The 144,179-nt window shown below is 35.9% G+C and overlaps 3 protein-coding genes across 5 annotated transcripts in view; all 3 read left to right on the top strand.

The window, feature by feature from the left end:
* The first annotated feature begins 80,672 nt into the window (after positions 1-80,672).
* Positions 80,673-114,297, top strand: LOC117913674 (beta-catenin-like protein 1). 3 transcript variants are annotated; one of them, XR_004651129.1, is made up of 9 exons: positions 80,673-81,966; positions 95,177-95,261; positions 95,522-95,618; positions 95,792-95,855; positions 95,973-96,029; positions 100,642-100,679; positions 100,792-100,873; positions 111,035-111,224; positions 113,025-113,108. XR_004651129.1 is itself a non-coding variant. In XM_034828719.1 (9 exons), the coding sequence occupies exons 1-8, from the start codon at positions 80,875-80,877 to the stop codon at positions 113,124-113,126; spliced, it is 1,617 nt and encodes a 538-aa protein (XP_034684610.1). In that variant the 5' UTR covers positions 80,676-80,874; the 3' UTR covers positions 113,127-113,172; positions 113,850-114,297. The 3 variants fall into 3 exon arrangements, 2 of the variants coding, with proteins under 2 accessions (XP_034684610.1, XP_034684609.1); XM_034828719.1 differs by lacking the exon at positions 111,035-111,224 and adding an exon at positions 113,850-114,297 and having other exon boundaries at positions 80,676-81,966; positions 113,025-113,172; XM_034828718.1 differs by lacking the exon at positions 111,035-111,224 and having other exon boundaries at positions 80,676-81,966; positions 113,025-113,465.
* Positions 114,298-116,908: 2,611 nt separating this feature from the next.
* On the top strand, positions 116,909-117,947 carry LOC117912241. The gene is made up of 2 exons (XM_034826754.1): positions 116,909-117,324; positions 117,415-117,947. Exons 1-2 carry the CDS (start codon positions 117,053-117,055, stop codon positions 117,701-117,703), a joined length of 561 nt encoding a protein of 186 aa, XP_034682645.1. The 5' UTR covers positions 116,909-117,052; the 3' UTR covers positions 117,704-117,947.
* Positions 117,948-143,582: 25,635 nt separating this feature from the next.
* The window catches only part of LOC117912925 (protein DJ-1 homolog D), a 13,238-nt gene continuing 12,641 nt past the window's right edge, over positions 143,583-144,179 (top strand). Inside the window, exons 1-2 of the mRNA XM_034827732.1 lie at positions 143,583-143,756; positions 143,829-143,945. Of these exons, the coding sequence (XP_034683623.1) occupies positions 143,706-143,756; positions 143,829-143,945 (168 nt within the window). The 5' untranslated portion in view covers positions 143,583-143,705. The remainder of the gene's footprint in view (positions 143,757-143,828; positions 143,946-144,179) is intronic.

Raw genomic sequence — 144,179 nt, 5'->3', positions numbered from 1 at the left:
TAAATGGAATGCTAGACAAATGAGCCCTCATCCTATTCACGCGCAGTAACACCATGTGACGTGCATATTCCTCCATAGGAGTGTAACCCAAACCGTAGGGCGTGTCATGATTAATTGTGAATGCCAACTCATGTGGCCCCTGCTGGCAACAACCCAATCCCAAGCCAGGTAAGTAAGACACGCCACTCATCATGCTAAGTACTAAGGGGCTATTGTATTGATCAAACGACATAGGCACCATGTCTTTACTGTCATCCTATAAGCTGACCACCTGAACCTCATCAAATGTGAACCCAGTCAAATGCAAGTCATCATCACTATGGCTGATATGCAACACAGGCTTAGAGGAGGTGATGACATCTCTGTCAAACTGTATCGAAATGACTCATCCCTCAGGTATGAACTTTACCTTCTGGTGAGGGAAGATGGTATGGCGCCAACCTCATGAATCCAAGGGCGGTCGAGAAACCATTTGAAGGATGACTGGATCCTCAAAACCTGGAATAGCATGGAATATCTTACTAGCCCAATCATAATATGTGCACTAAGTGTACCTATAACAGTCCTCTGAGTCCCATCATAAACTATAACAGTCTGTGTAGAAGGTCCAAAATTAGATGGAGAAAATCCAAGAACAATGGTTGTAGCCAAAGGATAAACATTCAGGGTAAAGTCATTGTCCAGCAAGACTGACGACACTCGATGTCCTGAACATGTAACACTGATATACAAGGGACGAACATGATCTGATCCTTCCAAGGGCAAGTCGTCATTAGAGAACACAATATATGTGGCAATGTCTGCTTTCAAAATGTGTATGAGCCCCTTTGGGGTAGTAGAGGTGTTAATCCTAATCTAAGTGATGGCTTTGACTAATGCATCTTTGTGCATATTGGATGAGTCCAAAAGGCTCCAAATGGATATGCAAGCATGCGTAGTACCAGCAAATGGCCTATCAACGGGTAGAGGCTGGGCTACTCTCCCACTTCATGTAACTATCTAAACATCTCTATGAGCGGGCCCGTACCCCTCAGGGAATAGAATGAAAGTGTCATGGGTGGCACATGCTGGAAATACACTGGTGATACTGAAGGCTGTCTGGGAATCCCGTCTGGGGTCTAAATGGCTTGGGGATTGTTGGTCAGAGGTATATCCAATGAAGTCCGAATCTACATGCAAATTGATCGACTGATGAGCCTTTCCATCCCATCCCATCATAAATATCTCATCCCCTACGGACTTAATCAAATGTACCCCTTCTGGGGGTGGAGGTACGACTCTAATATCATGAGTGGGGAGTGGGTCTATGGTCACACTAGTTCGTCCCAAGTCAACTAGGCCCTGATCAATCAAATCCTGAATAGCATGTCTCAAAGTTGCTGTAGACCCTCAATTTTGTCCCTTTAGCACATGTCTTTAAGTTCACTTCCAGTACTCCACAATAGTTCCTTGGTGGCCTATAGCTACTTATACTACTTACATTTTTTGAGCCACCTCGGAGACTTTGGTTGATAAATTATCTGACCCCTTATTGTGACCCTTGGCAGCCCTAATTTAGACTTAGACTTTTCATTCATTTTTAGGATAGTTTTTAGATACACTTGGCCCATTAAGCACCACCCTAGGCCCACTTAGATTCACCTTGACCCGCTTAAACCCACCTAGGCACCTTCTAGCCTACACACACTCACTTTAGGTCCACTTAGGCATCCTGGCCCACCTATGTCGCCTTTTCAGTAATTCCTACATGACTTACATAATTTGCATGATTTGCACTTTTAATGCTTGCATGTACTCGATTTCTTATTTATTTATTTATCTATTTTATTTTATTTTATTTATTTATTTATTATTATTTGGTTAGTTATTTGTTTTTATTTATTTATTTTATAGAATGTTGCGTGAGATTGATGATTAATAGTGTAAACTGATGTCTTAATTATTTTTGTGTACCTATGATAAACATAATGTTTTTAATTGCATAATTTTAAATTAGTTTTAATTTTCAATTTCATGACTTTTACTAATTTCAATTCTTATTTTATTTTGGCATGAGATTCGAATGCACGCATTGGAGAAGATCCTTGATGTACACGACTGCATATATGTGGGGATATTCTATGCAACATGGAAATGAGATTTATATCCTTAAAGAAAGGAAAGCAGATCACGACTGAATGGAGGATGGAAAGGAGATTTAAAGTGTTAAAGAAAGGAAAACAGATCACGGCTGAATGAAGGATGGAAAGAAGATTTTTTTTATTTTTTCTAAAAAACGGGCTGCCATCTATTTGGAAGGAAGATGACCAAAATTTTAAAGAAAGGAAAGTGACAACTGCATTATTTTATAAAGTTACCTCCACCATGCATATAAGGAAGACACGACCACAAGGAAGAGGAAGAAGTTGCTACCCATAGAAGAATATATGGAAATTTCCATACAAAAAGGAATTTTTTGGAGAGACGCAATCTCTATGAACGGACAGATACATGGAAAGAAAGGCGAGATTTTATGATTTTCTAATTAGAGGCACGAATAGAAAGGGGATTCGATACTGAGATCAGGCACTAAAATGAAGGCATGCATTGCATAAAAAGGAGAAAAGACATCTCCACGTGAGAAAATGGGGGGATTTTCTCAGGGGGGAACTCTCTCGATCGTTTTTGAGAATTTTAGAGAAATAGAAAAAGGAGGTTTTTCAAGAGGGAGTGGCAGATTTGATTCCAAGCAAAAAAAAGTGGCAATCGTAGGATGGGCATAGCAGATAGACATGGCTGACATCTAAAAGAAGAAGGGAGGATTTTTTTAGGGGATTAGAGGCTGTCGTGTGGGAGAAGATCAGGAGGCGTTTTGAAGGGATTAGAGGTTGCTGTTTGGAAAAAGATTAGCCTGCATTTTGAAGCGTGAGAGGCTGCTGTTTGAAGTGATCGGATGAGGGTTTTTTCGGAGCGTTTGAGGTTGTTGTTTGGGAGGAGATCAGGAGGCATTTTGAAGGGATTAGAGGCTGCTTTTTGGAAAAGATCAGCCTGCATTTTGAAACGTGAGAGGATGTTGTTTGAAGTGATCAGATGAGGGATTTTTTTTAGAGCATTTGAGGTTGCCATTTGGGAGGAGATTAGTAGGCGTTTTGAAGGGATCATAGGTTGTTGTTTGGACAAAGATCAGTCCGCGTTTTCTGAGCATGAGAAGTTGTTGTTTGAGATGATCCAAAGAGAGGGTTTTGAGAGCATGAGAGAGGTTATTTCAAGGGATATAAAAGAAAGAGTTTAGAAAGTGTGAGAAGGACTGTTTGAAGGGATCAGTGCAAGGAGATTTGAGAGCAAAGAGGCGGCCGTTTGAACTCACCAACAGAACCATCTGGACAACATCCCATCCATCCATGCATCCTTGAAAACGATGAATCCTCCAATTCCCGTCATTGTCAACTACACAACCAGGCCACATTTTATTCTCTTCTAGCCACTAGAGTGCTACAGATTATAAAAAAAAAAAAAAAAAAAAAATCTGACTTGGAATACATAAAAGAACTTGGTTCGGGTACTTATGGAATTGTATCTTATGAAAAGAGGAAGATGGTCACCACATAAGCCATGCACTAAGAGATGATTTTCTGAAACACGCAAAGAACAACACACATCCAAGAGGGGTCTTCTTACAACAGATTCGACAATATGCATTCTTGAAGGCAAGTTCTTTTTAAAAAATTATATTATTTTAGTTTAATTTTAATTTATTTCGTTAGTTTAGATGTTTTTATAATTAGTTTAATTAATTCTACATGATAAAGTTCTCATTTTTCATTTCAATTTAGTTTAGTGCTGATTTTTTATTTTTTTATTTAGTTTAGATGTGTTTGTGAGTTTCTAATTTTTTTGGTTTAATTAATTTTATGTGAAAAAAAAGTAATGTTTATAGTCTACTTTGATTAAATTTAACTCATCTATTTAGTTTAAACACTTTTATAGTTTTAGATCATTGAAAAAAATTAATCCCATGTTTGAAAGTTCATACTTTTAGTTTGGTTTTGTTTAATTTTGTTCATTTTAATTAGTTTAGGTACTTTTATAATTTTAGTTCATTAATAAAATTAATCCCATATTCGAAAGTTCATTTTTTTTAGTTTGCTTCAATTTAATTTGGTTCATTTTGATTAGTTTAGGTACTTTTATAGTTTTAATTCATTAATAAAATTGATTCTATATTTGAAAGTTCATGCTTTTAGTTTGCTCTGATTTAGCTTCACTCATCTATTTAGTTTAGGTATTCTTATTAATAAAATTAATTTTATGACTGAAAATTCATGTTTGCCCTAACTTAATTTGGTCCATTTTAATCAGTCTAGATGCATTTGTGTGTTTGATTGTTCATGTGCTAATTCTTGATTGTTATTATTAATTGATGTGTTTCTCGAAAATAGTCACTAATTCTTGGTGGGTATCTCGTTAACTTATATGATCTATGTTCGAATAGTTTATTGCTTTGGTAGTGTATGGTAAAATTTTCTTTTTCGGAGGCCATCGGAAAATAGTGAAGATTGGTCTCCATTCCCACCACTTCAATTTTCTTGGTTGTCAAAAACTCTACTTTGTGATTTTATTCTCTTTTGTTTTGCTCGGTATTTTGTTCCTTATGTCTTGTTGTTCTCAAATTAATTTCTTTTATTTTGAAATAAAACACTTTTCTTAAAAGATCCATTTGAAAATCTATTTTAAAAATTCATTTAGAGTCCTTAGAATTGAAATCTCATTTTCTTAAAACAATATGCAATCTTTTTTTATCGGTTTGCATCCTTCTCAGTTTTCAATGAAAATTTCGGTTTTGAACAAAACACAAATCAAAGCTTGTGGTCCCAAAAAAATGGGATGATTCTAAGCTAGATTTGTGTATATCAATTGAGGAATTGGTGAAACCCCTACATAAGAAAATATTTCAAAATTCTTTGCTTGCTACTAGCTTTCACTCAGCCATTGACCCTTTATATTGAAAATTCGTTTTAGCAGCATTAGAATGTTTTTAAAAAATTTCCAAAACTTGTATGATTTTTCTCACTTCTTGAACTTTAATTTAAAGTTTTGTTTGAGTTAGAAATCCACTTTAGAATAGAAGATATAAACAAGTCTTTAGGGGGGCTCTGATTTCACCTAGTTCTGGACATCTGAGAACTTTTTGAAAAAATAAAATAACAGATGACTTTTTAAATTTGATTCAACATTTTTCCTCAATTCTAAGCTTCTTGAAATTGATATTAGACATATAAAATATTGAAAAATGTGTCGTTTTGAGGGAGATATGAGTTTTCAAAATTGTACCTATTGTGCATGATGGAATCTGGACATCTGATTAAGTTGGAGCATTTTAAAAATATTTTTGAGTACTACCCAACCTTGAATTTATTTTCTTTGTGATATAGACACTTTGAATGATGTATGTGATTTTTTGAATAATTTTATGTGATTATTTATTTTTATTTTTTTTTAAAAAAATCGTTTATGCATGATAGGATTTATCTTATTATTTATTATCTAACCCCTCATGTCTTGTGGAAGTGCATTACGAGTTACCTATGCTATTCAGGTATGCTTCTTACCTTCGTATCTTAATTCCATAAATTATGTATTGCTTTATAAATGATCGTTATGTATTGCTTCGTATGCGATTCTCAACCTGTTCAGCATATCCTTTTGATTGTTTGTTTAGCTTGCCATGTTTGATTAAGAGACTAGGATAAAATATATGTTGTGTGTTTTATTTTCCAAACTAATCATTGATGTCTTTTGATGGCGCTTAAGAAGCAGTCCAGGTATGCACCCTAACTCTCCTTCATTGTAATTTGATCCTATTTGGCATGTTATTTTTTGAAATCACCTTAGTCTATCTAGGTATCCTCAATTAATCAATTAATTGCCACATTTCCCCCAATTTAGTCAGTAGAGACCTCTTTAGGGCTTAGAGGGGTGCTACCTTCTAAAGGTATCTTTCCAACAAGTAACCTGATCCCCGGACCTAGACTCAGGTTTTTCAAAGACATACTTTTCCAAAAATTATGGAGTCATTTTTTTAGGGTTTTTCTTTCTTGTTTTATTTCCCCTTTAAAATAAAAATAAAATAAGTGGTGACTCCTTCTTTCTAAAAATTAATTTTTCACAAATAAAAAGTGAGTCTCGTAGATCGAGCGGGAGCGCACGTGAAAAATGCGGGTCCACAGCTGCACCATTGTCTATGTCATGACCTGTCCTTTGGTGGTAAGCACAATGAAAATTTACTCAATATCCCAGTGGGGCCGACTACGACGGTGGTCTGGGCGGTAATGGAGCAATCAATCCCCCTTCAACTAACCTCTGAAAGGCTCAACTCAAGGGCATCCCAAGCTATGAGAACTGTTTAACGGACCGCGGTGGAGACAGTGCTCTATACTGATGATGGAACTGCATAGGTGGCCTTTGAGTCGCCTAAGTGGCGTATACTGGCTATGGTGGTAGGTGCAAATAAGCAAGCCCTACTAGCCTAGTAGGGACAACTGGTCTGTACTGATCATGTTATACTATCGGATAAGGAGTATCTAAAAATTGTCTCTGAGTCTGAGGACGTCGTGAAGCCCTGTGGCCCATCATGCCAATAATACCAACATCTGATGATCTGGGGCTTGACCCGGGTTTCTTCCCCTTTGAGTATGAAGGAGAAGAGTCTACCCATAATCCTCTGGCTATACCATCCTCGATGCCATAGAGGGCCTGTACCAATGAGCCAAAATCAATCTTAGGAAAACCCATGAGATGTCTAGCAAACCGGGGTTGAAGACTATGCATAATCATACTGATCTAATGTCGCTCTGAAGGTCTGTCAATAATATGCGATATCTTCTCCCTCCATAAGGATATGAATGAGGTAACTGACTCATCTGGCCTTTGTTTAAGGGCCTCCAACTCTCTTCGTGATACATCCACTACTGTGTTAAAGGAGTACTATCTGAGGAATTCCTGTGCTAAATCACTCCAAGTCTTACGTCGTGAGGAGTCTAGTGAAGCAAACCAACGTTGCACGACACCACTCAATGATAGGGAAAACAACATAATCATCTGTGACTCATCTAGTATATGTCCGCGCATAACAGCACCATATAACTACAAGTCGATACGGGGACACTTGATCCCCATGTATCTCTCAATATCCGACATGTGGAACTCAACAAACAATGCTACAACTAAAAAATCATTATACACATCCCAACTCATAACTCCATCTGAAACATGCAATGACCTCATTCTCTGCTCAATCCTATCAATACAGGCCTGAGTATCATCTGTAACCTGCACAGGTGCCACAACAAATTGTGGCGTAGTTTGGTCTACCCATGTAGAACAAATGCCCTAGCTTGTGGAGCTAACTGAACTGGTGGTGGAGGAACCGTGTGGTCCTATTGTATGGTATGGCCAGATGGGGGTAGTGGTGGTACAATAGAGTCATGTAGGGTGCTTTCTTGAATCAGCAGTGACTAGGTCTAGTGCCCATCAATTCTTTGTCCCAATCCTAAGATAGCATCTTTGAGCGACGCCATAATGTCTATGATCTCAGCTAGCTGGTTAACAGTAGCATACTGGGGGTCCATATCTCTATGAATTGATGGTTGTCCTATCTAGCTGTATTGATTTGATCCTCTCACAAGTCTACCTCTGACCCTGATCCAAGCTCCAGAACTTAGGTCGTATTCTCAATTAACAATCTTGTGATGAAAGGGAGGGTATCAGCCCCCATGACTATCAAACTTGAAATCAAACCACTAATGTAATCCCACAACTAAATCCTCTAAGGGAATGAATTGTCATGTGATGCCAACAGGTAAACTAATACATGGCCCCATGTACGGGGACGAAACTCTAACATTGCAATATCCTAAAGGTAAGGTAGCTTTATAACTAATGACAGGCGAAAACATGACCAAAAGACTAGATGACCACACCCACTAGGGATGCACAACCTAGGATCATAACCAACAAACAAAGTGACACATTGGCCATGCATGTATCCATGAAATCCAACTCAGGACTATATAGGTCTTCATTGCTCGGATATCCGTCATCTCCATAGTGCTCCCAAACATCGATATAGCCCTTATGCTAGACCCTACTCCAAGCCCCTATCTTGGTCAAAGGAAAATAATTGGGAATGATTCCCATACAATTCGAGAAACCAGTGAGGGACAGTCGACCAAGACTAGAAACCCGGATGTAAGTGGATACATGTGCATCCCACAAAGTCAAGCAGCAAGTAGTAATGCAAGAGATAGTGAGTCATGCAGCAAACAATCATGCGCAAAGAGCTAGCCTACCATAAAATCTATGCACAAACTAATCATCTATGCCTATCATGAACCACAAGACCAAGCACTACCAAAAATGAGTGAACATGCTATAGCCAATCAACTGAACACACATGCAATAACAAATCACAAGTGTAAGCCAAATGCCAACCAAGTAAGTGATCATCAGTCATCTAAATGGCCTAAAAGTCCATTAGTCAAAGAACCATATGCTCCAATATACCCAACTCAAGTTCAAGTTTGATCCTCTTATGAAACCAGAGATTCTGGGTTCGATCCCCAACGGAGTCGCCAATTTGTGGACCCTCCCTTGACCTATTGACCAGCGCGACTCGCGATTAAAAATATGTGGAGAAAAAGTGTGGCTTTCGAGTTTTAGAAAATCCGTCCCCAATGAGGAATGGTTTTTTTGGAGTCGCCACTTACATTTTATTTTATTTTTGAAATGGGGAAAATTAAGTAAGAACAAAAATCCCTCAATGACTCCCGTTAAGAAAAAACGGTCCGCGAAACTCGATTTCTAGGTCCGGGGACCAGGTTACTAATTAGGAAGGTACCTCATGCGAGGTAGCACCCCTCTAAGCCTGGGATATGATCTCTACTAGTGAATTAGCTACATTAGAGCATGTGGGTCAAAGATCAGTCAATTTCCTCCCCGGGCTACATGGATGACAAGACTCATACAATCCTAGTTGGTATTAAGCATGCATAAGAATTCAACAATTAGAATAATGATGCGTACCTGAGGTCCCTAGCCATGTGCTGTAGAAAAAGGTGAGTCAATAAGCACAAGCACACAACATATGCAACCACCAAATCTACTAAAATTTAGTCGTATATCTACTCGAATTAAGAGAATTTTCAGCCATGACCAAACCCTATATATGTAACCTCTAATCTCCACCAAACGGCCACCAAAATGAAGCCATGAAACTTCATTACGTGGCTGAAATTTAGCTATTCCAATTCCATTGAATTTCAGCTAGGAATTAACATCTTTTCCACTTGAATTTCATCCACTAACAACCACAAATTCCATAATTATCCATAAAAAAATTCAGCTGCCAAAGATCAATTATAGGCCACCAAATTCATGAAAGTCAAATGCATTTTTTCATTAAAAAAATTCATCAATTCAAATGTTTTACAGCCACCATTTTCACTCATTCTTACCATGAAAATAATAATTCAAGCCTCCAAAAGTCTCACCATGTTGCTGCCACCTTTTCCATTAAACTTACCAATGCGGCATGAACTTCTACCCCAAATCTCCATGTCCAACCTTGAACTTTAGCCAATTACATTATTTAAAACTTTAGCAAATCTATACTTGAAATTTCAGCCATGATTTTCATTAAAAATTTTGGCAAATAATCACTCGAACTTCAATCATGGTTTTCATTAAAATTTCAGCATTTCTCTACTTAAACTTCCATAAAATTCAGCCACTTTATTTAGCAAACACAACCACTAAAATTCAGTTGTGAATATCCATTAATGTGACCACTTTTCTCCATTTTTTCTCTTAAAACATTAGCCATAGAAATTCACACACACAAGGCCACTATTTCCATAATTTTCCAAAAAAAATCAGTCATGATAATTCACCCATTTATGGCCACTAAAATAAGATTTTCGGCTACTGAAAGTGCCCACCATCGGTTCACCATGTTTTCGATTCAAACACAAAAAAAGATAGCAAGTTACAAAAAAAAAAAAAAAAAAACAATCAAGAACAGAGAGTTGATGATTCCCTCTCAGATCTGATAATTTGTGATCATCCATTGTCCAAAATCACCAAGACTAAAAAAAAAAACAAAAACCAGGATCAATAAGGGGTTTCGAGGCTTTGAGTCTACTCCAAGTGAAGATGAATCAAACAAAGGGCCACCTAAGTATGATCTAATCTTAAACAGCAAAGAAAAAAATACGCAAAATTAAACGCCCTTCAAAAGAACCAACACAACCCAACCTAATAGTAGACAAAACCAAACAGAGATGAAAAAGTAGTGAAAACATAGAAAATAGTGAATTGTAGAGAGAGTAGTCATATCTAGATCAAATATATATATATATATATATATATATATATATATATATATATATATATATATATATCTGTATGAGAGAAGAGTATTACAACACCACATCGACACCCTAAACAATTGAAAAATGCCTAGAAAATTAAAGATAACCAGAGAGAATGAAAGAAAAACAAATTAATGATTGGAAATTATCAAAGAAGCTACAACAAATGCACTTGGAAATGCTCCTTCCAATGAGAACAATTGGGCTCCAAGCTGCTCTGTTTTTATTTTTTAAATCTTCAACAAACCATAGCAAAATCAGTTTCCCTCTCTCAAACGTCTCCCTTCTTCTTCTTCTTTCTCTTCTCTTGCTCTCTTCTCTCTCTGGATGCAAAGCCCTCAGAGATTCCAAGAACCCCCCCCCCCCCCCCCTCGTCATCCCAACAGAGTATCCACACCCAAAATTTCCAAAACCTTCCTCACACTCTCTCTGAAATTCATTTTATACCAACTTACCCTCCTCGGCATCTGCACCACCTCATTTTTCTTCCCCTTTAGACTTAGAATCCCCCATCATCAGCCTCAGAACTCCATCTTATTCAACTCCTCCTTCAATCATGAGGTGGGTAGTTGCCCCTCATAAATCCATTGCTTACCCGTCAAGAATGGATTTAGGGTGGGTCGCAATCAACCCACAAACTAGTCAAGCCGATTGATAAAAATTCTCAAATTTTGAAAAAATATTCCTTGAAGAGCAAAGAATCCAACAAAAATAACAGTGCACAATTCTGAGCTCGGATGAGGGAGAAATGACTAAAACAAGCCAGAGTGCTCCAGATTTGGATGGGCTTCAGCGAGCTGCCCCAATGAGCCGATTGAGCCGATTGCAAACTGGTCGGGCCGATTAAGAAAAATTCTCAAATTTTGATAGAATATTCCTTGAAGAGTAAGGAATCCAACAAAGAAAACAAAGCATAATTCTGAGCTCAGATAAGGAAGAAATTACTAAAATAAGCCCGAGTGCTCTAGATTTGGATGGGCTTCAATGAGCTCCAACTAAACTGAAGTTTTTGTGGAGACCTTATCCTTTATCCTGTAACATGATATGAACCAAGGAATTGGCCATGATGAAATTTCATAATGGACCAAACACTTGCACTAAATCGAACCATAGGTGAACTCATGTGAGGTTCAAAAACCAATTAAGCCCAACAAGGGCTCCATGACCGTGACATACAAAAATTGGGTGCGGGCGACACCCCCAAGATACATGCAAGTGGCAAGGGACAAAATTGAGGGTGTACACCTCCACTATTCCAAACACCCACCTTTGAAGTGCGAAAATCAAGTTAGAGCCATTGAAAAAAAGACTTGGGTGTATGGGACCTTTGAATACATTAGGCTTCATCTTCTCCAAATGGAACAAATTTGGAAATGTCTAAATCTAAGGTAATATTTTCTAGCATTGATATCTAAATCCATATTATTTGGGTGTATGGGACCTTTATATTCTCCCATTTGAAGTCATTTTTCTATGTCTTGCCTTATCACATGTTAATTATATTATTGCCAAGCCATAAGAGGATCTACACCAACTAAATTTATCAATATTAATTGGTTTTGTCAAGGCATATACTAGATTGTCCTTCATATGGATCTTTTGCATATTCACGGTTCCTCATTCCACCACTTTTTGGACAAAGTGATATTGAACTCCTATGTGCTTAGTCTTGGAATGAAATATTGGATTCCTTGCAATGTGCAAAGCACTTTGATTGACACAAAAGAAAGAAATCTTCTCTTGTTCATGCCCAAGCTCCTCTAATGACCTTTTAATTCAAATAGCTTCTTTACAAGTCTATGTAGCTACCATGTACTCTTCTTCTATCGTAGATAAAGCCACAAAAATTCAAAGTTTTGAAACCTAATTCACAGCTCCTCCTGTAAGTGTGAACACAACCTATAGTAAGTTTTCTCTTATCAAGATCACCTACAAAGTTTGAATCAACATAGCCTTTGATGATGAATTCCAATCCTCCAAAACATAATGCAACATTTGAGGTCCCTTTGGTGTATCTAAGTATCCTCTTAACTAAATTCCAATGTTCTCTCTTAGAATTTGCCATGAATCGACTTATCACTCTCACTACTTATGCAATGTTTGGTCTTGTACAAATCATAACAAACATTAAGCTTCCTATTGTTGATGCATACGGTGTTCGAGATAGTTCCATCCTCTCCACTTCATTACTTGGACTCTTACTTGAGGATAATTTGTAATTCATAAGAAGTGGGGTAGAAACTAGTTTACAATCATACATGTTGAAGCGATGGAAATTTTTTTTCAAATAGTTTTTCTATGAGAGCCAAATCTTCCTACTTTGTCTATCTCGATGAATTTGCATCTTTAGAATCTTGTTTGGTGGCCTTAGATCCTTCATCTCAAACATACTAACTAAATGTGCCTTTAATTCTTGGACTCGATCTTTGCTCGGGCTTGCAACCAACATGTTATCCACATATAACAGCAAGATAATAAAATCATCACCCTCAAACCTATTATAATATATACAATGATCTTAACTGAGTCTATTGTACCCAAGGCTCAATATAAAGGAATCAAATCTCTTGTACCAACATCTTGGCGCCTATTTTAGACCATATAGAGATTTGGTTAACTTGCAAACCAAGTTCTCTTTCCCATTTTTCTTCAAAACCTTTTGGGTGGAGCATATAAATTTTCTTTTCAAGCTCTCGAGGAAGAAACACAATTTTCACATCTAACCACTCAATGTGTAAATCAAATCTATCACATATAGCCAAGACTACTCGAATTGATGTAGGTAAAAAACCTAGATTAAAAATCTTGTTGAAATCAACACCTTATTTCTTAGCATATCCTTTAACCACCAATCTTGCATGATACCACTCCACTTTGTCATTGTTATCACGTTTGATCTTATAGATCCACTTGTTTATAATAGTTTTTCTTCTAGGTGGTCATGGCACAAGTTTCCATGTTTGGTTTTTATGCAAGGCTTCCACCTCCTCTTGCATTGTTGTCATCCATAAAGATGAATCTAAACTGTTTATGACCTCCTAATAATTTGAAGGCTCTTCACTTTTTGTAAGAAGATAGTATGCAACATCAGTTGCCATAACAAACTCTAAGTGCCAGGAAGATTCTCTTCTTTCTCGAATTGATCGCCACACTTCAAGTATCTCAAAATCAACTGGTACTTGTTCATTATGCTTTGGAACTACTTCAGAAGATTCTGACTATTCTTGTTCTGATTGTTTGTTTCTAATGAAACTTATAGTGTTTGTTTTTTCATCAATGTGTTATCTTTTTTTTCACTTTGTAGCATGTCTTCTACAAAGATGACATCTCTGCTAATGATAACTATGTGGGTAGTGGGATCCCACAGGCGATGCCTCTTTACTTCATCAACATACCCTAAGAATATGCCTTTTCAGGATTTTGGATCTAGTTTTTTTTTTCTTTTTTGTTCATTATACATCCCATAAGCAAGACACCCAAATATGTGCAAAGAGGAATAGTTCGCTAGCTTACCAATCCATATCTTCATAAGTGTTTTCATCTCAATTTCTGTTAATGGAGACCTATTAATTATATAGCAGGCAATTTTAGTTGCTTTAGCCCAATATGTTTTAGGTAGTCCTATAGTCTTCAACATAGTTCTCATTCTTTCTACAAAAGTTCTATTTGTCCTCTCTACCACGTCGTTTTGTTGTAGAGTGAAAGTAATAGTTTTCTGTTGATGTATGCCTTCTTAACTAAAATACATAAAACTTCTGGCTATAGAATTCTCCTCCATTGTCTATCCTTGAACATTTAATCTTCTTTCCCAATTCAAGCTCTCTTTATGCTTTAAAGGCTTTGAATACTAGAAAAGCATCCAAATTTCTTTTGATGGGGTACACCCAATGTCTTCTTGAATAATCATCTACAAACAACACCAAATAGTTTGCGTCCCCAAGAAATGTGACCAGTAATTCCCAAACATCATAGTAAACCAAGTCTAGAATGCCCTTACTTCTTGCAGTAGACCTACTAAATCTTAATCTATGTTGTTTACTGATAACACAATGCTCACAGAATGGTAGACTTACAATTTTGAGTCCAAGAAGCAACTTTTGATCAAAGAGAATTTTCAATCCCTTTTTCTAAAATGTGACCAAGTTTGTGATGTCACCTCATTGTTAATTATTCTCTAGAGTTTGCAATAGAAGTCTTCACCTCCTTATATGTCCTCCCATGCAACATGTACAAATTTGCAACATATCTTATATGCCTTCGTCACCACAAAAGCACCTCTAATAGCCTTCACGATTCCTTTTTTAGCATGGAATTCATATCCAAGGTCATCCAGTTGTCCTTTGATAGCATATTCTTCTTTAAGCCCTTTACATGTTGTACCTCTTGAATAGTGTGAACCACACTATCATCCATCTTTACTTTGATATAGCCAAGCCTAACAATCTCTAAAGCATGATCTTACCCATGTACATTGATCCTTCTAAGATAGGTTCATATTGGTGAAACGATTCTCTATGAGAAGTCACGTGTCATGTTGCTACTGAGTTAATTAATCAAACTTCAACAAACCCTTCTTTGCCTTCCACAATTGTTGTTGCCTCACTATACAAGATTTTGCCTTCATCTGAAGTACTTTCTACACAACTCTGAGTATTTGATGGCTCAAATTCTTTTCCTTTCATGTTTTTTTGTACCCTTCCTTTATAGTGTCAACATTCCTTTTTTACGTGCCCTTACTTTCCACAATGATAGCATTTAACTTTTGTCTTATCCTAAGACTTTCACCTATAATATTTTCCCCCATAATAATCATGTTTTGTTGATCTTCCTCTAAAGATAATTAAAGCCTCGGTTTGTTAAGAAGATATTCTATCTTCCTTGTTTTTATGCCTACTTTTTTCCTCAAGTACAGTAGTTGCAACATCATTAAAAACTAGCATTATCCTTAAAGCACCATTGGCCACATTCATGATGAGATGATCATATGAATCAAGTAGACTTTGGAATAGAAGTTCAACACATTCCTACTCTTCTATATAATGCTCCATAACTGATAGTTGAGAGAACAAAGTTTTCAAGGTGTTAATATGTTCAGTCACCAAAGTAGATTCTAACATCGAAGAGTATAGAGTTTTCTTTTCAAGAAGATTTTGTTGTGCAACAACTCGACATCATATAAGTTTGTCAAAGTATCCTAAATTTCTTTTGTCGACTCTAATTCTGAGATGCTTGACAGTATATTATTTGCTACTACTAAATGCAAGTTTACAACAACATCCCTATCCATTTGTTCCCACTTTTTGTCCTCAACATTTTCTAACCTTTCACTAATTGTTTCTAGGTAATTTTCCTTCCTCGAGATGGCTTTCATTTTCATTTTCCACAACTCAAAATTGCTCCCATTGAATTTTTCTATTTCAAAATTTGACACCATTTGTTTCACTTCTACAATGAACAGTATCCCATAATAGTAGTAAGTGTCTGTGTTGAATGCACTAGGAAAGTCCCCAGCAAAGTGGAGGGGTTACAACAATCCCGCTTAAAACCCACTTTCCTTAAGCTCTTATAGCCCTTTTGACAAAACTTTCCTAGACATTTACTAACCACACAAATAACCACCTATTGCCCTAAACTGAGGCTTTGATACCACTATTAGGAAATGATACTCGCAACAATAATTTGAAAATAGAATAATAAAAAGGAAAAATAGAGCAATAAATAAAATAATGGGCAAAAGTACTTGCATGTTAAAACTCTCTATAGGGCAAAACCAAAAAATATCAACTATATGAAGACAAAATTACAACCTCTCTCAAAATTAAGAGGAGAGAAAATAAAAGCTTACAAAATAATGAAAGCCCTTTTTAGGATAAATAGTATAGAGGATGGAGGCCTCCTTTTATAGTACAAGGAAACTCCCCTATTTTTGTCTTCTTCTGATGTAGCATGACTTCAACCTTAACATTGTGCATAAGATTTAGAAAAATCCAGGAAGATTCACATACATATAACTTGATCCTAGGATAAATAACAAAGTGATCCTATAGGTTTATCCAATGGAAATTAATTTAGGCTTATATCAAAACCCACATATCTTGATTGCCAACTTTTGACTCTATTGTTCTATTTTTACCTTTAAGTTGTTTTTGTAAATTTGGACCCTTTAGTTTGTCCTAAAATATATTTTAAGTTCAGGATGTGTTTTTAATATATTAGAGAATTTTTGTTTTATTAAAAAAAAAAAACCCTCTCCAAGCTTATTGAATAAATTGGTTTTTTCAAGTGCTCTACTCTTGCCTTATTTCTACATGCCAAAATGTTTTTGTAAATTAATACTAGATCTTTGGTTTTTAATTAATTTTGATTTTTTTTTTGTATTCTATACTTTTTAAATAAGCTTGGAGGCTTTAACCTCGCTTAAAAATCATTTTTTAAGCTTTTGAATTAATTTAATCTTTCCATGCTTACTATGTTGACCTAATATGGAGTTGTGAAATGTTTTTTGGAATCTATACTATTTGGTGAGTGTTTAGGCACATTGGGGCTTTGAATTGTATTCTAGACACCTTGAATATGATGTTGAATTTTTGTATCAATTTTATCTCATCTCTAACCATTTTATTTAGATTTATTTTGTAAATGCTTGTTTTCTGTCGTGTTTCTATACCATTTGAATAACTTATTGTATCAATCCATTTTGGAATTCTTTTAGCCTCATATGACTCTTGATTTGTAATATAACCATCTTATACCTGTGAAAAAAGTATTCCACTATAGCATGATCATCCTTTAACCATTTTATTTGGATTTATTTTGTAACTATACGTTTATTGTCTTGTTCTAATATTTCTACATAATTAGTGAATATTAATTCACTTTTATGCTAATTTAGCCATTTTTTATTCTTGATTTTGATTATATATATTTTTTATACATTTAGTGGCTCTTGTTTTGATATTATATCTCTTATTTTGTTTGTGAACTAACTATTTCTTCCTTATGTAAGTGCATTGCCCTACTTTGGGCACTATTGAAGTAAGCTTCCTTCCTACTTTCTTTGTTTGATTCCCTTGATATACATGCTATGCTATGAGTGTTCCCTATATTTTGTCTCAATCAACATGCCTTGTTGTATATTGCTTGCTATTATTTCTTTGTATCCATAGTTTACTAGTCAATTGCCTTAGTTCCCTCCACATATTTAGTAGAGACCTTTTTAAGGTTTAAAGAGGTGTTATCTTATGGTACCTTCCTAATAAGTAATTTGACCCTCAAATCTAAGCTCGATTTTCATAAAACACTAGGATTTTTTTTTTCCTTTAAAAATAAACAGAAATAAGTAACAACTCCAACTTTTTTGAAAATTAGTTTTTCACAAACAAAAAATGAATTTTGTCGTCGAGTGGGGATGCATGTGAAAAATGGGGGTCCACACGTGTCACAAGTTATTTTATAATTTATTATCTATTTTTAACTTGATATAAAAATTGATAAATTCCTTTATGTGTATCAAGTAACATTTTATAAAATTATTATGATTTGTTCATTAATTTATAAAATAAATTAGAAATGTCATATGATTTATTTGATTGTTATGCAAGTGAAATTGATTTAAAATTTTATTGTAATTATGTTGAAACTTTGGTTAAGTGGCTTTAATTAGCAAAGGATAAACTATTGACCTTCATTACCTTTGGTGGGATAGGGATGCATTGCAACTTACCCAATAAGAAAGTTATTGATTTTGGTAAAACATTGACTGAAATAATTTTGTCCACTAATAAAAGTATCATTATTGATGCATACTGTTAAATCCCAATATTAAGTAATTGTTAGTGGGCTAAAATAAAATGTTTATTTATGTAGCTCTTTTGAATATGAATCAATTATGCAAAATACAACATGCTATTCTTATTTATAAATTGAATTGAAAATAAATTTATGCTATCTTCTAGTGACTATTTTTTTCAAGAAGTAAATAAACTTTGGTATTAAATTGAATAAGCATAATTGTTAATTGATTTTTATAAAAATGTGTTATTTCCAAAGATGTTAATTCCATACTATGTTTGATCATTCTTATTGTATAATTTTTTTTTATTGAGCTATCGAGTTCATTCATTTATATTGTCCCATATTTTAGATACAAGTTATATTAGTTAGAAGTGATTTGTATAGGATGGGTGTTTTTGTTAGGACCAACTTTTAGGATTGATGATTTAAGACTCAACCCAATTATGATTTCCAGGATTTTTATTTAAAATGCTTTGGATAATCATTTAATTTATTGTTGAGAGATGTCAATTAGTTTTAGATTGGTGATTTAATATCTTTTGAATTATGTTTATGCTCTAACTTGAATATAATTAAGGTTGTTAGTTTAATAGTTAGTTACATTATGATTTTGGTTAGTTAGAACCATTTATGTGTTAGACTCTCAAGCTCAACATGTGAAATGATTATGTGTTGGGCTCATGGGCGCAACATGTGAAATGGTTTTGGTGTCGTTGACCTCTAAGTTCGTGTCACAATTTAGTTATTAATTATCTTGATTTGATTAATAAATCTACTCAATTTGATTATATAAATTTACTAACTCAATTTTAACTCAAGCTTGGACTGTAGAGTTAATTCGAGTTTAGATTAGGCAAACTCAAGTCCAATTTCATTGAGATGAGCTTTAGATAAATGAGTTTCAAATTTGGATTAACCTTAGGTTGCCTACTAATTGCACCAAACCTACTTAGGTTATATTGATACCCTCATTGTCAAAAGGGTTCTTTTCTAATCAAGATTCTTTCAAGTAATGGTTAATAGTGTTGAAAGTTATTTGTAAGTTATTATATATTTTGTTTTTTTTTTTAATATCAAAATTGTTGAATTTCTTAATGTGGTTTAAAAAATATATTCTATAATATAATCTATTTTGTTCTTTAGTTTATAAAATAAACTGGGAGTGTTGTATGATTTTATTTGATTTTTATGCAAGTGAAATTGACCTTTTATTTTATTATAATTATTTTAAAACTCTGGTTATTAATGGCATTGGTCAACAAAGGATAAATTATCAACCTTCATTACCCTTTTATAGGTTTAGTGACAAATTACAAGCCAATGGAAAAGTTATTGGTCTTTAGTGTACTATTGATTGAAAAATCATTTTATCCATTCCTAAGAGGAATAATTGAGGTTACCCATTTATTACAAGTCCACTATTTGGATATATTGTCAATTACCAATAATTAAACAATTATTAGTTGACTAGAGTAAAATGTTTATTTATGTAATTCTTTTGAATATGAACTAAACATGGAAAGGGCATTATGCTATTCTTATTTTAAAATTGAATTGAAAATAAATTTATACTATCTACCAATGGCTAGTCTTTTGAGGGAAAAAAAAAAAAAAGAGTAAACTTTTGGTATTAAACTGACTAAGGTTAATTGTTAATTGTTTTATGCAAATGTGTGATATGTCCTAAGGTTTGAATTTGCACTATATTTGATTATTTTTATCTTACTTGTCATATACAAGTGATATTAGTGAGGAGTGATCAAAATAGGAAGACTGCTTCTATTGGGACCAACTTTTAAGATTGATGGTTTGGAACTCAACTTGTTATGATTTCTAGAATTACCATTTAAAATGTTTTGGATATTATTCAATTTATTGTTGTGAGATTTTAATTAGTTTTAGAGTGATGATTTAATATTTTTGAATTATGTTTATGCTTTGATTATTGTTTAGCATAAATGGAATTAAGGTACTTAGCTTAACAACTAATTATATTATGGTTTTGGTTAGTCAATGTAGTTCATGTTTTGGGCTCTTAGACTCGACATGTGAAATGATCATGGTGTCTTTGATCTCTAAGTTTAGGGTGTTATAATTTAGTTTCTTGTTATTTATGTAATGACCTTAGTTTTCATTATGAATAATATTTTTTATGTGTGTTTTTTTTTTTAATTGCCTTCTTATCTATCCTTTAACATGCAATCAAGCATGAGATGTCAAAAGTAGGTAACCAAGTATGAGATATTGAAGCATGCAACCAATCATAAGATATAGAATGCATGCAACCAAGCATAAGGTATCCAAAGCATGCAACCTAGCATAAGGTGCCTAAAACATGCAATCGAGCATGAAGTATCCAAGACATGCAACTAAGCATGAGGTGTCTAAGGCATGCAACCAAGCATGAAGTGTCCAAAGCATGCAATCGAGCATAAAGTATCTAAGGCATGCAACCAAGCATGAGGTGTCCAAGGTATGCAACCAACTATGAGGTGTTGAAATGACATGTCAAAATGCTACAACCAAAAGGAACACTAAGTCGTTGTGAAAAATTGACACCTAACTCAGGGTTTTGACTCATGAACTTACTTTACTTGCCAAGTAACTACAAGGATTAAGCATGTCACCACATGTCATTTCAATAAAATAAAGAAGACACTAATCTACTTCATTTAGATGGCACCTAGCTAAAGCCATGTAGCCAATCACTTATGGGCTCACTTGTTTTAGGTTCCTATAAATAAGAGCATTCACCTACCAAGAAAGGGAAGAAGAAAATTATGAAGAAGCTTATATAGTGTCACTATTTTGAAGTAGGATCTTTACATTAGTGTAACAGAAGTGTTGTTGCAATTCTAGTTTGGAATTTTTATTGTGAGTCATCTTATAATGCATAATTTTATTTAGTTTTAGAATTTTATATCTCATGATTTAAATTTTATATGTATTCATTATTTATCAACTGTCATGAGATATGATTTGAAAGTGTGTTGGTCAATTTCTATGTTCATAACAAATATGTGCTCCATATATATATATATATATATATATATATATAGTTAAGATGGTCCGATGATCATGAAAGGATGGGTACACTTTGGGAAAGCTCTATCTAAGAAGGTTAGGTTTTAAGCGGGACCATTATGACCCCTCTAGTCTTTCCTTGGACCTTACCTTGTATGTACTATTCATTAGAAATCAATGGTATTATCATTATGGTACTTTACATTATTGTTATGGATGTGATTGTTATATACCGTAGACTTATATCATGCCATAGAGATGGAGGGACACATTGTAGCTGATTGACCTTGTGATCTTTTGTGTCGAGAGATGAAGAGGCACTAAAGTAGTTTATCTGAGAAGTTTGTCGAGAAAAGTAGGGGCACTATGTCTATATGATACCATGTTATATGAGATATATGTCATATGTGGGTGTATATGTGATCTATGTCAATGGAGGAAGGGGCACCATAGTGATGTTATTACATGATATTGGGATGTGTCAAGAGTTGAAGTTGCATTGTACTCATGGATTATGCATGTGTTTCATTAATTATACATCGGGTTGTCGAATGTTGTATACCTACTTGATTGTTATACTAAATATTATTTATGTTGAGTGTTGCCTACATGATGAAACTCTATTTTTTATTTTGGACTAACCATCCTAAAACTTGCATTATATTGTCATTCACTAAGTTATACTCACTTTGTAGTTCCCTAAATTTTTTAGATGAGGATTTATTTGAACTAAACACCGAGGAAGTTATGAAAAATGGACAACAAGGCATATAGTCATTGCCGCCCTTTTCTTTTTGTTTCTTTTGAATAGACTAGTGGCATGTAGCCATCTTCGTACATGTATACAAGGCTTGTAAAAGGGCCTTAAGGCCACTTTTGTGTACTAAAAACTTTGTATCTTGAAAAGGTAATGAATATATAGTTCCTTTTATATGCTCCCTTATGCTACTCCGACATATTATATTTGGTTACAAGTTAATTTCTTTTCATAAGATAGTATCTCCATCTGAGTCTTTAGATTAGAAAAGAGACACTGTCTTGCATGGATGGCACCTGCAAGAGTGGGTCATCACAGTTGGTATCAAAGCTTAGGTTATAGGTTTTGTAGACTTGATACTAGGAATTCTCTTCTAGAAATAGGATGGTGATAGTTACTCTTTGCTTTTAGGTCTTTTAACTGGCACTACCAAGTTAATATCAAGTGATAAGATAAGGAATTGAGTCATTTTATGAGTTTCATAAGACTTAAGGTTTAAACACCTTTGGAAAAAGAAGACTTGAGATACATAGACACTTGGTATTAATCTATATGGTTTATAGAACTTGGAAAGTACTTAAAGCTCTCTCTAAGACTTTTGGTGATTCTCTTTGAAACCTGCACATCTCGTATGAGGTAGTATGAATCATGAAACTAATTAACCTAATTAGAGGGTATCCTATAGTAAATTAAAATGTTCCTCCTTGTAGAGTAAGAAATATGGTGCATCCTATCAATGGGTCCAAGGTTCCACAAAGAGTTGTTTACTTGTGGACAAGTGGGGCATGTAAGTTATTCTTGCCCCAAGAGAGTAAAGACTTCATTGCCAATTTCATTGATGGAGTCACACAACTAGTTGTAATAGCCTCACCCCTTACCAAAACCATCTTATCAATTTTCCAACTAAGTCCAATGCGACAACCAATCTAACAAGGAGCAAGGCATGACAAACCTAGTTTTTAATCAACTCAAAGAACTGGAAGTTTGACACGTGGAAGAATCTTTGCTCTCACTTGGTAGGACCTTGAAGCTACACCACCTATTATAGTAGGTATCTTTACTATTTATGGTAAATGAGCTAAAGTTTTAATCGATCTTGGCACAACCCATTTCTTTGTTACCTCAGCCTTTATAGAAGGCTTACCTATAGTAGCAAGTCTATTAGATTGTTGGTTAAGAATTAATACCTCTATGGGAGTTAAAGTAATTATGGACACAATGTATAAAGGGTGTGTAGTGACTACAGGTAAGAGAGTGTTGTTGATGAACTTGGTACTAATGGGCATCCGGGATTTCAATGTTATCCTCAAAATGGATTGGTTGGCTCCTTGTCATGCATCAGTTGACTATTTTCAAAAAAGGGTATGTTAGGATTACCTGAGTTTGGAGTTACATGCTTAGGGGTATTGGAACCACCCTATTTGATCTCAATAATCTAAGAAAAACGACTAATGAGATGAGTGTCAAGGATTCTTAGCCCATATGGTAAACACTGACGCATTAGAGATATGAGTAGCAGACTTATTGATAGTCCAAGAATTCCCAAATGTATTCCTAGAAGAGTTGCAAAGGTTACCACCAATAAGGGAGATTGATTTTGTGATAGACTTGGTACTAAGAACTGAGCCAATTTCGAAAGAATTTTATCAAATGGCACCAATAGATCTTAAAGAGTTGAAGATCCAATTGTAGGAATTGTTAAACCTTGGTTTTATACACTCAAGCATGTCACCATGGGGAGCACTTATTCTTTTTGTACGCCAAAAGGATGGTAGCATAAGGTTATGTATAGACTATCTTGAATTGAATAAGGTTACCATTCATAATCGTTACCCACTTCCTCGCATTGATGATCTATTTGATCAACTCCAAGGGACATCTATCTTTTCAAAGACAGACTTGCAATCAAGATATCTTAAACTTCAGATTAAGGTTGAGAATATTCAAAAGACGACATTCAGGACTCGATATGGTCATTATGAATTTTCGATGGTGCCATTTGGGTTGACTAAAGCCCCAGTTACATTCATGGACCTAATAAATTGAGTCTTCAACCCCTATTTAGACCAATTTGTTGTAGTCTTCATTGACGACATCTTGATCTATTCTCGAAGTACTAGGGATCATAATACTCACTTTCGTATGATTTTGCAATGCCTTAGAAACAACCAATTAAATGTTAAGCTAAAGAAGTGTGAATTTTGGTTGGATTATGTAACATTCTTAGGACATGTTGCCTCTAAAAAATGATATCTATAAACCCAAGTAATGTGGAAGCAGTCATGACGTGGGGTAGACCAATAACCATGATGGAGATTCATAACTTCCTTGGGCTAATAGGATATTATTGAAGATTCATTGAAGCTCATCTATAGTTGTAGACCCTCCATTTTGCCCTCTTGGCACATGATAATCAAAGTCCGTCCTCTGCTACCTCATTATACACTCAATGTCCTTTTTCAAGTTGTTTTTTAGTCCCATTGGTGGTCCACTATGACATTTCGGTCATTATCTTTGGACTTTCTTTGGAGATATCTTGGGAAGCTTTTCAAGGATCCTTGATGTGACTATTTAATGACCTTTGAATTTTTTAGGATTTCGTTTGATTGAGTTTCTTTTGGTATACTTAGATTTGACCCAGTTTTTCTATGGCTTGGCTTTAGGATTAGATGAGTATTGGATTAATTTCTATTTTTAATTGCATGAGATTGATATTTCGATATTTGATTATATGTTATTGACATTTTGATTTTGATACACATTATTGATATTTTTATTTTTTGGATATGCATGTGATTGACTTTTTAATTTTAATTTCATTAAATTGATTTTTAATTTTTGTGGGCATGAGATTGTCCTTGTTTTCTTTTTTTATTGCATGATTTTGATTTTTTTAAAAATTTTATTTTTTAGTTATATGAGATTGTTTTTTAATTTTGAATTGCATGTGAATTAACCTTGATATGTTTTTACATATGATTAGCTTTAATTTTTTAATGTGTGATTTACATTTTGATCATTAGTTTATTCTCTTTTTTATTTTATGTGAGATTATGTGAGCTTGAAGACAACTTAAGGGAATATTCTAGAAGGGGCATTTTTGGAAAATTGAGAGATCTTGTTATTTTGATAGGGAAAAATGTGTAGAAGTCTTTTTGAATTTTTGAGTGAAATTGAGAGGAAAAAAAGAGAAGATTCTAGAGAAGACTATAAAAGGGAATTAGAAATTTTAGAGGACTTTTTGGAACTTGAGAAACTTTTGGGGAGAAAACTTTAAGAAGGTCTTTAAAAAATTTGAGGGGCCTTGAAGGAAGCTTTGGGGGAAAACATGTTTGGATGGCGGGAAAATTTTTCAAGAAGAAAATTAAAGTGGGTTATTTAATTTTCTCAACTTTGATTTTAGTTTCTATATCCCCTTTTTCATCTATTGCTTCTCATTTTATAATTTTTAAATATATTATAATAGGTTGCATGTGGATGAATAGGCCACACATGAGTGTTGTTAGATTTGACATTTAGGAAATTATTTGATTGAATGTTGGTTATTTGATGAATTGAGATTGAGATTAGGTTAATTTTTCTTCAAATTTTTTGCCTAAGATAAGCCACTGGATAATCAAATGACAATTGGCTTTAGATGAACTTTTTAATTTGATTCATGACTCTTTGATTTTGAGTTTGGATATTTGTAATTCACTTTCATAATTCACTCATACACACACTTTTTCTTGATAGTTTGTATTCAAGATTTCATGTATTCTAATATATTTTTTTTAAATTGTTTTTTTAATCTTTTTTCATAATTAAATCAATCCTTAAACTTATATTTAAAATTCAGCTTAGTTCCTTTAAGTATGAGATTTCAATTTTCTAAAAGACAATGCTACCTATTTCATTCGATTTGCATATTTTAAAAGGTTTTTTTTTTTTAATGAATTTTTATTTTTAAATATACACGAATTAAATTTCATAGCTCCAACCAGTGGAGTCTTATGCATTTGTGGAAATTAAAATGGGATTTAATAGATCCTTACATACAAAGTTTTCCAAAACATGATTTTCTATTGACAGTTGTAAATTGGAATCTGACCATTTAGAAACTCTTTAAAGTTTTCCTAATTATTACATGGTATTTTAAACTTCTTGAATTTGATTTTTAGAATCTTATTTGAGTCAAAACTAATTTTCCAATTAGAAGATATAATTCAATCTTTTAGAAGGTTTAGTTTTTACTCTCTTTTTCACACTCTAGATTGTTTTGTAAAATTAAATTACCTCTTTAATTTCATTGGACATTTTCCCCTTAATCTATAATTCTTAAATTTAACTTTTACATATAAAATATTAAGAAACGATTTTTGAAACAAGAGATACTATTTTTTCTTCTTGAACCCACTACATAGGTATTCTTTTGAAGTTGAAATATTTTTATTTAATTTTAAGCATGTTATGTATGTGATCTTGATCTATGGTTATTTTCATATAAATTAGGCTTTCTAAATGAGTTATATGAATTTTTGTATGATTTTAGGATATACCTAAGTTAATTAAATAAATTAATTATTGCATGCTATGGAAAATTGATCTATTTTGGACCTGTTATGATCATTATGAATTCTAGTACTAAATGAGACCTAGTTAATTAATTCGGCCACTTGGATTGTAATCTAAACATATAATAGATGGTCCCTGAAACTTTTTGTAATAAAATTCAACCTCTTGATATTTCTTTTATATTTATTTTTTAGAGTCTTCTGTTCTTATCACTTGCTGATTTTTCTATGAAGTAACCCACTTGTAACTAAATTTGATATTAATTGGAATATAATTAATTAATTTGCACTTTTGGATATTAATCTAGACATGTTAAAGATTTTACATATTTTTATTTGATGACCTTTCTTGTTATTTATTTGGAATTTATTTTGTGAAATCCACTATTCTGCCTATTAATGATAATTCATGTATTTTTGACAAATTGATCACTTTTGAATAGCTTGTAAACCACTTTGACCATTGATTCACATTGTAGATGAAATATGTATATTAGTTGGACTTTTCTTTAAATTAAAATCATTCATTTGATATTTTATGAGGATTGATTCTCTTAGACAAATATAAGTTAGATAATTTGGAATTTGTAAATGGCATACTTGGTTGCTACACTAAATATTATCTACATTAAGTGTTACATGCATGATGAAACTTCATTTTTTTAGTTTGAACTGACCATCTTAAAACCTGCATTATATTATCATTCACTGAGTTATACTTACTTTATAGTTCCCTAAATTTTTAAGATAAGGATCTAATTGAACTAGATACTGAGCAAGGTCTGGAGAACGAACAACAAGGCATATAGTTGTTGTTGCCCTTTTCTTTTTGTTTCTTTTGGATATACTAGTGACATGTAGCCATCTTCATATGTTTGTACAAGGTTTTTAAAAGGGCCCTAAGGCACTTTTGTGTACTAAAAACTTTGTATCTTGAAAAGGTAATGAATATATAGTTTCTTTAAATTGTTTCCTTGTTATGCTCTAAGATATTATATTGGGTTTTAAGTTAATTTCCTTTCATAAGATAGTATCTTCATCTCAATCTTTATACTAGAAATGAGACATTGTCTTGCGTGGATGGCACCTGCAAGGGTGGGTCATCACAATTTAGCTTAATATACTCCATCAACTGTTTTATTTGAATATAAAAATTTATTAAATTCCTTTTTGGATTAACTTCTAAGAAATTGAAAGCTCTTTTTGAAACTCAATAATAGTTTTTGTCTATTTTGCTGAGAATCCTAAATTGCTCCATCCTCTTACCCTAGATTGTATAAGTGCATGCAAAGATACCCTAAGCCTTTAGATCCTAGGCAATAGAAGTAAAAATCATATTTTTACCAATATAGGGTCAATAAGAAAGTCATTAGAAAACTTTACCTTTAATTTGGATGCTCCCAAATCAATTCAACTTGATGAAGATGAAGAACGAAGAATTTGGAAGTTACATACACTCAAGATCTTAACAAAGAATCTGGAAGTCTCATACACCCAAGCTTTCACCCAATTACTTGAACCATAATCTTAGCACTCCAAAGTGTGGGCTTTGGGAAAGAGGAATCATAGGCGAGAAAGAGAGAGAGAGAGAGAAAGAGAGGTGAAAGATAATTGTCTCTCAAAAATTTATGGAAACCCTAGCCCCTAAGGGGGTATGTATAGGGTTCTCTTACTAGGCTTAAGTGACTTGAGCCTACTAAGGCTTAGGTCACTTAATCTAGCCCAAAACAGTCTTAATTGATTAATTAACCACATAAGATCATCTAATTAATTAATTAGCCCAATATAGAAAACTTGTTCACTATCCCATATGCAACCTTGCACAATTACCAAAACGCTCTTATGCATAAGAGTGAACCAAGAGTCGATCCAACCCTCATAAACCAATATACCATCATGATATATGATCTTAGAGCGAGGACAACTAAGACCCATAGGAGTATTGGCTCACTCAAAATCCAATTTTAAATTTGATTCAACATTTCACTAAAGAGAATCCACTATACTCCAGTACCCTATGTAAATAATAACTTGACGAAGCTCAGGTCCGTGACCTACTATCTACTGTATGCAGACTCCTCATGAACAAGTGTCCATAATCTAACGAGGTAGTGTTATCACCTATCAAGATTGTCTCTCTAATCCTTGATTTACAAATCCTACTTATTATGTGATCAATTAACATATTCTAACTCCAAGAAGCATATGTCAAATTTCCACTAAAGGAAATGTTATGACCATAGTCTTTTAGATCACATGTCCTTTGCATCACTGACCAAATTGCTCTATTGTACCAAAATACTTAGCATTTATGTAGCAACTCTAGTCAAGAAAAACTAGAGAAAGAGTCATTATAGCTTTTGTAGTACTCCGGGTATCATCCTCTGGGATAGGCTTATGGAAATTATCAATACTAAAATAAATGAATTGCTTTTGTTTAAATCCTAAAGTGAACAACAATTTGGGAACTATCTTGTATGAAATGGGATTGAGTGAATGAAACTAAATTAATAACAAAATGAATATTGATTTTTAATTCAATCTATTCAAGTTTGGGGCTTTCCATAATCCAACTTAAGGTATAGAAATAGAGAGAACAAGGGTTTCTTAAGTAAAGTGATCTTAGGGATTTAGGATCCTTGGCCGCTCGTGATCAACTTGAGTTCTATAACTCAAAATTGCATTTGAAACCTAATTTTTCCTTTTTAAAACAGATTCCTAAAACCATTAAATGAATGAGATTGATTATCAATTTAAGATTTGGTTTTTAACCCTTCCTACTCCTTATAACTTTGTTTTGGGGCAAATAACAATAGGGAAGACGAGGATAACTAATGATCAAGAATCACCAAGAATCACTAGTATCGAGTAATAACCTACCATATCATTCCCTAAACTAACTCACAAGCTAAGGGTAGGATAAAAAAAAATTGAGAAATTGTCACCCCAACCAATAATTAATCTCATTGTTATAATAATATAATTTACCCATTGTCCTTATAGGTTTCCTAGCCCTTAGGTTTTCATGCTTCAAGCCCCAAGTTGGCTTCTTAGCCTCTCATGGGAGTGATGTCACATTAACAATCCATAATAGGGTAAAAATCCATAATTTGAATCAGAAGAAACTAAAAACAATACATTTAATAAATAAGAAAAAGAAAAACAAACCAAAGTTCTTGTCTTCTTCCACCTTCAATGTCAAAAACTCTGAAAAAAGATCCAAGATTTCTAAAACCTAGAACTAAGAGAGTTTATATAATATCATCAATTAACTAACATGTGGCACACTCTCATTGCCCACTTATTACAAAAATAATTATCTAAAAATGATTAAAAAATAATAAAATGGTGATTTCTAGTCTTGTGGGGTCCACTTAGGGCGGATGGAGTGCCTTAGATGCAATTCTCAAGGTAGAGGAGGCGAAACATCAAAGTGGAAGTGGGTGAATTCGAAATTGGGGTCATTTAATATTGGATTTTGAATTCATAAGTTGAATTTCAAAATCATTTCGAAATGACCCTTCAGCTTTGCCCAGTTGTCTCTAAATGGCCATAACTTCTTCATTTCAACTTTGATTTGCACACTGTTTGAAGCGTTAGACTCTTGAATTCCCAAGATTCGAAACAATATATAGTATGACCAAAATATATTTTAGAAAGTACCCCAAATTTTTTCTTAAAGTCAGAGTACATGTTACCAACAAATTTTAAGTTTTAAATTTCCATGTAGCTTGATGAATCTTGCTTCATGCCTCATTTCCTATGTATTCTTGCCTTCCTTCTTACTCCATAATGGTCATTTCTCTTCTTCCAAACTCATGATATCCTCATCTTGCCTTTCCTCATGGTCCATGAGTCTTGACTCGCTTATTTCCTCATTTAACCCTTTCTTGATCTTTCAAAATTTGATGTGATTCAACTTGCACCCTTTTCTTCCCTTGAACCTGAGATAAATCTCCAAAATACAAGTTAAACTCATGGCTAGGGCCTTAGAATCGATTTAGGTCAAGTTGGGTGATTTGAGTGTCCTTAAGTGCACAAATCATGTCGAATATGTGTCATTAAAGCACATATTTTGGCTCCAATCAATCACCCAAGGGAACACGCTATCTTATTCCATAAGATATCATGGTGCCTTTACTGAGAATACTCATTGCCACTAACCTCCATCAACAGTGACCCAATCCACTAGAATATATGACCACTTTAGGGTCTCACCCTTAGGTCAAAGCCTCCTATTGACTTTGGTACAAGCTCAATATCTTCTCAAGGTTAAGAGATCATGCAATATAGTAGTTTGGTGAATCATGATAGTTAATAGCCTTACGTATTGATTCACCATAAATCTTGTCTAACGAGCATCACATGCAATGGTGCATTCATCATGAGAAAGTCATCTCGACGGTCAGGACAAGTCATCCCTCCAATTAAGAGTTAGTACACTATAATCTCATATGGATTGCCCAAATACATGAGCCAATTGTGGACACCTCATCACTTGACAAGGAACCATGACATGGATTTTCTGTGCAACTCCTAATGCACCTAAATTATGTACAATGCAAGTGATATGGAGCGTGTATGCACAAATAACCAATTAATGCAAATGAGATAATAAAGGGAAACCAAGAAACATAAATAAATAAATTTATAAATGAATCTCAATTTGTTATATCATGTCATGCTTTTCAAGGTTCAATCCTAACATATTTGACTAATTTTATTTGAAAAGTTTATAACTTAAAAAAAATTTAAAAAAAAACAAAAAAAAAAAACTTAATATCCAAACAGGAAAAATACTATTTATTACAAAAGCATTAGTTTAACATATGTAAGAAATTGGTCATGTTTAATAAAATTTACAAGATCAATATTGCCTATTAAAAATTAAAACTTTGGCTATAATTTAAGTTTTCACCTATAGTGAAAAATAGAAAATTATTGTAAATGAAACTTAGACTCCATTTGGAAGTGATTCTAGGAAACACTTTTAACTTAAAAAGTGTTTTTGAAAGAAAAAAAATTAGATGTTTGGTAAAAGTTAGAAAACACTTTCAAAAATTTGAAACATCATTTTTAATGTTGAAAAATCATTTGTGGTGTTTTCTTGAGAAATACTTGATAAGTGATTCTCTTAAAAACACTTCAAAGGAAAACGCTTCCACTAAAAACACTTTGAGTAAAAACATTGTCAAACACATTCTTTTAGAGTCAACGATTCTAGGAAATGCTTTAAGCCTAAAAAGTATTTTTTTTATAAAAAAAAAAAATAGGTTTTTGGCAAAATTTAAGAAACACTATTAAAATATGAAAAATCGCTTATAGTGTTGGAAAATCACTTGTAATGTATTTTGGAGAAATACTTAGAGCCTGTTTGGCATTGATTTTCCCTTAAATAAGTGTTTTTGGTGTGAAAATAAGGTGTTTGGCAAATTTTAAAAAACACTTTTGAAATTTTGGAAAAACACTTAAAAATGATTTTTAGAGAATCACTTGACAGGTGTCCTTTTAAAAAAAACACTTCAACAATTTTGGAATATTCCAAAAATGCCCCCAAGTGATTCCTGATACCTCACTTTCCCTTTCACTCATACCTCTCTCCTTCATTCTCCTCCTTCATTGCTCTCCATCTGAGACTACACAGTAGGAAAGGCATTCCACTTTCATTCGACATCGTTGATTAGATCGAAGGTAACTCTCTGTTCTTTTCTTGTTTTTTTTTTCCTTTTTTTTAATGTTTAATTGTCTTGAAATATTAGTTAGGGTTTTGGGTTTTGGGTTTTGGGATTGTTTGGTTAGGAGGAAAGTATGAGAAAATGAAATGGTTTCATTAAGTGATATTAACAAATGCTATCGAGTGTCAATAAAATCTGTAAATCCTTAAATCATTTTTATAGAAATTACTTCCAAGCCTTAACACTTGTAGATTTGTTTTTCAATAGAGCAATTGAGTCTCATTTCCCAGTACTTGTCTCTCTAAAACTTTCATTCTCTATTTTGGTTCACATATGCAATTACTCTATTTAAGGTTTTTGACTTCAGGTGTTATAGGTCCATTTCGTTTTTAAGGTAGAAAAACTTTGTTTGGTGATATCTTGTTGTTTAAGTTCAATAGGAAATATTGTATATTTAGACTTAGTATCTCCAGAAACAAAGCATAAACTATTAAAAAATAAAACCGATAAATATATGCATTTAGGAATAATAGGACTCCATCGTAAAGAAATTGGAGCACCTGTAAATATTAACCTTTTAAATACTAGAAATAATACAGTAAGACGAGCTCTTTTAGCTAGCACAGAAGTTAATATGAACCAAAATTATGCAATCATTGGTTGTATACCTCAACTTTGTATAGATCCTAAAGAATTCACAGAAAAAATAAAAATAACTATAAATAATAAAGGTTATGATATGGAATTAGGAAGTAAGAACCTTAGCATAGCTATAGGATTTATAGGAAAAACAAATAATGCTTTAAGCCTTAAATGTATAATGGAATTTGATGATATAGTAAAAACCTTTGGAAGTAAAGTTGTAAATATGGTAGAAGCAAAACTTGTAAAAATAGAATATTTATTCAAACGAGAGTGGGAATTACCTCAAATAAATAGATCAATAATAAAATATCCAACATCTAGTAGTTTATATGAAAATCAAGATGGAAGTGCTAGTATAACTTTTGGAAATTACAAAACTGTAAATGTAGATGTAGAGTCAAATAGTGAGATAGAATCTGTAAATGTTATCACAATACACGAAGATATTTTATTGAACATCAAAACAGTGGAAAACTTATTTAGAAATTCAGAACTAGTTAATATAATGTTAGAAGAATTTAGTAACTGAACCTTATCAGAAGAACAGGCAAATCAAGAAAACTGTATTGACATAATGTGTAAAACCTATATAGACGAACAAATAATTGAACAACTTTATAAAACCAATTTGATCAAAAAACTTATAGATATAGAAACAATAAATCAATTTACTATTTAATCAAAAGTTGAAGAAAACCTAGAAACAATCTTAGATGAGTCCGTAAATACAATAGAAGAAGAAAGTAAAAGAGAATTAGTAAATGTAAAAACTGAAATAGTAAGGTACAGTAAGTCGTACAATAAGCCAAAATGACCTCAATGGAAAACTAAAACATAACCTTCTAGCTCTTTACAACCAATATATGAATATGGAACAATATTAGATATAGATAGTCTATAAGACCTTAAGAAAACCATAGAAAATTGGGAGCAATCCTCAAATTTAGCCTGTGTACTATCATCCTTTGAAAATCAATAAGAAATTTATGAATTTTGTAAAAGCACCCTTAGAGGAACCATGTTACAATTCTTTAGAAACATGGAATAAGAAAACAGTAGTTATTTTCAATAAGTTAAAAATAATTTTAGTATATCTATATTTATAAATTTAATAAAACTATATTTTTAGGAACAACTCAAAAAAATAAAAAAAATCTGCACTATATCTCTATAAGTTAGAACAATTGAAATTATGTAACCTTTCGTATATAAAAGAATATGAAAAAAAATTTTGGAAATATGCAATCCTTGCTACAGTAGATAGAACCCCTGAATATTTAAATAAATATATATTTAAAATACAAGGACCTATAGGACTTAGATTGTGGAATGAATTTTCAACCTCTAAATATAAAAACTCTCCTTATATAGGTGCTTGAATAGAATTTGTAAAAAAATTGGTTAGAAAGAAAATGTGTAAGTATAGAGGAAAGAAGCCAAAAAAAGAAACAAGATATAAATCAACAACTTTGTACAAAATTACTCATAGGAGAAAATCTAGACATAGGATGTAGAGAATATAAGTTTAGAAAACCTAAGAATTACAATAGATTTTTAAGAAGAAAGTCAAATACCTTTTCTAAAAAACAACCTTATCAAATAAGATATAAAAACCTAGAAAGTTTTGGATAAAAAGAAAAAGAACTAAGGAAACAAAAAGACAATGTAAATGTTATTTGTATGGTCAAGAAGGCCATATAAAACCTTAATGTCCTAAACTTAAAAAACCATCAAATGAACGAAGTAGAAAAACCAAGCAAAAATCAACGTAATAAATGAGTATCAAGTAGACAGTGAAGAATAAGAACTCATTAGTGAATTAGATTTTGAAAGTGAAAATTCAAGTGTATATAGTATAGATGATAATGAAACCGAAAGAGAAGAAATTTGTATGATTATTGAAAAAGAGGAAAATCAACCAAAGAAAACTTCTTTAAATTTAGAAAAACTTGTACAACCTTTAGAAAGTAAAATAAAACCTTATAATATGTGGAAAAACTTACAAATAATAATTAAAAGAAATATCTCGAAAGAAAAAGAAGGTAATTTAAACTCCAAAGAAGTAAAAGAACCAATAAATATTGTAGAAACAACTATACAAACAATAAAACAAGAAAATATGGCAAATAAAGTTAAATCTATAATTTTCCCAACAACAATTAAATTAAAAACCATATAATTAAAAGTAGATGCAATGTTAGATACCAAAGCCAATAAAAACCTTCTATTTGAAACTTTAGTACCTTAAGAAGACCAGCAAACACTAGTTCAACCAATGGAATTAGTCCAATATAATCAACAAAAACTAATATTAACCAAGTATATTTCAAATGTACCAATCATAATTAATAGTATAACCTTAGTATTACCTCAAATTTATCTTATACCGACTATAAGTTTATATCCTTTTATTTTAGGTCTAAATTTTGTACATTCTTTACACTGAGGGATAACAATACAAAATAACAAAGTTAGTTTTCATCTTAAAACCATAACAATTATTTATACAAATATAGAAAATGCATCAAATAAAAAGCATAATATAACCTCTCATCATATGAACAAAATAGAAGTACAAAATGATAGTATAATTAATGATTATTTAGAACAATTAAGGAATGCAAATAAGTTTTTTTTTTTAAAAAAAAAAAAATCTTATATTAAAAGCAAAAAAAAAAAAAATAGGAATATAGGTGAAGACCCACAAAAATATTGGAATAGAAATAAAACAACCTGTAAAATACCAATTAAGAACCCAAATTTAATAATAAAAATGGTAAATATAGCATGTAACCTTATAAATATAAAGGAATTCAAAATTCAAATAGAAGAAATATTGCAAAATAACCTCATTAAACCAAGCTTTAATTCCCATAGGTCTTCAGTTTTTTTAGTAAGAAACCATAATGAAAAAAAAAAGGTGAAAAGCTATGATGGTTATTAATTATAAAAGATTAAATGATAATACATATGATGATGCCTATAAAATTCCAAATAAAGATTCTTTAATCAATTCTATTCAAGGATGTAAATACTTTTCTCAACTAGATTGTAAAAGTGGATTTTGGCAAATTAGATTAGAAGAAGACAACAAACCATGGACAACATTTTCATGTCCCTGTGGACTATATGAATGGAATGTAATGCCATTTGGACTAAAAATGCTCCTCATATATTTCAATGAATGATGGATAATATTTTTGGTAAATATTCTTTTGTTGTATAAATTGATGATATTCTTGTTTTTTCATATACTTTTCAAGAACATATAAATCATTTAGAATTCATTTATGAAAAACTAATTAGTCATGGATTAATAGTAAGTAAAAAGAAACTAATATTATTTAAAACCCAAATAGAATTTTTAGGATTAGAATTGGAAGATGGACAAATAAAACTGTAAGATCATGTAATACAAAAAATAAATAATTTTCCAAATAAACTTAAAGACTTAAAAACCCTTCAAAGATTTTTAGGATTATTAAATTATGCTAGACCATATATTAAAAACCTAATTGAAGCTAATAACTACTCTTTAGTCGAAACCTTCTTTTTGCAAACCCAATATAACAAAGTGTTTAAAAATCAAGAACTTCTGTACAAACATTTTAAAACCAAAAATGTCGGAATAAAAACAGGGTATATGGCATAACATGACCCTGAATGTTTCTTTGTTATATACTTAGCTTATATGAATATATCTATTGTAAATAAAGAATTTTTTGATCTCATACCCCAGTTTATAAATCAGGGAATTTTAAAAAATGTTTTCATGAACCATATATCTCAAATCCCTGAAATTTTTCCAAAAAAATTAAAAGATATTTTAACCTATCTTTTCAAAACCGAAAAACAAATCAACATTTCTTTTGAAACCATTCCACCTTTATTTCAAACCAATGGATCAATAGTGTCGGCCTATCACCATTTATATAAAACATAATAAAGAACCGCTTATTCCTCAACAATAACCAAAATGGGAAATGACCAATTCAAATGAATTTCCATAATTTTTTACTCGCTTTAGAGCTTTTCAAATTTATGATATTAAACCAACCTGAAATAAATTATTTCATCTCATTAGAGAAACAAAAACCATGTCTATATGGAGACACAAACCTTTAGAACACATTATTGTTCCAAAACCCTTCATTACTTCCAAATAACAAGATTTTATAAGCGAAATCAATGTAGAGTTACTAGACCCATCTTCTTGCCTCAACGATGACGCATCATTTTGGGAAAACCTTAACAACGAGAGTTATTATAATCTGCAAAATGTAATGGAACGTTGATGTCAACAATGACGACATTGAAGCAGTAAATACGTCTCCAACTACAAAAATTTAGTGCAGCAGTAGAAGTCCAGAATCAACAAAGCCATGTATATTGCATGTGATGAAAAAAAAAAACCACTAGATGGATGGTAAACAAAGAAAGAAAAGTCAAATCTCATAAGTCTTCACCATTTTTACATTTATTGTTTACCAAACCTCTAAAAACTTTCTAAAACTTTGTAAATATTTTTGTCTACCATCTACTAACTACCCCAACCACCCAAATTAAGTTTAGTTTGTCATGTTGCAAAAATTGTCTATAAATGACTTGTAAACGACTAATAGTGAATCAATGAGTGAGCGATCAGAGAGCAATCAATAGAGAGATTGAGAGAAATATAGTAAGTTGTATCTTCAGTTGTAAATTTCTACATTCGGTAATAAAAAGTAAAAAATTTCTGTTAAATTTATGTTCTCATTTTATTTAATTAATTAATTAATGTTTTTTTTCTCACCCTTACGGGATAAAAGGGGTAAACAGATAAAGTAGGGAAATAAAAATTATTTGAATCATAGTTCTCTTTTTACCAATTAATATATGCAATATACATAGATCCTATACATACATATATATATATATATATAATATTTTCGTCAAAATTTTTTTTAAAAAAAAACTAGTCTTTTGTCTTAACCCTTGACCTGTAACCCATTTTTGCCGAAAAATTGGCATGTTAGGGAGACTTTGTCTAGTCAAAAAGGGGGTATCACCTTGACATGAAGTGATGTTTTAAAATTCTGAGTTTATTAAAAAATCTTTGAGATATCTATTCTTCAAAAAACATCTTTACTATGTAATAAATGGTTTCACATTATATATTTCTATGTAATAAATGCTTTCACATTGTAAATTGAAAGGTTTTACTTTAAATAAATAATAAATGCGTTCACATTGGTTTTGGTTTTAAACCTTGATTTTTATGGTTATCACTTTGATTTTCAACGAGAAATTTCAAAGTTTCTGTCATTTTCCTTAACTACGAAAAGTTGATGGGAAAAGTTGGTATCACAAGCAAAAATCAACCTAATAAATGAGCACCAAGTAGATAGTGAAGAAGAAGAACTCATTAGTGAATTAGATTTTGAAAGTGAAAATTCAAGTGTATATAGTATAGATGATAGTGACACTAAAAGAGAAGAAATTCCTATGATTATTGAAAAATAGGAAAATCAACCTAAGAAAACTTCTTTAAATTTAGAAAAACTTGTACAACCTTTAGAAAGTAAAATAAAACCTTATAATATGTGGAAAAACTTAAAAATAATAATTAAAGGAAAAATCTAGAAAGAAGAGGAAGGTAATTTAAACTCCAAAGAAGTAAAAGAACCAATAAATACTGTAGAAACAACTATACAAACAATAAAACAAGAAAATATGGCAAATAAAGTTAAATCTATAATTTTACCAACAAAAATTAAATTAAAAACCATATAATTAAAAGTAGATGCAATGTTAGATACCAGCGCCAGTAAAAACCTTCTATTTGAAACTTTAGTACCTTAGGAAGACCAGCAAACACTAGTTAAGGTAAATTGTTCTTGGTTTAAAAATAATTGAAATTTTTCTAAGACTAAGATTATTGCTTCAATTTCTAACTTTGTAGAACTAAGGTTTTTTTTATAATCATTAAAAGTTTCACTATATCTACAAAGTTTTTTTTCTCCAATGTTAGTGACTACTAAAAGTATACCTCCCCATCCTATTTGGCTAACATCAGTTTGAATTCTTTTGTATTCACTTTCTAAGTGTAAGTGTAAAGTTGGAAGATTTTTTACAAGTTCCTTTATTTTATGTGCAAGTTTAATATCTTCTTGGTTAAAATATCTTTGTTTTACTATAAAAGGGTCCAGCTAATCTACTAATTATTTGTTATATACTTAGCTTATGTGAATGTGTCTATTGTAGATAAAGAAATTTTTTATCCCGTACCCCAATTTATGGATTAGGGAATTTTATCCTTTGAAAATCAATAAGAAATGTATGAATTTTGTAAAAACACCCTTAGAAGAACCGTGTTACAATTCTTTAGAAACATGGAACAAGAAAAAAGTAGTTATTTTCAAGAAGTTAAAAATAATTTTAGTATATTTGTATTTAAAATTTTAATAAAACTATATTTTTTAGGAACAACTCAAGAAGATATAAAAGAACCCGCAATATATCTCCATAAGTTAGGACAATTGAAATTATGTAACCTTTCGTATATAAAAGAATATGAACAAAAATTTAGGAAATATGCAATCCTTGCTAGAATATATAGAACCCATAAATATTTAAATATATATATATTACAATACAAGGACCTATAGGACTTAGATTATGGAATGAATTTCCAACCTTTGAATATAAAAACTCTCCTTATATAAGTGCTAAAATAGAATTTGTAAAAAAATTGGTTAGAAAGAGAATGTGTAAGTATAGGGGAAAGAAGCTAAATAAAGAAACAAGATATAAATCAACAACTTTGTAGAAAATTACATATAGGAGAAAATCTAGACATAGGATGTAGAGAACTATCTCACTATCCTACTCTACCTCTAAATTTACAATTTTGTAATTTCCAAAAGTTTTACTAGCACTTCCATCTTGATTTTCATATAAACTACTAGATGTTGGATATTTTCTTAGTGGTTTATTTATTTGAGGTAATTCTCACTCTCGTCCTAATAAATAATCTATTTTTACAGGTTTTGCTTCTACCATATTCAAAAATATTATCCATCATTCGTTGAAAAATCTGAGGAGCATTGTTTAGTCTAAATGGCATTACATTCCATTCATATAGTCCACATGGACATGAAAATGTTGTCCATGGTTTGTTGTCTTCTTCTAATCTAATTTGCCAAAATCCACTTTTACAATTTAGCTGAGAAAAGTATTTACATCCTTGAATAGAATTGATTAAGAAATCTTTATTTTGAATTTTATAGGCATCATCATATGTATTATCATTTAATCTTTTATAATTAATAACCATATTAGTTTTTCCTCTTTTTTCTTCATTATGGTTTCTTACTAAAAAGACTGAAGATATATGGGAACTAAAGCTTGGTTTAATGACGTTATTATACAATAGTTCTTCTATTGATAGTATCTACTATAAATATTGATAGTTTTAAATTTTATTATTATTATTATTATTATTATTATTATTATTTAAATTTTTTTCATACGGGTACTAGAATATCATCTCCATGACAAAGATCTACTATAAATATTGATAGTTTAAAATTTTTTAAAACTAATTAATGCTTTATAGGGGACAACAGTTCTCTCTTACCTTTCATCTACTATTCTCTAATTTTTCCCCTTTTGTAACTTGTACTGTCTCCTTTAATTTCTAGACGATGTGTTAGGTGCCTCAACAATACCAACTGCTAGCATTTTTATTTATTTATTTTCCTTTAGCATTTAGAAATGAAAATGTAGGAATAGGTCCCTCCATAATTGAGTAGGCCCATTCCTTCCACTGGAGTAACGAGATTCTACTCCAGAAGCAAAGAATAGGATTCCAATAGTTTGGACATCTAACTTTTCTTTATCCTAAGTTACCTAGATGCCCCTCTCACTAATCCTAAATATTTTAAAAACTATTAAAATAAATATTTTTCCTATTTGAGCAAAAAATTTAGAAAGAATAAGGTGAAAATCATGGGTTATTCCAAATCAAGAAGTGAAGAAAGAAAATGAAGGAAAGGAAAAAAACAATAGAGAGAAAAATGAAGTTAAAAAAAAAAAAAAAAGTTATAGTTTGGATGGTAGAGGTTGAAAGGTTTCACACCTATAATTTACTTTAGAAAAAAAATGTTGGATGTAGAGATAATTTTGGTTTCTCTTAAATTGACTTCAAATGAGAATATAGAGTTCTCCTTATACTAAGGGAAATGATGTGTCATTGTGATGCTATTAATTCTATTTCTCAAAAATGAGAAAAAATTACAAATTTAGTGTATGTACGGAAACTAGGAAAATGGTATATTTGATGTATGTTTCACAAAGGTTTACAATCCATGACAATTCAAGCTTTTTCTTTCATCTTGGGATGACAGTCCTCCTCATATATCCTATTATTCCTTTTTATTTTTGTTTTTACTTGGTGACCTTAGTGGCCTTCTCCATGTCTTTGAACCTTCATTTAACGAATCGTATCTGCCAAGGGAGTACACAAGAGAGGAAAGACATGTAAATGAAAAGCAAAAAGAAAATCTTCCTTTGAAATTTTAATTCTTTCACAATGGGTGAACTTTGGTTGCAACTCATCTTGTTTTATTTGTATTGACTCCAACCACATGTCTTTGTTGCCATCACCTTGCTTAAACTAGCACCACTAGTTCATTGGGCTAAAATAAGTTCTGAAATAACTTCTTGGTCAATTTTCAATTCAAAGATGACGAGTCCTTAAATTAGCCAAGTCAATCTTGTTCCCAAGTGAACATAGTGCATATACGATCCTGAGAAAATGTATTAGCCTAGAACTAGAGAATTCAAGCTCTAAACCATGTGGGTTGATCATGCCTGGTAATAGTAAAAAGTAGGGAACCCTCACCTATAGACTCTGCCTAACTTACCAAGAGAGCTTCAATAATTCCACTTTATCAAGGGTTGTGTAAATTAGAGAGTCAAATCTAATTTAAGCTATTTGATAATAGGTTAAACTAGTAGAAAAGTAAATATGCAAAAAGTTAAAGAAACGAGAATAGTGTGCAGGAATTTGAAGTGTAAAAAATTAAAATAATTGGAAATGGATGATTGACAAGCAATTAAAAATTACTTATAGTAAAATTGTTTCTAGTGATTTGAAAAAAGTTTGGAGTCTGTGATTGAAGTTCTAAACCTTTCTGGCATAACTTCTAATCATATTTATAGCCTTTGAATAATATTGATTTTAATAAGTTGTCTAACAGGGAGTTGCCCCCTTTTGTTTGGTGTTCTAAACCATGAAGAGTCTTATCTAAGCCTGAGCATGAGTTATATGCTTATTTTACAACGGTCTGCTATTTACCAGCAGGGGTTTGCTAAGGTCTAAGACTCATTTCCAAGATAAACAAGATCTCAATTCTAGTGTAAAAAAATATAAGTTTTATAACTTAGATATTGAAATTACCTTTCTTATGATTGTTTTCTTCATCAAATAGCTCTCTACCTTGCCAATTGGAAGAATCCATGTATCAGTGATACATACTAAGTTTTTCACTTGTCCATCTAGTTTAAAAGTAGCTTTTTGCCACTTTTGCTTATTTTATTTTGCCTATAAAGATTCCTCCAGAGATAGTACAGATTACTATTGATGTCCAATTATGTTGTTATTGTGTTAGGCTAAACTACATAGAATTCCTACTTCATAGAGGCCAAGTCTAATTAAAGTCATGAGTTGATGCTCTTCTTTCCCTCTACTTATGTCATCCCATACATAAGGTTGTCCATGAACTTTCTTGCTCAATGATGGTTCATGCCCTCATATATTATTCTTATCCAATCCTTTCACACAAGACGTTTCAGAGTCTCAGACATAATGATTCATGATCATCTTCCTCATAATTAGACTACCCTTTGCAAGTAATTCTTATGACATTTGCCAATGTTCTTTGGCCTTTGAGTATAAATAAAATAGAAAAAATAGGTAAAATTATACATATTTGGAATATTACTCGCATCTGATTGCTTGGGCAAACCTTGATTTTGATATCTAAGAATCAGGGACCTATTTTTCTAGAGGAATGATCATTCTTTTCAACCAAGAATATTGCACTTGAGGATTTCTTTTTCTTATTTTTTTATTAGGCATTATGGAATTTGCTTGTATGATGCTCAATATTGAATTTACATTTAAAAAATTTAATCATACCAAGCTTTGTTTACACTAGATAACCATATATTCTTGATATTTTGTTTCTTAATTCATTCTTTATTCTTCATTTTAATTATGTGATTTTTGTTTTAAAATTATTATTTCTCTAAGATATATATTTTTTCAAATAGATGATGTCTAGCAATATAGTTCAACCATTACAACAACCAAGTGGTGAAGAAAGCAAAAAAACAAAGCAAGGCTTATTGAGATGATATTACAACGAATGCTTTTATCAAAGTTTATGTGATTGAGACTTTGGTTGGAAATAGACCAAATAGTTACTTTAGCAAGTTGTGATGGAAAAATGTAATAAAAGCCTTCAACAATTTGACTGGAAGAAACTATCGGTATAGGCAACTTAAGAATAAATGGAGTTCTATTAAAAAAGATTGGCAACTTTGGAATACCTTGATTGGGAAAGAGATTGGCCTTGGGTGGAATCCTATGAAGCAAACCATCAATGCAAGCAATGAATGGCAGGATAAGAAATTGAAGGTACTTTTTGTTTATTCATTAAATTTATTTGATTAATTTATATATTAGTTATGGAATATGATATATTAAATGTTCTTATAGGAGAATCCTGAAGCAGTAAAGTTTGAAACAAAGGGCTTGAAAAATGTTGAGTAATTGGACATACGTTTCCAAGATATTGTTGTTACTGGTGAAAGAGCTTCATCACAAGGCTTTGTAGGACAAGATGCTAATGATTCATCTAAGGTATGGGAACACGAAGATAATATAATAGAAGGCCAAGATGACTCTAGTTGCAATCCGTCACTTGATACTATCTCCCATAGTTTTGAAGTTATTACCCAACCTTCTATGGAAAAAAAGAATGAAGGAAGAAGAAAGAGGAAAAAAGATGAAACCAGATATGAGGTTATGGCTATCCAGTTAGAGCACATTTGTAGTGTTGTGGAGAATAGGTCTTCTATCTCATATAGAGCAGATAAGTTAGGTTGTAGCATTGTTGAAGTGATGAAAATCATACATGGCATTCCTGAAGTGAACAATGACTTTGAGTTATATATGAAACCACATATATCACGGTTGTCAAGGAAAATAGAGAGATGTTTGTTGCATTAGAAGACCCAACTAATCAGATTGCATGGCCTAAACATAAACATATTTGATTGTTGGAGTTATTTCTTATTCTTATATGGAAACATATTTTTGCTACCTAATATTTTTTAGTTGTTAGGTTGAGGGGAGGAATGAGATGTTGGTTTGCTTTGTGTGTGAATTGAAAAGTCATTATGCCCTTATTTGATACTTTTTATTATTTCTTTCTCTAAAAATTGTGACTGTTAGATGAGCTTTTGTGGTAAACTTCTTATAAAATTTGGTATTGTTTTTCATTTTATTAATGTTTAGTTCCTCTGTTCTTTATTTATATTTCATCTTAATCATTTAACATTTCTTTTGAGGTTCATCATCTCTACAAGATATTTTTTAATACAGAATGTCTAGCAATGGTGGGAATTATAAACTTTAATGGTGTGCTTTCTATTTTTTTAATATAACTATATTAATTGAAAATAAACATTATTGTTGTTTATTAATGTATTTCTTCTTTTATTTTTGTAGATGTCTTCTAATAATAATGATCAAAATTTTGAAGATGAAAGCGATGATGAACATGATTTTTATCAGTTGGTGCTTGAGAGTTCTATTGCAACTATAACACATACTAGTTTCAAAGAAAAAAAAAAAACCTTGTAGAACTTCTTCCTACACATGACATAAGTTTATAGTGGATGTCTTAAATGGTCATGAAATTAAGTGTTTTGAGCAATTTAGAATGGAAAAACATGTGTTTATGAATTTATTAGAAACACTTACTAAAAGGTATGGCCTAAAAGAAGGTTTTGATGTGCCCTTAATAGAGGTCTTAACAATGTTTCTCACTATAATAGGTCATGGACTAAGCAATAGGATGATTCAAGAAAGATTTCAACACTCTGGTGAATCGGTATCTAGATGGTTTGAGATTGTATTATATGTTATTTGTCTTATGGTTATGGATATTATAAATCCAAGTGATCCAGATTTTAAGGAAATCCCTGATAAAATAAGAAATGGTGATCGGTATTAGTCATATTTTAAGGATTGTATTAGGGTAATTGATGGAACTCATACACCTATTATGGTTCCTAGAGATAGACAAATACCATATATTGGTAGAAAAGCCATGACTACCCAAAATGTTATGGCAATATGTGATTTCAATATGTATTCATGTTTGCATGGGCTGGATGGGAAGTTGTTGCTCTTGATCTGCGGGTCTTTTTGAAGGCATTAAGAAGGCTACAATTGGGTTTTCCTCATCCACCTAAAGGTTTGTGAATGACAATATCAAACTTGTTTTTGTGATCAAATTTTTATTATCTAATATATATTTTTTTGTTTTGTAAGTAAATATTATTTGGTTGATGTTGGTTATCCTCAAATGAGTGGATATTTAGGCCCTTATAAAGGCGAGTGTTACCATCTTCCAGATTTTCGACGAGGTAGTTCACCTAGAGGTAACAAGGGAATATTTAATCATAGGTATTCATCCTTGAAGTGCAAAATTGGGAGAACGTTTACCGTTTTGAAGAATGGATGGAGAATGCTATGAGAAATGCATAGTTTTCCAAAACAATAAATCTAAGCACACAGATTATTATTATTATTATTATTATTATTTTCTTTTAAATTCCAAAAAGAATGTTTAAAATTATTTTAGTTGTTTTCATGTTCAAATGAATTTATAAAGGAATAAAATAAAATTTCTTATGCCATGGGATCAAACCAAACACTTTAAATGAATAATAAATACACAATTGCTTAGAATCTAAAATACGATAGCCCATAAAATAATAGTACACTACAATTCGTGAACTAAGCACCTTATTGCTTGGTGCATATTACAATATAAATATACATGAAATTCCATGATCACTATGCATCAACAATTCCTTAAATAATAAATTTAGTGCACTTTAGATATCTTATAATGTTATAATAGTTAAAGACAAAAATAAAATAAAATCTACTACCTTAAAGCATTGGTGGTGGTCTTTGGCAGTGAAAGAGAAAGCGTGAACCAAAGGACCATGCATGGCTGATTACTACTCAAAAAGTGTTATTTTATAGCTTGTAATTAACTCTTTTAAACACTTTTGAGTAGTAGTTATTACCTTTTAAGTCAATTGGCATGTTAAGGACCCTTGCAATCGTTTCTAATCAAATTGTGTTAAGTTTTGGTGTTTTTGATAGCTTTTTTATCACCAAAGCAATCTAAGATGAGGGAGAGTTCTATATAATACATGGAAAAGAAAATGGAAGCTCATTTACAAGAAGAATGCAAGCTTTGGAGCTTTGTAGTCCTTTGCCAAAAGCAAATCATGAATGCAAGGAGAAGAAACAAAGAGATGAATCTAACATGAAGGAATTCAAGAGGACAGCAACTGTTGGACACATTTCGAGTACTTCCTAGAGTCCATTTTATGCATAATATATTTTGTTTCTAATCTCAGGAAGTCAGGAGTCCAACGCTTCAAACGGTGCATGAATTGGAGTTGAAACGAAGAAGTTATGGCCGTTTGAAGACAACCGCATCAAGCTGTGGGAAAATTTTGCAGCTGCGAAATCAACCTTCCCTTGCGAAATCCACCTGTGCAATCTCAGATGTTTGCCACCAACTAAGTGAGATTTTTTCTCAAGATATTTTGTGTAAATTTATATTTCCTCCTTGTAATAAGCTAAAGATATTATTGGGATATTTCTGAGAAAATATCTTCTATATATATCTCTGAACCAATGTAAAGAAATGGATGATATATCAGATATGTAATCCGACGAGAGGAGAATCAAAGTAAGAAATATATTTTTACAGAGCACTTGCTATGCTTTTCCTTCATATTTTTGTTTTCTCGTTATTTTTATTTCTAGAAAATCAAACTCTGAGGATGTTTCCTCAAAGGATGAGTGGCTAGGCTTTTTGTCTCTTGGAGTGAAGAAAGCCGGGTAAGTTTCCGAATGCAAAAATTGGTAGTTTTGTTGTTTCAGTTTTTAATGAAGAGAAAGTGTGACCCGTTAATGGTTTCTATGTTTTTAGTTAACTTAAAATTCCTTAAAATCACCTGGGCCAACACTTGGCAAGGCAAGTGATCTCCGTCCATAGAGATACACTAGTTTATCTCTTACGAGCCTTTGGGAGGTGGTTTAAAGGTAGGATTTTCTAGAATAGCCAACACTTGGTAAGCTTTTGGACTCCAAGGAGACATCCATTAGTTATCTCTTGCGAGCTTTTAACGGGTAATCCAAGGTTAAGGATCATCTTGAATGGCCAATACTAGGTAAGAAGTATGAACCATTGCAAGATGCATCAGTGAGAGGGATTTAGTGTTTGAACCCATTAAGGGGAAACATCTGTACCACACCGGTTCAGGAAATAACTATATGTTAAATCCCCAACACGAGGAAAAGATTCAAGTGATCGGAACTCCCTTTTTGTATAAGGAACCTGAGCCTAGTGATCTGAAACTCCAAGAAACACTTTTCTTTCTAAGTAATTCCCATTACTTTATTTTAGTTAGCTTAAAACCAACTTTTTCAAACATCTTTATGTTTTCTTTTAAAGCTAACCTTGAAATGAAAAAGCACCAATTCATCTTTGAATTAATATCAATTGTGAAGTGAAAACCCATCCCAGTGAACAATCCTAGAGCTACTATGCTATGCTAGCTGAGGTTATCCTAATACATGGTGTAATAGGTTATAAATTTTGTTGATTACTCCCGTCTGAGGACCAAAATCAAGGTACACCAGCTAGGCACGAATCAAATGGCACCGTTGCCGAGGACCATTAAGAGGACATGAATCAGCTAATACACCAATTGGGAACGAATCAATGGTCATGCAGGACGCGGGCCCTAAGGTGCAACTAGGTGAAGAAAATGACTTGTGGGGATGGATATCCAATAACAGGTTAATCTGAAATTGGACCAAAAGATAGGATGTCCTAAGGTTGCTTAAATGAAGGTTCAAAAGGATGGTCACTCTGGGAGCTTTTTCTATACAAAGTCAACAACTCTACCTCTGTTGAAGAATGTTATGCTTGGAGTCCTTTACTTTAATATCATGTTACTTCCATTGGCAAGTAGTTCTCTCTTCAACCTTTCAGAGAAGGCCTCAGTTTCACCAATACTTGCCAATATGGGTTTCAATATCTTCATGTTCAGCTTAGGTTACACGTTCTCTTTCAACAAGAATTTTCAGGTTGGTTTCTGTCGCAATAGTTGATGGGGGGGCCTATCATGTAGATTGCATGTACATAGGGAAAAGTTGGATTCATGGAGTTCCGTAAGTGGGTATTGATCACATAGGTGTTGTATTGAGCTTTCTCTCACTTGCCTTATGGGCATGATGCACTGCCTGTCTCTGAACTGATATCCAAACCAAGAGCACTCATCTAAAATAAAATAAAATTCAACCAAACCCACACATACTCTCCTCCCATCACTTCTTTATTAAGATTTATTGCTTTCTAAGACTTGAAAGTCAGTCTGTCAACCTAACAATCTCACCATGGAGAAGAAGAACAACCCAGCATCATTTGGGTTGCTCCACTACCCGCCATAATTCCCTCTCAATATCTTCTACAAGGCAGGGTATTTATGTGCTAATTGCTACCAACAATGTGAGTTTAATTGATATATGTGGGGCTTAGGATTAGTAGTAGGCTCTAAGATGGGGAACATACTAGCAAAAGGAGTGATAGACCTCATTGTGAACATTAATGAAAAGGTGCAAAATCAAGGAAACAAAGCCTTAAAGGAATAAAGAAGAAGAAAACTTAATACAAGAAGTTCAAATCGATCACATTTCATCATCTCTTCAACGGGGTTAACATAAATAAATTAAAGGACCCAGAAAGTGGGTTTAACGTACACCAGAATGTGATCTCAAGACATCATGTAACATAAATGAACCTGAATTCATGTAGGTATCCAGAAAAAACCATGTAAACAACAAACAATACCACGCTAGAGAGAATCCATACACAAACCATTATAATAATAAAAGCATTCTAGCATTGATACGCAAATTTGGAAGGTTGGAAGGTTGGAAGGTGGTACGAGAAGTCACAATGATCATACCTGAGAGTTCTACGTTCTTCCAAAATCAACGTTTTCTCCTTCTCTCACTATCTCTTCTTCTTGAGCAAGGTGTTATCTTCTTCTTTCTTCTCTCCTCCTTTCAGTCTCTCTTTTTCTTCCTCCAAATCAGAATCTCTCAACCTTTCCGAAAAATTCCCTAAGATCCCTTATCCTCCTTTTTGCTTTTTGAATCCCCCTTATATGAGATTTTTCTTCTCGGAATAGCCCTTCCCTTTGTTTTCTCCAAAATCCCCTCTTTTCCCATGCAGAAACCCTTTGAAAACCCCCATTTTCCTCCTTCCTAATCCTCTCTCTTTTTCCGTGCCTCTCCATTGCTTCCACAACTTATGATGCAGCCCCATTGGGCTACCACTAGAGTTTTCAAGATTGTGATGCGCTTAGTAACAGGAGAAAGAAAATAATGGGCCTGATACCGATACATACAAGATGATGCATCAAAAGTGGCAATATTAGTTGAACTGTGCATGGCAACCATGAAGTTTCCAATGGACTTCATTCCTTATCAAAAATAATTCTTTCATCTTTCTTCAAAAGACCTTTTTTGCCTAAGTAAATAAGATAAAATAAGCATTTTGAAAAAAATAATAAAAATATAATATAATAGTAAGAATAATAATGATAATAATAAAAATAATGATAACTAAAATATACAATGACCATATATATATAAAAAAAGTAAACAAGAAAATGAATCAATAAATAATAAAAAAAATAGATAAATAGATATAAGTACGTGACACATATTTATAAAATAAATAAACATACAAGCTACGTAAGCCATGCAAGCTACATAAGTCATGTAAGCCATGCAAATGACTTAAGTCTTATAAGTCATGCAAATGACTTAGGGGTAATGGGGTGAGCCCTAAAGGACTAGGTGTACCTAGATAGGCTAAGTGTGCCTAATGGGCCTAAATAAGTCTAAGCAAATTGTCATAAACATGTATCTAGTATCCAGAATAACTAAAAGAGGTAAGATATGTGAGTAACAATAGGCCTCCAAGAACTGCTATAAAGTATTGAAAGAGTACTTAATGATGGTATGTGCCAAGGGGACAAAATGGAGAGTCTACAAATATGGCCCTCTTCGGTAGAGATCATGAGTGTAAGGAATGTGAGTAGCAATACAAGTAATGAGTAGTATGAAGTGAACTATATCGAAGAACTAAGAAAATACCAAAAATTTTATCTTAGCACATGGCCTGATAAGCCGAAAGATAGACCAGTCATAAGAGAAGAAATATCCTAAATAAGAGGTTATAAGAAACTAAAGCAATGGGCTAACTGACATGACAAATACAATGGGATGATGAGGATTAAGAATGGAGACTATCATCTCTAAACACTAAGAAACTATGACCCCTAATGCTAAGAGTAAGAATGAGAATGGCTATGAACACTTATGGCTTTGCATGCCTATGAGGGAAAATGATGGCTCTGAATGCCTATGAGGGCAATGCAAATGGCTTTGAATGACTATTTGAAAATGGTGGCTCTGAACACCTATGAAAATGATGGCTCTGAACGCCTATCTGAAAATGGTGTCTCTGAACGCCAATGCAAATGGTAGCTCTGAACGCCTATGGAAATTATGGTTCTGAACGCCTATACAACTGGAACGCCTATACAACTGGTGGCTATGAACGCCTATGGAAATGATAACTCTAAACACCTATGAAATGGTGGCTCTGAACGCTTATGCAATTGGTGGCTCTAAACGCCTATGCAAATGGTGGCTCTAAACGACTATGAAAATGGAGGCTATGAACACTTATGCAAATGGTGCCTCTGAACTCCTATGCAAATGGTGCCTCTAGACACCTATGAAAATGGTGGCTCTAAACACTTATCGAAATGGTGGCTCTGAATGCCTTGAAAATGGTGCCTTTAAATGCCTATGCAAATGGTGGCTCTGAATGCCTATGAAAATGATGACTCTGAACGCCTATAAAAATAGTGACTCTGAATACCTATGGAAATGATAGCTTTGAATGCCTATGGAAATGATGGCTTTGAATACCTATGCAAATGGTGGGTCTAAACACCTACGAAAATGGTGGCTCTAAACACCTATGCAAATGGTGGCTTTGAACGCCTATGAAAATTGTGGCTAGGAACACCTATACAAATGATGGATCTGAACACCTATGTAAATGGTGGCTCTAACCACCAATGAAAATGGTGGCTCTAAACGCCTATGGAAATGGTGGCTCTAAACACCTATGAAAATGGTGGCTCTCAACGCCTATGCAAATGGTGGCTCTCAACGCCTATGAAAATGGTAGCTCTAAATGCCTAGACAAATGGTTCTGAATGCTTATGGAAATGATGGCTCTGAACGCCTATGGAAATTATGGCTCTGAACGCCTATGGAAATGATGGCTTTGAATGCCTATGAAAATGATGGCTCCGAACGCCTATGGAAATGATGGCTCTGAACGCCTATGAAAATGGTGGCTCTGAATGCCTATGCAAATGGTGACTCTGAACACCAATGCAAATGGTGGCTCTGAACACCAATGCAAATGGTGGCTCCGAATGCCTATGCAAATGGTGGCTCTGAACACCTACGAAAATGGTGGCTCTAAATGCCTATGCAAATGGTGGCTCGAACGCTTAAGGAAATGGTGGCTATGAATGCCTATGGAACTAGTGGCTGTGAACGCCTATACTGATGGCGCCTATGCAAATGGTGGCTCTGAACGCCTATTAAAATGGTGGCTCTAAAGGCCTATGCAAATGGTGGCTCTGAACACCTATGCAAATGGTGGCTCTAAAGGCCTATGGAAATGGTGGCTCTGAACACCTATAGAAATGGTGGCATTAAACGCCTATGGAAATGGTGGCTCAGAAAGCCTATGAAAATGGCGACGCTGCTCATATATGCAAATGGTAGCTCTAAACACCTATGAAAATGATGTCTCTGAATGCCTCTAGAAATGATGGCTCTGAAAGCCTATGCAAATAGTGGCTCTGAACACCTATGGAAATGGTGGCTCTGAACGCCTATGCAAATGGTGGCTCTGAACGCCTATTGAAATGGTGGCTCTAAAAGCCTATGCAAATGGTGGCTCTGAAGGCCTATGCAAACGGTGGCTCTAAAGGCTTATGCAAATGGTGGCTCTGAACGCCTACGGAAATGGTGGCTCTTAACGCATATGCAAATGGTGACTTTGAACGCCTATGGAGATGCTGGCTCGGAACACCTATGCAACTAGTGGCTCTAAACGTGTATGCTAATGGTGGCTCTGAACACCTATGGAAATGGTGGCTCTTAACACCTATGTAAGTGGTGGCTCTGAACGCCTATGCAAATGGTGGCTCTAAATGCCTATAGAAATGATGGCTCTGAACACCTCTGGAAATGGTGGCTCTAAACGCCTACGGAAATGATGGCTCTGAATGCCTATGGAAATGGTGTCTCTAAACGCCTATGCAAATGGTGGCTCTAAAAGCCTATGAAAATGATGGCTTTGAATGCCTATACAAATGGTGGCTTTGAACACCTATGCAAATGATGGCTCTAAACGCCTATAAAAATGGTGGCTTTGAATGCCTATGAAAATGGTGGCTCTAAACGCCTATGAAAATGGTAGCTCTAAACGCCTAGGCAAATGGTGGCTCTGAACTCCTATGGAAATGCTGGCTTTGAACTCCTATGGAAATGGTGGCTCTGAACGCCTATGCAAATGGTGGCTCTAAATGCCTATGCAAATGGTGGCTCTAAACGACTATGAAAATGAAGGCTATGAACGCCTATGCAAATGGTGCCTCTGAACTCCTATGCAAATGGTGGCTCTGAACACCTATGCAAATGGTGGCTTTGAACACTTATCGAAATGGTGGCTCTGAACGCCTATGCAAATGGTGCCTCTAAATGCCTATGAAAATGGTGGCTCTGAATGCCTATGAAAATGATGACTCTGAACGCTTATGAAAATGGTGACTCTGAACGCCTGTGGAAAGGATAGCTTTGAACGCCTATGGAAATGATGGCCTTGAACACCTATGCAAATGGTAGGTTTAAACACCTACGGAAATGGTGGCTCTGAACACCTATGCAAATGGTGGCTTTGAACGCCTATGAAAATGGTGGCTAGGAACACCTATGCAAATGGTGGCTCTTAACACCTATGTAAATGGTGGCTCTGAACACCTATGAAAATGGTGGCTCTAAACGCCTATGGAAACGGTGGCTCTAAACACCTATGAAAATGGTGGCTCTCAACGCCTATGCAAATGGTGGCTCTCAACGCCTATGAAAATGGTAGCTCTAAATGCCTAGACAAATGGTGGCTTTGAATGCTTATGGAAATGATGGCTCTGAACGCCAATGGAAATTAGGGCTCTAAATGCCTATTTAAATGGTGGCTCTAAAGGCCTATGCAAATGGTGGCTCTGAACGGCTATGCAAATGGTGGCTCCAAAGTCCTATGGAAATGGTGGCTTTGAACGCCTATGGAAATGGTGGCTCTGAACGCATATGCAAATGGTGACTTTGAACGCCTATGGAAATGGTTGCTCGAAACACTTATGCAACTGGTGGCTACAAACGCGTATGCTGAGGGTGGCTCTAAACACCTATGGAAATGGTGGCTCTTAACACCTATGTAAGTGATGGCTATGAACGCCTATGCAAATGGTGGCTCTAAATGCCTATAGAAATTGTGGCTCTGAACACCTTTGGAAATGGTGGATCTAAATGCCTGTGGAAATGGTGGCTCTGAATGCCTATGGAAATGGTGTCTCTAAACGCCTATGCAAATGGTGGCTCTAAAAGCCTATGAAAATGATGGCTTTGAACGCCTATGCAAATGGTGGCTCTGAACACCTATGCAAATGATGGCTCTAAACGACTATGAAAATGGTGGCTTTGAACGCCTATAAAAATGGTGGCTCTAAACGCCTATGAAAATGGTAACTCTAAACGCCTAGGCAAATGGTGGCTCTAAACGCTTATAGAAATTATGGTTTTAAATGCCTATGTAAATAGTGGCTATGAACGCCTATGGAAATAATGGCTCTGAACTCCTATGGAAATGGTGGCTTTGAACTCCTATAGAAATGGTGGCTCTGAATGCCTATGCAAATGGTGGCTCTGAATGCCTATGCAAAAGATGGTTCTAAACGACTATGAAAATGGAGGCTATGAACACCTATGCAAATGGTGGCTCTGAACTCCTATGGAAATGATGGCTTTGAACACCTATGCAAATGGTGGCTCTGAATGCCTATCCAAATGGTGGCTCTAAACGACTATGAAAATGGAGGCTATGAACACCTATGCAAATGGTGGCTCTAAACTCCTATGCAAATGGTGGCTCTGAACACCAATGCAAATGGTGGCTCTGAACACTTATCGAAATGGTGGCTCTGAACGCTTATGCAAATGGTGCCTCTAAATGCCTATGCAAATGGTGGCTCTAAATGCCTATGAAAATGATGACTCTAAACACTTATGAAAATGGTGACTCTGAACGCCTATGGAAATGATAACTCTGAACGCCCATGGAAATGATAACTTTGAACACCTATGCAAATGGTGGGTCTAAACACCTACGGAAATGGTGGCTCTGAACGCCTATGTAAATGGTGGCTTTGAACGCCTATGAAAATGGTGGCTAGGAACACCTATACAAATGGTGGCTATGAACACCTATATAAATGGTGGCTCTAAACACCTATGAAAATGGTGGCTCTAAACGCCTACGGAAATGGTGGCTCTAAACACCTATGAAAATGGTGGCTCTCAACGCCTATGCAAATGGTGGCTGTCAACGCCTATGAAAATGGTAGCTCTAAATGCCTAAACAAATGGTTCTAAATGCTTATGGAAATGATGGCTCTGAACGCCTATGGAAATTATGGCTCTCAACGCCTATGGAAATGATGGCTTTGAACGCTTATGAAAATGATGGCTCTGAACGCCTATGGAAATGATGGCTCTGAACGCTTATGAAAATGGTGGCTCTGAATGCCTATGCAAATGGTGGCTCTGAACACCAATGCAAATGGTGGCTCTAAATGCCTACACAAATGGTGGCTCTGAACACCTGTGAAAATGGTGGCACTGAATGCCTATGCATATGGTGGCTCGAACGCTTAAGGAAATGGTGGCTATGAACGCCTATGGAACTGGTGGCTGTGAACGCCTATGCTGATGGCGCCTATGCAAATCGTGGCTCTAAACGCCTATTGAAATGGTGGCTCTAAGGCCTATGCAACCGGTGGCTCTGAACGCCTATGCAAATGGTGGCTCTAAAGGCCTAAGGAAATGGTGGCTCTGAACGCCTATGGAAATGATGGCTCTGAATGCCTATGCAAATGGTGGCTCTGAACGCCTATTGAAATGGTGGCTCTAAAAGCCTATGCAAATGGTGGCTCTGAAGGCTTATGCAAACAGTGGCTCTAAAGGCTTATGCAAATGGTGGCTCTGAACACCTACAAAAATGGTGGCTCTTAACGCATATGCAAATGGTGACTTTGAACGCCTATGGAGATGCTGGCTCGGAACACCTATGCAACTAGTGGCTCTAAACGCGTATGCTAATGGTGGCTCTGAACACCTATGGAAATGGTGGCTCTTAACACCTATGTAAGTGGTGGCTCTGAACGCCTATGCAAATGGTGGCTCTAAACGCCTATAGAAATGGTGGCTCTGAACACCTCTTGAAATGGTGGCTCTAAACGCCTATGGAAATGGTGGCTCTGAATGCCTATGGAAATGGTGTCTCTAAATGCCTATGCAAATGGTGCCTCTAAAAGCCTATGAAAATGATGGCTTTGAACGCCTATGCAAATGGTGGCTCTAAACACTTATGCAAATGATGGCTCTAAACACCTATGAAAATGGTGGTTTTGAACGCCTATGAAAATGGTGGGTCTAAATGCCTATGAAAATGGTAGCTCTAAACGCCTAGGCAAATGGTAGCTCTAAACACTTATAGAAATTATGGCTCTAAACGCCTATGTAAATAGTGGCTCTAAACGCCTATGGAAATGATGGCTCTGAACTCTTATGGAAATGGTGGCTTTGAATGCCTATGCAAATGGCGACTCTGAACGTCTATGAAAATGGTGTCTCTAAATGCCTATGGAAATGGTGGCTCTGAACGCCTATGGAAATGGTGGCTTTGAACGCCTATGAAAATGGTGGCTCAAAACTCTTATGCAAATGGTGGCTTTGAATGCCTAAGGAAATTGTGGCTCTGAAAGCCTATGAAAATGGTGGCTCTGAATGGCTATGCAAATGGTGGCTCTGAACATCTATGCAAATGATGGCTTTGAACGACTATGGAAATGGTGACTTTAAAGGCTTATGGAAACGGTGGCTTGGCACTCCTATGAAAATGGTGGCTCTGAATGCCTATGCAAATGGTGGCTCTGAATGCCTATGGAAATGGTGGCTCTGAATGCCTATGCAAATGGTAGCTCTGAACACCTATGGAAATGGTGGCTCAAAACGCCTATGGAAATTGTGGCTCTGAAAGCCTATGAAAATGGTGGCTTTAAACGCTTATGCAAATGGTGGCTCTGAACGCCTATGGAAATGGTGGCTTTGAACACCTATGCAACTGGTGGCTCTAAACGCCTATGCTGATTGTGACTCTGAATGCCTATGGAAATGGTGGCTCTTAACACCTATGCAAATGGTGGCTATGTTGCCTATGAAAATGGTGGCTCCGAACGCGTATGGAAATGGTGGTTCTAAATGCCTCTAAAAATGGTGGCTCTGAACGCCTATGGAAAATATGCCTCTAAACGCCTTTGAAAATTGTAGTTCTAAACGCATATGCAAATGGTGGCTCTGAATGCCTTTGGAAATGATAGCTTTGAACGCCTATGCAAATAGTGGCTCTGAACACCTATGAAAATGATGGCTCTTAATACCTATGGAAATGATGGCTCTTAATGCCTATGGAAATGGTGGCTTTTAACACCTATGGAAATGGTGGCTCTGAACGCCTATGAAAATGGTGGCTCTGAACACCTATGCAAATGGTGGCTCTGAACACCTATGGAAATGGTGGCTTTAAATGCCTATGCAAATGGTGACTTTGAACGCCTATGTAAATGGTGGCTCTTAAGGCCTATGGAAATGGTGGCTCTAAACGCCTATGGAAATGATGGCTCTAAACGCCTATGAAAATGGTGGCTTTAAATGCCTATGCAAATGGTAGCTCTGAACGCCTATGGAAATGGTGGCTCTGAACACCTATGCAAATGGTGGCTATAAACGCCTATGTTGATAGTGACTCTGAACACCTATGGAAATGGTGTCTCTTAATACTTATGAAAATGTTGGCTTTGAACACCTATGCAAATGATGGCTTCGAACGCCTATGGAAATGGTTGCTTTGGACTCCTATGTAATTGGTGGCTCTGAACGCCTATGAAAATGGTGGCTCTTAACGCCTTTGAAAATGGTGGCTTTGAATGCCTATGGAAATGGTGGCTCTGAATGCCTATGCAAATGGTTGCTCTAAACGCCTATGGAAATGGTGGCTTTGAACACCTATGAAAATGGTGGCTTTGAACGCCTATGCAAACGGTGGCTCTGAATGCCTATGGAAATGGTGACTCTAAATGCCTATGCAAATGGTGGCTTTGAATGCCTATGGAAATTGTTGCTCTGAACACCTATGCAAATGGTGGCTCTGAACGCCTATGCAAATGGTGGCTCTAAAAGCTTATGAAAATGATGGCTCTAAACGCCTATACATATGATGGCTCTGAACGCCTATGGAAATGGTGGCTCTGAACGCCTATGGAATAAGTGGCTCTGAACGCATATGCAAGTTGTGGCTCTGAATGCCTATGAAATGATGGCTCATAACACCTATGCAAATGGTGGCTCTGAACGCTTATGAAAATTGTGGCTCTAAACGCCTATGCAAACGGTGGCTCTTAACATCTTTGAAAATGGTAAAGAAAAATTTCATAATCTCTACATTAGGGATATTCCCCAGTGTGACGACTTGCAAAAATCAAAACCTAACTAGGTAATAACAGATTCTAACCTAAACTTGATAATCTCGAATAAGGGGGTATGTCTCAATACCAAAGGTGCATCAAGTTGCTAAAATGTTAAACGAAGCAAGCAGCATGAAATATCATAATGAGAAAGAAACAACACATAATGATAAAGGTCTGGAGAAGTATAAAAATAAATCTCTTTATATCTCAAATAAATTTCTTGTCGACTAATCTCAAACATAAAGCTCAATAAATGTACATCACAATTTGACAATAAAACAACTATGGTGAAAACAAATCATCTCATAAATACTCGTCTAAGGAATTCATCGATGTTTTTTGCATAGAACCTAATGTGATTCGTATAGTCTAAAGCAAAGTCATATTAAGTTGATTATGATATCACAAATGATGAGAATCTTGAAAAGTATGCTCAAATCAAGAGGTGAACTAGCTACGAAAGTAATAATTGATCATGGATATGTCAATCCTTTGTGTAGAATAGGGAATCATAAATACAAGGCATAAAACTATCCATCTCATCAAGGTGAGAAAAATGCCCCAACATAAGAAATGATTCTCACATGAAGTAATCAATACTAACCATTCGCCCATGCACTACTGCCCTAATTAGATTTCCTCAACAAGAGATGGATATGCCCCAGTATGGCACCTAATTTGCAAATCTCAGGAGGAACAAACAACATCAATTAACCATTTGTGCATCCAACAATCACACAAATCTTACAATCCCAAGGGAAAGATAACATGCCCATATAATGATGACCCAAAGTACTGGACCAAGGTGTAACAGGGTAGATGCATAGCGTATGATAAAGGTCTATCATTACCAATCAAGCACCCCCATAAATCATGGATGTGGGAGTCGTACAAACCAATGACAACTAGGAAAATCCCATGATGAGGATAATATGCCCCAATATAGGCATCTGGTGTGTCAAAGAGACAGAACTGATATTGCCAACTGAATACTATCTCCATACTCAAGTTATGCCAAATATCATTAGACTAAGTAGAAGAGGAAATAAATGTCACTCTAAGCCTCTTCCATAAGGGTAAGCACAACAACACCCATATTTCAACCAGATGCTAAAACCTACCTAAATGAAGACAGTCGAAGATAACATCTAATCTCATAGCCTCAAGGTGGTCTTATGACACGGACCGTAATGTAGGCTTGGGGTAATAAGGTGAAAGAAATAAAGAGAAACTAAGCTCAAGTACCTAATGATCAAACCCAACATCCTCGTGTATAAGATGTAATGTGCAGAATAATCTCGTGAGCCAATGAACTCGATAGCAAACAACGAAAGTGTCAATGATGAAATATAAGAGAAAAGAGAAATGGTCAGGTTGTCAATGTAGTATGGATATGGAGAGGGTAATAAATCAAAGACGTGTATTGATGTAAGAAATGAATAAATATGGAATGACCAGCATGAAAAGAAATGATGGGAAATGAAGGAGAGAAGCGAGAAGGTGCAAAGAATGATGACCAACTCATATTAGTGCAACTAAGGAAAATCATATCACCAAAGATGGAATAGTAATGAAGACAGTGATCCAAAGACCCTAGTGATGGGCTACTCAATCCTCATATCCAATGTATATCAACCCTGATCCATGAAGCGAAGGATCTCATAAAACTCTCACCAAACTGTTGTCACTCTGAAACATAACATAAGTATCACAAGGAGTGGGATGCTCTCAAAAAGCTCACATACGAGCTCAATGATAGATAACCCAATGAACAATCCTCAAATATCAATGAATGCTCAGTGGAATATGCTACTATAAACAAACTTAGCATCGCACTTTTTTTATTTTTTATGAGAACATTATAATATCAACAAACCGAAACTTCACTGAGCAAATAATAGAAATGAATAAACTCTCCTTAATCATTGATGAAAATATGAATCACACACAAACCCTAGAAGTATGTCGACTCCAACCACTGACACGTGCATAAAGCCCCAACCCTGAGGTCACCTCTCAAGCTAAGGTATCAAGATCAAAGTCAATGAGTGGAATGAAGGGTGTGACATGACTACCTTGATGCACTAAAAATGTGAAAAGTCATCAATTAGAGGAAATAAAGATGGTGAGATGAGTAGGAGAAGATAAAACACGAAAATAGACAGAAAATGAACAATAATAAAACATAATCGAAGTGGGATAGTAAGAGGATGGTAACAAAAAGAAAGAAAATAGATCAAAGAGTTCAAAACTCACGAGACTATTCAAGTAAAACATGCATACACAACCAAGGGCCCCTACCTAGGTGATGAAAGGTAAGCAAAGCTATAAGAAAGAAAGATTATAATGTACTTGTGAGACTCAATGGGCTAGCAACGGGTTGTATGTGAAATGGGTGCGATAAGATATAAGGCTAACTGAAACGATGGCCATCCATCCTTCGACCATGATTTTAAACGTAATACTTCTTCAGCTAATCCACGTTGGTTGGCTCTAAAAATTGGTTTCCATCTAGGTCGATTAACCATGCAGCCCCTTTTGGAGTCAGCTCTTGAATAACATAAGGTCCACTCCAACTAGGTCTAAACTTCCCTCTAGGGTCTTCAATCAGACCTCTAAGAATCCTTAAAACCAAATCTCCTTTCTATAATGGCCTAGGCCTGACTCGTTTCTTGAAAGCACGAGTCATCTTCCTCTGATAAGCCTGAATATGATCTGCAACTCTCATCCTTCTTTCATCCAAAAGATTAAGCTGATCAAATCAAGTTTGAGCCCACTCTGCCTCAGAAACCTGCTGCTCAAGGCCACTCTCAATGAACCCATTTCCATCTCAATAGGCAAAACAGCCTTCATACCGTACACTAGGGAGTAAGGTGTAGCTCCTGTAAAAGTGCGAAAAGAAGTACGGTGTGCCCATAAAGCAAAAGGAAGCTTCTCTTACCAATCTCGAGAAGTCTCAACCATCTTTCTCAAAATCCTTTTTATATTCTTATTTGCAGTCTCTACCACTCCATTAGTCTGTGGCTTATATGCAAATGATTTATGATATTGAATGTCATATTTCTGCACAAAGTTTCAACTTCAACTCTAAAGTATGCTCCCTTATCTGAAATCAACTCATAAGGAACTCCATAATGGCAAATAATATGTGACTTGATGAAATTGGCAACTCTAGCAAATGCCAACTTCACATATGATGCAGCATCTACCCACTTAGTAAAATAATCTATGGCTACTAAGATGAACTCATGGCCATTGGAAGATTTTGGCGAGATCTTTCCAATGATATCAATACCCCATACTGAGAATGGCCATGGCGATGTCAAAGCATGCAACTCTAAGGGCAGTACATGAATAAGATCTCCATGCATCTGACACTCTGGCCAATTCTGAACAAACTAACAACAATCACTCTACATAGTCAACCAGAAGTATTCCAATCTCATAATCTTATGTGTTAACATGTGTCTACCCATATGCGAACCACAAACTCCTGCATGAACCTCTCTCATCACTCGATCTGCAGCGACTCGATCCAAATAAGAGAAGCATACCATCAGTCGATCGTTTGTATAAATTCTCTCTACATATCACAAATCTAGTGGCTAACCACCTCAATGCTTTCTGAACCTTGGTTGTCGCAGCCTCAAGGTATGTGCTAGATCTAAGAAACTGATGAATGTCATGAAACCATGATAGGTCATCCTAGACCTTTATCTCATCAATCAAGTGACAATATGCGGTTGCAAATCTAGTCTCAATAAGCAAAGGACAAACTATCACATTAGTTGGAATATCAATTGTAGAAGTTAGGGTAGTTAAGGCATCAGCAAACTGATTATGTGCTCTAGGGATATGAATGTATTTTAACTCCTCAAATTTTTCAATCAATAACTCTAGGTAGGCGTGGTATGGCTTTAGCTTCACATCTCTGGTCTTCCAGTCACCCCGAACTTGTCTAAGAACTAGATTGGAATCACCAAGTATATACATCTGTGTGATGCCAACCTATAATGCAGTCTCTAAACTGAGGATACATGCTTCATACTCAACAATATTATTTAAGTTGGGATGGTAATCAGAAAATGTTAAACGAACAGATCTCGAAATGTGATTAACTTGGGGGAATACCAACAAAACACCTATCCCATACCCCAAATGATTAGTTGCTCCATCAAAGTACATGCGCCAACCTGATAACCTAGTCATAGCGGCAAACTCCTCTTTTGGAAAATCATCATCAACTAGTCTACTCTTGATTGTTGGTAAGGACGCTAAATGATCTACAAAAACGTTCCCCTTAATGGATTTCTGAGAGACGTATTGACTATCCAATTCTGTAAGAAGCATTAGCCATCTCATCAATCTATCATCCAAAGTAAGCCTATCAAACAAGTATCTCAACGGATCAAGATGGGAAAAGTGCACTGAATACTCTGTCATGTAATGTCTCAATCTCCCAGTGGCCTAAACCACTGCCAAGCAGAGGCGCTCAATCACAACATATATCATCTCATACTCCAGCATCCTCTTACTCAAATAGTAGATAGGTTGTTCATTCCCTGAATCATCAAGCTGAGCCAACATGCATCCTAAAGCTATGTCTGAAACTGACAAGTACAAGATCAGTGAACATCTCGGTATAAGAGGCACTAAAATTGGAGGGGAAATGAAACAATCATCATTCCTGACTGTAGGTTGATTCTGCCTTAAAAAACGAAAGATGGGCTCACATATATCTATCAATCTGGCAATGAAGCGATTGATATACTACAATCTACCCAAAAAATCTCTTACCTCTTTCTCAATCTTGGGGGCAGGCATGTCAAGTATGGCTCTAATCTTATCAGGATCGACTTCTTTGCCTCGTTCACTAACCATATATTCTTGTAATTTCCTAGAAGACACATTGAATATGCACTTTTTGAGGTTTAGTCTCAACTTAAATTTCCTGATCCTCTAAAAAAATCTCTCTAGAGCTGCCAAATGGTTTGCCCTATCACGAGACTTTACTATCATGTCGTCAACATACACCTCAACATCCCTATGCATCATGTCATGAAATCAAGTAGTGGCGGCTCGCTGATAAGTGGTTCCTGCATTTTTCAATCCAAATGGCATGACTTTATAACAATAGGTACCCCACTCAGTAATGAAAGCAATCTTTTCCCTATCCTTTGGAGCCATTAGAATCTGATTATATCTAGAAAATCCATCCATAAAAGATAACATCGAGTGGCCTGCAGTGTTTTCCACTGATAAATCAATGTGGGGTAGAGGAAAATCATCCTTAGGACTGACTTTATTAAGGTCTCTGAAATCAACACAAACCCTAACCTTACCGTCCTTTTTGGAAACAGGAACGACATTAGCCAACCACTTAAGGTACTCAACTACTGATAGAAATCCTACACTAAGTTGTTTCTAAATCTCTTCTTTAACCTGTAAACTCCATCGTAGGTGCAATCGTCTTAACTTCTACTTAACCGGTCTAGCATGTGGCAAAATGGGCATATGATGCTTAACTATAGAGGGATCAAGGTCTAGCATGTCCTCATATGACCATGCAAAGACATCTAAGTATGATCTAAGTAAATGGATGAGGCTATCTCTTTCCTCAGTGGATAAGGGTGATCCAATTTTCAACTCTCTAGGTTGGTTAGCTGTACTGAAATTAACAATCTCAACATCCCCTACTGTAAGGGTAGCCCTCTCATCTGAATCATGTTGTGCAATCTCATCATCTATATCAAGTATCTGTGAAGTGGGTGAATAAGGTGCAAGTAACGAAACATCATCACAAGAGACAAACAAATACTTGTAAATGCTGCTCAAATCCATAACTAAATCATTAGAAACATAGTCAAAGTGGGTGACAAATCCCGATAGAAAGTCAAATGAAAGAGGTGGATCCACAAAGTCGGACACTCCCTCAACTGGGCCAATAGTGCCCTCATACATATCAATAGTAGGAATAACAAAATCAGGAAGCTCAGGAGCAGGAACAATATGATCCCCCTTAGTAATCTCGATGACAGATACTCCAAAAAACTCTAATGGCGAGAAAGGCTTGTGCTAAACTGCATCAAGGAACTGACTGATACCCAACATGTCTATCTCATCACAATACTCATCATGAGGAACTACTCCATCAATCATATCTACAGGCTCAATGACTACCCCATAATCAATAGTCCCATCTAGGAAGCACAAGGAGAATAAGCTGACTCGATCTGGAGATGGTGGAGCGATCGTCATAGAAACTGACACGCCATAGGTCTCATCATCCATCTACATCTGATGGAGCATATGTTGAAGCTCATCCACTGTACTATCCTAAAACCTATCTCCTCAATACGAGGTTGCATCTCTAATCCTTTAACAAAGTAATCGGCCAAATTGAAAGTGTAAGGGCGAACAAGATAATCAAATGAGATGCCAGACAATTGAGTCCTCACCTTATCCCTACGTAGTCGTGCCATATAACGAACATCATCCTTTGAAAGGGTGAATCCAAGTCCAAAATGAGTATCATGATCATAGTAGTCACAAACTCACTAGATCCATGTCGGCATCGTCCTAACCCAAAACCAGGTAGAAAGGACATGCCTCTCATCATATCAAGAACAATGGTACTACTATTGTGATGTCCCACATCGGATAGGAGAGAATGTTCCTAGCGCTATATATGTAGAGGTTCTTCTTAACCAAGTAGACGAGTTTTAAAGTCGTGAGGGCCCTTTGGGCCCATAGCGGACAATATCTACACGGTTGGGAGCGGATCGTTACAAATGGTATTAGAGCCGATCCTTGACCCCGGTGTGGGGGTTTTTTTGGTCCCATAAAGGGTGTTGGTCAGTTTGGCCCCGTAATCCCATGGGACACAATGAGGACGTTGTGTCTACATGGGGGGTGTTTGTGATGTTCCACATCAGATAGGGGAGAATGTTCTTGGCGCTATATATGTAGAGGCTCCTCTTAACCAAGTAGACGCATTTTAAAGTCGTGAGGACCCTTTGGGCCCAAAGCGGACAATATCTACACGATTGGGAGCAGGTCGTTACAACTATGCTAGTCAAATGACATGGCCACAAAATCTCTACAAAAATTTTGAATCTCAAGGGTTTGTATCTCATCAAATGTGAATCCTGCCAAAAAAATATCATCATCACTGTGACTGATCTACAATACTGGCTCAGAGAATGAAATCGTGTCTCTAGTATACTGTATTGTACAAACCTACCCATCATGGATAAACTTCACCTTCTGATGAAAGGAAAATGGAATAGCTCCAGCCTGATGAATCCAAGGTCGGCCCAAAAACAGGTTAAAGGATTCAGGAATCCTCCTAACCTGGAACAATATAGAGAATATGGTAGGGTCAATCAGCATATCTATAGTCAAGGTGCCCATGACCTCCCTCTGAGTGTTGTCATAAGCTCTAACTATCTATGTGGAGGGGTTAAAATCTAAGGGTGCAAAGTCGAGGGCTACAACAGTGGCTAATGGGCAAACATTTAGGGTAGAACCATTGTCCAATAAGACAGACAAGACTCTGTGGCCTAAATAAACAATTGAAATATAGAGAGGACTAGTATGGTCAAACCCCTCTGGTGGTAAATCATCGGCAGAAAAGATAATGTAGGTGGCCCTACCGGTTGTCATCATATGAATCAATCCATCTGGAGTAGTAGAGGTCTCAACATGTATATGACTCAAGGCTCGAATAAGTGCATCTCTATGGGTACTAGAAGTGGCCAACAAACTCCAAATGGATATCCGAGCATGGGTGCTCTACAGCTATCTCAAGATCTCATCATCCTCCCTCCTGACCTCCTCGCTAAAGTCCATACCACCAAATGGTCTAGTAATTGGAGGTGTAGTCTGAACTATCCTTCCACTACGAGTCATAACCTATACATCCACATCAACATTCTCAGGCCATAGAATAAACGAAGCAAATGTGACCCCATGCTCAACATCTGATGGCATAGAAGGAATCAACTGTAATGGTGCTCTATCAGGGATCAAACTGAATAGTGAAGGGACTGGAAAATCTAATGTAACTCCTACAATCTCGTGTATGATATCATCTAAAACAATCGGACTAGGCAAGCCATCCTCCCAACACAGCATGTGTATGATGTCATCCTGGTCAAAATCCATGTGATGAATACCACTAAGAGGCAGAGGCATCATATGTGTGGCATGAGCAAGTAGAGGGTTCATGGTCACACTTGGTTGCCCTAACTTAACTAGACTCTAATCTATCAAGTCCTGAATAGCATGTCTCGACACAAAGCAGTGATCAATGTCATGTCTTGGACCCTAATGGTAAGCATAATGAAGGTTCATCCTGAACTGAGGTAGCACAAGTTGAGGTGGTGGTCTCAGTGCTAATGTAGTCAACAATCTTTTCTCTATGAGCTTCTAGAAAAATCGACTCAAAGGCATTCCCAACTGGGAAAACTGCCTCATCTATCTCTGCGTAGGTAGAGCCCTAGGTTGGGGATAAGGGGTGGGTGGCCTCTGTGTGGACCGAGGAGCATAAACTGACTATGGAGCTGAGTGTAGATATGTACGAGTCATAAGTCTAAAAGGAGCAGGTGGCCTATGCTGGACATGGGGTGATAGCGGGTAGTAAACTCCGAAAGTCTGCCCAACTGTCTGATAATGTCTAGGAGGCCTTGGTCTAGTGGCACTGATGGCACTTACGTCTCCTGATCTCTGTCCAATAGTTGGTTTCTTCCCCCTTCGAGTCTGAAAAGGAAGACTCAGGCCACAATCCTCTAGCAATACCCTCTTCAATACCATATAATGCCTACACCAAAGATCCAAAGTCCACATGTGGGAATCCGATCAAATGCCTAACAAATCGAGGTTGTAGGTTCCTCATAATCATGCTAATTTTATCCTTATCAGATGGCCTATCAATGATCTAGGAAATCTTCTCCCTCCAATGGGAAATGAACGATGTGACTATCTCATCAAGCCTCTACCTAAGGGTCTCCAACTCCCTCTATGAGACATCTATGATTCTATTAAATGCAAACTACCGTAGGAATTCTTGGGCTAAATTATCCCACATATGACGACATGACACATCCAAAAAAGCAAACCAACGTTGGGTCGCCCCACTCAAGGACATGGGGAATAACATAATCATCTGAGCCTCATCGAAACCATGAGCCCTCATCATAGTACTATATAGTCTCAAATGAATGTGAGGGCATCTAATCCCCGTGTATTGCTCGATCTCTGGCATCTTGAACTTGGCCGGCAGACTGGCCACTAGTAGTCCATCAAAATCATCCCATGCCATCCCTCCATCTGATACTCTCAAGTGTCTCATCCTTTGCTCAAGCTTGTCCATGTGTGCATGGGCATTCTCTAAGGTTGGAACAACCACCATGGTAGGTGGTGGGGCAACCTCAGTTTGACTTTGTAAAGTAAATGGTGTAGGCTATGGAACTGTCTAAACAAGTGAGAGAGATGGTGGTATCTGAGTGTCCTGTGGAGCTGTCTGACTAGGCAAGAGAGGTGGTGGAATAGTGGGATCATACTGCACACTTTCCTGAATTGGAACCTGTTGGGCCTACTACCCATCCATCCTCTGACCAAGACTAGCTATAGCCTTCTGGATCAAAGCCATAACAATAGCAAACTGATCAACTATAACCACCTAGGAATCCATATCTGTCTGATCTAACTGGTCTGACACCTTGATCAATCTGCCTTTAACTTTGACTCAAGAAGTTAAACCCAGATCGAACATATCAATACTCCTACAATAGTGGAAACATTGGATAAGACATAGTGTAAGGGAAACTCTCTACAACGAACGTCTATCAACTATGCAAGAAGGTAACCTAGAAGTACTTAAATTGATATCAAATTTTGAGCAAATATATAAGAGACTACTACAAAGGTATCTAAACCTATCACTACTAACTCGACTTTGAAAGCCCACAAATGCACCCATGTGTAGGAAGGGAATCCTAATGGGGCCTAAGCTTAGCCTATAAGGACAAGATGGCTTTAAAAATAAGAGAGTGGATTAAAGGAAACCCTAGCAGAAGAGATCGTACCCTCTAGTCGGTATGCAACCCTCTGCACACCTCCAAATAGATGGAGTGTTTCCATGCAAGGTGGTCATCACCTCCACACATGCACTACCTCGCTCCCTAAGGGGTTTCCTAATGGCAAAGGCTCTCACATCTCTCAACACTCGAGGGTAATCTACTTTGCACAGTGATGCGTGTGGGTGCATCTGAAAACCTATGATCTAAAAGACACAAAGAAAACACACTAGACGTACGAGTATCCATGAAATCTAGCTCCTGACTATACAAGCCTTTAGAGATCAAACTCCAAGCATCATCAATGTGTCGACCTCCTCCATCTTGGTCGAAAGACAATCATAAAGTAACAAGTTTCACATGAAGTCTGAGAACAAAGGAAGCAAGGTCGACCAAGACTAGGGATTTGGAAATAAGATGATACAAGTGTGTTCCACACAAACAAGCAACAAGCAATCATGCAAAAGATGAGGGTGTCATACGACAACCAATCAAACAAATGGAGGGTATATCAAACAAAGCTACACACAATCTAAGCAATGATAGAATAAACATGATGAGTAAAGTAAGCTAAAGCAAGAAGAATAAAGCAAGCATGTTAAGCATAAGACATGGAAGATCAACATGCCATGATAAACAGGATAAGTAAATAGCAATACCAAAAGAGACATGCAAAGGTAAACGAGACAAGTAATAGGCATAAGTAGTGAATTAATATATTAACTAAAAAGTAATGAATAAGCATGATATCTTGATATGCTAGGATCACAAATGAATATAAGAATAGACACGTTATCAAGTAAATAACAAAACTCTCGATGTGTCCACAATCATAAGCGAATTACACAAAGGCACAAGGAGGGGTGTCCAATTGATGAATGAACCAAATGCTACAATTTCCTCAACTTAGGTTCAAGCTTGATCTTCTATGAAACCATAGATTATGGGTTCAATCCTAGTGGAGTCGCCAATTTGTGGACTCGCATTTTTCACGATGTGTCCCCACTCGATTGGCAAGACTCGCTTTTGTTTAAGGTGAAAAACTTTATTTTTATAAAATAAAAAATAAAAAAACTTGGAGTCACCACTTACTTTTATTTATTTATTTTTATAGGGGAAAACAAGTAAGAACAAAACCCCTAAAGTGACTCCTGATTTTTGGAAAAGTTGTCTGCAAAAAAAAACCCGATTTGGGTCCGGGGATCAGATTACCTATCGAGAAGGTACCTCCAAAGAAGTAGCACCCCTCTAAGCCCTAAAGAGGTCTCTACTACAGAGTTGAGGATATTATAGCAATCAAATGGGTACCAAACAAAATAAAGCAAATATGATATAGTAATAGGCAAATCTACTTGAACCTGGGAATCAACAAGACCAAAGTGTACTTGACATCCAAGCAAGGCACTTTATAGAATATGAATGCTAGTTTACAAGCAATAATTTTATATTATTTGCAATAAGCATTTTATCCAAACCATGGAACATCACTTCCCAAAATAAGAATTTTAATCCAACAACCAAATCAAATAACATGCTTTATAATAAGAAAATCTAAAAAAACTAAGAATTACCATTGCCACAGGTGAAAACTTTAAACTCCATAACACAATCAAATAATATAAAGTTAACATGAAACATATTGACATTCAAGAAAGGTTATTATCAGAAAGCTAAATATTTGACATTCTAGAAAACTTATTTAACATAAAATCAACCTAAAACCAACTACTAGCAATTAAACATCATAATATTAATCATGAAACTAATTTATTCTATATTCAAGAAAAATCTTTTAACACATAATTGGCCAATTGACATTTTAGAAAAATTATTTTACGTCAACCTAAAACTAAAATTTTCAAATTTCCATTTTCCCACTATCATCCAAAATTAACAAAAAACTAAAATTTACAATTTATGATTCCCACTATCGTTCAAAATTCAAAGCTAAATTTTTTAATTTTTTAAATTTTTAATTTTTCTTTTTTTCATAAAAAAAAAAATCAAACTTTCCCCGATCATTTGAAGTTAACAAAAACTCTAACTTTCTACTATTATAAAAAATTCATCCAAAACTAAAATTTAGATTTCTAATTTCTCCACTATTGTTCAAAAATTCAAAACTAAGATTTACAGAAATCTTTTAACACATGGGGTCACTTAAACTAAATTAACTAAAATTTTGAAGAAAAAAAAAATACACTCAATCCAAATAAGATGAATAAAAAAAAACTAAAGTTAAAGAACCTTGAAAATATGAAAACAATAATTTGTGATTAACTAGATTGATTACCTAAAATTTCAAAAAACTCAAATTAAATATTAATGGATCAAAAATAAAATTACCAAACTTAAAACACGAAAACAATGACATGTGACTAACTAAATTAATTAACTAAAATTATAATCAACTACAAAATTGAATATTGATAGATTGAAACTAAAATTAACAAGTTTGGAAACACACAAACACAAACACATGATTCACTAAATTAATTAATTAAAAATTCCAAAAAAAAACACACATTTTTATTTTTATTCTCTCAACAAAACCACTAACACAAATAAACCCACAGTTGGCATGCACTATTTCATCTCATTGATTTTTATTTCTTTATTCAAACCACTAAGTTAGCATCTCACAACAATTCATATTTACTTATTAATTCTTTTATCTTTAAATTCAAGTCATTAACATATCTTATAATCTGCCACATTTCACATATTTAATTGAATTCTTAAAGTTCACTCATGGGTTCAATAAAATTAATAAACTAACATTCTAAAAACCACAAAAACTATGTCAAATCAATCCAAACTAAAGACCAAAGAATTAAATAAAACTAAACTACCATGAATCTTTGAGAAATAACAATTAACGTTTTAAAGAAAAATAAAAAAATAACATGAATCATTAAGGAAAAGAAAGAAAAATAAATAAATAAATCTAAGCACACATATTATTATTATTATTATTATTTTCTTTTAAATTCCAAAAAGAATGTTTAAAATTATTTTAGTTGTTTTCATGTTCAAATGAATTTATAAAGGAATAAAATAAAATTTCTTATGCCATGGGATCAAACCGAACACTTTAAATGAATAATAAATACGCAATTGCTTAAAATCTAAAATACGATAGCCCATAAAATAATAATACACTACAATTCATGAACTAAGCACCTTATTGCTTGGTACATATTACAAAATAAATCTACACGAATTACCATGATCACTATGCATCAACAATCCCTTAAATAATTAAGTTAGTGCACTTTGGATGTCTTATAATGTTATAATAGTTAAAGCCAAAAAAAAAAGAATCTCCTACCTTAAAGCATTGGTGGTGGTCTTTGGCAGCAAAAGAGAAAGCATGCACCAAAGGACCATGCATGGCCATGCTGGACGCGGGCCCCAAGGTGCAACTAGATGAAGGAAATGACTTGTGGGGATGGATATCCAGTAACAAGTTAATCTAAAATTGGACTAGAAGATAGGATGTCCTAAGGTTGCTTAAATGAAGGTTCAGAAGGATGGTCAGTTTGGGAGCTTTTTTTAGACAAAGTCAGCAACTCTACCTCTATTGAAGAATGTTATGCTTGGAGTCCTTTACTTTAATATCATGTTGTTTCCATTGGAAAGTAGTTTTCTCTTCAACCTTTCAGAGAAGGCCTCAATTTCACCAATACCCATGACATAATTGCCAATATGGGTTTCCATATCTTCATTTTCAACTTGGGTTACGTGTTCTCTTTCAACAAGAATTTTCAAGTTGGTTTCTGTCGCAATAGTTGATGGGGGGCCTTTCATGTAGATTGCATGTACATGGGGAGAAGTTGGATTCATGGAGTTTTGTAAGTGGGTATTGATTACATAGGTGTTGTACTGAGCTTTCTCTCACTTGCCTTATGGGCATGTTGGACTGCTTGTCTCTGAATTGATATCCAAACCAAGAGCACTCATCTAAAAAAAGAATAAAATTCAACCAAACCCACACATACTATCCTCCCATCACTTCTTTATTAAGATTTATTGTTTTATAAGACTTGAAAGTCAATCCGTCAACCCAATAGTCTCACCATGGAGAAAAAGAACAACCCATCATCATTTGGGTTGCTCCACTACCCGCCATAATTCCCTCTCGATATCTTCTACAAGGCGGGGTATTTACGTGCTCATTGCTACCAGCAATGTGAGTGTGATTGATCTATGTGGGGCTTAGGATTAGTAGTAGGCTCTAAGATGGGGAACATACTAGCAAAATGAGTGATAAACCTCATTGTGAACATTCATGAAAGGGTGCAAAATCAAGGAAACAAAGCCTTAGAGGAATAAAGAAGAAGAAAACTTAATAAAAGATGTTCAAATCGGTCACATTTCATCATCTCTTCAACGGGATTAGTAGAAATAAATGAAAGGCCCCAGAAAGTGGGTTTAACATACACCAGAATGTGATCCTAAGACATCATGTAACATAAATGAACCTGAATTCATGCAGGTATCTAGAAAAAACCATGTAAACAATAAATAATACCACGCTAGAGAGAATCCATAAACAAACCATTATAACAATAAAAACATTCTAGCATTGATATGCAAATTTGGAAGGTTAGAAGGTGGTATGGGAAGTCACAATGATCATACCTGGGAGTTCTTCGTTCTTCCAAAATCAGCATTTTCTCCTTCTCTCATTATCTCTTCTTCTTGAGCAATATGTTCTCTTCTTCTTTCTTCTCTCCTCCTTTCAGCGTCTCTCTTTCTTCTTCCAAAAATCAAAACCTCTCAACCATTCTAAAAAATTCCCTAAGATCCTCTGTCCTCCTTTTTTTTTTTTTTTTTTTTGAATCCCTCTTATATGAGAATCTTTTCTTCTCAAAATAGCCCTTCCCTTTATTTTCTTCAGAATCCCCTCTTTTCCCATGCAAAAACCCCTTGAAAACCCTCATTTTCCTCCTTCCCAATCCTCTCTCTTTTTTCATGCCTCTCCATTGCTTCCTTAACTTATGATGCAGCCCCATTAGGCTACCACTAGAGTTTTCAAGATTGTGATGGGCCTAGTAACGGGAAAAAGAAAAGAATGGGCCTGATCCCGATACATACAAGTGGCAATGTTAGTTGAACTATGCATGGCAGTCATGAAGTTTCCAATGGATTTCATTCCTTATCAAAAATAATTCTTTCATCTTTCTTCAAGAAACCTTTTTTGCCTAAGTAAATAAGATAAAATAAGCATTTTGAAAAAATAAAAAAATAATAATAAAACAATAAAAATAAAATATAATAGTAAGAATAATAATGATAATAATAAAAATAATGTTAACAAAAATATACAACAACCATATATATATAAAAGTAAATAAGAAAATCAATCAATAAATAAATAAAAAATAGATAAATAGATATAAGTACGTGACACATTCATAAAAAAATAAATAAATAAATAAATAAACATGCAAGCTACGTAAGCCATGCAAGCTACATAAGTCATGTAAGCCATGCAAATGACTTAGGGGTACTGGGGCAAGCCCTAAAGGACTAGGTGTACCTAGATGGACCAAGTGTGCCTAATGGGCCTAAATAAGTCTAAGAAAATTGTCATAAATGTGTATCTAGTATCCAGAATGACTAAAAGAGGTAAGATCTGTGAGTAAAAATAGGCCTCCAAGAACTACTATAAATGACTGAAAGAGTACTTAATCAAGGTATGTGCCAAGGGGACAAAATGAAGGGTCTACAAATAAAAATATCGATAATTATAGATATATCGGTACTTCGATTTTACGGATATATAAGATATATTGAAGATATATCGACAGATATTTTGAAAAATAAATTCGATAGGCCTAAAATTGTTTAAAACTCATGAAAATATAAGAAAAACTTCATAACAAAGCAATTAGAAGTATAATAGACATTTTAAAGTTGTTTTGTTAAAGAATTTGATATATGCATGATATGATTTGCGATATTAGATGTAATTATATCATGTCGGTTGATAAGAAATGTTAATTTTGTAATTGTACACTCATTATAAAGCTACATGAAATACTTCATTTCATTAAATATCAATAATTTGTACATATTACATTGCAATGACTCTTTAGTACCAAAATGAGGATCGATGTGGTTCAATGAAATTGGTAAACAAAGGAACCATGTCTTGCTATTTGCGACAATATTGGTACAACCTCAATGAGTCTCGATAATATTGATTAAAAATTTTAACATGTCATGCATATATCTCTTGAGTCTTGTCCATTGCCTCTACATGGATATGATACTCAAGGTGCACCTATGTGTTCATGTCAAATCCTCCTTCCACCTGATATGGAACTTGGTATGACATTTGTGCAGTAAGAGAGTAACTCGGCATACCATACTCTTCATCAATTGAACTTGAAGGTTGACCATAGTTCATCACATAAGGAGGATAGACATTAGCCTCATTCGAGGAGTCACTAAATTGAGTCCCTATACTCATAAATTCAAAACTCCTTGAAATTAACTCCTCGTTATGGTGTCATCGTCCATTCTCTTCCTCTGTAGGGCTTCCTTATGGCTCCTATGCCTAGACCGGCTCTTCTAGAGCCATGGTCTTCTTCCTGTGTGTAGTGTGTGAAATCATTTTCATAGGTAAATTGGCTCATTAGATATTAAATTTTTGGTGTTCCCCAATATCTCCTCCTACATCATCACTTCCATCATCGGTTCCACCTCTTGAACCATCATAACCAAAAGAACATCAAGGTAATCTTTCTTAGCAACTCGATCATTTTCTGTCTCCATATTACATAAAGTTAGCTTCATATTATAGTAACAAAAAACTAATTGCTCCAATTTAGGGTAAGCCAAACGATTTCGTTGCTTTGTGTGGATGTGAGCGAACGTGCTCCAATTTCTCTTGCAAGTAGAAGATGACACAGTTTGTGAGAGCACTTTGATGGCCAACTTCCTTAATGTAGGTGTTTGATTCCCATACATGAACCACCATTTAGCTGCAACCAAATTCATAATTATATAAATATTTATGTGGTAAATTTACAATAATGATAATCAAAATTTTTTCTATAAATACTCACTAGGCACCATGGTTGACCTTGCTGCAACCGCCGCTCAATCACCGAATCCTTTCTTTGTATGTCGAAAAAGCACAAGCTATATATTCATTTAATTTTTTAATATCATATTTGTTAGTAAACATTCAAATAAATTGATGAATGAAATTATTTTTTTATTAAATTGAGTAAAATAATAATTTTTTATTTACCTCATTTCCAAATTGACCAAACGGTTCAATAGTTGGGTCTAATGTTGCAAAAACGTCATGGACCACTTGAAGTAGTTCCGATCACTACCAACTCCACACCTTATTGAAATCTTGGATTCAAGAAGTATGCTACAATAAAATTAAGTAGATTTAGTATTTTGTTAGAGAAAATTAAATAAATTAAGAGTAAAAACTTATAAAGATAGATAGTACTTTAGTACCTGCTGCATGAAGTGGATGTCTCAGCATTTTTTCCCCAACAGTCTATTATTATTTTGAAGATCTAATCTCCAACTCCTTGACGAATGAGGTTCTCTTTCATCACATGCATAAGCTCGTACACAAATGGCATTGTAGGAACAACTTCAAAATCCATAAGTAGAAGCATGTATAATGGCTCATACAATGAAACTATATTTGTCACTTTGTCCCAATATGAATGGTCAAGCATTAATTGATCCAAATCTTGTCCAAATGAGCTTGTGTTGTGCCCATTCATCACTCATAAACAATATTTTCAAATCGGCCATTTTTTTAAGAAAACTATCAAGAGCAATATAATTGGTAGCAAATCTTATAGCTCTCAGTCAAACAATGTCTCCACCACAATACTTTCTCATTTGTGCAAGTAACCAACGTTATAAATGAAGTCAGTTATCTTGCGACCATTGTTTATCACATCTATAACACTGGGTTTTTTTGCCAATGTCTTCAAAGATTAAGTTAATGTAGTGCGCTGCACATGAAGTCTAATATAAGTTAAAACTTCTTCATCAATAACTTCCTTACTTTCACGAACACTGGCCCATTATCTATGAAAATTTGGACCATATTTTCTTTGTTGACTTCTTTGATAACAGTCTTCAATAGCTTGTATATATACTTGTGGTCTTTGATATTGTTTAATGCATCGATTGACTTCAGGAACAGTCTGGTTCCTTTTGAATAGACCATGAAATTAATAATACTTAATGTCGTGGGCCCTATCCATCCATCTGACATTATTGTGCACCCATATGTCTTCCATTTTTCTCCTTGTTGGTTCACATAAGCTTCCATTTCTTTGTACTCCATTTCCAAGAATTTGTTTTTTATTTCATATGGAGATGGAAGTTCAATTCTCATTCCTGCAATTCATGTATAAGAAATATTTAAAACATGTCATAAAAGACTATACTTATTAAAAGTTTGAAATAATATAACAATTTAAAAATTAGTAATTACCTGCTTATTGTGCATCGATAATCATATTCTTGAAGTGATGAGAGTTTGCTTTTTAGGGTACAATGTTCTCATAAATGAAGAATTTGTTTATTAAGTGTCTCATCGTTTCTTTAATTGAACCACCATTGAATATATATTTGATATTTTTTTGTCTTGCTGCAAAAGACTTATAGAGCGAAGGGGCAATAGGTGGTGATTGGTTCAAATGTCACATACTTTGTGATTCCCCCATCATCGCCAGTGCACCAGTAAGACGTGAAGACTCCCCTGTTTTACGTTTGTTTCCTACAATGTTCTCATATAGTTGATGCTCTCATTTTATTGCTTTCAAGGCACAAACTGCAGATCAATATGCATCCTGCTCATTTGGGTGCATATATGTAGGATACATATACACATCTTAATCATCAACATCTTCATCATCATCATCTTCGTCTATTAAATGTGTATCACTGATCCCTATTACGCCACATAATTAGGCATGAATCTCTTGAATATATGCTATTTTCTTTGCTTTTGCTTTAGTTTTATCATGCATCATTGATCGTATCTCTTTTTTCACTTCAAGAGGCACTCAAGGACACTTTTTGGTGTTGTTATGAGGGTCTTTATGCGTGAAATGGAATTTGAATCACGTGATGCCTCCACTTTTCATCAACAGTCCACAGAAATTACAAATTATCTCATTTCTATTCCCCTCTACTGGTGAACAATACTTTTAAGCTGGATCTCACCCTAACATGGGAGGACCACCTTCACTTCCACTGTCCATTCTAAATCTATTGCAAAAAATACAATTGAATGTGATTTCAATGTAAAAAAATTAAGTAATCATCTAAAATTAACACGTTGCAATTAAATGTGAAAATAAACTTAAATAATCATGTAAAATAAACATATTCCAAATATACTAATTTATGCTAATAGCTAAATTAATTGAATCTATGAGAAAACTACAAAATATACTAATTAATCATAATTGAATATGAAAACAAAATCAAATAATCATTTAATATGAACAAATTCCAAATATACTAATTATTTTTAATTAAACTAATTAAATAATTTAGTTATGTTAATTTATTAAATCTAAATCTAAATCTATGAAAAATTTATTAAATATACTAATTAACTATAATTGAATGTGAAAATAAATTAAAATAATCATTTAAAATGAACATATTTGATATTCCAAATATACTAATTTATGTTAATTAAATTAATTAAATAATTTAGTTAAGTTAATTTACTAAATCTAAATCTAACTATGATTGAATGTGAAAATTAAATTAAATTAAATAATTGTGTAAAATGAACACATTCCAAATATACTAATTATTGTTAATTAAACTAATTAAATAATTTAGTTATGTTAATTTATTAAATCTAAATCTAAATATATGAAAACTTTACTAAATATACTAATTAACTATAATTGAATGTGAAAATAAATTAAAATAATCATTTAAAATGAACATATTTGATATTCCAAATATACTAATTTATGTTAATTAAATTAATTAAATAATTTAGTTAAGTTAATTTACTAAATCTAAATCTAACTATGATTGAATGTGAAAATAAAATTAAATAATCATCTAAAATGAACATATCCATCTATAATTAAATAATCAAATTAAGCTAAATTAATTCAATGGAAACATATTAATTGAAAAATACATTAATTAATTACAATTGAAAACAAAATTAATTAAAATTTAAAACAAACATACCTTAGAATAGTTGAATACATAAGCAACCTTAGAAAATTTATGAGCAATGAGAGATCAAATGAAGAATGCAATCAAATGTGGATCAAATGGATGCAAAATGAGCTATTTATAGGAGAATTTTGGTCCAAAATAGCTGTTGAAATATCATTTTATCGTTGAAAAACATTTTTAGCCGTTGGATCAAAATTTGGGTGAAATTTGACCATTGGATCATGAAATAGCCATTAGAGTATCATCCCTGCCGTTGGATCAAAACCAAATTCAATCTGGGGCGTTGGATGGATTGGCAACATGACCATTGCACTCGAGAGTGATTTAGGTCGTCAAATCAACGTGGGTATGACATGGGTAGTCAAATCACGGTCAACAAAGGATGATCATTTTTCACCAAAAATCGGTGATTTTCCACCGTGTCAGCCAATTAATTGGAAAAATCTTTGATTTGTCTCCTCCAATCAATATGTTACTGACATATCAATGATATTTTGGCAATATTTAGAAAATTTTCTCTTAATATATCATCACGAAATATCGTGTCGAGGCCTTCCAATACATGATATATTGCCGATAAATCGCGATATTTTCGTTCTTCGATTCACTTGTTGAGGAAGATGATTCACATCATGCAAAAGAGATAGAAGAATAATGTGATCGAATTGCAAATCTTCTTTATATCTCATTGATATTTGATTATGACTAATATGCAAGAATATAGTTTCCCCCTTTTTTTGCTATGAAAACATTTGTCTTCTTATTTACTTTTAATTAGAAAAGTTGTTTGTTTGTTTTTTTTTTTTTTTGGAGAAACTAATACGTAATCATATATTGTTTTGATTTGAAAAATTATCTTTTATTCAATTTAGATTTTTTTTTGTAAATATTTTTAAAAAATTTATTATAGAAATTATTAATTTTAAACTAATATATAATCAAATATTTTGTTTTATTTTGAAAAGTTGTTATATCATGATTGATATTTATTTATTAATCCAATTCTTTTTGTAAATATTTTTCAAATTTTTATTTAAATCATAAAAATGATTATTTTTAGTTTTTTTTTAAACAATATAAATGTATATATATTCTTTTAAGATAGATATTTATAGATTTTGTTGTAATAAAAAGTTTTTTGTTTATCATACTATTTCCTTTTTGTAATTAAAATTGCATGTCCTTTTTGGTAATTTATTAATATTAAAAATGTTTTTATACTTATGCGACATATTATCAAAAATACTATTAGAACCATTTGTCTTAATTCTCATAAAAGTGTTTTTTAAAGAAACACTATAGAATGAAATACTTTCAATTTATATATTTCCATTAAAATCACTATCAAACAAACTTTTAATAGATGATTTTCCTAAAAATATTTTCAGAGGAAACACTTCCACTAAAAATATTTTGAGTAAAAATACCGTGATACACATTCTTTTAACACAATTATAACTTAGAACTTGAAATAACGAATAAAATTGCATTTGACAGTATTTTTCATTTGGTACTAATTTTAGAAAGTGTTTTTGACATTTCTAACACTTAGAAAATGTTATTTTTCGAGTATTAGAAAAACTAAAAACACTTTCTAAAATTACTTTCAAACGCACTCTTAGTGGAAGTTTTTTGTTTAGAAGTATTTTTAAGAAAATCACCTATCAAGTGTTTTTTCAAGAAACATTACAAGTGATTTTTCAATATTGTAAGTCATTTTTTTATATAAAAAAAACACTTTTAAAAGTGTGTTTGATAGTAATTTTATAATTTTTCTTTAACATTTTTAATACTTGAAAGATAAAAAAATTTGAAGTGTTAAAAAAAAGGTAGAAACGCTTTCTAGAATCAATGTCAAACATACTCTAAGAGTGCATTTGACAATGATTTTAGAAAATGCTCTTAGATTGTATTTGATACTGACTCTAAAAAGTGTTTTTAACATTTTTAATATATCAAAATTTTTACTTTTAATATTATAAAGATTAAAAATACTTCATAAAATCATTACCAAACACATTCTTTTAATCCTTTAATACTTAAAAAATAAAAATTTCAAAGTATTAAAAATAATAAAAATACTTTTTAAAATCATTACTAACCCCCTCTAAAATCGCTTCCTATAATCGCCGCTAAGCGAAGTAATGAACTTCATATGTGGATGTAACTCGGCTGCCTACATGAATCAAACCCACTCAGGTTGTACGGATGCCCTCGGTGCGGATTAGATCCAACCTGCCAAACAAAGACTCGCGGGCCGAATTAGTCCAATGAATCCAGGACCAAGAGCATGCTCGCAGCTAAGCCCAGTCTAATTATATCCAGAACCTTTCAGCTCCATTTCGTCTGTTGACACTTGATAGTAGGGTTTACAACATCCTCCTCCAGGCAATGGAGCTCGCCAACGCCCGGAGCGCACTCAAACGCAAACGAGACGACGCCATTGAACCCTTCGACAACGGCACCGCCGCCACGGCCACCACCGACGCCTCCTCTGTTGACCTCTCTCTCCTGGAGGCCGTAGAGAAGTCACAAACCACTGTGGAAGTTCTCGACCTCAAAACCCTAAAAAGGCTGGTCCTCGCCTTCGAGCGCCGCCTCCGTGACAATATCGAAGCCCGGTTGAAATACCCGGATCAACCCGATAAGTTCGCTGACTCCGAAATTGAGCTCCACGAGGAGATCCAACGCCTTAAGACCCTCGCCGGTGGCCCTGAACTTTATCCCGATTTGGTAAATCTCAACGTAATCCCTTCTATTCTCGGCTTGTTGTCGCACGACAACTCCGACATCGCCGTCGACGTCGTTGGGCTACTCCAAGACCTCACGGACGAGGACGTGTTGGAGGACAATGACGAGCCGGCTAAGGTTTTGGTGGACGCGTTGATTGAGAATAATGTCTTGGAGCTTCTGGTTCAGAATCTGACCCGGTTGTCGGAGTTCGACCCGGATGAGATGGCCGCGGTCTATGCTACCCTCGCCACCCTTGAGAATTTGATTGAGGTGAAGCCGGCTGTGGCGGAGATGGTGTGCGAGAGGACCAAGCTGATGCGGTGGCTGTTGGGAAAGATAAAGGTGAGGGAGTTCGATAGTAATAAGCAGTATGCATCGGAGATTTTGGCCATTTTGTTGCAGAACAGTGCAGCAAATCAGCGGCGATTGGGGCAGATGAATGGGGTTGATGTGGTGCTTCAGGCGGTGGCAATGTACAAGTCACGGGACCCGAAGACGGCAGATGAGGAGGAGATGGTGGAGAATTTGTTTGATTGCTTGTGTTGCTTGTTGATGCCGTTGGAGAATAAAGAAAGATTCGTCAGAGCTGAGGGGGTTGAGTTGATGATCATTATTATGAAGCAGAAGAAGTTGGCTTATGGCTCCGCCATTAGAGCACTTGATTTTGCGATGACAAAGTATCCACCCGCATGCGAGCGGTTTGTGGATGTGTTGGGTTTGAAGACTGCATTTGCGGCTTTCATGGGTAAGGCAAGTGCCCAATCCCCATTTCATTTCTCTATGATTTGTGTTTAGGTTTATGCCTTGAAGATGATAGCCTGTAAAGCATTGCATGTTTAATGGAGTTTGTGGTGATGGACATGGGAAGTTTAGGATTATGGGACTTTGGATGATATTATCAGACTACTTAAAACAACTACAAGTGTAAAGAAGAATGGGGATAATGGAACCCCTCATCTTAACTCCCAATAGGCTCTGGACTACTTATCCAACTAGCAAAAGCAACAAGCACACAGAACAATCCAATCCACTTTCACCATCTTGATTCAAGGCCTTCCTTATTGTTTGTTTTTTTTTTTTTTTTGATAAGTAAATGAGATATGCATTAAAAAGGCTAATCGCCACAAAGCATACAGGGAGTATACAAAATGGCAAACGCCTCAAAAAGAGAAAAGGACCAAAGAGAACAACCTCCCCTTAAGTGGAAGCTATCCACTCCAAAAAACCTATAAGGGAGACATACTCCTCACCTAAATACACTTTGGCCCAATTCCACAAATTACAGACAAAAGAATTCTTTAGTTTCTGAATATTCAACTCACCCCCCCTAAAGGCTAACCTATTCCTCTCCTTCCAAACCGTCCAAAAAATACATAACGGAATGGATTTCCAAATCTGTTTCCTTTTCTTCCCTACGAATGAGCCCCTCCAAGAGATAAGAGTCTCCTTTACAGTTTCTGGAGGACCCACTTAACATCTATCAACCCAAAAATAATGTCCCATAGGGCTCTAGTCACTATACAGTGTAAAAGAATATGATTTACATTCTCTTCTGCACAACCACACAAAAAACAACAGTTTGGGAGTTGCACCCCTCTTAACTGTAGTCTATCCAGAGTAAGCACCTTCCCCCATGTAGCCTCCCACGCAAAAAAACATACTTTGGTTGGCACTCTATCCACCCATATTCTCCTTGCGGGAAATATTGTGGCATTAGGCTTGTCTAGCAGCCTGTACGCTTCTTTGACTCTGAACAAACCCTTTCTTCCCTGTTTCCACATAACTGAATCATCCTCCCTGGAGGCCTATGACCCCTCAAAGTATGAAGCAGCTCCCCAACCATATCCAACTCCCAATCATTGAAGTCTCTCACAAAGACAAGATTCCAATCTCCTTGACCCGAATCCTGATCCCACATCTCCTCAATCGTAGCATCTCTATTCACAGCAAGGACAAAGAGATGATTGAAACATTGGGACAACGGAGTGTCAGTGCACCAACTATCTTTCCAAAATTTGATTTTGGAGCCCTTTCCAACTATAAAAGCCAAGTTTTCCCAGCACCAATCCGCTTCTTTCATAATCTCCTTCCAGACCCCTACTCCAACCGCCCCAATAGCCCTTTTGACCTCCAACCATAAACCTCTTGCCCATATTTCGAAATGATTACTTGTTTCCAAAGATAATCCTTTTCACAAGCAAACCGCCAAATCCACTTGCCCAGCAGGGCTCTATTCAAGGTGGCTATTCTCCTTATTCCTAGCCCTCCCTTGTGTTTTTCTGTACAGACCGCATCCCATTTAACCAAGTGGACTTTCCCTCCAAATTTCCTCCCCCCCATAGGAAATCTCTTTGGGTTTTCTCCACTCTCTTAGCAACAGACTTCGGCATTCGGAAAATAGACATTTGGTAAATTTGCATGCTAGCCAAAGTACTTTTTATGAGAGTGATCCTCCCCCCTTTGGAGATGTACTGTCTTTTCCACAACGCAAGTCTCCTCCTGACCCTCTCCTCCACTCCATCCCACATAGAAGAGGCCCTAGCTGGAACCCCTAGGGGAAGGCCCAAATACTGAGAGGGCAAAGACCCCACCCTGCACCCTAACTCAGCTGCCACTCAAGAATATCCTCCACCTCTCCAACTGGAATAATCTCGCTTTTGGCTAGGTTGATTCGAAGACCCGAAGCCGCTTCAAACCAAAAAAGTATCCAGCTTAGGTGAGAAACTTGCTCTTTGTTTGCCTCACAAAACACAATCGTGTCATCAGCAAAGAATAGGTGGGAAATATTCAAGGAGGTCCTACTACCACCCCGAATGATGCATCCTGAAAGATATCCCCCCTCCACCGCTCTCCGTATAAGGACGTCCAGAACCTCCATTCCCATAACAAAAAGGTAAGGAGATAGAGGATCCCCCTGACGAAGTCCTCTAGTACTAGGGAAGAACCCAGCTGACACTCCATTGACAAGAATTGAGAATTTGGCAGAAGACACGCAGCTCCACATCCATCCCACCCACTTGGTCCCAAATCCCATTTTTTGGAGGACTTTCATTAAGAAATTCCAATTGATACTGTCATAAGCCTTTTCAATATCCAATTTGCAAATAAGGCCCTTCTCTTTCTCTTCTGCCACGAATCTATCACCTCATTAGCAATTAAGGACGCATCCAAAATTTGTCTTCCCGTTACAAAGGCATTCTGAGCATTAGAGACCACCTTGCCAATCACTTTTTTGAGCCTATTAGCTAAAACTTTGGCCAAAAGTTTATAGAGCCCCCCCAACAGGCTGATAGGCCTAAAGTCTCCAAGATCCTCAGCCCCGCTTTTCTTAGGTATTAACACCAGGAAAGTGTGATTAAGGCTCCTAACAAAGGAATTATGCTCATGAAATTCCTTAAACATCTCCATGATCTCCTCTTTGGCAAAATCCCAAACATTTTGCCAAAAGGCTACAGTGAAACCATCCGGGCCTGGGGCTTTGTCCCCATTCATCTCCATCAGTGCCGAGTGAATCTCATTCTCTGCAAATGGGATTTCCAGACTCTCTGCTTCTTGCTGGCTGATGCACCCCACCTGAACTCTACCAATATCCGCATGCCAGCCCATATCTTCAGTGAGCAACTGCTGAAACGAGTTCACCACTCCTTCTCTCACCTCTTGTTCCTCTTCTAGCCACTCCCCATTAATCTTAATTCTGTCCATAGCGTTGGTTCTTCGATGGGCACTAGCCATTCTATGGAAAAACCCCGTATTTCTATCCCCCTCCCTTAACCAAATCTCCCTTGACTGCTGTCTCCAATGAGCTTCCTCCAACAAGACCCATTTCTTAAAGGAATCTTTAGCTTCCTTTTTTAACTCAGCTTCCTCCATAGTCAAGATTCTCTCATTTTCCACCCGATCCCAAAAATCAACTTGTTGCAAGGCTGAGGCTTTATTAGTTTCCAGCCTCCCAAATACCTCTTTGTTCCACTCCTTCAACTTCTTTTTAATTTCTTTCAATTTAACAGCCAGCCTATAGCTAGCACTGCCCCTGATATCAATTCCCTGCCACCAGTTTCTAACAATATCATTAAACCCTCAACCTTCAGCCACATGTTTTCGAATCTAAACGGGGTTGGACCTCTTCTTATTCCACCCCCCTCCAACACAATCGGAAAATGATCAGAAATTGGCCGAGACAACCTGCCCTGAGTGACTCCACTAAATTGATCCAGCCAGCTTGGGGAAACTAAAAATCTGTCTAGTCTCGCCCACGCCTGATTATTGAGCCCCCCACTCCATGTGAACTCGCCCCCTTGAAGGGGCAGGTCCACCAGCTCAAGATCATCCACAGTCTCTGCAAATCTCCGCATGGCTGAGCTGATTCTTCTCTGGCTGCTCCTTTCTTGCTGAAACAGGGTGATGTTAAAGTCCCCACCGAGACACCAGGGGTCCTCCCAAAGGCCTCGTATTGCCCCAAGTTCTTCCCACATACCCTCCCTTTCCACTTTGGTAAAGGGACCATACACTCCCGTAAAAACCCAAATAGCTCCATTTTCTATGGTCTTGAATCTACAAGACAAAGAAAATTGACCCTCCTCCCAATCCAAGATATCCAAAACCCGCTTGTCCCAACATATCAGAATGCCACCCGCAGCCCCCTCCGCATTTAGAGCTCTCCAGTCTAAGAATCTCCCTGAACCCAAACTTCTCACAATACCCTCCGTCATCACCTGAATCTTGGTTTCCTGAAAACACATTAGATCCACCCTCTGTTTCCTTATATAATTCTTGATAATTTTCCTCTTAGAGCTGTCATTAGCTCCCCTCACATTCCAACTTATGATCTTCAGCTTCATTGAGAAACTATCAGCTGATTCCCTTTGCCCTGAGAAGGTCCTTTCTGCTTAATCCCCCCCTCATAATTAACAGAGCATTCCAGCCTCTTTAGCTCCCTTTCAAACTTGGACTTTTCCAAAAGCTCTTTGCTGTGAATCTTCTCTCGCCTCTTTCTGATTTTAATCAGAAAATTCAATATCTCCTTTTCCAACCCCTCCGTAGAGAATCCCAAGAATTGACTAAATCTTGCTAGGCTACATTCCTCCCATAATTCCTCTTTGTCACTTTCGGTGCCTTGAGAACCAGAGACTCCAGTATTCCCCTCCCTGCCCCTAATCTTGTCCCTGGTTATGTTGTCCTCTCCCGACTTCCATGATTCAGTTTCAGTCTCCACATTCCCCTCATAAACTGTTAACCAAGTTGTCATATCCCCCCTTAATTCCTCCACAACTCCCCTGGGCGATCGAAAGACTCCCCCTCCGGAGCCCGATCAGAATTAGAAAAGAGAAGAAGAGAAGCACCCATAGCTGTTGATCTTTAGGATAAAACGGGGCATACCTTTTAGCTTCCTCTTCCAACTCTTGATCAGTCTTTGATAAATTCTCATTCCTCTGTCCCCTTCTAGGCTCCCCTGGCATCCAGCTCGTCAAGGGGTCCTCTGAAATGGGTCCTTTTCTGGAACTAAAACAACCCAGAAGACCATCCTTCTTTGACGGAACAGTTAGGCTCTTCCTTACCAGGCCTTCCACCTCACTCTCCTGATAGCAGCCCAAATCAACAGCCCAATTACTTGGGCCTGCCTCTGCATCACCAGCCCCCTTCAATTTGTTTTTTAACTTTGGCCCAAAGGCCCATCTGTTTTGGACAGTCCAACCTCTTTCTGCACTTCATTAAGGCCCATACTTGGGTCACACCTAAACGGCCCAGCCACTCCATCTGGGCAGACCCCATCTCCCATTACCGGGCCATGGATCAGGGTCCTGGGCCCTAGACCCGGCCCATTCTCCTGCAAAGCACTCCCATCAGCTGGCAGAGGCAGTTCCTCGTTGCCCACAACTACCAATTCCTTCCCCACGCGCTTCCCCACGCGTGAAAGCAACTCACCCCTAACCTCAGTTCTTCTACTGATGTCCGACGCAGAGGATAGCCTTCTCACCATCGGCCTAACCTCCCACCACAATGCCACAGTGTATACCTCTTCCTCAACCTCGATTTCTAACATGCTTGGTCTAAAATCTCCTCTGATTTTAACCAAAATTCTGGCCCATTGAATCTCCCCCATCGACCTGGTGCGCTCGTCAAAATCTACAAATCCCCCACACACCTCTCCTATTTTCTTCAAAACCCCCGGGCTCCAAAGCGAAATTGGAAGACCGAAGATTTTAACCCAAGCTTCCTGTTCCATCTCCTTCTCGTCCCGACATCCCATCTTTGGATTCCATGGAACCAGCCCTAAATGGACTCCTCCCATCAGTCTACTCCCCGAGGAGACCACTCGGTGAGCCTCACTGAGATCTTCAAACTCCAGCAGGGCCTTACCTCGTTCCAGCATGGCCAGCCCTAGCTTGCCTTTTAGGCCCCAAGACTTTGCCCAGAGACTTCCCAACCTCTCCAGATCGTCTTCTTCCCTTTTATTGGACCAACTCGCGACAAGACATTGCTCCAGCTTCTGTAGATTGCCCGCAATCTCCCCCTTAGAGACCTTCATCCTGACTGCGTTTACGCCATCCCGATTTGATCCCGTAACTGCTTCTACAAATGATTTCGCCGGAGAAAAATTTCCAGCAGTCCTTACCTCCTGCAACTCTGTCCTTCTACCCACTCTCTCTTCCATTTGGTGTACCATCTCCGCCATAGCCTTCCATCCGCTTTTATCTCTCCTTCCTCTCGGTAAGAAGATGCAATACCATTTTCGTTCCAGATCCGTAACCCCCAGCCTTAGGAAACCACCCGATCTGTTGAACCCCCGAACCAACGTAAACATTTTGCCTCTATCTTTCCACTCCTTTACCCATCTCCCTTCTTTCTCGTCTCGTATACAATGATCTAAGCCCTCCTTAAAGAGCCCTAGGCTTTCCAGCCCTAATCGAACCCAAGACTCTACACCCCGCTTCTTCTCCACGATGCGAATCTGGTTTTTCCCTTTCTTAATCTCCAGGGCAAGCTCGAAGGTCTTGGATTCCACCGTGAAGCTTCGCGTCCAGCTCGCCTCGCCGTTCTCATCGTCGTCGCCGGCACACGCGCTCTCACGCTCCCTCGCTCCCGCTCTCTCTCTCTCTCTCTCTCTCTCTCTCGCTCTCTCTCTCCCATCTACCCTGTCGTACCACAATTAAAAGAATATGCCTTCCTTATTGTTTGTTGTTTAGAGGATTCTTGTTGTCGTGATTTTAAGCTTTGTTGAAGTTAAGGTTTTTTTTTTTTTTTTTTTGGTAAGTATTTGTTGAAGTTAAGTTTATGAACAGTGCCCTTAGATTTTCCCTTTCTACAAACTGCATCTAAAAATTTTCCATGCCTTGTTTGTAGACTAGATTGTTATTGATGAATTGCTTTAGTCTTTTTAATCAGGATTCTCTCAGTGATCTTCTATAAGTTGGTCTGTTATTTTCTTGGAAAAATGGATCAATAAATTCGAAACCAAAAACATTCGCCAATCAACAACAAAACACCTTCCTACTTTAATCCACCCTGTTGAGCACTTGGAGTTAGAATTCTCATTTTGGTTAACAATCCCCTTCTAGCAGGATTCCCGAGAAAATTTTATCAAAATCCCGTTGTTAATTCCTAAATATTCAGTAAAGTAGCCATAGTATTATTGCTGTTTGGACCTAGAGCTTTATCTCTAACCTCCTCTTCCTGGGTTCAAACCCACTCTAACTCTAAGCCTAGCAGTACCCTTGTGGGGCATGACACTGAAAATTACCTGAATCTCCTTCTAATGAGATATTTATCCTCTAGGACACCTAGCTTGTGTTCCAAAGACTTAAAGTTGGTTTTTCTGAGCTCTCACATTTACAAATTTATAAGAAAGTTTAGAATTTGAATTACCTTCTTTAATTCATTAAATATAGATTTTAACCTCTAATCAACTTCCTCCTCGAATAGAGGGGTCTTGAGATCCCCTTTAAGGGAATCTCCACTCTCTTTTAGACAACCAGATAACTCCGTAATTTCCTTGTAAGCCATCAATTATTTTTATCTCTTTAAAACCCTTTCTTTTCTATTTCCATAATCCCTAGTGGTCTTTTTTTTAATAGGTAAAAAATTTAATGTATTAACAATGCCTAAAAAAGGCGCATTAAGGTATAGATGGTGTATGTAAGGATGCCAAAAGGCTAAAAAACCCAGAAACAAGGTGAGGTGTACAAAAAAAACCACAACACAACTTAGAACCTAACCACTCCACAAAGTACATCATGGACAAGAAGCAATCATCTAAAGACACTCTAACCAGTTCAAACAAAATATACATGAAGGATTGTTTAATTACTTGGTCATCTTTTTTTTTTTTTTTTTTGATAGATAAACACACAGAAAATATATTAAGAAAAAGGGTGCTTAAGAGGCAACTCAAAGCATACAAGGAGTATACAAGAGACGCCAAAAGGCAAGAACACATAGAAGCAAACACTCACCAACCCTCAACTAGAACCCAACCAATCAAAAAAGTTGATTAAAGGTAAAGGTCCTATATCTAAACAAGACTTAGACCAAGACTAAATATTACAAACAAACGAATTTTTCATCATTTGAATCGAAAAATCCTCATTAACAAAAGCTATCCTGTTTCTTTCCTTCCAAATCGTCTAAAATAAACAAAGAGGAGTTGCCAACCAAACCTTTCTACGCTTCTTGCCCACAAAGGACATGCCAACCTAAGAGAGTGTCTCTGGCCGAAAGCGGAAGGACCCAATTAACACTAAACAAAGTAAACACAAAGTCCCACAAAACCCTCGCCTTGGAGCAATGAATAAGAATGTGATTAATCGTCTTCTCTTCAGCACAACACAGGAAACATCTGTTAGCTAAGTTCCACCTCTTCCTCTTGAGTTGATCTATGGTTAGGACCTTCCTCCATGAAGCTTCCCAAGCAAAAAAACCCACTTTAGTAGGAACACAAGGGCTCCAAATGATGTTCCATGGAAACGGGACTGCACAACTAGGTTCAAGAGTATTATAAAGGGATTTAATAGAAAAAAATCTCATTCTTTGTTTCTTTCCACACCACCTTGTCCTCCAAACCAACAACTAGTCTCTTTCCTTGAAGAGTCAAAAGGAGCCTCACCACTGCCTCTACCTCCCAATCATTGAAAGATTTAGAGAAACGGGGATTCCACCCTCCTTCTTCCCCCAAGGAATCCCAACAATCCGCTACCCACGCATCTTTAGAAACCACTAAGGCAAACAAAGAAGGAAAAGAATCATGAAGGGTATTATTCCCACACCATTTGTCCTTCCAAAATCTCACTCTTCTACCATCTCCCATAGAGAAAGTAATATTTTTAAGCATCAAGGAACCTTCCTTTCTAATTTCCTTCCAAAACCCCACCTCATAGCCCTCCCTTACTTCACGAGTACTCCACCCTCCTCCTTCCTCCCCAAACTTCCTACTAATAACAAGCTTCCACAAGGACTCCCTTTCAACCGCATAGCGCCAACTCCACTTGCACAAAAGGACCTTATTGAGGATAGAAAGATTTCTAACACCCAATCCACCCTTCTTTTTATTTGAACAAACAATTGCCCACTTTACAAGATGGAGCCTCTTCTCCAAAGCTCCCCCACCCTAAAGAAAGTCCCTTTGGATTTGCTCTAGTCTCAATTTAACAACTCTTGGCATACGCATCAAGGACATGAGATAGATTGGCTTGCTAACCAAAGTGCTCCGAATGAGAGTAATTCTCCCTCCCTTAGAAATGAATTGCCTCTTCCACAATGGTAGTCTCTTTTGAATCCTCTCCTCCACACCATCCCAAACCACCACTGATTTGTGCGGAGCACCCAAAGAGAGCCCCAAATAAGTGGAAGGAAGAGCTCCCACTTTGCAACCAAGCTCTAGGGCCAACAACTCTACATTCTCTACTCTTTCCACTGGCAAAATTTCACTCTCCTTATTTGTTTATTGAGAAGGGCTATTAGTGGGGGCTTTTTATCTGGGTGGAGGGTGAGAGGTAGGAGTGGTGAGGGGATTCTAATCTTGCATTTGTTATTTGCGGATGATACGCTAGTATTTTGTGAGGAGTCTTTAGACTAGATGACTTATCTAAGCTGCTTCTCGTGTGGTTTGAGGCGTGTTCAAAGTTGAAGATCAATTTGGAGTAGAGTGAGTTAATCCCGATGGGTAGGGTGCATGATATAGAGGACTTGGCCTTGGAGTTGGGTTGTAAAGTGGGTGGGCTCTCTTCCTGCTATTTGGGTTTGCCTTTGGGGCCCCCCTTCAAATCAATGGCTGTGTGGGATGGTGTTGAAGAGCGTTTGCCAATGAAAGAGAGGCTTTTTGGAGGCGAATCGTCAGTCACAAGTATGGTGAAGAGGAGGGGGGATGGCGCACTCGGGCAGTAAGTGGGAGATACGGTGTTGGGCTTTGGAAAGCAATTAGGAAAGAGTGGTTGTTTTTAAATGGTAGGTTGGCATACCAAGTGGGTAGTGGGTAGAGAGTGAGATTTTGTATGGACAAGTGGTGTGGAGATGAGCCACTTTGTGAGTCATTCCGTTCTTTATTTTCCATCTCTTTGTCTAAGAATGCTTGGGTATCGGATGTTTGGAATCCCGTTGGTGATGGGGATGGTTGGACCCCTCTTTTCGCAAGGGCGTTTAATAATTGGGAGATTGAGTTGGTGGAGCATTTTTTGCATAAGATCCAAGGCTTCTGGGTGCAAAGGGAGGAGAAAGAGTGTTTTGGACAACATCAAAGTGTGGCGCTTTCTCAGTCAAGTCTCTTTATTCTATTTTGGAGCACGGAGGTTCTTCTTTGTTCCCTAGTGATAGTATTTGGAGGGTGAGAGTGCCTCCTAAGGTAGCCTTCTTTGCTTGGGAGGCTTCCTGGGGTAAAGTTTTAACTTTGGAGCATCTTCACAGGAGGGGGTTCTCATTGGCAAACAGGTGTTTTCTATGTCTTTCTGAAGTAGAAACAGTGGATCACCTTTTACTTCATTGTGTAAAGACGCGGGTCCTGTGGAATCTTCTTTTCTCCCTTTTTGGTGTGGCTTGGACTCTATTGTGTATAGTGAAGGAAACTCTTCTTGGATGGCATGGACCGTTTGTGGGGAAAGTTCGAAAGAAGGCTTGGCAAATGACCCCCTTATGTATATTTTGGTTAGTATGGAAGGAAAAAAATTTATTAGCTTTTGAGAATGAGGAGTTTTCGCTTCAAAGACTGAAATATTCTTTTGTATGTAATCTTTGGTTTTGTGTTAGGATATCTTTAGTTTTGAGTCCTTCTTCTCTTGTACGTTTTTTAGATTGGTTAGGCTCTAAGTAAGGGAAGGTGGTGTGTTGCTATCCTTTTCCTTAGGAGTGTGTCTTTGGGCTTTTTTGTATACTCCCTGTATACTTTGAGGGCACTGTTTTTGGTGTTTCATCTTCTTGTTTAATATACATTCTTTTATCTATCAAAAAAAAAAAATTTTCACTCTTATCCAAATTGATACTCAACCCTAAAATGACTTCAAACCACATTAACAACCAACTTAAAAAAGACATTTGCTCCTGGGAAGCCTCACAAAAAACCAGTGTATCATCAGCGAACAACAGGTGAGTAATTTGGAGACCGTCGCCTTCTCCTTTCCCTTATATTAATGAGACAACTTAAAGCCTCCATCCCAATCACAAATAGGTAAGGGAATAGGGGGTCCCCTTGCCTTAACCCCATAGTGCTTTGAAAAAAACCCGTTGGCGAGCCATTAATCAAAACTGAAAACGTAGTAGTGGATATACACCAACTAATCCAGCCAGCCCATTTCTCCGTAAAACCCATTTTTTGCATCACTATCAACACAAAATTCCAATTAGTATGATCATAAGCCTTCTCTAAATCCAACTTACACAACACTCCACTTTCATTCCTTTTCAGCAAAGAGTCTATAGCCTCATTAGCAATTAACGCAGCATCGAGAATTTGCCTTCCTTCAACAAAGGCATTTTGGGTTGATGACCCCACCTTTCCCACTACCTTCTTTAGCTTTAGCTAAGACCTTTGCAAGCAGCTTGTACAATCCTCTCACCAAACTGATGGGTCTAAAATCTCTCAAATCATTTAGAAAGGTTTTAGGTAAGAGACTTAAGAAAGTGGTGGGTAAGGTGATCTTGATATTATGGAACACAGACAAATTCTTGATGTAGCAAATGACGCCATAGATTCTTATGTTGAAGAGTAATAAGTTAGACATTGAAATGGTGTATGACCATGTCTTGATCTTGGTTCTTGAGAAGATGAAGTTTGGTTAAAGATGGGTAGGATGGATTAAATGTTGCATATCCTTAGCAAGGTTTTCAATGATTGTTAATGGCACCCCTTATCTCCCTATTCATTTGTTATTGTGATGGAGGCCCTAAGGGAGGGTGGTTATCTTACAGGAGTTAAGATAGGTTTTGGGTTTTTGGTGGGGGGGTGGTGGTGAAGGTGGCAAAAGGGAGGAGAAGGCAAACTTCCAGCTACCTACCTAGGTTTGCCTCTGGGTGCTCCCTTTAAAGCAATGGCGACTAGGGTTGAAAAGACTCTGTCAAAAAGGCAAAGGCAATTTATTTATTTTTGTGGGGGGGTGGGGGGTTACGTTAATCAAGAGTACGTTATCTAGCCTTAGGTAAATTCAAAGAGAAAATAAAGGGGGCGTGGGGAGAAAATTCAAAGAGATTTCTTTCGGGGAGGTGGAGCATTGGAGAAAAAGATGCACGTTGTGAAGTAGTTGATAATGTGTTTGGAGAAGATAAAGGGGGCGTGGGGAGGGGAGGGGTTAGGTATTAAACCTTTTTAATTGTTGAATAAGGCGCTTTTATGTAAATGGAATTAGTGGTTTGCAATTGAAAGAGGAGCCTTTTGCAATCAAGTCATTAGTGGTTAATATGAGGAGGAAGAGGGTGGTTGGCGAATCCTGAGAAGTAAGAGTTGGGTATGGGGTTGGGCTTTGGAAATCTATTAGGAAGGAGTGGAATAATTTCTATTGTAATTCTTTTCTTTTTATTGGTGGGTTATGGGAGGAGGGTGAAGTTCTGGAAAACAAAATGGTATGGGGATGAACCGCTATGTGTTTCATTCCCTTTTATATGCCTTAGTTGTTTCAAAGAGGCATGGGTTGCAGATGTGTGGGTTTAGACAAGGGAAAAAGGCCATTGGAACCATTGTTTCTCTTGACTTTAAATGATTGGGAGGTGGACATTGTAAAGGATTTATTTTCAAGGTTACAAGGGGAGGTAGTTGATAGTGAGCGGGGAAGACGAGGTGGTGTGGATGACCTTGAGAAACAACTTCTCTATTAAGCTTATATGTGCTGCTTTGGAACTGAGGGAAACGTTCTTCTTTCCAGAGAGTGTGATTTGGAACCCTCCGGTCCCTTCCAAAGTTAGTTTTTTTGTGTGGGAGGCTAGCTTAGGAATTTTTTTACAATTGATCAGCTTCAGAGAAGAGAGTGGTCTATGGTAAATAGATGTTTTCTTTGTAAAGAAGAGAAAGAATCCATGGATCACATCCTCCTCCACTATGCCAAGGCTAGTGTTCTTTGGGAGTTGCTGTTTGCTCTTTTTGGTGTCCAATGGGTGCGAGCTGCAATAGTTAAGGAGGCTTTCCTAGAGCAGCATGGTCTCTTTGTGTTAAAGGTCGTTTGAGAATGAAGAACATTCAGATCATTATTTGAAGATTTCTTTCCTTAGTATTTTGTTTTCATGGGTGAAGATGTACATAGAGATAGGTTCTATGTCTTTATTTGATTTTGTAGAGTGGTTGGATTCTTGTTAAGAGAGTGTTGTTTTTGTGTTCTCTCTGGTTCGATGTGCTTTTTGGCTTGTTTTGTATATGTTTTGTGTACTTTGTTGCGTCATTTTTGGTGCTTTTTAATATAATTGCATTTGTTGCTTATAATTTTTTTTTAATTGCTTGATTTTGTCCAATTGGAAGGTTATGATTCTATGATTTGTTCACGTCTTTTTTCAGATTCCTATGAGCAAGAAGAATAAGAAAGAACGCTACCAAGAAGAGTTAGAAGAGCGTATTATATCATTGATTGCATCATTATTTGGTAAGAAGGCAAGTGAATATCAGAACTCAACAGTTTCTTATTTATATAAATATTCATATACTCTGAAGAGGAATATTGTCTTCATCATTTTGTGCTCAAGTGGTAGAATTTCATTACCTAAATATAGAAGCATATAAATGTGTATTATATTGGATTTATTCATTAGCATGCACTGTCCATTAGTTTCACAGTTTGTAAGTGCATTCTTTTCATCTATAATGATAAAAGTCAATTGAGTTTCTTGGGTATGTCCTTTGCAGGTGGAATCTTGAGGGGTTCTAGAAGGGATAGATTGTTGAGTAAGTTTGTGGAAAATGAGTGTGAAAAGATAGACCGTCTTATGGAACTTTACATAAGGTGTTCACTGGCTCTTTGTTTCTATCTTTTAATAAGTGAAATGACTTAATGAATTGCTTTTGTTTAAACTTAACAACCATCTCTCCTTTCTAACCATAGAACACCCACACACCTGATGGGGAGCTTTTGTGTAAGGCTTATATTAGAATCTCATGAACTTTAATCCTATCCAGATATTCGGACAGAGTTAAAGCTGAGACCGAACGGATGAACCAACTTAAACTTGATGATTTAGAGGTTGTTTAACTTTTCTTTCATAGTTTCCTTTTTTATTACCATAATAAGAATATAAATCCACTTTATGATGACTTCCTCTTTTATTTAGTACCAATCTTTGTGCCTTGCGTTTAATAGATGGATGAAGATGAAAGATACAACCGACGACTGGAGGTTGGACTTTACACTCTTCAGGTTAGTGGTTTTCTTTGGACATGTTCCTCTGAGCACTAATTAATTGGCATGAATTTGCAGAATTTTCTAGCTCACATATGATAACATTATGCTACTTTATTTATAAATAAGAGTATATAAAGAAGCCACTAAGCTATTGTAATACATTCTAGGATGAAATGTGCAGGTAAGGGAATTATCTGGAAGTTGGATGTTGAGAAGGCTTTTGATCATGTCAATTGGTTCTTATTAGTAGTTTTAGATAAAATAAAGTTTCAGGCTTAAGTGGATAAGTTGGATCAAGTGGTGCATTTCAATGGCTTGTTTATCTGTTTTGGTAAATGGAACCCCTTCTGATTACTTTTAGAGTTCTAGAAGATTAAGGCAAGGTGATCCTTTATTTCCATATCTCTTTATCCTAGCTATGGAGGCTCTCTTCTATTCTAAATAGGGAAAGCACGGGGGATTCATGTTAGGTATCTCAATTGGGGGAAGAGGAGGAGATGGATTGGAGGTGTCCCATTTGCTATTTCCTGATGACTCTTATCCTTTATGATGCCTCAAATGGAAAATGTGAAGTACTTGAATTGGGCTTTCATGTGGTTTAAGGCAATCTCAAGCATCAAGATCGATTTGGAGGGAAGTGAGTTAATTCCTAATGGGGAGATTGCTAATGCTGAAGAGCTTACTAGAGTCTTGTGGTACAGAGTGGGGACCCTTCCTTCTAAATATCTTGGTCTTTCGTTGTAATCTCCTTTCAAGTCAACTCAAGTATGGGATGTTCTATAGTTGTAGGCCCCTTAACTTTGTTTAACTTTGTGGACTGGTTAGGTTCTTATTGAGGGCCGGTGAGCACTTGTCCCTTTTGTTTCCTGTTTTTAGTTGACGCTTGTATACTCCTTGTATGCTCTGGGTTGCCTTTCAAGCACCCTTTATCTAATATATCCTTGTGCGTTTATCTATCAAAAAAAAAAGTATGGGATGTGATTGAGGAGAAATTTCAAAAATGATTTGCTATGTGGAAAAGATAATACTTATCAAAGGGAGGAAGACTGACTTTGATTAAGAGTACCCTTTCTAATTTGCCAATTTACTTCTTGTCCTCTTCACTATTCCTAGGAAAGTAGGTTTGAGGCTAGAAAAGATCCAAAGGAACTTCTATTGGGGGAAAAGCCCTTGAGAGCAAGCCACATTTGGTAAATTGGTCACTAATTTGCCAAAAGATTCAAAGTGGGGGTTTGGGTATTCTACCTTTAGCAAAGCTTGGCTTGCAAGTGACAATGGAGCTTTGCTTGTGAGAGTTGCTCCCTTTGGAGGTGGATAATTTTAGGGAAGTATGGGAGGAAGTGGGGTATGGTGCTCTAGAGGAGTGAGGACAAGGTATGGGATGGGAGTGTGGAAGGCTATTAGAATTTAGAAGTGGATGGGAAGACTTAAAGTTAGAACGATCTTCAAGGTGGGAAATGGGTAGAAAGTAAACTTTTGGACGGATAGGTGGTGTGAGGAGTGAGGATGAGCCCTTAGATGAGGGCTTTCCCCCACACTATTCTCCATTGTATCTACCAAAGATATGCATGGGTAGCTAAGATGTGGGATGGCCTATGAGGATGATATTTCAAGATTGTCCCCATTGTTGGAGTTCCCTCTCATAAGATCTCCCAAGGGATCAAAGAGGAAGGAGTCTTTGGTTTCTTAAAGGGCATTGGCTTACTCTTCTAATGATTTGTCCATTTCTAAGTTGGTTGCATTTAGTAGTTTTCTAGGCATGTTAATTGAGGGGTTTTAAGCAAAGATATCCCTTATTAGAAAGATGGAGGCCAGGGGAAGAAGATGAAAGCTCCAACAAAGAAGAGGAAGGCCTTTATATCTTCAAAAATCGAGAAGGAACTTTGAATATAGAATGCTCTATGAACTATAGGGGAACAAAAGGAAAAGAAAGCGGGAATGGAAAGGATGGTTGAGAATTAGGAATGATGAAAAGAGACATTATCAATGGATTTCAGAATTCTTTTTGTAATTTAAGAAAGGCTAATGATAGGGAAAAAAGGCAGATTATTAAATCTTTCATTAGGTCTTAGAAAGTTGATAAGGCATGTTTATGGGAAATACAGTTAAAGAAATGTCAATGGAGCCTAAGGGTAGGAAGACTTTTAGATTGAGAGTAGAAATGCTTTGGGGGCAATTAGTGGTATTGTGGTCTTCTGGAATGATAAAGAATGTTAGAATTGGTTGGAATGGAAATAGATCAAAAGGATGGGTGACCATTATTTCATGAGCCTCATTTTCCCCTTCACCTTTGCACTATGAGTTATCCTTTGCTTGCCAATTGGACCATTTTTATATATGTAGCCTTCCACACCTTGCTTACCTTCACTTTTATTCTTAGAGGGGCCTTTTGGTGTACCTTTGTATATGGGCAATGCATTTTGGTTATGGACCTTGTGATCCAAACATCTTAGACATTCATCCATCATGATCATTAGTCATTTTGCTTAGCCATTTTCATATCATTTGGATTCTATTGACTTGATCCACTTTTTGCGTCCCTAATTTCACTTTTTGGAGATTTTGGTTCTTATGGATGTGTCCTAGTTTTCACTTTTAAGAGATTTTGGTTATTGCGATCATGTCCCACATTCTTTGCTTTTAAGAGATTTTAGTCATCCCGATTGTGTCCTAGTTTCACTTTTAGGAGATTTCAGTTATCGTGGTCATGTTCCTATTTTTTTTTATTTTTAGGAGATTTCGGTTACCGTGGCCACATTCTTAATTTTTTTTATTTTTAGGAGATTTCGATTATCGTGGCCACGTTCCTAGTTTTTTATTTTTAGGAGATTTCTATCATCGGCCATTGCATCCCTCATTTTATATACAAAAAGATGGGATGCAGTCTAAGGCCCAAGCTACTTAAAAGAAACTAGAATAGATGAGAAGTGGTTTGAGTCCGAAATCACCTAAATGATAAAAACCAGGAACGCAGTCGCAATGACTAAAATTTCCTAAAGGAACAAAATTAGGAATGCAGTCACAAAGGAGGAAATCTCCTAAAAGTAAGAATCGAGGACACAATTTGTGATGTTTGAAATCACCTTACACATCTACCCACTAAAAAAATGCCGCATGCACTCTACCTTTGTATCACCTCCCTTTATTGTATTTGGATCCGCATTGTGTCTCCCACCTCAAACTGAGCCCTTTCTTTTCACTACTGTGGAGAACACTCCCTTCACATTCTAAACTATTCTTCCCACCATTGTTGAGGATCCTCCGTCCGAAAGTGCTTTCATAGACGCTAAAGCAGGAGGACTCGCCTAGATAGGATTGTGTACTCCAAGGTCTTCCTTACTAGGAACACCAACAAGAAATTGTTTGCTTTCCCAATACACGTGGCACATTGAAGGAAATGACTTGGCTCTGTTATTGTGCAATTCTAGAAAGCATCCCCTTCCCATTTCCTTCTAAACCTTGCGGTAGGGTTTTCAACATTCTCTTTTCTGCAAGCTTCTACTCCTAACAGCCAAGAGCTCCTTGAACTTCATCAAATTGAAGAAACATCTACCTCTCTCTAGATCTATACCTTTTAGCCATCCCTTGATCTCTTCAATAGAAAATTCAGAACTTGGATTCCACTCCAAACCAGGCCCTTCTACCCAGGATCATGGGCTTTTTGAATTTAGTGGATGTCAACATGATGTCTATTTCTAATTCCTTTTTTGATTGGTAAAGCAAAAGTACCTGGTCTGCTGGAAAAATTGGAGTAGATATAAAATTTCAACAGGTGGACCCTAGAGATAGAATATGTGTGCATGTGTATTTTAGGTTTGGTTTTGTTTTGTTTTGTTTTGCTTTGCTTGTGTTGTGTATGCATGATTTATGGTACATTGCGTGGTGCTTTTCTTATGCACTACACATCATTTTCTTGTCAGTGGTCTTTTATGTGTTGGTGAGGCTGTCAAAAAATAGTCCATAAGAAAGAAAATTTTGTTGTTGAAATGATCAAAATGTTTAAGGTTGAACCTTCACATTTAGCTTCTTAAGGAGTTGTCTCAGATCCAAAAGGCCATAAGTAGGAGCGAAATTGCTTCATTTGTTTATGAAAATTCAATTCCATCTTTGTTGCATGGAGTATGGAGTTACCTTTCTAGATTAATTGTCCTTAATGAGTATGGGTCTGCTTGTGGATTTTAATGAGGTGCTTTCCTAATAATGAAAATGAAATGTGATAAAAAAAGGCATGAATGTGTCACATGTTTTTATGAACAAAAAATATCATCCTCTGTTCATATTATCCTTTTGGATCTGGAATATTCTAGTTCCAGTTTTATATGGACTAGAAAAATGGTTGTGGTCTGAGCTTACCAATGATGGCTTAACATAGTGTTAGTAATTTTGGTTTGATGAAATTATTCAGTCATGGTCTTCCATTCTATTATCTCCAAAACCATACAGAAAGTTAATCATGATAAGCTAAGTCACTTCTATGAATTTTATCCTAAGTACCCATAGTATAACAAGATCCTATATTTAATTTCTGTTTTTTTTTTTCCTTTCAATTTTAAGCACTGGATTTTGTTTTTCTGCTTAGAGCTTTCAATATTTTCTTCCTTGATGCATAAACCTTTTTATCCTGCAGTTGATTTCGATCATTCTGGGTCATCTTTGGTCTTCTGAGTAAGTTTTTGCTTCCAAGTTATATTGTTATCTGTTTGTCTATGCAGCGTTATTTACATATTTGATCATGATCTCTGCTTGATCCCTCTGTTTGACTTTGCTAATGCTTTAGGAATCCCCGGATGCGAGCGAGAATTGAACTACTACTCAACCAGCAAAGAATTACCAAAGAGGACATCAAAGATATACTTCAGGTAATTTTTTGATATTATTAACCATCTATTTATTATTTTGTTTTTTGAAGTTTATTTCATATTTATATTTTATAGATGATGGCCATGCTTTTGAAGTTTGATTTTGGTGTAAACTGGGTTGTCATCAAAGTGGTGATATTTCATTCAGTTTGGAGCTTTGGTTAAGTTGTCGAAAACATTCATTATATAAATTTTATGGAAAACAGTTGTTAGTAATAAACCAATTTCAGTTATGTCTTTTTTAGACTCTTTTTAATTTAATATATAGTTTTTACCTATAAAATAGAAAGTAATGAGCAAATTTCTTGGAAGAAATTGTTATGCTGTTATGCATATGACCTTCTAAAAGTCAAAAGTTGCATGATATGTCTTTGGCTATGGACATGAAATAATTCAATAAGAACTTCACACAATCAACATAGGCTTTAAGTGCTGAGTTTGAACGTAGGTCTTTAGAATTTAATTGTTCAGGACATATCCAAATCAATTTGATTCACTAACTCTCTCTCTCTCTCTCTCTCTCTCCCTCCCTCCCTCCTGCACCAATTACTTGAGTCATCCACATGTTCCCTTTTGCCATGCCATTTTATTTAGTGCCACATCCTGCATAAAATCATTTGCTGTATGTCTTTTCCTTTGCCCCAAGTTTGATAGGCAGGCAGAAGACATGATCTGAATCTTTTTTGAAACCCATAAGGGAAAGGTTAGCTCTCTAAGAATTAAAGCCATTCAAAAAAAGGGTTTTAAGAGGATATAAATTAATAAGACGACGATGAGAGAGAGAGAGGGTGAGAGCGAGGGGGAGGGCGACGACGATGAGACGAAATCAAATAGGAAAAGGCAGAAGTTCGGGGTGGAATCGAAAACCTTTGAAGTAGAGGTGGAGAAGAGAAGGGGTAAAACCCTACTCTTCATTGTGGAAAGCAAAAAAGGGGTTTCCTCTTGGGTTAGATTGGGGCCGGCAAGTGTCGGGACGTTTCTGGAAGGGCTGGACCAGTGTATCAAGGATGGGAAAAACGACAGATGGGAGAAGGGATGGAAGGAAAAGAGGAGAAGGTATTCCATGGTGCGGGAAGTGAACAAGGCGGGAAGCTTCATTAGGCTAGGAGTCGTAGACGCAGAGGAGAAAAGGTTCAGCATCTGCATCCCGAGAGGAAGAGGGGGAAGAGAGGGGTGGACAGTTATGGCGAAAGTGGTGCGGAACTTGTATTCAAGAATCGACCGAAGGGAGGCAAAAAGGGATGAGCCAATCTTTGAAAGAATGCCTCCTGGAAAGGGGGAGAGATGGGGAGGAAGGAATAGCAGTGGGATTAGGGTGGAGATTAAGGGAGTGGATATCTGCAGAAATGTGGATCGATTGGGACATTGCTTGATTGGAAAATGGAATCATAAAGTAGCAGGAGGAGGGGACTTGGAGAGGATGGGGTGGCTAATGGCGAGCGTTTGGGGGTTAAAAGGGAAATTAGGGATGGCCTGGATGAACGAGGGTCAGGCCCTTTTGGAGTTTGAGAAGGCGGCAGAAGCTAGGAAAACCTTCGACAGTGGAGTCAGGCTGGTGGGGGGGATTCACGTTGATCTGAAGCTGTGGAGCCCGTGCTATGGGTGTTTGGAAGAAGGGGACTTAGAAGAGGAAGTATGGGTGAGGATAAAAGGTTTGCCGCTGTCACTATGGGCACCTAGTATCTTGCGAAGAGTGGGAGATGAGTGCAGGGGCATTATAGCCATGGACGACTCGACGGAGAAAATGGAAGATCTCCGGTGGGCGAGGATTCTGGTGAAGGCGAAGAGAGGCGAGTTGCCAAGCTTGATAGAGATTGGAGTTGAAGAGACCACATATCACCTCTCGATGTGGTGGGAAGTAACGCCGCTGATCAGAAAGAAGACGAAGGAGTGTCGGAAAGCAAATGGATGCGAGGAAGGGGACGACGGAGACTCACGCGCTGGCCGGCGAGTGGAGGAGTGGGGCAGTGCTGGCCTCGAGGCACTGCCACGGTCAGACGAAGTGATGGAAGGGCAACCGGATGGGATGGGCAGGGTCTTGTCGGTGGGCAGGATCCAATTCGGGTCGGTGCTTCGGGTGTCAGAGGATGGGGCGGATGATGGGTCGACCCCGAATGGGTTTAATGAACCCATTGTGGGCCTTAGGAGGGATGGGGGGCCTAGCCCACTATCAATACCTGGTTCAAAAGCAAGTTGTAGTGGTGGGCTTGGACCGACGGGCAGATCGCAAGGCCCAAAAGGCAAGGAGAAAGTTGTAGAGGAAACCCTTGGGCCGCGATCTGGGTCTTCCATGGAACAAAGAGAGTGCAGTGGGCCGTCTTCGAGTGAGCTACAGAAGAAAGGGGCTCAGCGAGGTGGGCCTCCAAGAAAGAAGAGAACAGGCCCGAAGGTGAGCAATCCAAATTTAGGCCCGGTAGAGGCCTTGGCTCAATCTGGGCTGTTCGTTGAAGCCAACTTCGAGTTAGAATTTCTAAGAGCAAGGGTGATGGAAACGGAGATCGCTCAGAAGGCAAATCCCATCGAGGTACTGGTAGACAGTGCCCTCCAGAATAAAGCTTTGAGGTATGAGGCCTTATCATCTTTAGGGGGTTTAGGGGTCTCCGGCAATTCTTCTTCTTCTTCTTTGTTTTCTCTTGGTCGGACTCTAGAGGGGGAGTTCTTTGATCATTCTGGGGAAGTTAGGGAGACTTGCCAAAATGGCAGTGAATCTCAAGGGCAAGGTGTAGCTGGCACCAGGGTGATTGGAAGTGCTTGTTGGGATTTGGTTGAATTCAAAGGCCCCTTGGCAACGGCAAGGGAACAGGAGGGGGGGTCTTCTCAGTATGAGACTCAAGAAGAAAGGGGGGAAGAGGATCTAGATTGGCAAGAAAGTAGCCTAGTGCGATTTAGCCAATTCCTGGGTTTTTCGACTGATGGCCTAGAAAAGGAGATTTTAAATTTTCTGATTAAAATCAGGAAAAGAAGGGAAAAGATTCATAGTAAAGGATTATTGGAAAAATTGAGGTTTGAAAGAGAGCTGAAGAGGTTGGAATGCTCAGTGAATTATGAGGGGGATGGCAAAAAGAAGGGCCCTAGTCAGGGTAAAGGGGTGCAGATGGTGGTTGATTAATGAATCTCAAATTGTTAAGTTGGAATGTGAGGGGGGTGAACGAAAGTACGAAAAGGAAGGTTATTAAATCGGTTCTTAGGAAGCAGAAGGTGGATCTCTTTTGTATTCAGGAGACAAAAATCCAGAATATGACTGATAGGGTGGTGAGAAGTTTAGGGACGGGTAGATTTTTAGATTGGAAGGTTCTGAATGCGTGTGGTTTGGCTGGGGGTATCCTGGTCCGTTGGGATAAAAGAGCTCTGGAGTTGATGGAGTGGGAGGTGGGTCAGTTCTCCTTATCCTGCAGATTCAGGACAATGGAGAATGGGGTGATTTGGGCTTTTACGGGGGTTTATGGCCCGTTCACTAGACTTGAAAGGGAGTGGCTGTGGGAAGAAGTAGGGGCAATCAGAGCAATATGGGAGGGGCCTTGGTGTCTAGGTGGTGATTTCAACATTACCCTGGCTCAAGGAGAGAGAAGAAGGCAAGGGAGAATAACTTCAGCTATGAGGAGGTTTGCGGAAGTTGTTGATGATCTAGGCCTTGTGGACCTTCACCTGCAAGGGGGTGCCTTCACATGGACTAGGGGCCTGAATAGTATGCCAAGGGCTCGTCTAGTCCCTGTTGGCTTGATCAGTTTAGTAGGGTGAGCCAGCGGAGGCTTCCCAGGCCAATTTCGGACCACTTTCCAATGTTACTTGAGGGGGGTAGCTGGAGGAGAGGGCCTGCCCCCTTCAGATTCGAAAATATGTGGTTCAAAGTCGAGGGGTTTAAGGATTTAATCCGGAGTTGGTGGCGGGGAATAGAGGTCAGTGACAGTGCCAGTTTTAGACTGTCGGCAAAACTGAAAGATTTGAAGCAGAAGCTTAAAGTTTGGAATAGGGAGGAGTTTGGTAATCTGGAAAGTAATAAGGAGGCCGCGATTCAGCAAGTGGAGTATTGGGACAGAGTGGAGGATGAAAGAAGCTTGTCAATGGAAGAATTAGCTTGTAAGAAGGAAGCCAAGGAGGATTATGCCAAGTGGGTAGATCTGGAAGAAACTCACTTGAGGCAGGTGTCTAGGGAGCTTTGGTTGAAGGCAGGTGATAGGAATACGAGATTTTTTCACCGAATGGCGTTTGCCCATAGGAGGGTTAATCACATGGACAGAATTAAAATTAATGGGATTAGACTGACAGAGGAGCGGGAAATCAGAGAGGAGATAGCAAATGCTTTTAAGCAACAATTTTCCGAAAGTTCGGGGTGGAAGGTGGACATTGGAAACCTCCCTTTTAATCAAATTTGTGTGCAAGAGGCAGAGATGCTGGAGGTTCCCTTTACTAAACGTGGAGTCCAGTCAGCCCTGATGGAAATGAATGGGGATAAAGCCCCAGGTCCTGATGGGTTCTCTGTTTTCTTTTGGCAATGCTATTGGGATTTCGTCAAGGAGGAAATTATGGAGATGTTTAAGGAGTTCCATGACCAGAATACGTTCCTCAAGAGTATTAACAACACTTTTCTGGTGCTGATTCCTAAGAAAGGAGGGGTAGAGGATTTAGGAGACTTCAGGCCCATCAGCCTTTTGGGGGGTCTTTATAAGCTGCTGGCAAAGGTGTTGGCCAACAGGCTTAAGAAAGTTATAGATAAAGTCGTATCCCAAGATCAGAACGCGTTTGTTACGGGTAGGCAGATTCTTGACGCTTCTCTAATAGCAAATGAAGTGATCGACAATTGGAAAAAGAAGGGGGACAAGGGGGTTATCTGCAAGCTAGACATAGAGAAGGCCTATGATAGCATTAATTGGCAATTCCTCCTGAAAGTCATGGAAAAAATGGGATTTGGTGCTAAGTGGCTGAGGTGGATGTGGTGGTGTATTTCCACAGCCAAATTTTCAGTTATGGTGAATGGATCGCCAGCTGGTTTCTTTTCGAGTTCTAAAGGGCTGAGGCAAGGGGACCCCCTGTCCCCTTACCTTTTTGTTATGGGGATGGAAGTATTAAGCGTCCTTATTAGAAGGGCCATGGAGGGGGGCTTCATCTCAGGGTGCAAAATTCAGCATGATGGAGGGCGGGCTGTCCACATCGCTCATCTGCTTTTCGCTGATGACACTATTGTCTTTTGTGAGGGAAAGAAGGAATGCTTAACTAATCTAAATTGGATCTTGTTTTGGTTTGAAGCCGCGTCCGGATTAAGAATTAATTTGGCTAAAAGCGAGATTATACCCGTAGGGGAGGTGCAGAGGTTAGAGGAGCTGGCTGTGGAGTTAGGGTGTAGGGTGGGGCAGCTTCCGACCATGTATTTGGGGCTGCCTCTAGGGGTGCCTAATAAGGCTGCATATGGGTGGGATAGGGTTGAAGAGAAAATGAGAAGGAGACTTGCTCTTTGGAAGAGCCAATATATCTCAAAAGGTGGGAGAATCACCCTAATTAAAAGCTCAATGGATAGCATGCCAGTGTATCAGATGTCGCTTTTTCGCATGCCCATTTCTGTGGCAAAAAGGTTAGATAGACTGCAAAGAGATTTCTTATGGGGGGGGGGGGGGGGGGGATCCACGGAGAGGAAAGCTCATCTAGTTAAGTGGGATGTAGTGTGTGGGGATAAGAAGAATGGGGGGTTGGGAATTAGGAAGTTTACTATCATGAACAAAGCGCTTCTTGGCAAGTGAACTTGGAGATTCGCTTCAGTTAAGGAGGCCCTTTGGAAGCAAGTGCTGGTGGCTAAGTATGGTCAAGAGGAGTATGGTTGGAGGACTAAAAAGGCTGTGGGTGCGTGTGGTGTGGGGGTGTGGAAGGAGATTTTAAAGGAAGCTGGATGGTGCTGGGATAAAATGGGGTTCAAAGTAGGGAAGGGGAATAAAATCAGCTTCTGGACTGATGTGTGGTGCGGGGATGCAGCGCTGTCCCAAAGGTTCCCGCATCTCTACACCTTGGCAGCCAACAGAATTGTGAAGGTTGGAGACCTGTGGGACCAGAATGTTGGGGAAGGAGGCTGGAATTTGTGTTTTATAAGGGATTTTAATGATTGGGAGGTGGAGTTGGTGGGTGAGTTGCTCCAAGCGTTGAGAGGAATCAGGATAACTTGGGAGGATGACACGGTTTTTTGGAAGGGAGGGGGAAATGGGCAGTTTAGAGTGAAGGATGCGTACAGCTGGTTGGATAGGTCTATGGATGTCAACTTTCCAAAAAATAAGATTTGGATGGGAAGGGTTCCAACTAAAATCATGTTTTTTGCGTGGGAAGCGACTTGGGGAAAGATCTTGACTCTTGATAGGCTCCAAAAGAGAGGATGGCAGCTCCCGAATAGGTGTTTTTTTGTGTGCTTGTGAAGCGGAAAGTGTGGATCACTTACTTGTACATTGTACAGTGGCTAGAGTTCTTTGGGACTTTGTGTTGGGTTTAGTTGGGGTCAAGTGGGTGTTCCCTAATACTGTAAAGGAGGTTTTATTTAGTTGGGGGGGGGGGGGTGGTTTATGTAGGGAAAAAAAGGAAAAAATTCTGGAATGCCATTCCATTATTCATTTTTTGGATGGTGTGGAAGGAAAGGAATAGATTAGCCTTTAAGGGGGGAGGGGGCCTTAGCAATTCAGAGGTTTAAATATTCTTTTGTATGTAATATGTGGGGTTGGGCTAAATTGTACATGGAAGAGGAGCCGCTCTCCCTTTTAGATTTCCTGGAGTGGTTGGCCTCCAGTTGAGGGGTGGTTTGTTTTTTGGTTTTTTTGCTTATTTTGGGCCTTTGTTGCCTAGTATACGCCCTTTATACGTTGGGGTTTTTTAGCCTCTTTAATGAATTGTGCTTGCTTATAAAAAAAAAAAAGGGTTTTAAGAGATAGTCTTTCAACACTTGATCTGAATTTTCCTTCTTGAAAATTCTATTGTTGTGCTTGTTTCATATACACCAAAACGAGAAAAAGAGCACCAAATTCCACATTTTCCTCAGATATTTTTAAATTACATTTTAGTCCTGGTCCAACTTAGAAGAAGCAATCTGAGTGGATTTTGGAAAAATCCATTGTAAATGAAATAAAGCTAGAACAAGGTCTCAAGCTTCCAGGCTTTGGCACCATGAACTAGAATATGACTGGCTAACTCCTTCACCCAACAGAAATAACACATGTTGACCAATGTCCATTCTCTTTTCATCACCTGATCAACTGTCAAAATCTTCTCCCTAATGGCTTCCCATATGAATAAGCAACCTTGGAAAAGATTTTGGTATCCTAGAATTCTAGATTGGGACCAGAATTCTAGATATGTGTAGCTGGAAACTTCTTAAAGATTTCAGTACTTTGAGAAAAATAAAGAAATAGAGACAGGTGTCATACTTGGGATCCTAGAAGCTTTGGCTATGAGAGCCTCATCTATGATGGACACCTGGGTAATCAATGTCCTCCATGACAAGAAGGTGATTGGACCCCCAAGCCTCGACCGAGATGTAGAGGACATTTTGGGTTTGGTGTCTCTTCACAAAGAAGAAAGCTCTAGATTCCACCATGGACCTCCAACCCTCTCTACAAATTAAGGGTTATGGGTTCCTCTGCTCTATCTTTGGCACATACCAACTAAGGATGAAAATATCAGTTTTTATAAATATATCGATAGTTGAATTTTATGAATATATTGGGATATATTGGGAAATATCGGTGAAAATTTTGACAACAAATATAGTGGGATGAAAATTAATGAAAACTCATAGATAGGAAAAAAACAATAATACATGTATTGAAGTTGTTTTAATGAAGAAATTGATATATGTATAATAAACTTGTAACATTAGGCAATAAAATATTAAATTTGAAAACATATTAATATTAAAATAATAATATATTTAGTTTAAATATATTAAAGAATAGAAAACAAATGATGATAGATATATATATATTTATTTATTTTAAAATATTGAAAATTTTATTTATAAATTTACATTTGACTTATATTTAATTATTATACAAAAGACATAGTAAGATAATTAAAATTAATTTATTTAAAATAATTTTATTTTAATTAATTTATAATATATAAAAGATACTCATAATGTGTATATATAATTTCTTGTGCAAATGCAATGCTATGTCCAATAGCATGGGCCTTTCATCGCAAACACAAGGACTTGGGTTCAAACCTTGGTCGTGTTATGCTTTAAAGTGTTTTTTTTCTTGTTCAAGTTAATGCTTTAAATTGCTTTTTTCTCGTTCAAGTAAAAGCAATCCCACACCAGAAACAGAGAAGAAAATAATTGCCTATTTAATGAGGTGGTGTCCCTTGCATTGTCAAATATGTGACTTTTGGGCTGGTGAGGCTGAGGCCATCATTTGGCCCAATACCCATTAATTTAGAATTTTGGTATTAAATGGAAATGTGGTGCTGATGTGGCACCGAAAAAATTGTCCATATTACTGAAAGATCAGTAAATATCTATATATTGCCGATAAATTGGCGAAAAATGGGAAAATTTTCCAGAATTTTGGAAGAAAGAGATATGGGCCCCACTTATCGTGTTAGGGCTGTCTGATACCCAATAAATCGATGAGATATTGCTGATTCATCCTGATGTTTTCATCCTTGATCCCAACAACATGGGGCCCTCCTCTGGACTATGTGGCTGCCCCTCTAAAATAGTGGGGCCCAGCCTACAAGAGACTCTCTCTCCTTTTAAGGCTTGCAAGGCACTGACTAAGAGAGCCCATCGTGACTTTGGCCCTCTACAGAAAAGGTGGGGCTGGCCCTGGCCCCCATATGCACCTGTTGAGGACTTTTATGGCTCAGTTTGCTTTATCAGACTGCTTCTTGACACTTGGGCCTAATTCATTGTAAGATGCCTTCTAATCCTCCTTAACTTCACTTTGGCTAAAGCCCATCTTCCTGTCAGGTCTGCAGTCACCCCCAGGCAGATTTTCTCTCCATCTATAGCAGGCCTTGGGGGACCACTGTATGTTCAGCATTATGTTGCAGAGGGGATTAATTTGTGGTGCCCAGCATATTGCTGGTGTCGTAGCCTGTTTTACAGCATCTTTCTTTTAACTTGTTGGGTACTGTATGTTCAAATGATACCCTACATGCACCTCCCCACTTGTTCCATTCGTATTAAGCCATGGATGGCATCCTATATATACATGCAACATGTTGCATGGGTTCAGAAACTTAAAAAATCTTCAAAACAGTTTATTATTTAGCCAATATAAACATGTTTAAATTACAGAATTTTGGTTGAAGTTCTGAAGAGTGCTTTCTTTCTCCATTTTCCTGATTTAAATGATATGTAAAAAATCTCATTCTTCTTCCTGCAGGCTCTGATATTCCTAAATGCATTAGATTTTAAATACAGTACTGATAGACTTCACTAATATTTTATTATACTGTGCAACTTTCGCTACTCTTTCTCTAGTTTGGGCTTCCCACACATTTCAGACCTTTAAACATCCTTCTCATGATAAGCAACATAGTGCTTTCACAGCTCTCTCTCCCCTTAATTTTAACTCCTCCACCTTAATTTCAGAAATGCCTTAGTATTTACCTGCTGCATCATCTGCTATGGATAATGTGATAATTTCAGCCAGTATAAGAAGTCTTCTTCTAAATTAAGTTGAGCTAAGAATCTGGGTTTTTCTTGTTTTTTTTCTTTTGGTGTTTTTTTGTGTGTATGTGTGTCGTTTTCTGGACAAGGTCCAAAGTACACCTGGATGCATCTTTCTGCTCCTCCGACTTCTACGGGGAAAAAAGGAACTCTAGTTGTTCATTGTAATATGTATCTTGGGCCATTAATTAGTAACCGATAGTTAATACTCCAATACTGTGCAATAAGTGAAATTTTGAAAAAGGGGCTTGGCTCCAAAGTGAGCTGCTATTATTTTTTTTTAATGAGAAATTCGACAATGAATTATTTTTAAATGTAGTCAAAGATAAAAGAAAATAAATAAATAAGGAAAATTATTGTCTATAGTGCCCCACAGTATGCTAGCTTCTCACAAAGACATAAAGTAATAATTACTTAATGTTGAATGGCTTAATGCCCTCACTCCTTCCTCCCATCCTCCTACTTCATGTATCTTCTAGGGCTTTCCTTGGATGTATCTCACATTTTTTCTTTTTTGATAGGCAAAGGAGAGAATATATTAACCACCCTTGAAAAAGGGTGCACCAAAGCATATGTGATGTAAACAAGAAGTTCCATCAGGCAAGCAAAAAGGAGAGAGAACAAAAAATAACCTGCCTCTATCTACTTTGAGGTCAACCAATCTATAAAGCCTATTATGGACATGGAATAGTCATCTATGCACACTAAAAGGTACACATAAAAGAAGATTTTATTGCTTGATCTGACTGTTCAGTGTCTTCGAATGAACTCCTATTTCTTTTCATCCACACATCCAGAAAATACACAAAGGAGTGGCCTTCCAAGCTTTCTTCCTCTTCTCCACAAAAGAATCATGGCAACTGAAGTTTTCTTTTTACTGAAGAGTACATTGCTTAGGTCACTCCAAAAATCTAGTTGTCACAAAATTCTCGCTTTGGAGTAGTCTAGGAGCATATGATCAGTTGACTCCTCTTCCCCCTTACACATATAGCATCTGTTCAGTATAGTCCATTCCCTTGTTCTGAGTTGGCCTAGCATTAAGATTATTTCGCATACAGATTCCTAAGCAAAGAAGCTCGACTCCATAGGAACCCAAGGGTTCCACACTGTGCTTGTTGGGAAAGCCTCACTTCTTCACTATGATAATGAATAGTAGTAAGATTTAATAAAGAATTTGCCACACATAGTTTCCTTCCAAAAAAAAAAAAAAAAAAAGAATGATGCTGATTGTAGTCTTCCTAAAAAAGGTCTCCAGTCCTTTGTGAAACCAGGCATTCCACTGACCCTCTTCTCCAACTTGCTCCCACATCTTTGCTACTTGAGTGTCTGTATCAACGACTATACAGAATAGCTCTGGAAAGGATTCTTCCAAAGAACTTTCCTCACACCAACTAGCTTTCCAAAATTTTACCCACCTTCCATTACCTAGTATAAAATGTATCTTATTTTTTGTATCACCTCTCTTTGCAACTCCCCCTTTATACATCATCTCCAAGATATAGTGGTCTTCCTGGATTATATTACGTAGAATCTTCAGTATTGAGTGAAGACTCACTTTTACACATATTGCACTTGGATCAAAATATGCTACTTCTAAGCATTTTTGGCTTAATATATCTTATAATATTCTTTTCACTTAATAGCAGTTGAAGTGCATATGAAGATATGCCTGCCCTAGCATCAGGAGCACAATTCTACCTTGAATTAGGTGATGCTTTGTGTCCTTAAGGGTATCAGATGCAATTTTTATTGAAGGTTAAAGATATACCTGGAGTGATGTACAAGGAACCTTTTTATTTTGTTTTATTTTTTTTATTTTAATGACTCCAAGAGGGTAATATTCCACCTAGCTTGGTGGTAAGATTTGCTGGCAGTCACTTTGTCCTCAAAAGTCATTTTCTCACACCAAAATAGCTTTCTGATGTTCTTACTGGTTTCTCATCGCTTAATTGTGATCATGGGAAGTTTGAGAGAAATGATGATGGAAGAAAATAATGAGGTAAAAGGGTAGGAAAGAAAAAAATAAAGGAAAACAAAATAAGTTTTGAGATAAAAAATATTCTCCTATTTGCTCCAATTTACCCCTTCTATCAGGGGAAGTGAGGAATTTTAAAATGTATTAGTTTCTACGTAATAATACCATTTCATGGTGAACCAAATAGGATCTTGAGATTTTTTCCCCCCATTTTTCCCTTTTATGTTACAATTATCCTCTGTATAGTAACTTTAATTGTGACTCATTCATTTATTTTCTTGCCCTTGATTGGTTCTAAACATCACTTGTGTGGCATTATGGAACTTCTATGATAAAGAAGTCATTTTGTTTGAATTCTGATGTTTCAAAAATTAAAAATGGTCATATGAAACAAAAACCTGAATTTTAGTCATTTATTAATGAGTGATGAATGACATGTTCTTCTGTGATGGTCAGTAATTGGAATGTGTATCAGGTAATGTGTTGTGAATAATAGGAACACTGATGAATATATGTTCATGTGTTGTGAATTATAGGAATATCATGACAACATTGGAGATGTTGATGGACCGGAGGAAAAGGAGCGTGCACAGGCAAAGATCCAAAAGTTCATCTCAGCCTTTCGATCAATTGAATGATTCCTCGGCAGTTCAAACCTTTAAAGAAGGTTTTTGGTCCAGGCAGGCATGTAATTTATATTATCATATATCTGAAATATACATTGGTTGAGGGTTAGGTTTGAAGTGGATGTACGAGTGATGTGATTTAGTCATACTTTCGGTTTGGTACTGATTGAGAATATGTTTGCTTAATATTTGAGCTTCTCAACAGCCAAATGTCCACATCTAATTACAGTTTTTGGAAAATGGTGGCATCATAACTGGACTCGACAATTTTTGGAATTGACGCAATTTTTTTCTTACATGAGTTTTACTAGTTGATATTGTCGTGTTGAAAATGGAAGGAGGCCATGTCATGGTTTCCATAAGTAAAGACAGAATGGGCTGAAATGAACATTTTTAAGATTCTATTCTACGATGATTTAGAAGGTGCATAACGCACGCTCTGTCGTCCTATTTGACCGATAAGTTGAAAGAGGCAGGTGAAAACGAAGGAATGGATCGAAGGGGGTTCTATTTTTGTCACATACTGTATAAGAAGGGAAGGAAGGAGCTAAAAGGAGTCTCAAAAATAAAAGAGAAAAGGTAGAAGATAAAGTGTAAAAAAAAATAAAAAAAATAAAAGTTAATAAATTATTTTAATATATTACTTCAAATGTATTTTAACTCTTTCTTGTTTCTGTATCTTAATTTTCATGGATGTTGCCATTAATGCATAATTGAGATGTTTCATTTTCGTAGGGAAGGAAGAATATTGCTGGCTTGTTGATACAACTCATGGAGGTGAGAAAAGCCCAAAATGGTAGATTGCAGGAGCAGAGTATCTTCGGGCGAGGGGAGTTTGGGGGTGGGCTTGCGTGGCCGCTGTAGGCGGTGGAACCACCATTCAGAAATTGCTGGACATCGGCTGCACGTGGAGAATGTCTGGCAAACACGGGGTTTGGTGCGGGGGAGTGAAGGGATGGCTTCGGGCTGGGGTTCAGTTGGTTTTGGCCCTTCTGGGTTTTCTTAAAATTGTTTTAATTTTTCATATTTTATTTTCAGTCCTAAGCGCATATTACACGTGGAGTGGTGAGGTAGGTTTGATTGAGAGTGACTCCAATGACATCTATTCAAAATTCCATCCAATTTGATTTGTAACTTGGTTGTATAACTCTATTTGTACAATTCGAGCTCAGATTGAGTCGGCCATGATAAAAATAAATAAATAAATAATATATATATTTAAAAAAAAAAAGAGTTTGCCCATGAAAGTTTATATTTGATAAATCATATTTATTAATTCCATTAAAAATAGATCCATCGAATTAATGAAATAATTAATTTGGTACAAGATGAAAGATTTAAGTTTAATAGATAAAAAAAAAATTCTTCTTTTATACAAAGATAAACCATTTTAATATTAATTAAAATTTAAATACTAATAATTAAATAATACAATATAAAATTTCATCTCTATCAAATTACAATATAAAATATTACTAATTAAATCCACTACATATATTATGTATTTCACACCAACCTTGAAGTGCATAAAGGTGAGCTTTAATTAGATTATGTTTGTTATATTGTAAGAAAAACAAAGAAGAGTGAATATTATATTTTATCTCATGTTTGGTTGGTAAGATGATAAGATAAGTTATCACATCAATTATTCTATCTAATATTCAACCAAACATAATATAAAATAAGTGGTATAACATATATATTATCCATCATTTTTTTTAATCATTCTACATTATATATATTTATTTCATATGTAAAATATAATATATGTATATCATATGTATTATAAATTTATTTTTTTTTATCAATTTTTTTATTTTTTTATATACTCATTTTGTAAAATAAATTTTTTTTATAATAAATTAAATATATGATTAAAAAATATATTAATATATGATATATATATATATATATATATATATATATATATATATTATTTTTATATATTAAATAACATAATATAAAAAAATTATTTATAAAGTTTAAATATTTTAATTATGAATATTATTAAACATAAGAAAAAAATTTATTTATTGGATAGAAAATATTGAGATATGATATAATTTTCATTTTAAATATTAAAAATAATATATGTATTTCACATTATTTTTTTATTCATTTCATAAATTATATTTTAATCTTTATTAACTTTTCTAGATTTAGATTTTTTATTTGCATATTCTTTTCCACGCTATAATATTTAGACCAAATCTTTGGATTTCCAAAATCAAAGACAAAAAAGGAAAAAGAAAATATGAATGATAAGCAAATAGATCGAAGGCTAATCCCCTCTAGGTTTTAAATCTAATCAACATTCAATTAAAGTGGATCACAGCTCAAACGTGGTGCCGCCACCCGTTTTTCCTCCCACTCACCTCTGGAACTCCCCTTTTATGTATGGAATCCATCTACTAGTCTTATCCTAATTTGGCATATAGTAGACAACTTACTAGCTCAAGCAGATTTACGGTGATATAATTAGAAATATTATATAAGATATAAAATCTTTAAGTGATTTATCTAATATTTTATACACGCCATGATTTTTGGAGAGTAATTTGCTCTTGAAAATTTTACTCACGAGAAAATCTCTTCCTATTATCTAATATATTATAAAATGGATTTTAGATAAGACATTACATGTCTGGATTTTATTTATCTATTTTGGATTTTGATATGAAATAATTTTTATATTTATAAATATACTATTTTTCTTGTTTTTTATTTGAAAAATAACATATTTTTAACATTGATATTATTCACTATTAAAATATTTATATGTAATTTTTTAAAAATAATTGTTTTTATAAAAAAAAAATTGAAGGTATTTTTGTAAAAAAAAAAAAACAAAGTTAAAATTTTAAAGGGAACATCATTTTAATTAAATTATACTTAAATTAATTAATTCATATTTTCACTCACCTATTCAATCAAAATAAGAGAAGAGAGATCAATAAAAATAACATATCGATAATATCATAAAAGGGTTTAATGAAATTTCAAATGGATAAAATGAAATATATTTAGTCAAAACCTCAAATAAAATTAACCTTAAATATTTGATTGATCCGAGAACATCTTATATAATATTATATAATACTAAAATTATCTATATATTATTAAAATATTGAGCAAATTATTATGGTTAGATACATTTGAAATTCTAATAATATGAAATTAAAATAGAAAATTAGTTTATTTTATTGCTAGATTACTTGTTAAAAACGAAAATAAAAGTAAAAATATTACTAATATAAATAAAATTTTATTCTTGTAAAAATTTATAGCAAATTGGTCGAAAAAGGATTATGCCACAATTTTTATTTTTATTTTTTATTTTTATTTTTTATTTTTGACCTTTTATTAAAGTGATATTGCCTGTCAAAAAGATGACAAAACAGCCGTTGCCTCACAAAAAGGGAAACAAAATATATAGAAATAATAAAATATAAAAGTAGAAACTATGGGCTGTGAGAAAGCGACTTGGACTTGGATAGGTTGACATTAATTAGCAAGAGGGAAAAGGGGTGGAAGGCTTTAGTCTTATCCGAAGTTTGTTTGTTGGGGGGAAAATGAGAGAGCCCACGCGCCCACGCCCCAAACCAGACCCACTTTGAAAGAAGAGTGCGGCGTGGAAACACATGCCAAGAGTAGTTGTGGGCAATATTTGAAGTTGTGGACAAGGAAAGAGTGAGTGGATAATGTCGAATCTTTAATAGAATGACTTGGCATGACAAGCTTTCTTTTTTCTCTTTCTCAATCCATACCCTGTAAAGTGTTGCAGACCACTACTCCTTTTTGCTCACCTACTTATAAATAAATGCACATGCTTGGCACATCATCCGACTATCCTCTGTGTGTGTGGTTCATGATCTTTGGGAGTGAGAAAATAGAGAGAGAAACTGCTTGTTTGGTTGGTCGGGAAGTTTGAGATCATTATGGAAAGAATGTTCGAGTTTTCTTCCTTTTCTGCTGCCTGTTTGAAGGGTAAAGGCGGTATCGGGATGGTGGAGGAAGGTGAAATTGATGAGGGTGATTCAGCGTCTTCTTCTGCATCTGAAGTTTCTGTTGGTGTGGGCTCATGTGAATCGGATTCAATGGAGGAATTCACTTCTTCAGCCTCTTCTTCACCCCCGTCACAAGATCAGCTTGCACCACCTGCATCCGCTTTGCATGACATGTCTTCTCTTTTTCAGCAGCTTCCCTTCAAGTAAGTCTCTCTCTTCTCTGACTCTTTGTTAATTTATAAAATCAATAAGAGGAAAAATAGAACCATGGTTGTGAATGTGTGGATTTTCAGGAGGGGTCTATCAAAGTATTACCAAGGGAAATCAGAGTCATTTACATCTTTATCAAACGTGAGATGCTTGGAGGATTTGGCCAAGCCTGAGAACCCTTACAATAAGAAGCTGAAGACCAGCAGAAGCTATGGAGGAGGCTTATCGGAGAAGGCCGATGATGATACCCACAAATCATCCCCTCCAAAACGTCTGCATCCAAGACTTATCTCAAAAAAGGCATCAAGGGGTCGTTGTTCTCAAATGAATTTGAATGCAAAGAGCAGGGTTAATTTCCTGCTGGGAAGCTGACCCTCCAATCAAACCCCTTTGTTTGCTCGAGAATTCATTCACTCTCAGTAGTTGTCTATGTGGTCATTTTTGTTTAATTGATGTATTGGACCCAAAAACCCCTTTATTAAAGGGAGTTAGCTCTAGGGAATTGAGCGTGATAACATTGTGAATTGTGGTGGAAAAAGGAAATACATAGGAAACCGAGTACTCAAATTTTAATTTTACTACTCTTGCAATGAATATAGTAACTCATTTTTTGTAACTCACGGTCACCGGTACCGTAAAAATCATGGTTATCTTTATTTGCACAAAAGTCCTCAAAGCTCATTCTAATTATTTATTTTTGCCTAAAATGGTTAAAATGTTGTGAAGTTACTAATTGCTTATTTTGTGTAAAAGCTCCATAAATTATTTTAATACAAATTCTAGCCTTAATTTTTTAAATTAAAAGTAATTTTTTTCTGAATCAAACAATAAGATCTCTTCTATTTTTAAAAATTATTTTAATGTAAATTCTATCCTTATTTTTTTAATTAAAAAAATTCTTCTCAATCAAACAATAAAATCTCTTCTACTTTTTTAACAAAATTTTAAGGCTTTGATATATATTAAATTTGACAAGAAAATAAAGATTAGGGTTAAAAACAAAAGTTTAGACCCAAAAATTGAGCTAAAAAAAATTAGAAAAAAATAAACACATCAATTTAGTAATTTTAAATTTTTCTTAAAAAATTGAAATTTTGTTCACTAAAAAATTAAAATTGAAAAAGGAAATAAAATAGTATAAAAGATTTCATGGCATTTAATATAGAAAATGATATATATAATAAAAATTAATATGAATAAAATATTATCTCATATATATTTGAAATTAAATATCTATATCTATACGATGAGATGTGGTGGAGAAGTTTTGGTGACTGTTTCGATCATATTTTGTTCAAATATTTACCCAATTATCATTTCATTCATTCACACCACAAGAATTTCTCAACATGCAGAATAAGACCAAGCAAAGGGAGCAGAGCGGTGCACAACCCTTCTGTCTTTCTTTGAAACTAACTCTAACGAGGAAAGAAGACTGCCATTTTGTATCAGAGGATGGTATATATATATTATGTCCACTCTTTTCTTCTTTTGTTTTTCTATAAATAATTTTTTTTATTTATATAAAATAAAAACTATTTTTGGATAATCATTTTTTTAACTATTGTGAATGATTATAAAATTTGTATTAAAAAATCATTTTTTTCTCAAAATTAGAATTTTCAAAGGGGAAAATAAAAAAAATTATATAGTCTAAAATAATTACACTTATTTAAATAAAATAATATATTTAAAATTTTTTTAAAATATTAATCACAAAAAAATAATAATGATGGTAAAATTAAGATTTACTAAATTTAAAATTTAACTTTTTAATTAAAAACATACTTATTTTCTAATTATAATAGGTGTCACAACATTAAGACCTACCTTTTTTTTTTTTCAATATTTATAAACGTCTCCACTTTGATACCAATATCAAACCATGAACAAAGAAAGACATAAGAAAAGAGTTTTTATTTATTTTTATTTTTTTATTTTTTATAGTTTTATAAGAGTTATAAATTTTATTTGAATAAAATTATTATTTTAGTTTTTAAAATTCAATAAATAATAAAATATGTGTTATAAAACAAAGTGGGAGAAGAAGAATAAAACAAGAAAGAGATAATATAATGCACAAAGAAATTGAATTGATTTTCATTAAGGGTCCCTCCCTTTTATAGGGATTCACAAAGAGATATACATCATTACGGATTATCATCCATAAGTTCACACAATGCTATAAATCCTCATATTTTATAACACTCCACCTTGGATGATCATAAGAATATGGTAACTATCTCGTTAAAAACCTTGCTAGTAAAACCCAATGGGACAAAACCCAGACGAAGGAATAAAAAAAAAAATGTGCAGTATATCCATATTAGTATTCTCTCCCTTATATAGACATGATTATGGTTTCTTCAACATTTCAATCAGTAGATCTCTCAATCTTCGCATTCCAATGTCATACCTTAACTTTTTTTAATGTGGTTGAAGATAACGCCTTTGGGAATAGATCTGTTAGATTATTGCATGATTGAATATATTGAACATCAATTTCACCTTTCTCCTAAGCTTGTGAGTATAGAAGAATTCAGGGGAGATATGCTTAGTTCTGTCACCTTTTATGAATCCTCCTTTAATTTGTGCAATACAAGCAATATTATCTTCATGTAACTTGGTTGCATTGCCTCTGATAGAAGGTAGTCCACATGTTTCTTGAATATGTTAAATCATTGACCTTAATCATACTTATTAATGACTGACTTCATGAATTGCAAGAATTTGTGAATGATTTGAAGATATGGCTACCATTGTTTGTTTGACTAATCTCCAATATATTGTTGTACCACCATAAGTAAAGACATATCCCATTTGAGATCAAGCTTTACGAGGATTTGAAAGATATCTTGCATTTTTTTTACCCAATCAACTGTGATTTTGATTCTTTTGAATAATATAAGATCATGTCACTTGTTCCACGAAGGTATCACTATATATGCTTAATCTCATTTCAATGTTTTCTAGTTGGGGTAGAATTGTATCTTGCTCGCAAGTTGACAAAGAATGCTATGTCTGGTCTAGTACAATTTGCAAGATACATTAGTGCACTGATTATACTGAGATATGGTACTTCTGGACCAAACAATTTTTCATTTTCTCCTTTAAGACAAAAATGGTCTTTGTTCACTTCAAGTGAACGAACAACCATGGGGGAATTGAGTGAATGTAATTTGTCTATATAAAATCATTTTAATACTTTCTCTATATATGTCAGTTGATGGACTAGTATGTCATTTGAATAATGCTCGATCCACAAGTTGAGACAATATCTTGTTTTCCCAAAATCTTTCATTTCAAATTTCTTATTTAAATAATTAGTTGTTTTTGTGAGTTCTTCAAGACCACATATATTGCAATTATTGTAAGCTCACTTTTTGATTTCTTGATAAAAACACATGGGCAAATTGGATTACTCACATCTCCTTCTTTAAACAAATGCTCACTCAAACGATTATACCATATGCGTCTGGATTGCTTTAATCCATATAAAGATCTTTGTATTTTGATTAAGTACATGTTTTGAGGTTTTGGATTAATTGTTTCAAGCAATTTGAATCTTTCAAGGATTTTCATATTTATGTCAGTATCTATAAACCCATATAAATAGGTTGTAACAACATCCATAAGACACATATTTAGTCCTTTAGAGACTATTAAACTTATTAAGTATTGAAATGTGATTGTGTCCATTATAGGGGAATAGGTTTCCTCATAATCTATACCAAGTCTTTTAGAGAAACCTTGAGCAACAAGTCATGCTTTATGTCTTATGATTTCATCATTCTCATTTCACTTTCTCATAAAGACCCATTTATATTCAATAGGCTTTATGTTTCCAAGTGTTTAAACTAAAAGTCTAAATACCTCTTGTTTTGCTAACAAGTTTATCTTTGTTTGGATTGCTTCTTTCGATTTTGGCCAATCATTCATTTTTCAACATTCATCCATAGTTTGTGGTTCTTGATCTTCATCATTTCTTATGATGTCCATAGCCACTTGGAATGAAAATATATTGTTTATGATAATGTCACTATGATTCCTTGTTTCTCCTATATGACTTATTGAGATCTCTTCAGTTCTAGATACCGGTATTTGATCAATTTGTGTCTCTTCAGGGGCTAACGATTTATCAAGTTGGGTTTCATCATTTGACCATTTCATATTTGTAAACTCTTCAAGAGTACCATACTTTTCACATGTTATTCATTTTTTTTTTTCTAGGAACTGAATCCTTTAAACCAATAGGTCTACCACGTTTCAAGCGTGTCTTAGATTCACTTGCTATGACATTCTCCATTTGTCCTTCAGAGAAATCAATATGTGTCGGGGTATTCATTGTCGGTACATGTGACTTTGTTACTTTCTTTATATATGTGAAAACATCAAGTAACTGATTTGCAAGTCCTTGCAAATGAATAATCCACTAAACTTCTAGTTCACACTACCTTGTACAAGGATCAAGATGAAATAAAGAGGATACATACCATGTAATGTCTTGTCATTCTTCTGGATTTGACTTACCTCCTCTTAATGGTGGGAAAACATTTTTATCAAAATGATAATTTGCAAAACAGGTAGTAAAAATATCACTTGTGATAGGTTCAAGATAACGGATAATAGAGGATGAATTAAAACCAACATATATACCAAGTTGACATTGAGAACCTAACTTAGAACATTGAGGTGAAGCTATGGAAACATAGACAACACAACCAAGAATACGTAAATGTGAAACATTTGGTTAGGAGCCTAAAACAAGTTGTAAATGTGAGCATTCATGATTAGTTGTAGGATGAATCTAAATTAAAGTAGCAGCATGAAGAATAGTATGTCCCCAAAGAGAAAAAGGCAATTTTGTTTTCAAGAGTAACGGTCTTGCAATCAGTTGAAACACTTAATAAGACATTCATTTAATCCATTCTGAGTGTGAATATGAGCAATAGGATGTTAAATATCAATACCAACTGACACATAATAATTAAGAAATGTCTAAGAGGGCAATTCACCAATATTATCAAGACGAGTTGTCTTAATAGGATGATTAGGGAATTAACACCTTGAGTTGCATTATTTGAGTAAGTAACCTAGCAAAGACAACATTTCTCGTTGAAAGAATACAAATATAAGACCAATGAGTTGATGCATCAATTAAAACCCTAAAATAACAAAAAGATCCACTAGGTGTATGAATAGGTCCACAAATATCAACTTGAATGCATTTTAGAAAGGTTAGTGATTCATATTCAACCTTGGTAAATGATGGTCTAATAATTAATTTGCCTTGTGAGCAAGCAACACAATTGTAATCATTAAGCATTAGAATCTTCTAGTTCTTCAAGGAATGCCCAGAAGAATTGTTGACGATACAACACATCATAAATAATCTCGGATGACCAAGATGTTCATTCCAAATCATAATAGTTTTTAAGTCACAGAATTTCCAGTTCATGGCAACATATGACTCAATGAGGCTAATGATTGTTTGATATAACCCACATGAATAAGAAGGAAGCTTTTCCAAGATATGTTTTTTTTTTCTAGAAATAACTGAAGTAAAGGTATTTATTACTACCATTATTTATAGTTTCAATGTTATATCCATTTCGACGAATATCCTTGAAACTAAGAAGATTTCGCTTGGATTTAGCATAATAAAGAGCATCATTAATGTGGATTTTAGTTCTACTAGGTAAAATAATAGTTGCTTTTTCGGAGCCTTAAATCAAGTCGACGTGACCTGATATTGTATTAACATTAGACTTAACCAATGATAAGTTAGAAAAATATTTTTTTTATCATCAAGGATTGTGTGTGTTATGGCACTCTCTACAAGACATGCATTTACATTGGATGTTATATGATGTATCAAGGTATGAGAGGGATCCATATATCTTCAAGTATAAATAAAGAAAAGAATTTAAATAAGAAATAAAAAAAATGAAAAAAATGATAAAAGATGAATAATAAACAATGTGTTCAAAAGATGATAACAAAATAAAACTAAACTGCAAAGAACTAAATAAAAACATAACATTTAATCATAACAAACATTTCTATCACCATTAAGATGGTCAATTTTCCTACTAGGATTCTCAAAGAAGTTTGCAACATCTAAATGGGTTAGATCCATTAGGCCATTACCATTAATGAAGTTCATTTCAACTTCATTTCCTTTTGCTTTTAGTGAGGTTTGATAAAGGTCAACCAAATGATTTGAAGTACGATAGGTATGTGAATAGTGTCGTTTCATACCACATCTATAACATTCTTTCTCACGAGCATGTTTACCTTGTGATTCTATCCCCTTTTCAAGTTGTGCCTCTGAATTATTCCACTTCTAGTGGTTTGAGTTGTTCTTTTTTTACTTTGAGAACCACTATGATGAGAAGAATTGTGTCTATCATGAGCTTGACCGCAACTAGATCCTTTACCTTGACCTTGTCCATATCCACGTCCTTGTCCATGTCCAAGAGTTTGGATAGATGTGGCATTGGCTTTAGGCAATGACACAAACCTAGTAGGACGAGATTGATGGTTTTTTTTTTTTTTTTTTTTTTTAGTAAAAGCTTATTATTTTGTGAGATCAATTCTGAATATTTAGTGAAACGACACTCTCAATGTTGCTGCTGCGGGAACCCATTTAAGCCATGGAAAGTTGTAATTTTTTTTTCAAGCATATTTTCTTTTGTGACTTTTTCTCCACATAATTTTAATTGTGAGCTAATTTTGAATAAAGTCAAGTTGTAGTCACTAACAGACTTGAAATCTTGTAATTTTAAGTGCATCCAATCATAGCATGCCTTTGGAAGGATTACGGTCTTTTGGTGGTCATATCATTCCTTTAAATTATTTCAATGGATGAAATGATCTTTGACCGTAAGGTATTCACCTTTTAATCCTTCATCAATGTGATGGTGAAAGAATATTAAAGTTTTGGCACGATCCTACAAAGATGCATTCTTTCCTTTTCTTAATGGTATTTCTAAGATTTATCGCATCAAGATAAATTTTAGCATCCAAAACCTAGGATAAGTAGTTCTTGCCTGAAATATCAAGGACAATAAATTCAAGCTTTGCAAGGTTTGACATTATTTGAAAACTATATATAAAATAATATTAATAAGGAAAATATTTCAATTTATTGAAAATAAGAAAAATATATCAATTTATTGAAAAAAAAAACTATGAATAAATTAATAAAATTCTTTACCGACATTTCAAGTAAATAATATCTAAAAATATAATAACCTAAGATTTTGCTATATTTTATTATCAATTGTAAATATGGTAAAAATGCATAAACACAAAATAGACATTAAAATCTAATATTTTTCATAGTTTTGGGCTATGATTATTTTGTTAGAACAAAAAATGTTGAAATTTGTATATAGTTTTAGGCTATGAACTATTCTTTATACAAATTTGTACATAAATTTAGGCTATAAACTATTCATTATGCAAATTTGTATATAGATTCAAGTTATGAACTATTTATTTTATAGTTTCTGGCTATATAATGTTGTTTTGTATAACTTCTAGTTATATCATATAATATTTAAAATTAATTAGGAATTATATGCATAACTTCTGACTTTTATTTGTAACTTACCTCATAACTTTTGGTCATCAGGATTACACATATTTTTCATAACTTTTGGTTATGATTTTTTTTTTTCATGATTTCTAACTAGAAAGAAAAAACATATTTTCTAAATAATATTTACACATATTTATGCATTCAAATAAAATAAATGAAATAGAAAATCAAAGTATAATTTTATCACATATAAATAAAATAGAAAATATAAGTTTATAACATACCTTTTACGTGAAAAAGAAGAAAGAAAAGTCTTTCTATTTCTTTTGTAGAAACTATTCATATTGATAATGTGTTATAGAACAAAGTGGGAGAAGAAAAAAAAAACAAGAAAGAGATAATAGAATGCGCAGAGAAATTGAATTGATTTTCATTACCTTTTATAGGGATTCACAAAAAGATATACATCATTATGGATTATCATCCATAAGTTCCCACAATGCTACAAATTCTCATATTTTATAACAATATGTTTGTTTATTATAAAAATAAATTAAATTAACTATAATTTACTCCTTATAATTAATTAATTTAATAAAAAATAATTAATTACTTTTTATTTAATATTGAAATTTTTTATTCAAAAACAATAAAAAATATAGAAAATAAAAAAAATATTATTAACTTATTATAAAACTTATTTCCAATTTTAATATAGATGGTACATCATTGAATTACAATTTGAAATATTGTTTTTTTAAACACAATAAATAAAATTTAATCTTATTTTCTCTCGAAAAAATATATATGATTTGAGCTATTAACATAATTGTTTAATAAATATAAATATTTTAAAATAAAATATATTCAAATACAACCATAAAATAGATGAAAATTAATTTAAAATTTTAATTAAATAATTAAATTTAAATTTAAATATAAAAAATACGCTATTAGCTAGCAGTTTACATGCTTTGCATGTAGAACAAGCCTAGTTATCTTAAAAGTAGGATATAAATTTTATAGTAGAATAAGCCTACTATAAATGGATATATTTCGGTATTAGAATAATTTATTTGTTTAATTATAAGTTGATTAGACTATGTTAGTAAACCATTTGAAAATAAAAAATATAGCAAAAAATAATGAATAAATATAATATAATAATAAGTATAACCATAATCTGTATAAAATATAATATATATCATAATATAATATCACAATAGTCTCTATGTATATTATAAGAAAATAGTAATATTATCATTCTTAATAATATATCTCATACCCTAACAGTTATATATATATATATATATATATATATATATATATAATTTTAATTATATTTCCTTTCACCATTTTTCAGGCTAGTAAACATTCAAAACCTATTGCAATCTTTTTCAACTTTGATCAAACTTAACATGTGATACCTATTGGGACAAAGAATTAGAAAGTATGACATGATGTAATAGTTTTAGATTCATTAAAAATTTATGTTTCTTGTTCACTTTACTATCCCAAATGGATTAATCGGTTATCTAATTATACATACTCATATCACTTGCATTGTATATGACTTGGGTGTATTAGGAGTTGTACAAAGGATACAAATCATGAGTTCTTTGTAAGATGATAAATTGTTTACAGTCGGCTCTTAAATCTGGGTAATCGAGTAGAGACTGTAGTGCACTACCTCCTAATTGAAAATATCACTTATTATGACTATCGTAATGGGTTTTCCATGGTGATTGTACTCATGTGTATGGTTACATATTAGACAAGACCAATGGTGAATCATGATGTAAGATTATCAATTGTTATAATTCACCAAGCTATTATACTACATGGATTCTCAACCTTGAAAGGATATTGAGCATGTGTCAAAATTAACATGAGGTTTTGACCAATGGGTGAAACCCCTATGTGGTCATATATCCCTATGGATTGGATCACTATTGATGGAGGCTAGTGACAATATGTATTCTCAATAGAGACACTATGATATCTCATGAGATTGAAATAGTGTGTCCCTTTGGGTGACCTAAAGGACATGTGATCTAGAAGATTATAATCATTGCATTTCCTTTAGTGGAAATTTGACATATGCTCTTTGGAGCTAGAGTATGTCAATTGATCACATAATAGGTGGATTTATAACTCAAGGATTGAAAAGGTAATCTTGATAGGTGATAACACTACCTTGTTAGATTACAAACATTAATTCCTAGGGAGTTTGAATTTAGTGGATAGTAGGTCATGGACTTGAATTTTGTCTTGTTATTATTTACATTGGGTATTAGAGTTTGGCTAATTCTTTGTAGTGAAATGTTAAATCAACTTTAGAATTGGATTCTAAGGGAGCCAATATTGTTCTATAGGTCCCAATAGTCCTTCCTCAAGATCATATGCCTTGATGACATGGTTTATGAGGGTTGGATAAGCTCTAGGTTTACTTACGTGCATAAGGGTGTATTGGTAATTTTTCAATGTTGCTTAGTGAACAACATCTCTAAATTGGGATAATTGATTAATTTGATAGTCCTATTGGGTTAATTAATCAATTAAGACCTTTTTTTGATATTAGATTAAGTGACCCAGGCCCTTAATGGGTTTAAGTTACTTAAGATAGTGCCCTATAAATACCTTTTAGGGGTTAGGGTTTCTAATGTTAGGATAAAATCTTTAAAAGCATGGCATGATGTAACAAATTTGGAGTTCATTATTTATTTAATAATATTTTTGTTTCACTTTTATCTATCCTTATTCCATGCATCATACTTTATGACATTCTCGCCTAGCATATCTTGCATTATACATGATTTAAGTGCATTAGGAGTTGCACAAAAGATCTAAGTTACATGTTTCTTGCAAGTGGATGACTTGTTCACAACTAGTACATGAGCTTAGTTAATCCATTAAAGGTTATAGTGCACTAACTCCTAATTGAAAGGATTGCTGGTCTTGGCCATCAGGATGGGTTTTCTGTGGTGAGTGCACTAGTGTGTATGGTTACACATTGGAGAAAACCTAAGTTGAGTCATGACATGAGGCTATCAAGTAGTCATGCCTTTATCAACCTATTTCACTATCTTATCTCTTTAATCTTGAGAAAATATTAAGTTTGTTCAAAAGTTAATAGTGGCTTTGACCCACGAGTGAGATCCTAAATCGATCATATATTCTCTATGGATTGGGTTACTGTTGATGGAAGCTGATAGTAATAGGTATTCTCAATAAAAACAACATGATATCTCTTGGGATTGAGATATAGTGTTCTCTTGGGTGAACCTAAGGAGGTGTGTTAATCTAAACTATGGTCATAGTAGTTCCCTAAGTGGAACTTGACATAAGTTCTTGTGGGTTAAGATATGTTAGTTGATGACATAATAGGAGGGTTTCTAACTCAAGGATAGTAGAAGTAGTCTTGAGAGGCTGATAGCTTTCACCTCGTTAGACTATCAATATCAGTTAGCAGATCACAAACTCAAACACTTAGTGTCTTGTTATTATTTACATAGGATACTAGAGTGCAATAGATTTTTTGTAATAGGATGTTGAATTAACTTCAAAATTGGATTCTAAGGGAGCCAGTATTGTCCTATGGGTCTAATGGTCCCTACTCAAGCTTATATACCTTGTTAACATGGTTTATGAGGGTTGGATCGACTCTTGCTTCACTTATGTGCATAAGGGTATTTGATAATTATGCAAGGTTGCATAGGGGTTAATGAATGACATCTCTATATTGGGTTGATTGATTAATTAGATGACAATATATGGTTAATTAGTCAATTAGGACCCAATTTGGGCTAGATTAAGTCACCTAAGCCTATGCAGGCTCAAGTCACTTAAGCCTAGTTATGATCTCTAGAAATACACCTAAGGTTAAGGTTTTCATCACTTTTATCTTCCACAATCAAAATAGAAAAGAAAGCCTTAGCCTCCACCCTCCCAAACTACCCACCCTTTATGTGCTAAGAAACAAAGGGCGAAGATCTTGGGTATTTGAGAGTTTCAAGAACATCGATTTGATTCTTCAACACTTTGAATTTAAGGTTTGAGAATATTCAAACCTAAAGGTTAGTATTTTAACCCTAAATATCAATTTTTTAGAAAACTAATATTTTTTTCATTGCATAGATCTAAGAAGCCAAGATCCAATTCTTTCAATCTCTTCCACCATTTAGAAATAAATGAAAGAGCTTTCCTCTTCACCCTTCCAAGCACCCCACCATTTGAGTGCCAAGGATTGAGGTAGAGTCATCGTATGAAAGATCGTGGGTCTATGAGACTTTTAACAGCTACAATTTGATTCTTTGTTGCACATAACTAATTTAAGAATGCCCAAATCTTCAGTAAAGTTTTCTAAAGCATTCATCTAGAACTTTTAATGTCAAAAAGTTGTTATTTTGCTTCCATTGCATAAGATCTAGTGGCCTACGAGGATTTTCACGCTCCTAACTAATCGACCTTCTCTATTATACCAAAATACTTAGCCTTTTTACGTAGCAACTTTGGTAAAGAAAAAACTAGAGAAAGAGTCACTACGACTTTTGTAGTATTCCCAGTATCGTCCTCAAGGACTAGCCTATGGAAATTGTCAATACTAGAATAAATGAATTGTTTTTGTTTAAATCTGACAGTGAAAATCGATATGTGAATAAAGTGAAACTAAGTAAAAGAAATTAAATTAATAAAAAAAATGAATATTGATTTTAAATTCGATTGATTCGAGTTTGGGGTTTTCCACAATCCAACCTAGGGTATAGAAATTAGAGAAAACAAGGGTCTTTTAAGTAATAATCTTAGGGTTTTGGGATCCTTGGCCGCTCGTGATCAAGTTGAGTTCTATAACTCAAAATTGCATCCAAAACCTAATTTTTCCTTTTTAAAACAGATTCCTAAAACCATAAGATGAATGAGATTGATTACTAGTTTAAGATTTAACTTTTTAACCTTCCTACTCCTTATAGCTTTGTTTTGGGGCAAATAACAATAGAGAAGACGAAGATAACCAATGATCAAGAATTACCAAGAATCACTAGTATCGGGTAATAACCTACCGTATCATTCCCTAAACTAACTCACAAGGGTAGAATAAAAAAATTGATAAATTGTCACCCAACCAATAATTAATCTCATTGTTATAATAATTTACCCATTGTCCCTATATAGTTTTCCTAGCTCTTAGGTTTTCATGCTTCAAGCCCCAAGTTAGCTCTTAGCCTCTCATGGGGGTGATGTCACATTTACAATCCATAATAGGGTAAAAATCCATAATTTGAATCAAAAGAAACTAAAAACAATATATTTAATAAAGAAGAAAAAGAAAACAAACCAAAGTTGTTGTCTTCTTCCACCTTCAATGTCAAACTCTCCGGAAAAAAATCCAAGATCCCCAATACCTAGAACTAAGAGAGTTTATATAATATCATCAATTATCTAACATGTAACACTCTCATTGGCCACTTATTACAAAAATAATTTCCTAAAAATGATTAAAAAAATAATGAAATGGTGATTTCTAGTCGTGTGGGGTCCACTTAGGGCTGATGGAGTACTCTAGATGCAATTCCCGAGATAGGCAGTGGGTGAATTCGAAATTGGTGTCATTTCAAAGTGGATTTCGAATTCATAAGTTGAATTTCGAAATCATTTCGAAATGACCCTTTAGCTTGGTGCAATTGTCTTCAAATGACCATAACTTTTTCATTTCAGCTCTGATTTGCACACCGTTTAAAGCCTTGGACTCCTGATTTCCTGATCTTCAAAATGATATATAGTATGTATAAAATGGACTCCATAAAGTACTCCAAATTTTTCCTCAAATTCAGAGTATATATTGACATCAGATTTTTTAGTTCTGAATTTCCATGCAGTTGAATTTTGCTTCATGCCTCATTTTCCATGTTTTCTTACCTTCTTTCTTACTCCATAATGGTCGTTTCTCATCTTCCAAACTCATGATGTCCTCGTCTTGCCTTTCCTTATGGTCCATGAGTCTCGACTCACTTATTTCCTCATTTAGCCATTTCTTGATTTTTCAAAATCTAAAGTGATTCAACTTGCACCATTTTCTTCCTTTGAACCTGAGATAAGTCTGCAAAGTACAAATTAAACTCATGGGTAGGGCCTTAGCATTGATTTAGGTCAAGTTGGGTGATTTGAATGTCCTTTGGTGCACAAATTATATCAAATATATGCCATTAGAACACATATTTTGGCTTCAATCACTAACCTAGTCCTAGGATAGGGAACAAAGATATATAGGATTCCATACAATACTTAGTAGTAATTTAATAATAATAGTAATAATAATAATAATAATAATAATAAAACCTTAATTATCCTAGTACTTAACCTTAAACTTGTTTTATTAGACGTTAAAACTAGTTTAATCTTAATCATATTTATTTATGAGTTAAACTTTGATTAATTAACAACTTAAGTATGAATATTAGCTATATGTAGGTTAATTTTAATTAAAAATACTTGAGGGACTGATTGGTAGATGTATGGGGACCAAAGTGTAATTTGGAAAATGTTGGTGAGTGACAACCTTAGAGTTTGCCACCTCATTCTTGCTTTTAGAACTTATATAAAAGGGTTCTCAACCTTCATGTGTAGTCGTAATCTCTACAGGAAAATGGTGGGTCCAAAGAGAAAGAAAGTGAAGGAATTAAGGTGAGAAAGAAACCAGGTTAGTGATTTTGGTAGATTCAGATTTTAAAACTAGTTTGACCTATGGACACAAATTTGTCTTGTTTGATTAGTATGCATTTTTTTTTTATATCAAACTTTGTGCAAAAGTGTTTGTATTTGCAGAAAAGATTTCTAGTCCTTCTTTTTACTTACTATTTTAATGCATTAAAATATTTGTTTCTAATTTTCAAAAATATATGAAAAAAGAAATAGAAAGACAATGAACAAACTATAATACAAAATGAAAGCAAGATATACAATTTAGGAATGAGATGCAAATGTGTAGCTTATGAGAGAATTAATGTTATTCCAATTATTATACTTTTTTCTCCTCTAGAAAGTTTAATTCCATTTTTAACTTTGATGTGTTAGAATTGGGCATAAGGTAAGCACTTCACAATGGAGTATAAGGAACTAGTTTGAGATCAACATGCCATTACATCTTTCAAATTGCTTTGGAAGAGACGATTAGACTATTACACCTTTTTATAGTGCTAGAACTTGTCTTGACATCACTGAAAACATTGAACTCCATTTATCCAATTTACTCCTCATCTGATAATGTAACCCTTCTTCAAGACAAAGTAGCATAAGCACACTTCTCCATTGTACCTTTTTACGGTGTTGGAACTTTTCTTGACATTACTAAAAACATTGAACTCCACTTCTCCATTTTGCTCCTCATTTGATAATGGTAACCTTTCTTTTGGGCAAAGTAGCATAATTCACCATTTTTGGTTGCTTACATATTGATAGTTGCATAAATGGAGATCCTCCATATCTTATAGAAAATTCTAGTGTAGATAAAATTTAAGAGCTATATTTGATTAAAAAAAAAACTAGGAGATTATAGTATTTCTTGTTGTTATCATCTTAATCATCATCTTTTTATTAGTTCTTTAATAAGAAATATTTATGAAATAATTAGATTATATACCTGATAGTTATCATAATTTTGTATTCTTGTCATGCTCTTTAAATTTCTATTCCTTTGACATTGTAGCCACATAACTAAATTGCTTCATGAATTTAATAAAGATCAAAGCAAAGGTGTAGACCCCATTTTTTTTTTACAAACCAAAGGTTTTTAGTTTTTTTATTTATTATTGTTTTGTTGGCTTTCATTAAGAAGTCGGGGAGCATTTTCAGTGAGGGTGGGGGGACCTCCCATAGAGCTCCATGCATGGAAGTGTGGTGATCCTTCAGCAGCCGGCCCATGACGGTGGTTAAGGATGGAGATTGATGAGGGGTGCACAGGAAAGCAAGTAGGAGAAAGATATTTTTTCGGAGGAGGAGTTTCTGGTGGGAGGGCAGGAGATATTGAGAGTTGGAGAAGAATAGGGAAAGAGGGAGAGAGGAAAAAAAAAACGTTCAGGACTTTTAGGAGAAGGAGGGTATTCATTGTTGTGGGGAGATTACCAGAGGGGGTGAGGTTGTTGGGGTTTTTTTTTTTATGACTGAGAGGGAGAATCAGAGAGGGGGTTGGGGGAAAAGAGAGGAAGAGGAAAAAACGAGTAAAGAAGCGAGTGAGAAGCCTGAGGGGATTAGACCAGAGGGGAGAGCTTTTACAGAGAGAACGAGGAACAGAGAAGAGTTTGTTGGAAACCAAGCCACTTTTGCTTGAAGGAAATCACTCAGGCAACAACCAACATCTCCAATCTGAAACCACTTTCGCTTTTTGATCGAAGAGGGGAAGGCTTACGTCACAACATCTGCCACTACGCTTAAAGATTTCTTGTTCTGCGAAACCAGAGACGGTGGAGAAGGTGTGCCATTGTCAAGAAACAACTTGCATTACTAGAAGACTCTGCAATTACTGGTGAATCAAAAATTTGTAGTGCTTGGAGCTGATTCTCTTGATATGAAATTGCTGGCATGTACGTGCTATTCAAATTTTCAGTTTAGTGGATCTTCAAGGAAGCAATGGTCTTTATTGACTTACAAAAGGTATATTATAGGTTATTTAAACACATTGGTGGGGATGTGCTCCAGGAGGTGATGGAGAGCTATCAGAAACATGGAGTATTAGTTGAGTTATATCTTGAGGCTTTTAGTGGAAGCTAGCTACCTAATAGCTAAAGCTTTTGGATTAAAATGGTAGTTTAATTTTGGTATTAAAGCCTTCATGTGTGATAGGATGCTACGTAAAAAAAAAGTGTTAGGATATTAGCCTAATTGTTGGTTGGCTTAATATATGCATTGTTTATTGATTATATAGGCTTTTAGGTCAGAATGGTAGTTTTAACATTAAAATTGAATTTCCAATCATGATACATTTTCACTGTATAGTTGTTTATGCTTCCTGTCAATCAATATATAGATAACTGTGCTTATATTAGAAGTGATTTCAAGGCTTTTAGTGTTTGGTATTTGTTGTTTGTCAAAGACATGGTTGTGATGGCTGTTAGTAAGTTACATGTGAGGGAGATGTCTGCGCCTCAGTATTAAAAGGTTTCAGAAATGCATTATATTGTCCTTTAAAAAAACTTTGTGGTGCCTGTAGACCCTCAATTTTGTCCATCGACACTGGCATTTATCCTTTGGGCGTCACCTGCACCCATCATTCTCATATGGCACACTAGGGCCCTTTTTGGGCTTAGTCGGTGTCCGAGCCTCGTGTGGGCTTGTCTGTGGTCCATTGTGGTGTGTATGTGGTTCATTTTGGAGGGTCATCGTGACCATTTTCCTAGTCGTTCACATCACCCTATAGGAAGGAAGTGGGGTCATCCCGATGTTTTAACTTAGTTGAAGTTTATAGGGGCATGTTGAGGTTCGGGGCACTCGGGCTTGTCTTGATCATGGCTCCCTCATTCAAACTCGGATTTGCACACCGTTTTTTTTCATGGATTCCTCACTCTTCCAGGAACATTCTATCAAATTTTCAAGATTTTTTGCAACCAGTTCGACCGGTTGGCATTCGGTTCAGCCAGTTCAGCCGGTTCATCTAGTCAGTTGGTGTAGAACACTGATTTTTGGTAATTATTTTGATCATATCTCCCTTTTCCGAACTCGGAATTGTGTACCACTTTTTTTCATGGATTCCTCACTCTTCTAGGAACATTTTTTCAAATTTTCAAGATTTTTTGCAACTGGTTCGACCGATTGGCATCCGGTTCAGCCGGTTCGTTGAGTCAGCTAGTGTAAAACACTGATTTTGGTAATTTTGGGACCCAAATCCTACATGGCTCAGGCCCATAAGCTCCAGATCGGTTTTGGGGAATGTTTTGGGCCCATTTTGGGCCCTGGTTTGGGTTCCTTGCAGCCCACCACGAATCCATATGGATTCTTGGTGCTGAAGCAAGCTGAAAACTGAAGGGACTGAGCTGGCCTCGTAAGTGCAAGATAAATAATGGGGGGTGTGGTTCCCATGCTGATGGAGGGGATTTCGGTGCTGAAGGGGAAGGAACCCAGGAGGCTCAAATGCTGAGAGGGGTATGAGTATAAAAGGTGAGAGGATAGGAGAGCAAATGACCTTTTGGCATTTTTGAGAGAGGGGATATTTTGTTGGTGAGAAAAACAGAGGGTGATGAGTATCTTCTAAGTTGAGAGCGTGGAGGAAAGCTACAACATCTCAGTTTCTGGAAGTCATCATCAGCGTACATGGATCATATTTGGCGGAGATTCTGAGGTAAGTATGCTGAACTTTTTTTTACCTACAGGTCATCTTCATCGTCTTCGTATGCTTTTTCCTCTTTCTCATCCTCTTTTATTTCCTTTGATGTGAAGATTGTATTGCTTGGGTGTGGATAATAAAGGCCACACATGTTTGTTGTTGATTGGTTATGAATGGTTGAGGATTACAGTTGAGGATGATTGTTTTCTTGATGTGTTAGAATCACGTTTAGGCTCAAGTTTAATTCATTCATCGTTTTCAATTTAGCACCATAGTTGGCTGACTCTATCAGTCATGAGGAACACCTGACCTTGCTTTGTTTGGTTCTCACTCATCCGGGCTCGGAATTGAGAACCGTTTCTTTTGTTTGCTTCCTTATTCATTTAGGAACTTTCTGACCAAATCTTGGATTTTTTTATCAACCGGCTGAACTGGTTGGGAACCGGTTCAACCGGTTCAGCACCATAGTTGGCTGACTCTGTCAGTCATGAGGAACACCCGACCTTGCTTTGTTTTGTTCTCACTCATCCAGGCTCGGAATTGAAAACTGTTTCTTTTGTTTGCTTCCTTATTCATTTAGGAACTTTCTGACCAAATTTGAAATTTTTTATCAACCGGATGAACTGGACCGGTTCAGCACCATAGTTGGTTGACTCTGTCAGTCATGAGGAACACCTGACCTTCCTTTGTTTGGTTCTCACTCATCCGGGCTCGAAATTGAGAACCATTTCTTTTGTTTGCTTCCTTATTCATTTAGGAACTTTCTGACCAAATCTGGGATTTTTTATCAACCGGATGAACTGGTTGGGAACCGGTTCAACCGGTTCAGCACCATGGCTGGCTGACTCTATCAGTCATGAGGAGCACCTGATCGGGCTTTGTTTGGTTCTCACTCGTCTGGGCTTGGGATTGAGAACCATTTCTTTTGTTTGCTTCCTTATTCATTTAGGAACTTTCTAACCAAATCTGAGATTTTTTATCAACCGGCTGAACTAGTTGGGAACCGGTTCAACCGGTTCAGCACCATGGCTGACTGACTCTATCAGTCATGAGGAGCACCTGATCGGGCTTTGTTTGGTTCTCACTCGTCTGGGCTTGGGATTGAGTGTCGTTGATTTTGTTTGATTCCTTATTTATTTAGGAGTCTTCTAAAAAATTTTTGGGAACTTTTTCTCAACAGGTTGTACCAGTTGAGAACTGGTTCAACCTATTCTGCAAGAGGACTTTGGGCAGCCCTCAATTTTGGAATTTTTCAAGCCCGTATCCATTGGGGCTCAAACCCATTTGCTATGGGGCACTTGTGAGCCATCTTGCCCGGATCCTTTTTCGGTACTCGCCCGGATCCTTTTTTGCATGGTGCTTGATCCTGAATGATTGTTACGTGTTTATCTGTGTTTGGTTGACCTTTTATGCAGCGTTGGGCTGGGAACCACAGGTACGCACCCATTGTTTTGGTTTGTTGAATTCATATGCATGCCAAATACCAATTAAGATTGTGTGATTCATGACATCTATTTAACGTAGGGTTTCATTTTTGACCCATATGCTCCCACATACCCAATTCATTAGTAGAGATCGAGTTCCGGGCCTAGAGGGGTGCTACCTCGCATGAGGTACCTTCCCAATGGGTAACCTGATCCCCGGACCCAGAATCTAGTTTTCGCATACCGCTTTTTTCCATACTAGGGTCATTAGGGGTTTTTGTTCTTACTTAATTTTCCCCATTTTAAAAATAAAAATAAAAAGTAAGTGGCGACTCCATACGACACCATTCCTCACCAGGGGCGGGTTTTTCAAAACTGGAAAACTCCAACTTTTTCATTCTTTCTTTTCTTTTAAAAGTGAGTCGCGCCGGTCCGGTGGATAGGGTGAGGGTCCACAAATTGGCGACTCCACTGGGGATCGAACCCAGAATCTCTGGTTTCATAAGAAGATCAAGCTTGAACTTGAGTTGGGAATATTGGAGCACATGGTTCATTGATTAGTAGACTCTTAGGCTACATAGATGACTGATGATCACGTACTTGGTTGGTATTTGGCTTGCACCTGTGATGTGTTGTTGCTTGTGTGTTCACCTGTTGGATTCTAGCATGCTTGGTCATTGTTGATTGGTATCTAGCTATGACATTTGGGATTAGACTTAGATGATTAGATTGTGTGTAGATGTGTGGTAGGTTATCTCTTTGTGCATGACTATTTGCTGTATGACTGCTTCTTCCCTTGCATGACTGCTTGTTGCTTGTGTTTGTGGGGCACGTGTGTATCCCCTTACTTCCGAATCACTAGTCTTGGTCAACTATTCCTCATGGATTGCTTGTGTTTCTTGGGAGTCATTCCTAATTGTTCGCCTTCGACCAAGCTAGGGGTTTGGAATAGGGTCTAGCATAAGGGCTATATTGATGTTTGGGAGCACTATGGAGAAAACGGATATCTGAGCAATGAAGACCTGTATAGCCCTGAGCTGGATTTCATGGATACATGCGTGGCTAGCATGTCACTTTGATTGTTGATTGATTGTTGGTTAGGACCTTAGGTTGTGTATCCCTGTGGGTACAGTCATTTAGTCTTTTTAGGACTTGCCTTTTCTCTTTTTTTGACTTTTGAGCCACATTACCCCTGAGGTATCACCATGTCAGAATCCCGCTCCTACCTGCGGAACCGTATATCGGTTTAGCTGTTGACATCACATGTTAGTTCGTTTTCTAGGAAGATTTTAGTCATACATTCCTAGTTTGATGTCAGGATTGATAGTCACGGGGACTAACGTCCCCCTTTCCTTTTGTAGGATTATTGATTGAGATCGACTTGGGTTCCCAAGCTTGGATTCGGATTGGAGATAGACTGGTTAGAGGATTAGATCCACACAGCTAGTTAGAACATATACCATATCATAGAGATATGGACCCTCAGTACGCTACTGTTGACCAGTTGGCTGAGATTACCGATACCATGGCGTCACTTAGGGACGCTATCTTAGGATTGGGTTAGAGGATTGATGGGCACCAGGCCCAGCCATTATCGATTCCGGGAAGCACCCCGCATGACTCTACCACACCACCACCACCACCACCTGGGCCATTTGGACCTACTATACAGCAGGACTACATAGTTCCACCACCACTACCACCACCAGTTCAGTCAGCTCCCCAGGCTAGAGCATTTATGTTGCACGACCGGACTGAGACTACGCCGCATTCTGTTGTGGCACTTGCACAGATTGTTGATGACACCTAGGCTCGTATTGACAGGATTGAGCAGAGGATGAAATCACTACATGTTTCTGATGGGATGATGAGTTGGGATGGGTATGATGATCTTCCAGTAGCAGCTTTGCCTGTTGAGTTCCGTATGCCGGACATTGAGAGATACATGGGGATAGGGTGCCCCCGTATTCACTTGTAGTTATATAGCACTGTTATGCGTGAGCATAGACTAGATGAGGCACATATGATTATGTTATTCCCTCTGTCACTGAGTGGTGCTGCTCAACGTTGGTTTGCCTCATTGGACCCTTCGAGACGTAGGACATGGGCTGATTTGGGACAAGAGTTTATTAGACAGTATTCTTTCAATACTGTAGTGGATGTATCCCGGAGGGAGTTAGAGGCCCTCAGACAGGGGCCGGATGAGTCAGTCACTTCATTCATTTCCCGTTGGAGGGAGAAGATAGCACAGATTATTGATAGATCTTCAGAACGCGATCAAATCAGTATGATTATGCGTAGCCTTCAGCCCCGCTTTGCTAGGCATCTCATGGGCTTCCCTCAGACAGAATTTGGCTCGTTAGTGCAGGCCCTCTATGGTATTGAGGAGGGTATATCTAGAGGTTTATGGGCAGATTCTTCCCATTAGGACTCAAAGGGGAAGAAGCCGGGATCAGGACCTAGGTCCTCAGATGTTGGTACTATTGGTATGACAAGACACAGGTCCGCACATCGTCCTTCGTTTCAAAGTCAGTTTTTAGGCACTCCTTATCAAATGATATAGCATGATCGGTACAGACCAGTTGCTCCCATTAGGCCGGCAGGAACTACTTATCTGCACCCACCCCCACAGTCGGTATATGCTACACAGGCACCCCAGAGGCCGCTTATGCAGTACCATCATCAGTATAGAGCACTACCCCCACCGAGGTCGGTTAGACAGTTCACACATCTTGGGATGCCACTGAGCCGAGCTTTTCAGAGATTGGTTGAGGGAGGACTAATTGCCCCACTACCGCCTAGACCACCATTACAGCCTACCCTCCCAGGATTAAGGACAGATCTTCACTGTGCCTACCATGAGAGAGCAGGCCATGATATAGACAGTTGTTCAGCACTGAGACATGCCATTCAGGATTTGATTGATCAGGGCTTGGTTGATTTGGGGTGCCCGAGTGTAGCCACAGACCCGTTACCTACTCATGACACTAGAGCAGTACCTCCACCCCCGGAAGGGGTACATTTGATTGAGTTTGCAGGGGATGAGATATTTATGATGGGTTGGGATGGAGAGGCTCCTTAGCCGATCAATTTATATGAGGAGTCAGATTTTGTTGGATATATACCTAGACAGCAGATCCCCAAGCCATTCAGTTTGACCCCGGACGAGATTTATGGGCCGCCTCCAGTATCACCGGTATACTTACAGCATGTGCCACCTATGACACCCTTCATTCTGTTCCCAAAGGAATATAGGCCCCCTCACAAAGATGTTCAGATAGTTACACGGAGTGGAAGGGTAGCACAACCTCCACCCGTTGATAGGCCATTTGCTGGTATAGCTGCCAGAGATGAGGTTCAGATGGAGGATGATGAGATATTATGCCAGCTGCACACTACTCAAGCTTGCATATCTATTTGGAGCCTTTTGGCCTCATCTAGTACACACAGAGATGCATTGGTAAGAGCCCTTGGCCAGATTAGGGTTGGCACTACTACTACCCCAGAGGGGCTTATTCACATGTTGACAGCTGATAGAGCTACATGCATAGTGTTTTCTGATGATGACTTGCCACCAGAGGGATCAAATCATGTTCGACCCTTATTCATTGATGTTGTTTGTTCAAGCCGTCGGGTGCCGTCTGTTCTGCTGGACAATGGTTCTGCCCTGAACGTCTATCCATTGGTTACTGCTATTGCACTTGAGTTTTCGCCAGCAGATTTTAGGGCTTCTACACAGACTGTTAGAGTTTATGATGGGACTTAGAGAATAGTTATGGGTACACTCAGTACACATGTCATGATTGGGCTAGTTAGTTACTCCATAGTATTTCAGGTTTTAAGGATTCGGTCATCCTTTAACCTGCTTCTTGGTCGCCCATGGATTCATGAGGCTGGTGTTATACCATCTTCCCTTCATCAGAAGGTGAAGTTCATACACGAGGGGCGCATTATCATGACACAGTCTGATAGAGATATTATCAATTCGTCTGAGCCAGTGTTACATATCCATCATAATGAGAATGACTTACATTTGACTGGGTTTACGTTCGATGAGGTTCAGGTTGTCAGCTTAGAGGATGGCAGCAGAGATATGGTACCTATGTCATTCGACCAGCACAGCAGCACTTTGGTGCTCAGCATGATGAGAGGCATGTCTTATTTGCCTGGCATGGGATTAGGTCACCGCCAGCAGGGGCCCCACGAGTTTACTTTCGCAGTTGATCACGACACACCCTATGGATTGGGTTACATCCCCACAGAGGCTGATGCACGTTATATGGCACGACTGCGCAGGGATAGAGTGAGGGCTAGCATGACTGGCATTCCATTTGATTATCCCCTTCGCTCATACACCTTCCAATTGGCTGACTACTTCATCAGGGGTTCAGAGCATACACCCCGCACAGAGGGGACTGTTCGCATTCCAGAGACAGTTGAGATTCAGGACATCCAGCAAGCCCTGGGTCAGATGCATTTGGACACCGGGACTACTGAGACGCCTAGTGCCATGATAGTTGCGCCCCCATCACCAGACCGAGCTAGTGTGTTCTCTATGTGTTTCCCCGAGGAGGTCCCTGACAATGACCTACCTATGGATTTGGGAGATGACACTGACGAGATGGACATGATCGGCATAGACCGTATCTTCGATGCAGCCCCACGCGGGCCCTATACTGCTTTCGATATGTTCGGAGTTTCTATACTCGAGACTGATGGGGATGACTTTATTCCTGATAAAAGGACATCTATTGAAATTTAAGGGGAAGGTTGGCATAATCAAAAGGAGAGTCAAGCTTGTCCCGACAATGTGTCGATGTTTCTTTTAGCCAATCTAGTTTGTTTTAATATGTAAGGTCAAGCAATGTGTTGTTTAATCCCACATTAATTTAAATGATTTGTGAAGTCATCGGAAGTAAATTTGCCTCCTCCATCACGTTGGAACGTTTTAATTTTCCTATCAAAATGGGGCTTAACAAAAGCTTGAAATGTTAGGAAACTAGAATAAAAGTTAGATTTATGCATTCAAGGATTCAATCATGTATATAGGTGTAAAATCATCAATAAAAATAATATAATATTGAAGCTTTTAAGAACAAATAAATAAAAAAATCAGTGTTGGACCTCATAAATTATGTGAATTTTCTCAAGAGGAAATTTTAACATGCTTCCCAAGTTGACAGCTAATACAAAGGTTGCTCTCAGTTAACCATTTGGAAACATTTATAACTTTTTTATTTTCTAACTTAAGAACAAAAAGCATAATTAAGATGCCTAACTTCAAGTTTTCTTGTTCCTTTTATTGTAAAAAGCAAGTATAGTTTGACAATCACTACATCTCTAGATGCTACTTTCCTAAGTTTATTATTGCTCCATCAGAATGTGCTTTAGGCAAATCTTTCAAGTTATCTATGAGTTTCATTTTACCATATCCTATAATTTGACTAAAACATGCCATCGCTTCATAATTATCTCTATTCATTGGTCTTCTTCCTCCTAAGGTATAAGTGTTATCTCTCGTCTTACTTGGCAAAGTAGTCCTCACAAATGTGGTTCTAATATTGGTGTATTACTCTATCAATTGGCCTAACCCATTCTTTGTGAAGTCATATTCATCATCACTTCTTTAAAATATACATATTTTGAATTCCTAATTCCATTTAAGATATCATCTGCTGCTTCTAAATTATATTCTTTACCTGATTGTCATCTTGCAAAGTCTTCCATGGCTTCTATATCTAGTTTCCTATGTTATGTTTGCAATTCTACTACTATAACATCCCATCAGTCATCTATTGGTACTGAGACACCTTTTATGAACGAACCCATCATAAAGCTTTCTTATTTCCCTTTTTGTTTTTGAATACACAGAGATATCTATACTACTTGTACTAATATGGGTTTTTTTTTTTATTGTACTAAACTCCAAATTGTCCCTTCTCCCTTTCTTGTATGTTGGTGTCGCGGCGACGCCCAAGGCTTACTTTGGGGATGCTATCACTGAAAGCCAGCATCAGACGTGCCAAGAGAGAAGCAGCATTATCAGAATAAAGAAGGCCCACAAGAATATCTACTCCTCCAGCCTCAAGTGTGGCTTTCCAATGCCCATTCTTGTCACCACATAGATTCCTCAAAGCCCCAGTAACAAACCCCTCTACTACTTTGTCTTGGTTTTATAGGAAGTTTCCTCTGGTGGACTGTCAGATGATCATGTGGGTATGCAAATATTTGTTACAGAAGGTGTAGTACCCAACTTATGGGATCCACTCAATCCAAAGAACAAGCAAGACAAAGTAGTGCAGGGGTAAACGGAATGGACATGGGGCAATCATTATACACTTAGAAAGGGAATTTAAATTAAATGGTAGCAAAATTACAATTAGAAAGTGATTTAGAAGAATCCAAGGACGACATAATATTTGGACTCATTCTAGGAAATGAAAATGATTGCTAGGATATTCCTTAACCTAAGGAAGTGTCTAGAATTTTCAAAATTAGTTGGGGAATGAAATGAGAAAGTTCAATAATTCAAGAAGTTTCCACAACAACTCTCTTCAACATTTTCCATGACATAGCTCAATGAAATTCCTTTATCCTATTTGCAACAAGGTAGGCCCCCCACTGCACCTCCCCAGTATTCTCAACAACTCATTCAAACAAAATTCTCACATCTTATTGACAATAACAACTTCATTCGAGACTTTCAACGGCGAAATGCAATCGGAGGAGCCATCTTAGCAGAGCTTCCCTCATCGTAGCCATAGGCCCATAGCATTTCTGTTCAACGCCTATAATCAAGATCTCTGTAGGCAATCTTATAATTCATTCGAAATAACTTTCAAATTTATCATAAGGAACAACAAAAAACAAAACGTCATGGAGATAGGAAGGCTGTGAAGGGGATATTTTGAAGAGGAAATAATATTAAAAAAAGCCAACTGAGCTCCACGTTGCAATAGAATATCAAGACAGCTCACAGCACTCAGGGCATCTTCTCTCTCAGTAACGCTCCTCATAAGCCATACCACTCCAAAACTCCTCCAAAGCCCACGCGCCCACAGTCACTCTCTTCCTCACTCTGTTTCTCACAAGATGGCCAAGAGCGTTCTCATCCTCTGCGGCGATTACATGGAAGATTATGAGGTCTTTGTTCACTCTAGGCGGCATAAACAGTTTTGGGGTTGATTGTTATCTCACTATTTCATGTCGTTGCAGGTGATGGTTCCCTTTCAAGCGTTGCTGGCCTACGGAGTCTCCGTCCACGCTGTTTGCCCTGGAAAGAAAGCCGGCGACGTCTGCCGGACTGCTGTTCATCAGGGCCTTGGTCATCAGGTCAGCTTCTCGGCCTTCATCACTCAAAAGTAGCTCAATTTTTTTGGTGCGAAATGGAATCAAAGATTCTTTTGGATTTTGTAGTCTGCAAAAGATTTATGCTACGAAATTTTCTAGGAAATAGAAAAGATTCGTTTTGGTCGATTCAAATTTGCATCTGCTTAGTAATCCACAGTCAGAGATGTTTCATTTGATTATGGGTATCGCAGATTATACACTTCCATGATTAGATTC

Source organism: Vitis riparia, chromosome 4 (assembly GCF_004353265.1).
Source record: "Vitis riparia cultivar Riparia Gloire de Montpellier isolate 1030 chromosome 4, EGFV_Vit.rip_1.0, whole genome shotgun sequence".
Lineage (NCBI taxonomy): Eukaryota > Viridiplantae > Streptophyta > Magnoliopsida > Vitales > Vitaceae > Vitis > Vitis riparia.
The sequence above is the reverse complement of the archived record's forward strand: the minus strand, read 5'-3'. Positions and strand labels throughout refer to the sequence as shown.

What these genes read in the sequence shown, in the direction of transcription:
- LOC117913674 (XM_034828719.1), top strand. Translation starts at nt 80,875, where the DNA reads ATGGAGCTCGCCAACGCCCGGAGCGCACTCAAACGCAAACGAGACGAC. An exon ending in TTAAACTTGATGATTTAGAG is followed by an intron (nt 95,856 to 95,972) that starts GTTGTTTAACTT and finishes TGCGTTTAATAG; the next exon opens with ATGGATGAAGATGAAAGATA. An exon ending in ACATCAAAGATATACTTCAG is followed by an intron (nt 100,874 to 113,024) that starts GTAATTTTTTGA and finishes TGTGAATTATAG; the next exon opens with GAATATCATGACAACATTGG.
- LOC117912241 (XM_034826754.1), top strand. Translation starts at nt 117,053, where the DNA reads ATGGAAAGAATGTTCGAGTTTTCTTCCTTTTCTGCTGCCTGTTTGAAG. An exon ending in TTTCAGCAGCTTCCCTTCAA is followed by an intron (nt 117,325 to 117,414) that starts GTAAGTCTCTCT and finishes GTGGATTTTCAG; the next exon opens with GAGGGGTCTATCAAAGTATT.